Here is a 144179-nt window from a genome sequence, read left to right on the forward strand (position 1 = left end):
GCAAAATTTGTACGAAAATTTCTTGCACGAATTTTTTTATAAAAGATCGAATTACTCTAATAGAACAGTCATTTACGTAAATCATACAAAAATATTTTTACACAAAAATTTTTATCACGAAATATTTTGCACGAAAATAAAGCGAATTACAGTAATGTATGCAAGCATCTCACTTTATCATTACATACCAAATCAATTTCCTGTTGTCCAATGAATGTTGCATCAGATTTGATTCTCAGTAAGCACCTCATGCACAATTGGGCTATTGATTAGAGCACAGCATACGGGTTTTGAGTACATATCAAAACATCTTAATCAGGGGTGTAGCCAGGATTGTCTGGAAGGAGGTTTGGATTTTCGAAGTACACAAATGTGTTTGGTGGAAAGCCTGGATACTTCCCCGGAACCACGTTTGAATGAAAATGATGCAATTGCATACACAAAAATGTGCCCTTGGGCAGTGATATAAAAAGGCACTGTTTGTGCATCTAACTAGCTAAAACCTACACACTGTTGTTTATGCAGCTTACAAAAAGTATAAAAACCTATGGTACTGACAGGTAACTTCACTGAACTTCTTAGCAGACGGGAACCCTCCACATTTGAATTCCTTTTAGTTGGCAGTATTTTCTTCCTGGTATATTTTATTCCTCCTGTTTACTTCAACACGTGCCCACAACATGTGACACTAAACAAAACATTCATCATGTAAATATACACCAACCACTACGTATGACTGTTTGTGCTACGTTTAACACGACCACTCAAGACGAAGCCGTTTATCGCCTACCTTGTAATATGTCTCAACCACAGATCCTTTACACTCCTGCAAACCAACAGTCCTTCGCCAATTTCACCATGAATCACGTGCGCAATTAATCACGTGATGCAGTACTTTGATTCATCAATGATTCAGCATGATCGTACGATGTGACCCTCATAAGTAGTACAGAACCGCGCCAGTGTGCAGGTAGCTACCGGAGAGCTCACGGCTGTAAATTTTGGTGCGATTTTCAAAAATTCTGCTTCAGAAAGGGGTTCGTGTGAACCATCCGAGCCCCCTTTGGCCGCTACGCCCTTGTGGCCTTTGTAACTGAGCTGGTGCATTGTAACATACAGTAGCTAATGATAAAGGGTAAATAAGTGATATGACAAAAACTGTTAATGAAGCAAGTATGTAATTAATCAGTGATTTTTTATTACTATAGCCTGAGGATAACAAAAATCACACTATGGCTGGCTTTGAAAGTTTAAGGAAACAGAAGGAAGTATTTGCAAGTAACCGTGTATTTCTTATTGAGTATCTTGATGCTGATGAAGTGAGCGATGAACTGATCCAAGCAAGATTACTTTCAAGGAATAGTGCACAACAAGTGCAGCTACTGACATTAAGTAGGGAAGAAAAAAACAAGATTATTATTGATCAGTTAACCACTGGTGGACCTGGTACTTTAGAGAAGTTTTGTGAGATACTCAGGAATAACAAGAGGTTGGCATTCATAGTGGAAGAAATGGAGAAATGTGAGTGTTTATGTAGTTATGTCTACATAGTACTTGTAGCTTGTACAGTTGTGCTTGCTTGCAATGTAATTTTGATGTTGTTGGCTTTTTGTCATGTTCACTCAAGTACTTTTTTGTACATGCAGGTTGGAAGTATATATAATTGTATTAGTCATGTAGATTAATTATAGTATCACCATGCATAATGCTTTGTACATTTGCTTATTTTGTATACATGCAGCACTCCCCTCAAGTACTAATGAATCCACTTCAATCGCATATGCTTCTAATGTAGTTAGTCTTAAGCAAAAGGACAATACTCTACGAGATGCTACTACTAGTATGTTACGCATGAGATACATTAGAGAATTTGGGCATGATGAGATTGAAGGAACTGTAAAGTACATTGAACTAGCTTTTAATTAGTAAAAAATGAAAAGGTGACACGTGAAGACAAGAACTTCGAAGAGTTTACAAAACTAACATGAAAGGGCCAAATTGATGAATTATTGCTAAAAAAGGAGCAACTTAAGAATATGAGGGATATCTTTTACTACCAAGATAAACCTTGTCCTAGACTGATTCTAATAATAGGAGCTCCAGGCGACAGACAAGCGCCATGGAAGAAAAAGCAGTCTGGCCACGCAAGACTAGTTAAACAGTACACATATGTATAGAGGTCTTCAGGAGGATCCAAAACTGCGTATATGATTGCAGAACACCGTTACGTCATTTGTGTAGCTACCAGTACTACACCTTGTATTCACCACTTCCTGCACTGTCCCACTCTCCACTTTCCATAATTGACTGCTGCGCTAATAAGTAAACTAGTATTTAAAAAAAAGGATCTGTGCAATAAAAAGTAGTAAAACAAGAGATGAATGATGGTACATTGCAGCATAGCTTGGTGGGAAATCCCTACTTTGGCATTGAACAAAACAATTGTTATAGCTAATGTGCTAATGTAGGGACTTTCCCACTGAGCTATGCTGTAATACCATCGTTCATCTCTTGTTTCACTACCTTTTATTTTATAGATCCGTAATAGTATTTTAATTATTTAAAATTGTTGTAGCACATCTAGCTATACAGTGTAACTTGTGACTGTTCTATTTGAATATCATACATGACTGCTGTATTAGAGTGACTGTTCTATTAGAGTATCTTGAGCCAGCCAATAGGACATCTTGTTTACTGTTAAGTAAACAGCTAGATTGTTAACAAGTGTGGTCTCCATACTCTATCGCTATTATTCAACCTAGATCTTTATTAAATTATGAGTGTGGTTGCGAACCTATCATAAATGGGATCTAAATCGCAAAGTTGCAGATATCTAGCTAGTGTACGTCTTGTAGCGCCAGGACTGAAGCGCTTCTGAAATTCAGCTCTAAAACAATTCTGTGGCATCTAAATTTGTTGCTGAAAGAAAGTGTTGATACAGAAAATTAACGCCTCGATATGGTTTTGTTGGATGAAGAAGAAGACAAGCAGCTTGATTGAAGATATAAGGCGCAGAGGCCCTACACTTGTCACAACCCTAAAAGGCACATCCCACTGGTGAGTTTGTTATTGTGGCGTAAAATAGTGGCCGTATGCTGCTTCGTTTGGCCTCTAGCCTTGCGACTGTGAGGCAGTGAGACTAAAATTTGAGTTTGGCATTTAATTCTATACCTGGCTACCTGTAAGTGTTTTGTTATATTTAATTGCTGTGTTATATATTATATGGACTAGTACTATTCCTTAAAGGTGGTTTTCGTGGTGTATGATGTCTCTAGGACGATTTTCAAAGGTGGAATTTTGGGTGGCGCACGAAATTTGATACTTAAACAGTACTACCATACCGTTTGATAATGCTTTTGTTTGTTGCAATTTATACAATACAATAGCCACAATGTTTTACAAGAACACTGGAAACTTTGGGCATATAAAAACATGAGATGGTCTATTAGCTAATTGAAAACCACTGGTTGTAAATTGGCTAATAAACTAATAAGTACTATGTACGTATATATTCATATAAGCGGTCAGAATTCCATTAGATTGTTCTGTTCCAAATATACGTCATTCAATTCACCAAAGAACAAGAAAGCAATTTTCAATCTCGAAACGACACACTTAAATTTTCACTGATTTCCTTCTGCTATAGCTCATTTTGCTGCTCTTTCCAAATCTAGTTCGATGTATCTATCACATGCCATGAGTTATTTACTTTGCTCCAAACACCCAGTACAAACGTATGGGGAATTTGCTACACCATGTTGCCAAAATTTCACTTCTTATAGCATTTAAGTGCTCGCAGAGAGTTACTCTACATGTATCACACCTGGAAAGTTACTAAATGGACATGAGGTAGGTGGTACACAATAATTATTTTCAGTTTTTCAACAAAAATGCATTGGGCATGCCTGTCCAACAACCAAAGTATTTCATGAAGTTTTCAGACATTTGCTATGCTTAGCTTTGTTCTATATAAGGCAAAACTTTTGGTGGATTTTGTAGTTTTCTCAAAAACTACACAAAGTTTCCCCATGCTACCTGTGATGAGTATCTTTCGGGTCCCTAGTCCCAGCTCCTTTGTGTGTTATCAGGATTGTGAGTCACTGCCTGTAGTCACACACTCATTTATCAGTAAAGCGTGTCATAGTGTTGCAGCAGTCCCTCCAGAAAATTATAATTAATACAGCAATAGTAAAAATAGATAGACTTAAATTTTTAAAATGATTTCTGTTGAAACCACATCTAGATCCACCACTGCTAATAGTGCAGTCACCCTATCAGAAAATTCAGTAAGGTAAGTAGCAAGTCATCCTATAGAGAATTCAACTACAATCAAGCGACCATGTAGAGTGTTCAGCTACAAACAACTATCAAGTCAGTCTGTAGAGAGTTTAGCTGTGTACACTGATATCCACCCTTCAGCAGCAAACAAGGTTCCTATAGAAGGTACAGCTACAAACAAGTCACCCTGTAGAGAGCTCAACTACATAGCAAGTCACCATGCATATAATATAGACAGTTCAGTTACTACCAAGTCACCAGTAGAGAGTTCAAGTCTCACTACGAACAATTCACCCTGTAGAGAGTTCAGCTACACAATAGGTCAACCTAACTAACAATGTGCCACCCTGTAGAGACTTCAACCACAACAAAGTCACCTCGTAGAGAGTATAGCTACAAAATTCACCATGTATAGAGTTCAGCTACAAATATATTACAAGTCACCTCGTAGAGAAATCATCTACCTTCAAGTACCCATATAGTGAGTTCAGCTAAAAAACGTTTTTATTGTCACCCCGGCCCAACTGCTTATAGGAATATAGGGATGGGCTGAAATCAGAGTATAGCTCATTGTAGAATAACCTTTCAATGGTTTAGTTGAATTCACAACAACAACAAAAAACCACTTCAAAAATCAACTACATGTAACAAATAATTTTAAGAAAAGGCTGTTGAAAATTATTAACTTTATGAGTTGGATTGTACTGATAAAATAATCTAAGGGCCAAACTGGCTATTTTACAAAGATATAATGTCACAAAGCATGCCAAAAATAGGTTTTTTCACTGAAATACTGAATGCATAAGTACAAGGCTCTTTTCTCTCTTTTCCCTTGGTCACAACACAAGAGGTTGTGTCAGGAGCCCATAAGCGCCGCAAGGCGCAAAGGAGCCTTTAACTAGTAAAACACACATTTGGTAATTTTTTGTAGCCAGCATTACTTTATTCAGCAAACCAACAATAGGATCTAATTTGTGGTGAATTTTATTGGCTTCAACGACCAAGGTATGTTATGGCATTGTGAGCCAATCTTCATAATTGAGCATGATTTTGTCAAAACAAGTCCACTAGTAACAATGGTGTGGATGCAATTATGAAGAATGCTACATCTTGAAGTGTCACTATGGAGTTGTACTTACAGATGATACAAAGACACCAGCGAAGTGTTGAATTAAATTTACAGAACATAGCATCATCTTCCAAACAACCCACCTCAACTTTCACATACTCTATGTAATACGCAACCAGGAGCCCATATGCACTGCAAGGCACAAAGGAACGTTTAACATCTGTCAATAGTCTCTGCACTGTTGTTGAATTTTTACTGTCACCAGCTTAATGTACAAGGGTCTTATAAGGATGGTTGTGCATTAATGGTATAATGTACAACTAACGTGTCAAAATTTTTGACACATATTTGCTCAATCGAGATACTCTAATAGTGCAGTCACCCTATTAGAACATTCAATAAATAGCAAGTCAGTCTGTAGAGAGTTAAACTAACAAGTCAGCATATACAATCAAGTAACCATGTGAAGAGTCACCCTGTAGAGTGTTCAGCCATATAAAAGTCGGTAGGACTAGAGACCTTCAGCATCTGTGCTGTAAAGCCTTAATAAATAAAAATGATGTCCATTTGGTTCCACAAGGCATACTTTGAGATAATAAGTCACTCTTTAAAGTTCTATGAATGAAAATTGACAAGGAGAAAATATCCTGACCACCTGGCAGACTCCTGTAAGCGTTCTAGCGTAAATCGGATAGCTGCAGGTTCAAGGCTGCTCAGGTCCAGTCATGGATTGTTTCTTCTTTGTCCAACTTTTCAAACATACTTAATTATAACATCCTAAAGCAGGCTGTAGAACTAGGTGTTTACAGATATTCAGCACTTGTGCTGTAAAGGCTTAATAAAAAAGTCACCCTGTAGACAGTCCTGTACATGCGTAACAATTAAGTCCCTTAATGCTATATTATGATGACCATTTTATTCAGTTCATATTTATAATAGACACATAGATTTACAAAAATTAATCTTTATCTTGTTTGACAATTCTTGTAGTGAGCTAGTTTTTAAAAAGCTGACCATAGACTGGCTTTTTGGGTTGAAATTACTAAAAGAAGTGATGTCTATGCCAAAACAGCCAAAGTGTGACAAAATCGTCATCATTAAAAATTATTGGCATTAGCATCATTGCAGCCATTTCTTGGCTGCTGCCTTTGATTTTACAACTTTGTCACCCTGGCCTTTATGGAGGGCCACACCTTATTCACAGCTTGGCTGTTTTGGAATAGATTTCTATCACATAAATAAGCCCTATTTCTCAATCAAAGATATCAATAAGTCAGAGTACTATACACTATCAAAAGCTCCGCAGATGTCCATAGGTATGTACAATACAACACCAAACGTACGATACAAGCTATAGTGATATATTATGTGACTCAAAGTCATGCCATCGTGTTTGTCTGTAAGTGATGTTGCCACTGCCATTGCTGTAAATACAAGCAGTAGCAGTAGTGGAGGAGGAAGTAAGACATGTACTGTACCTACGTATAGTACTAGTATAAACACACAATGCTGAAATCCTTATCAGTACTTCATTTCTATTTTCAATGATGAATAAATTAATGCAACGAAATATCTGAACAGTTTCAATCACAACAGAAAGACGTAGACTTGTTCAAACACAGAAAATCATAGCAGAAGTAGAAATCGTCCAATCATGTCAGAAGCAGTGAGAGATGCCACCATTCTTGAAGTAGAACCAACCTTCAGAGAGAGCAAAGATCCCAATCTCAAAGTAGAGAAGAGTACCTTTTATCACTCAGTAAGAGATTATAGTCAACTCAACTAATAAATAAACATAAACATTAAACAGAGGAGTCAAGGTTAAGTGCAGTTCAGCAGAAGTAGTGGGGCGCTCCACATGCAGGTCTAACAGTCCTACTGCCCAGAAAGGAATAAGGAGAATGAGATGGAACATTGCATTAATGAAAGTGTCTTGGTTTAAGGTGTGCTGTGCGTCTTAGAGAGTAAGTCAACAATAGAATATAGTTGCCTTGACCAAAAGAAGAGGAGTAAATGAACCACACTTCTAACTCTATCACCATATTCCTGTTTCTTTTCCAACTCAGACTTTGGAAAAGCAAGTCTTAGGTATAAAGCTTGGTGCATTGGGGTGAAAACCCTTATATCAAAAAAATGCACCCTGGCAACAGGCTGGCGCCTACCCCAAAATTCAGTTGGACGAAAATCTGCACGCGCTTCATCACTACTAATAGCAGAAACAGGATTGATGTTGTCTCCATTAAGATATGACAAAGGTGGTTCCACTGCAATATTAAAGCAGATCTCCTGCAGCCATATAGTTGTCAAGTCACAAAAGTTTGTTATGATGAATAAATGTGAGGCCTCCTTGGTGACAAACCATAGCATGATCTACACTGAACATTTCATCTGAGATGTCACAAACACAGTGACTGGAGACATCATACAATTGCCAGCAAAATCCAAGACTTGAAGCATCACAAAAAAGTCTTGCTTGTTTAAGTAGAATCCCTGCTTCTGAATGGGAAGAGTGGTCAGCCACTGGAAAGAACACTTCAAAGCAACAATCTGCAGCAGCAAGGGGTCCAGACAAGACTTAACAGAATCAGCAACAGAAGACAGATGTTGTTTTAAGTCGGCGAATATCAGATTTAGCAGATTGTAAATTGATGAGACAGAAATCATTGGATTGTTGTTCAGCAGGGAGGCCAAGGAAACACTGATCTGCCTAGAACCAGAATACTGAGTATCACTATATGTTGTGGAATTGGTATAATCATATCTCCCAGTTGAAATAGTAAGGAGAATAGTTCCCTCTCTACTCTGAGCAAGGATTCCTACTGGACAACACAGAATCTCCAGAAGCTGAAAAAGATGACCAATAGATTAATAGTTCACAACGAAAAGTTCCACTTATAAACAACACCATGAAGTGTATTGACTAGGAGGAGACATTTGTGCAAAGCAGGATAGAACACAGATCTCTTCTGATCACAGTTTAACCTTTTCTCTCAGAGAGAAGGGTATTCTGCTCGTGTTTCCTGTTCCTAGAACAATCACCCTTTTGGAGTTGAGGATCATCACGCTCTCAGGGTAGAGTACACAATTTATTATGCTCCACAAGTAAGGCACACTCTTGGAGTAGAGCATCACCACACTCTTGGAGCAGAGTCTCCACACTCTTGGAGTAGAGCAAACCATAGAGATGGCAAGTCTTAATTTAAGAGTAGGAGTTACTCGAAATCTAAGAGTAGGTTACTCGCAATCATGAAGCAGGGCTCATTCACATTCCTGATGTGGAACAGGCGCTTGTTCTCTGAGCAGAATACCTAGCCCAATGTTGAAGAGTAGAGATTGGGAGGATCTATCCGATGACCCAGACTTTGAGTCTTTCATGAGTCAGAGACTGAGACCAACTACCAGATTGGTGGAAGTCATGGATGAGATAGCAGCCTCCTTGAAAGAGTAATACTAGAGAGTGCTGAAAGTATAAAGTCTCAGCCATAAAGACATCAGTGCTTGATGCCTACAGAGGTTTTCCAGAATGTAAAGGCATCAGATAGAGAACTGGAGGCAATACAAAGTACCGTACTAGATTCCATAGTACCCCTCACTGCCATTATTGAGGCTGACACCAAACTGAGATGACAATGTCACGAAAACAGGCTGTTAATGTTTCAAAGGCAGCCATTAAACTGGTGGGCAATGCAAATGCCAGAATTAATGTTATAAGGAGGACTAAGATCATCGCTTAGATGAACAAAGCTCTACTCTCTCAAGCAGAAGAGGATGAGAACTTTATTGACGCTGCCCCTTCCTTACTTGGACCAGCCTTTGTCCAGAAATCAAGTCAAAGACATGAGATCCTATCCAGGACAACAACTACTTTTCAAAATGTCCCCCCCCCCCCAACAGCAGGGGGATACCAGTACAGCCAGAAGCCAAGGAAGAGAGGAAATTGCAGTGGTAGAGGATTCAGACACACACTGCAGAGGCTACAGTGGAACAAATACACTTAACACATATGGTTGTTCAAAACTTTAAGATAATAGATTTCAAAAGTACACAAAAATATCATTTAGCATGTTGGAGTGTAATTCCCCCAAAACTAGTAAACTTCCCATCCAGCAAGGAGACTAGTTCATTACCAACAAAATTGGTCAAATAAAATCAAGGATTGGTGGGTCCTAAACACAATCCAGTGTTATCTGATAGATTTCTCCTAAATGCCACATCAACCTGTAATTCCTCACAGTGCTCAATGTTCTGCAGAGCAAACTCACCTAATTTCAAAAGAGGTAACCAAATTACTACAGAAAGGGGCAATACGGTAGGTAAAGCAGCTTGCCAATGGGTTTTATTTGAATCACTTTCTTTTTGTTCCCAAGAAAGGCGAAGGGCAATGCCCAGTAATCAATCTCAAAGCCCTGAATGACTTTGTGAACAAGGAACACTTCACAATGGAGGGCATTCATACACTGGAAGACATCTGGGGTACCAGTTAGCCAAAATAGATCTAAAAGATGCTCAATACCCATTCACCCAAACCATAAAAAATTCCTTAGGTTTACTTTCAAAAAATGTACCAATTCAACTGCCTACCATTCAGCCTAACCTCAACCCAAAAGTACTAAAACGTTAACCATTCTCTGAGAGAGAGGTGTACAGCTAATAGCCTACGTATATTGATGACATACTAGTTCTGGCAGAGTCCAGGAACTTGATCTCAGAAACCAGGTGACTGGAATGCTCTTCCTTCCATTTAGAATGTGTGGGAGCATTAAGAAATCAGCACTGAATCCAGTTCAGGTTGTAGAATTTCTGAGCCTGTCTGTGGACTCAGTAGCAAAGGAGATCAGGCTTCCCCAATCAAAATGAAATAAATTTGAGTGAAGGCTTGCAAATTAGTGAGGCAGAAAACAGTTTCAGCTTGTATGCTTGTACAGCTGCTGGGCAAGATAAATACTACAAATTGTGTCCTGCCTCCTGGGCCCTGTTCTATCACCACCTACAAATGGCACTAACTAACACACTGGAGCTGAGCTCCCAATGCTATGAAGCACAAGTCCCTCCAAGAGTGTTTAAGGGGCTGCAATGGTGGGACAACACATGCAGATGGAATGGCAAACACTTATACAGAGAGACATAGATCTAGTGACCGATTCTGATGTGGATGGGATGCTTGCTGCACCAGACAGAGAACAGAGGAATAGGAGTGCTCATTGCACATCAATTGCCTTGAACTACTTGCAGCAACTCTCGCAACCAAAACCTTTGCAAAGTCCAAGACTGCTATGTCCATTCTACTGAGAATTGACAACACCGCCGACATCAACAACCTGGGAACAGCCTCCAGGAAATTAGTGATACTTGTGGATGTGGTGCCTGGAGAGAAATATCCACATTGCAGCAGTGCACTTGCCAGGTGTAGTAAACACAATAAGCTGACACAGATTTACGAGACATATTGGACAGGACAGACTGAAAGTTGAACCCTGTGAGATTCCAGAAAATCAACAACCTCTATGGACCCCTAGACATTGACCTATTTGCATCCAGACCGCCCAATCAGTGCCCACTCTACTTCAGCTGGCAACCAGATCTTTATACACTGGAAACAGATGCCTTTCACCAGGACTCGACAGCCATGAAGTACTATGAGAATCCTTCATGGGATCTGGTGAGCTGGGTCCTAAGCACAAGTACAGTCCCAACGGGCTCAAGTGGTGCTAGTAGCTGGAAGGTGCAACCTTGGTTGTCAACACTTCTGAATATTTTGGATAGACCATCCTCAAGGAAGCCAATCAGCATAGATCCCATGCCTCTGCTTCCTCAGTTAACCATATGACATATCTTGTTCCAAAGCCATAATCTTTAAGAACAAACCATAGCACTCTTTCTCAAGTCACGGTTATGGGGAACCAAAGGCTTACTCCTTGGCAAATGGCATAGCTGGTGTGTTGAATGGAGCTTCAATCCATTTTCTGGACCTACAATTGATTTTGCCAACTTCCTGGCACATCTATGTGCAGAAGGATACCAGTGTAGTTCACTTAATTCGTATAGGTCTGCAATCTTGTTGATGCAGGAGAAAGTAGATGGTGACAACATCACAGACTACTGAAGGGCATCTTCCATCCACTACCCACTAGCACATGAGATGTTCAGACTGTGCTAAATTTCCTGGAAGGCTTGGGAAAATCAATCCCTACCCTTGAAGACATTATCATGGAATCTGGCCATGTTGGTTGCTCTGAAACACCTATCATGATCAGCAGATCTTATCCCAACTAGACCTGACTAGAAGAGTATACAAACCAAATGGTGTGTGACTGTGCGCTATTATTCTAATGTGTTAACTAAGCAATCAAGGCAAGGCTCCCAAATAGCTCATTTCTTTTTCCTTCTTTTGTACGTAGCTTGTACAGTTGTGCTTGCTTGCAATGTAATTTTGATGTTGTTGGCTTTTTGTCATGTTCACTCAAGTACTTTTTGTACATGCAGGTTGGAAGTATATATAATTGTATTAGTCATGTAGATAATTACAGTATCACCATGCATAATGCTTTGTACATTTGCTTATTTTGTATACATGCAGCACTCCCCTCAAGTATTAATGAATCCACTTCAATCGTATATGCTTCTAATGCAGTTAGTCTTAAGGAAAAGGACAGTACTCTACAAGATGCTACTACTAGTATGTTACGCATGAGATACATTAGAGAATTTGGGCATGATGAGATTGAAGGAACTGTAAAGTACATTGAACTAGCTTTAGTAAAAAATGAAAAGGTGACACGTGTAGACAAGAACTTGGAAGAGTTTACAAAACTAACATTAAAGGGTCAAATTGATGAATTATTGCAAAAAAAGGAGCAACTTAAGAATATGAGGGATATCTTTTACTACCAAGATAAACCTTGTCCTAGACTGATTCTAATACTAGGAGCTCCAGGTGAGTGAGAAATACATAATTATTATAAAATAAACAACCATATGTGACCGGATTTCACATAACAAGGCTTCCACACACACAAAATCAAACTTACGTTTTTACCAGAAATGGATTGCTGGCCTAATACACTATCACATTCCACACTGTACTTCCTTCAGGACTGGCAAGTCTGGTTTCTGTGGCAGCTTTCTTCCGACCCTGTCAAAGCCACGAGTGGGAGATTGGCGCCATTGAATGGCCATGGCTTTGTGATAATGGTGTGTAGTGAGCTGGGACTTCACAGAGAGCTCACCAATAGTGTTCTCGGTCAATTTGGAGTGATTTGAGGGCCATGGAGAGCCCAAACTTGGCCTCTGGATTCCAATCGTCTTCTTACTCCATTTTATACCCGTATATTAAGACCACCATCCACCCCCACCCTCCCACCCTATTACTATCACCTGTGATATTATTACTCACTCGAGAAAAGCTGCCCAAAACAGGGCTAATTTTGGGTATCAGAAATGTATACACCCACTCAGTGATAGCTAGTAAATAGATGCATACTTGGTGCAAATTTTGTTTGCACAGCTGTAGGCACTGGGAAGTTATTACACAATGATTACTTAAAATCGCCATATCTCCTAACGAAGTTTTGTGCGTCGAAGCCGGGTTTTGTCAAATTCAGTCACATATACAATTTTGTACAGTTATAGGTAAGACAACAATTGCCAATGAAATTTGCTTGAGGTGGGCGAGAGATGGCTTCTTAGTTGATGACTTTGATGCTGTGATCCTAGTGCCACTAAGGACAGTCCAGCGGCAGTCATTTGAAGAGGCAGTTATTGAACACATTGGAAGGCAAGCCTATCAACAGTTGAAGGACCAACTTGGTAGAAGATGTCTGCTAATTTTAGAAGGCCTAGATGAGATGGCAGCCGAACGACAACAACAAGATCCAATGCTATTGTCTATTATCAGAAAAGAAACTTTGTTGGAGATCACGCTATTGATCACATCGAGACCACATGCATGTCAAAACCTAAAAGCTAACAGAAAAATAGAAGTGGTTGGGTTTAGTGAAGAGAAAATAAAAGAATATGTTAAATGTGCAATTGTAAATGATGACCAAGCAGTTGATAAATTTTTGCAGTTACTAAAAGATTATCCTCATATCAGTGCTATGTGTTATGTTCCTCTCTCTCTTGATATGATAGTTCAAATTTTCCGGTACAATGACAAACGTCTTCCATCAACAGTGACTGAGCTCTATTGTCTGTTCATAGTGATGTCACTTCAAAGAGAACAAGTTAGGACTGATAAGCAGACAATTCCTTCAAAAGTAACCAGTAGCATTAAAAATTTATTAAAGTTCTTGCCAGATGTACCGGAGGAAGCATTAGAAACACTGTTACTACTGAGTAAGCTAGCTTAATGTGCATTCTTTGACTGGAGCAATATAAGAACAAGTAGTGGCCAACTGCATTATGTAGACCCCAAATTAATTTTCACTCAAGATGACCTTATGCAGGCAGGAATCACTTTACCTAAATACTCTGATGGGTTTGGCTTATTAAAGTGCAGCAACGTTAAGCACTTGACTGGTTATTCTAAGACTTACAACTTTTTGCATTTAACAGTGCAAGAATTTCTCTGTGCACTACACATTGCTGCAACCCTGTCAGAAGATGAGCAAAATCATATTTTGCAGGAAAATTTTAGCAAATTTTCTAATATCATAATGCTATTTTGTGGACTGACAAGATTAAAGTCGCATGATGCTTTTCAGTTTGTTTATACAAAACTGTCAACAGGAACAAAATACCCCACCAATCACGCTGTGATAAATGCTGCAAAGTTCTTATATGAAAGTCAAGCTGATATTTCATCTTATATGGTATCACCCAATACACCCATTACAATAAATTTAAGAATTTCATTGAGCCCATATGATGTAGTTTGTATTTCACACATTCTGTTCCATTATCCTGTCAAAGCGCTACTGATGGAAGGGTGTGATATAAGAGACCAAGGTGTGCATACGCTAGCACAAGCGTGTGTAGGAAATAATACTCAACTTCTGGAATTGGACATCAGCAAAAATCATCTTACAAGTGATGTGATGGTGCATGTGATCAAGATATTGAGAAGTAAGTTTAATGGATAGTTTAATCATAGGTGCTAAGATGTTGCGACTGCATGCAGCTTGTTCATTACTTAAAAGTTTGAAAATGGAAGGCAACAAACAGATAGGAGACGATGGAGTTGAAATGTTGTGCAAGGAGATTCACTACAACAGAACACTGATTGATCTTCATGTGTGGAGTTGCGGGCTATCAGTGAAAAGTATGAATTGTACATGTATATAAGTGTGGTAATGAAAATGGCATGCATGCATCTCCAATCAAAATCTATATTAGTAAGCAACAGTACACTGTACTATACAAAATACCTTCTGTAGTCAAATGTGCCGATACATTACCAGATGAAAAATAGACAGCAGCTGTAGCTTCTACCAGTTTACCACAGACATCTACTTTCAGCCACTTCCTTAGGACTGCTTTACATCTTTCTTCACAACTATGAGGATGGTCATATTCTACTACGTCAAGTTTTGGTGATGCTAATCCCAATACAGCACCCAACTCTCTCCATTTTGTGGCATAATTAGGAAAAACATGAATGTTTAAGTCATACTCAGTAGGTCTGTCTAGGGATGCGCCAATTTTGCCAGCAAATGTTTTGGAAAAATACATTGGTTAAAGCAAAGAGCAAATTGCTGGAAAAATAGGTGGAAAATTGGACAAATGGGCACCAAGGAATGGCAACTTAGCACATTTTGTATGATAAATATCGAGATACTCTAATAGAACAGTCACACATAGTATTAGGGCAACATATGCTCATAGGAAATGGTGACTAAAGATCGAGATACTCTAATAGAACAGTCACTATGTATGAAATGTTCTAATAGAGCAGTCACACATGCTTGTAAGCTTGAGATACTGCAATTAATTATTACTTATGCTCAGCAAAATAGAAATTTTCAAGCAAAATACTGAGCAAAATAGGTGAGAAATAAAAGAATTGCTGGAAAGAAAATTAGGTAGAAAAAAAGCAAAATAGGCTCATCCCTAGGTCTGTCATTTCCTGCCATGGTGTAAGAATAAGCATAGTAGGGTAGTACTGTATAGTAGAGATCATGGAGGCTTGGTGTGTTCAAACATCAGCTCTATGCCACATGCTGTTAATTACAACTCACTTCTCTGTAATAATATACAAAACTACAACATAGTATCACATCATTCTGGCAATCATTAGGTATCAGATTTGATTTTAGTAGCAGAAAACATGTACCAAACAGCATATTAAAAAGCTATACCTTGTGCTTAAGTTATTTGGGTGGGGTGGTCAATGTTGAATAGTGAATCCAACACAATGAATATTCTCCTAATGTGTTTCTAGTTATTGTACGTTAACTAACGTTAATTCTTATTTGGATAACTATACAGGTGGCATTATTTTCAAGGAGTTTCTGCTAAACAATAAAACATTACAAGTTTTAAACATTGCCTCCAACTGGAAGCTGGGTAATGATGGAGTGGAACAGGTTGTGGAAGGACTTTTACAGAACTCCACTCTTACAGAACTGTGGATACATGACTGTAAGCTAACAGTTGAAGGTGAGGAATCTTACAGTAATAATATGCAATGTTATTGTAAACTGTAATGTAGCAAGGAGACAATGTAATGTAGCAAGGAGAGAAGGCAATGCCTGTAAATCTTCATCAAATACAAAAAATAATCAATGTATAAGTTAAGTACAATAAATCAAAAGTCGATTTCAGTCATTTGATTTGAAAAAGGTAATCTAATTAATTTTTTACAGTGCTACAGCTATACACTCTAGTAAATTGCTCCAAATATCCACTGTACTTACATGTATTGATGTAATGATTTAACGAAAAGGAAATTCCCTTAACATGGCTTTATGTGGTACAAAAACTATGGAATATTGTCAACTCTTGCTGCTATTAGCCTTACAGGCCCATGCATTTACTATATATATATATATATAGACTTTATGTGCTTAACCATTGCCCATACAGAATGATTTGTTCAATGCTGCATATAGATAAAATTTGTGATTGTAATAACTATTCAAGGCTCAACTTGCTATGTAGTTTAAAACTGTCTGAAAATTGTTTTGTGATTGTTAGGTAAATTACCATAGCAGGTAATCATCACACATTAACTACCTAAACATTATCAACTTACTGAATTACAAGAATTGCACTGCAACCTCTGCTTAAATATATTATCTTGTGTTAATTTGTATAAAATTTACACTTAAAATTCTATTACCTATAATAGCTACACATTTAAAGTTGAGTAAAACTGTAACACTTTTAAAGTTATCTTAGCAGCTGAGTGTAGCCCGACTGGAAGTAGTTGCAGTTCCACATAAGCTAGAAGTAAGCACCAAATTTTATCTACTGTACAGTTGACTATATCTGATATCAGTAGTGAAAGAAAAGTCTCAACAGAACTACGCATACAATATTGAAGCATAATAATATACATGTGCATCTGGTAGTTTTCTATGATTTAGATTTATGTAACTGGTATAAGTTAATTTTACAGTATTTGTTTTAGTTACACCATCTCCTTAAAATTGACCAGGCAATTTCCTGGGTTTTCATTCTTATTTTAATGTGGTGTGCTGCATAGCAATGCATGGAATGTCGGGAATACGAAGTTAGTGTATGAAGTTTGTACATTAAAGGAAAGGGTGTTTGCAGGGCTGATAAATCTTATCACAGCATAAAAGGTAGTGTTGTACCAATTCCCACTTTTTAGGGAAAACCGATATCCGATATATTTTTACCCTGTTTTACCGATAGTTAACCGATACCCAATTGTAGGTCTCTACAAGTTTCACTTGTGCATACTCCACTAAAAGTAGAGCTAGTAAAGCCAATGCTGTGAGATTGTAGACTTACCTCAAGTCCTCAACTCAAAGTTGCTAGTCAGAGAACTGGGCTAGGGCCTGAACCATCACTGTTTATCTTTGTGGTTACCACAAAACGTAAACAAATTACCTAAGTACATACCAGAGCCTTTGACAACAGCCCTTCAGTGGTACTACAGCTGCTGAAGCTGAATAGACTAATAATCTGCTGGCCACAGCCCATTACAACCGATTTCCGAATATGGTAAAAACAGCTAATTGTCGGCTTCTACGGATTACCTATCCAATTATCGGTACAACTCAAATAAAAGGTACTGACTATTATTGCATATCTATTGCAAAATATGTTTTCCAAAAAAATAATATCAAGCAGGGAATGGGCAAGCATGAAAAGCATGGTTCATGGTTATTAGTTTCTAACTGCTGCAAAAATAATTATTACTCTGTGTATAAATGATCATGTTGTGTGTCAGCTATAACATAAATGAGGTATATTTCATGTATATTACTTTTTGGCTTCTTTTAATGATTGACAGGGATGTGTTTTATTAAGAAGCTGTTAATGGAAAACAAAACACTTAAAGTGCTTAAACTTGGTGGTGATGACATATGCAACGCTGGAGCAATCACCATATTGGAAGGAATGAAGCACAACAATACCTTGACCTCCCTTTCTGTGTTTATGTGTAGGTTATCATTCATCCAGAAAGGTACAATACATGCTAATGCATCCTGTGTGCATGTTCATGTTTGCCTAATTAGAGGCAGGAAAAGGTGGAATACTTGAGGGGCTCAAAAAATTTGAGCAGAAAATTTTTTGAAAAGTAGGTGCTACAAGACTAAATTTAGTGGCACTTTTTGAAAAAGTATTGTCAATTAAAATACTTCAGATAAAACATACGTACAATACTTATTTGTTAAGACATTATACAACATAATTACTTGCCCACAGCCGGCTGAAGGCCGGCTGTGGGAGCGCGCCTGGTTTAAAAATCCTGTATGAGCAGGAGACAGCAATGCGAGCAGCCTACTCAAACAGGGATCTTGCAGTCTTCTTCATCATTAATTTCACAAGCATTGGCCACTTGGGCAATTGCGTCTGGCATAAAGTGGCCTTAACAACCAATCTTGATGGAAATGAGATTAACAGATAAGTCAGAAAGCTGAAGGTCATATTGTAAACAGCCATACTGATCTTCCTTCCAAGCTCTAGCAGCCAAAAGACGTTTCTGGGTATTGGTAGGGATAGTTAGTTCGAACAAATCGATGGAATTATTGGAAATTAACGCCAAGTCAGGTCTGCTAAGGGTGGAGAAAAGATTGGTTGGAATAGTGCTAGGAGGACAGACACTAGTAGATATCCTGGAAGGTCAGCATAGAGTTTATAATTGTCAGGTAAATGCTGTTTGGAGTCCGTGAATGAGAACCTGTAGGACTGAATCATGTCTCCAGGTATACCTGTCTTGATCAAGAGCAACAGGCCATCCTGTCGAAATATGGTTTGTTATGGGCTGGGGAGCTTGACAAAGGGCACTTTTAGAGCTAGTAATGATGTTCCACCTAGCCAAGTTCATATGAGGTGGTAGAGTGTCACAAACAGCACGTAGTAAGAAGGACAGCTATTTCTCAGGGAGGCCATACATCAATCTCTTCCATAAAGGACAAGCTTGCTCCAGAGTGACAAAAATTTATTTTGAACAGTTAATGTCTCAAATTTTGATTCACAATAATCAACATGAGTATGACGTAAATCATTACGTGCATGGTCCTTGAATGTAGCAGAGAGGATGTTGGCAACTGAAGCCTTAGCAGCAGATAAACAGTTAAGGACAGTGGGAGAGACATCTGGACTGTTTGCTAGTACAGAATATCGCAGCCCTACAATCAGTGGGTCAACTGACCGCTCAATAGCCAGAACGTATGACAGCTTAGCTGACTGCTTCAGATAAGGGAGATTCAACACATCCGAGTGCTAATACTAACTTGATCTTCACTTCCAGACAACATGCTGCCGATAGCCAACTTGAATTTCTCTAGCACATGCACAGGAGCCCTCCACAGTCAAGTCCCTTAATTAGTTGGCAATACTTCCTTCCAGGTATACATTATTCTTGGTCGGCCCTCCTGTTGATGGTCAGTAACTTCAGACTTACCTTGTACTCCAATATATTTGAGATGTCATGTGCCCACAACATGTGACAAATAAACAAACATTCATCAGGTAAATATACATCAACTATTCACAGTTTGTGCTCACCTGACACATGTATAACATGACCACTCAAGCCTATCGCAGCTGCTTCCTTGTAATATGTCTCAACCAACCAACAGTCCTTTGCCATTTCCACTATGCATCATGTGCGCTACTGATCATGTGATACATTAGATTTTGATTAGGGATGCTGTGATTATGCCGGCATAATTTCGGGCATAATAGGTATGTGTGGGAATCAGGAATTATGCTAGCATTTTGAGGTGATTATAAAGCTTTAACAGTAAAGTCTGTAAATTGCATAATTCCGTTTAAAAGATCGAGATACTCTAATAGAGCAGTCAGAAACTCTAATAGAACAGTCACTGAATATTATTTACTCTAATAAAGCAGTCAAATTGAAATGAAATACTCAAATACAGCAACCAGCTAAAGAATTCAAGACTATTTGAAGCTTAAACATCAATGAAAATGGTCTGATACAGCAATAAACTGGCATTATTAGCCAATTATGGTGGCATAATAGACAATTCTCAAAAGCATAATAGGTGATTTTTTGAGCACTGCTCAAAAGCATAATGCTCAATTTTTGGAGCATAATAGCCTCATGCCTAATCTTGATGATTTGCAATAGTTCAGCATTAATACAATGCGACCCTCAAGAGTAGTATAGGGGAGTGCCAGTGTGCAAGTATCTACCGGAGAGCTCCAGGGTTGTAATATTTGATGTGATTTTTAATTTTAAAAAAAATCTGCTTCTGAAAGGCAGGTTCATCCAAACCCCCCTGCAATCGATATACTGTACAACTTTGATATTTATCCAACTATAGGCAGTGTGTAGCATGCTGAGGTTAGCAATAGTATGGCTTCTGGTATATATGTAATAGTTGTAATACGGGCATGAGGGATTTGTTTGATATGTATGCCCAGTGTTACAGCTAAGGCCACTCCAAGAAAATTCCTTGTTTCCCACCTCAAAAATACATGTGGGCAGGAAGTTCATTATCCATTATTCATTATAAATATTTCCACTAATTTTTGAAATTCATAGGAAAAAAAAACGGGGGGAACGCAACTCTGAAAAATCCTGAACTAGATTCAAATCTTTGCAATTTGGTAACATTTCAAGCAATTTATGACAAGATTTCAAGATTTCGGAGCATTTAAAACCTTAGATATCTGAAAAAGTAGCATCACATGATACAGAGTGTACAGAAATACACTGAACCCTTTCTGCAAACTTGTGGGGGATGCTGGACGTAGCATGCTTGATGCTGCAAACGCAGAGATATACAGGAAATATACAGAATTTTGCCACAATTTTAAAAGATTTCAGATTTCAAAGTCTTAGATTTCATCAAGATTTCAAGAGAGCTGTAGACCCCTTGAACAAAACGCTCTTTGTATAAGTGGTTTTCATGACGAAATCCAAGTCGTGCATCCTAATCATGTGAGTATTAATCGATCCCTACGATTGATTTCAGCATCGAAGTCTATCAAACAGTACGATAGTACTGTTTAAGTAGGGATCCGGGTGGATTTGGCGTGCGCCTCAAATTTCGATCCCTCAAGAATCATCCTAGAAATATCTCACACAGCAAATAAACTTTTTACTAAAGAGTCTTCAAGTTTCTAACTTTATTTCTAGCGTTATATATCAGGAAACGACTAGAAAAGTGCTGGAATTTTATTTCTAAAAATTTGCTAAAACAGAAATTTTCGTCTGCCTGCCAGCCTGCCTGCCAGCCTGCCTGCCTGACCACATTCGCAAGGCTACAGGCCAAACGAAGCAGCGAAGGATCACCATTCTTTGCCACAATATTTAACTCGCTGCTGGGATGTGCCGTTTCGGGTTCCGACGAGTGTCTGCCTTTTGCGCTTTGCCTTTCCTTTTATTTTCAATTACGGATCGTCTTCTTCTTTTCCAGTCACGGAGGCGTTAATAATTCGTATCGACACTTTCCTTAGAGCAGCCGTATTCGGACGCCACAAAACTAATAACGGATTCCGTACTGTAAGGGCAAGTAGATGCCTGTATAGCAACACTTGCAAAGACATGTATCACTTTCACACCTCAGATCAAAGGAGCCGCCTGGGCTACACATGTAACACTTTCACGCCACAGATCAATGGAGTCATCCATGCTACATTTCGTATCTAGCCCATCTAACTGGGCTACATATGAAATGTAGCTGGGCTACAACTGGGCAGGGATTATAGACGTTGATGCTGAAATCGATTGTGGGGATCGATTAATACTCACATGATTAGGATGTACGACTTGGATTTTGCTATGAAAATCACTCAGAGTTTTGTTATCCTTGGCATCCTATGAGTTGAATAATGTTGAGTATTAGCTTATTCACCGATCATGTCTGCACATTTTCGAATATGGACACGCCTTCATCACAAAGCTACCACTCTGCATGGAGTAACCACTCTGCAAGCTAGCTTACCTATCTAGGTCTTTAGTGAACTTTGTAATTTTTCCATAAACAATTCAATAGCACAGATTAACACTTTAAACTTGCGTAACTGAAATTCTGCATGATATTTCTAGGATTTGTCCATTCATCGTAACCGAACATAACCAGAACATACTAACTGCTGACCCATAATCAAAAATTTTAGGTATGCATATATATATGATACATCTAGTAGCTGCACTCATATTAGCTTGAGTGACTGATCGCTCTGTACAGGCTATCAGCCTTATAATTACATTATTAGCTGTAACAAGGGGCATTCAGGCTTTGCCTGATATGTATGCCCTCATGCACATGTTACAATAATTACTTGTGCAGCTATGTGATCACAACAAGTCAAGTATGCAGTGCCACACAATAACATTGCTGCTGTGGTATGAATTTAATATACTGTGGTAAATATCAATGATATAGGGTTTCCAAATGAACATGTTAATGTGAATGGATTTGTTTTTGTAGCTTGTGGTTTCTCGTCTCTATAAAAAGAGTGAGAATTTGCTGTTCCATGTGTTGTACAGACCTTACAAATAGGGCTGCACCGATTCCACTTTTTACCAATACTTCAAATACCAAGTACTCAGCTGGGAAGTATCTGCAAGTACAATTACCGATACCAAGTACCTTAAAGTAGCTACTTCATAGTGCACATGTTTATTATATAATGCATTTCATGGTATTCTTGTACACATTTTCAGTATGGTTCATGTTTATAATGAAGTAACCAACCAAGAGTTACAAAGAAGGAAGTCACTGAAATGCAAATTCCAGTATTCTTCTGGAGAAGCGTAGATAATATCATAATAGTCCTTACAAAATCACGAAATATTCTAATACTGAAACAGTCACTTATAGCTGCCTGATTGCTCTATTAGAGTTATTGACTGTTCTATTAGAGTATATCAATCTTTTTCTCAGTAAAACGTTTTCACACGTAGGTTCCAGCATAGATCAGTAATTTTGCCGGTAGTTATTCGTGTTACACTTGATGCTTTTAGGTGTCCACTGTGCTAGTAAAATAAGCAAGTACAAACAAACGTTATTTTATTCTCGCACGTGCCGGATAAGAATTGGTATCTGCAACAATATAATGGCCGATTCCGATACTTCATGAAAACAGCAGTATTGGCCCGATACTAATACTAGAATCGGTGCAGCCCTACTTACAAATGCTAAGCTAGGGGTTAAGAGTTTCTGGAAGAACAGCCCGAATAACCAGTCCTCACTACTCACCGTCAAAGGGATACCCTTCAAGAAGAAGAGTTAATAGATTGGACACATAATAATTAACACATTGATCTCCCTTGCAGAAACTAAGTCAGAAGATCAATGGCAGAGTGAACCTACAAGAAGCAAATTTGCTTCAAAGTAGATGTAAATATTGCAATATGCATTTAAAAATAGGTCATGGACATGAAGAATAATATAGGAAGGAAGGCTATGCAGTTTTTATTCCCACAAAGTAAACAGATTTTCCTGTAGATCAGTGAAATATTAATCTAATCCAAAACAGCCAAGCTGTAAAAAAAGTGTGCGGCCCTCAAAAAGGTTATGGTGAAAAAAGATGTGAAATCCAAGGTGGCGGCCAAGAAATGGCTGTGATGGTAGGTTAATGGTAAAAATTTTAATAATGACAATTCAGGTGAATTTAGTCAGTGCCGCTTGGTCAATTGGCACAAAATTCACCTGAATTGTCGTTATTAAAATTTTTACCATTAACCTACCATCACAGCCATTTCTTGGCCGCCACCTTGGATTTCACATCTTTTTTCACCATAACCTTTTTGAGGGCCACACACTTTTTTTACAGCTTGGCTGTTTTGGATTAGATTTCACTTCTTTTTGTATTTGTATACCCCAAAGCCGGCCTATGGCCTGCTTTGGGACTTTTTTAACCTATCTTTTTTCTTTACCACAGGAAGAAGAAAAGATGAAGCAGATGTACCTTAAATATTTCTGATTTTATCAGTAAATGTACAAATTATATATATAATACATATATTTATTACAGAACTGTCCATGGTGATTTCTGTGTAACTGAACACTCTTCAAGGTAACTTCTTCTAGCTGATCTCTCTATAGGGTGATTTGTTTGTAGCTGAACTATCAACAAGGTAACTTCTTCTAGCTGTTCTCTCTACAGGGTGATTTGTTTGTAGCTGAGCTATCAACAAGGTAACTTCTTCTAGCTGTTCTCTCTACAGGGTGATTTGTTTGTAGCTGAACTATCAACAAGGTAACTTCTTCTAGCTGATCTCTCTACAGGGTGATTTGTTTGTAGCTGAACTCTCTACAAGGTAACTTCTTCTAACTGATCTCTCTACAGGGAGATTTGTTTGTAGCTGAACTCTCTACAAGTGATTTGTTTACAGCTGAACTATCTAGATGATGGTTTCTTTGTAGCTGAACTCTCTACAAGGTAATTTCTTCTAGCTGAACTCTCTACATGGTGGTTTCTTTGTAGCTGAACTCTCTACAAGATAACTTCTTCTAACTGATCTTTCTACAGGGCAATTTGTTTGTGGCAGAATTTTCTACAGGGTGATTTCTTTGCAGCTGAACTCTCTACATGGTGGTTTCTTTGTACTGTAGCTGAACTCTCTACAAGGTAATTTCTTCTAGCTGATCTCTCTACAGGGTGATTTGTTTGTAGCTGAATTCTATACAAGGTGACTTCTTCTAGCTGATCTTTCTACAGGGTGATTTGTTTGTAGCTGATTTTTTTACAGGGTGATTTGTTTGCAGCTGAACTCTCTATATGGTGGTTTCTTTGTAGCTGAACTCTCTACAAGGTGACTTCTTCTAGCTGATCTCTCTACAGGGTGATTTGTATGTAGCTGAACTCTCTTCATGATGGTTTCTTTGTAGCTGAACTCTCTACAAGGTAACTTCTTCTAACTGAACTCTCTACAGGGAGATTTGTTTGCAGCTGAACTCTCTTCATGATGGTTTCTTTGTAGCTAAACTCTCTACAAGGTAACGTCTTCTAGCTGAACTCCCTACATGGTGGTTTCTTTGTAGCTGAACTCTCTACAGGTGATTTGTTTGCAGCTGAACTCTCCACATGATGGTTTCTTTAAATTTGTAGCTGAACTCTCTACAAGGTAACTTCTTCTAGCTGATCTCTCTACAGGGTGATTTGTTTGTAGCTGAACTATCTACAAGATAACTTCTTCTAGCTGATCTCTCTACAGGGTGATTTGTTTGTAGCTAAATTCTGTACAGGTGATTTGTTTGCAGATGAGCTCTTTACAGAATGGTTTCTTTGTAGTTGAACTCTCTACAAGGTAACTTCTTCTAACTGAACTCTCTACAGGGAGATTTGTTTGCAGCTGAACTCTCTTCATGATGGTTTCTTTGTAGCTGAACTCTCTACAAGGTAACTTCTTCTAGCTGAACTCCCTACATGGTGGTTTCTTTGTAGCTGAACTCTCTACAAGGTGACTTCTTCTAGCTGATCTTTCTACAGGGTGATTTGTTTGTAGCTGAATTCTGTACAGGTGATTTGTTTGCAGCTGAGTTCTTTACAGAATGGTTTCTTTGTAGCTGAACTCTCTACAAGGTAGCTTTTTCTGGCTGATGTCTCTACAAGGTCACTAGTTTGTAGCTGAACTTTCTACATGGTGGTTTCTTTATAACTGAACTCTCTACAAGGTAACTTCTTCTAGCTGATCTTTCTACAGGGTGATTTGTTTGTGGCTGAACTCCCTACCACGAAACTTCTTCTAGCTGATCTCTCTACAGGGAGATTGGTTTGTACCTGAACTCTCTACAAGTGATTTGTTTGCAGCTGAACTCTCCACATGATGGTTTCTTTGTAGCTGAACTCTCTACAAGGTAACTTCTTCTAGCTGATCTCTCTACAGGGTGATTTGTTTGTAGCTGAACTATCAACAAGGTAACTTCTTCTAGCTGATCTCTCTACAGGGTGATTTGTTTGTAGCTGAATTCTGTACAGGTGATTTGTTTGCAGCTGAGCTCTTTACAGAATGGTTTCTATGTAGCTGAACTCTTTACAAGGTAACTTCTTCTAGCTGATGTCTCTACAGGGTCACTAGTTTGTAAATGAATTCTCTACATGGTGGTTTCTTTGTAACTGAACTCTCTACGAGGTAACTTCTTCTAGCTGATCTTTCTATAGGGTGATTTGTTTGTAGTGGAATTCTGTATAGGTGATTTTTTTTGCAGCTGAGCTCTTTACAGAATGGTTTCTTTGTAGCTGAACTCTTTACAAGGTAACTTCTTCTAGCTAATGTCTCTACAGGGTCACTAGTTTGTAAACGAATTCTCTACATGGTGGTTTCTTTGTAACTGAACTCTATACAAGGAAACTTCTCCTAGCTGATCTCTCTACAGGGAGATTTGTTTGTAGCTGAACTCTCTACATTGTGGTTTCTTTGTAGCTGAACTCTCTACAAGGTAACTTCTTCTAGCTGATCTCTCTATAGGGCGATTTGTTTGTAGCTGAACTCTCTACATTGTGGTTTCTTTGTAGCTGAACTCTACAAGGTGATTTCTTCTAGCTGAATTATCTCTTTCTATAGTTGCATGAATTCCCTACCAGGTAACTTCTTCTAACTGATCTCTCTACAGGGTGAATTGTTTGTGGCTGATCTCTCTACAGGGTGACTTGTTTGTAGCTGATCTCTATACAGGTTACTTGTTTCTAGTTGATCTCTTGAATTCTCTTCGGGTGACTGCTCTATTAGGATGACTGCTCTATTAGAGTATCTCGATCTCGCACTTGCTACACCAAGTTGGATTTCGTGTTATAACTCCGTGGCTTTAAGTCTGATTCTTCTACACCATTGAAGAGCCTTTCTAAGATGATAACTCCATCTGTACATCGATTTTCAAAGAATTATCCCAAGCGGTTTATCTGGTAGGCGTGGCAAGCAGTCGTTTTTTATTAGCTAATCTCAATTGCGTAATTGTTACACACTGTTGGTTTTTTCGTTGTATCTTCCTGGTTTTTAGCTCGATTTCTTTCAAACCACAAAAGGTTTGAGGTTCAATAGTTAACCTATTCACCCACCGATTTTCAGCTTCTTCCCATACGCAGTTTACCCTGTAGGCGTGACAACATATTGGTGTTATTTTTCGTGAATAATCGCTCATAACTCTTTGCCTGTTTATCGTATTGTTTTTTTTTATTATTATTATTATTTTTTTTGTTTTTTTTTTATTTTTTTTATTTTTTTTTGTGTTTTTTTATTTTTATTTTTTTATTATTTTTTATTTTATTTTTTATTCCGGCCCTAATGGCACTCCCATCCTCCCCGATCTCTAGCTAGAAGTTAAACCTAATTTAATTTATAAATGGCAAAAAGCAGAAGAAAGAAAAAGCAGCTAAACCTACAGAGCCTACACAGGCCTACAAAAACACCGCATGGACCGCCAGCATACACACAGCAAAACCCCCGGACAGGGGCCTTAACAAGAAAGCCCTGCAGACTACTGCAGGGAGTGGGAGCATGAAACAGAGTTCAACTCCCACAAAGGAATGCCAGGCAACAGGCTAAATAGATGTAAAAATGTCCGGGCATTGTGGCGCCACAGACAAACAGAGAGTTGCTCTAGCAGATGGCGGTATGCTAGGCCACGAGAAATGCCACTCCTGGTGGTTGTCCTCAAAGCAATATCCTGCAAGACAGGACGACTAGCAGCAGACCACAAACCCAAGGACTCAACCACCAGGGGGACAAAAACACCTCCAGCAGCCTGTACAAGCTCATCATGGTGAGCATCCTTATCTTCTTCTCCCTTAGCAGCAGCCACACCTGCTGAAACTGCAGACCGACCCAACAGAGATTCTTGTAATGGACAACGCACAGTAACATCGAAGTACGCAGGCTTCCCATGCACTAAGTCAGGGTGAAAAACATCACCCGGGCGATCCAATCGGGAACCAGCACACTGTTGCTCTTTACGGCAACCAGTGTTGTCCTGAAGTAAAGCATGATATATCACATCACATAAAGCATCGTGCCTACGTATACGCATGGGTCCATGTCCACAGCCCAGCAGATGATCACCAATTGATCAACAACACTACCACATGGGCAGCGAACTGGAGAAGTGGCAGAAAAGAGAGGGACACCAAGCCAGTATCGAAGAGAACATACAAACTCCTGTGAGGACATGGATAGGCCTAAAGAATCACAAGGAATGGCCCGAAGCCATGAACTGGTACAGGGGTCAGCAGAAATTGAACAAAATCTGGCTTGGTCCCGAATGGTAAGTGAATTAAGCAAAAGGGTCTGACGAGCAATATCAAGTTCATGTTGGAAAACACGCTGCCCACAAGCTGGATGGATAAGATCAGGAAGGGAATCACTGTTAATCAAGGGCAGCAGAATTGAGGTAGCAACATCCTGATCCGGGATGGAAGGAAACACGTCAGTACCCCCACTAAAAGACTGGAGCAGACAATAACACAATTCTTGGAAGCTGAAACAAGAGCCTAAAAAGGCTGCTGAAGAGGTACTGGTAGCTTCACGCAAACCCAATCCTCCCATAGAACACAGTAGAGTGGCCTGCAGCCAAGATAAGTCAGAAATAGAAGATTTGCAAATACGACCTAAAGCAGATCGAAGATTATAATCAAAACGTTCAAGTTGAGAAATAACACAATTTGGGGAAATAGTACGCAAGAGATGATTAAGTTTACAAACACCCAGACAACTTCGGAGAAGATGGAGTTCAACTTGAGGGTTCCCCAAACCCCCAAGATGGTCCTGAAGAGAAGCCACCTTATCAACAGCCTTGCCAACAAATGACAAGAAATAATCAGATGATCCCCACACAGGGGAACCAAGAAAGGCAGCTCCTTCCTCTTGCAACAACGAAATACGGGTGACAGATGATGAAAACTCCGGAAACGACTGATTACCAGAAGGCCAAAAGACCTCACATTTAGACAAATTAGGGTAGAGACCAAAACTCGGACCCCGCTGTACAAGCATTTGCAAAAAGGATGCAAGACTGGAGCACGTACCCACCAGGGTTCCGTCATCCAAGTACCATAACTGAAAAGCCAGTCCAGCTGGGAAAGTAACAATGGATAAGAAATCAATAAGGACAAGGGAAAACAGTAATGGTCCAAGGGGATCACCCTGCTGTACGCCAGTTGAGGATGCAATCCGGTGGGGGCCAAAACGTAGTTCCCCAATGCAGCAGTAAGACCACTGCACCCAGCTAAACAATTCCGGGAGATCAGATCGAGAGCGTGATAGAAAGGAATCCCGGCTACACTCATTAAATGCATTGGTCATATCCACCTTTAAGCAACATAGTTCACAATTAGAGCCCACAGTAGCAAGGATGGTACGAAGAGAATGTACAGCAGCTTCTAATCCATTACGAATACCTACACCAACTTGACCACAAGAAGTAGCAAACTAGGAAGTGAATCACGCACAGACACACAACATACCTTGCTGACCAGACGACGAAGGGTCTCACCAACAGCAATTGGACGAAAGGTACCAGAGCCCTTTACCAATGCAGTCAATGGTGCACCACAAAACCAAGGTGCAAGACGAGAATCAAGCTTACCAGCAAGCAAGGCATTAACACATCTTGTCAGGTTGGACAGACATTCAAAAGCAGCTGGTGAAGTTGAACCGCACACAGCATCCAATAAATGCTGAGGACGGAGAGCTGAGCTACCAGGAGAGGTTCCCTTGGGAAAGGAACGCAACGCATACAACACAACCGAGGGCTCAACTACAAGAGAAACAGGGACATCACTGGACCGGGAAGGAACTACATTCTGAGGATGACGATGGATCAAATCATCCCGAGCTGCAGCATTGTCATAGGAAGCAACTCCCCTAGCGCCTAGAGCACGTAGCGCATTACCATAACGTCCATCTGAGGCCCAGCGCAAAGCACGTCTAATGTTCCCCTTCTCCAAAGACTCGGCAGAAGTAGTGACAGAACGAGCTGAAGAGCCCCGCTGCAGAGCACCTGCAGCTTGCCAAAGATCTAAGATACCACCAACACCAGATTTCCACTTGTTCAAACGATCACACAACAAAGAACTAACCAAATAGCGCTTCTTTTTACCAGCACGAGGGGGGGAACAAAGAACAAGTTTTGGAAACAACAACAATCTTACAAACCCCCATAATTTATGCTGCAAGGAAAAACAAAGGTCTTTACTAAGCACTGAGGCCAACAGAGGCCGAACAGTACGGGGAATGTAACGAACTGTATGCACATTCAAATTGAGTAAGGAGCTCATCAGAGTATCAAAAATTAGGGTCTCGACAGATTTATATTCAGGAGGAAGAGAGCCATCTGCTGCAGCTCGGACAGCCAGGGAAACCATTTCAGTAGGTGTCAGACGGGAACTAAGCCTAGAACCAGAAACAGGTGGTGGGGGTGTGACACAAGCATGTGAATGTATAGTAACAGTTGTAGTGGTGCTGTTGGTAGCACCCAGCACAGTAGAAGGATCAATAAGAGGGGCACCACACCGACGGGACCCACCTAAAGAACGTTGACATACTGACCATCTGCTCAAATAAGCAAAGCGACATGATGACTGAGAGCAGATAAGGCAGTCAAACCTCTGGAAGAAGGAAGTTGGTGGAAAAACACCTCGGGAAATATGAATACTATTAATATGTTGCCAGAGGGAAGAAACAGTAGTGGTGGTTTTGTCGCACAAAGGACAGCAGACAACTCCAGGAGAAGAGCTAATGAGGCTAAGAGTATTAGTTGGTGATTCAACAACCAAGGTAGAATCAGTATCAGAACTAGTGTCAGATAGAATTGTGGTGGTAGTAGGGGGAAAAGCTGATGAAGGGGTAACAGACCCTATTGAAGATAGTAAGCTGGTTGTGCCTGTAGAAGACGCACCACCAGCATTCAAACTTGGAGGGGGAGTGGACAACACATCAACATGGGGAACAACAAAACAATAACGCTTACCAGCTGCTGACTCCCGAATATAATCGCCAATGGATGCGCCAAGATACTTAATTGACCTTTTCCAGTTTCGAGTAGCCGCGCGCCCAGCACGCCGCTCGAACTCACAGGGAGAGATTAAATTATCACTACAGTTAATCCGAATACAAAGACTCCTACCATTCTCCAGGAGCTGACAAAACAAGCTGGCACTCACTGAGCCACACGTGACTTGAACGGAGCGTCCAGAGTCCCCAGGCGGATCAGAAACATCAGTGGTGCCTCCAGGAAGTCCAGCCATCACGAAGAGAAGTTAAAAGTCCATAAAATGAAGTGAGTATGCTGACAAATCCATACGGTGAGAAAGAGAAAAATCATTCAATAATCAACCCACAATTTACTAGAAACCCGTTTATCGTATTCCAGCCAACGTTGGTACAGAGATGCGCCTTTATACCCCCTTCTGTGTGCCGAATTTCAAGGCGATCGGATATGACGTTCGCGTTTTATAGCAGTTTTTGTAAGTGCGAAAAGAGGAAGAAAAATAAGAAGAAAAAAACCCGAAGAAACTAAGCCAATTTTTGAAGTCGCATATCTCGGGAATGCTTGAAGCGATTTCGCTCAAATGTGGAATGTGGGGTGCTGAAGTTGGAGGGAATGTCCACAGCAAAAATAGTCGTGTTTCATCAAGGCAGCACAGAGCTACGGAGGTGCGAAAATTGCATTTTCTTTCTTCCTGTCAATATACTCACCGGTGTTACACGCCGGCTTCTTGGGCCGCACGACACACTACCGTGTGTCTTGATAATAAGAAGAAGAATATGATGCCAGAACAAAATTGCATAATAATTTCAGTTCCTGAAAAAGTATCTTTGTCATTATTTACTAGTGGGCCTATACCTCTTCCAATTTTACTTCTATGTCTTCTTTTGTGGTTAGGGAATTTACTTTTAAGGCTTCTTTTGTGGTTAGGGAGCTATCTAAGGTGGTATTTAGGTGTGTGTTCTATTTGGATTTTGGCAAAAAAACATAGGAGATCTCTATTATGACAAAATGGCATAGGTGGATCTAGGAGACACTGTGAAGGGAGGCATGAAGTTCTAAAATAAAACAGTGTTCCACTAAGAAGATAAGGAAAGAATTCTAATACAGAAGTTATATTCATTTGTATCACTTTGTTTGGCCAGTATAGCTGTTCTAAGGATATCTTCTGAGCAAATCTTTAAAATTAGGTCTCCTTAAGGTTTCAGTTTGGGAGCATTTTTGATAACAACTAGCTAACAAAGTGTATGCTTTGCAGAGTATATTAAAAATTAGTTAGCCTAGCTACCTGAGATAAAAGCTGTTTGATGGTAAAGTGTACTAGCTAAATTAAGTATTGTTATAATTTATAAATTGATGACATTATAAGAATTGTGACTGTTCCATTAGGGTACTGACTGCTCTATTAGGGTATCTCGATCTTGGTACAAAAATTCAAACTTATATGCCTCACTTTCTTTGCAATATACAGTTTATAACTATAAAGTGCACTTATAACTGTTTTCTTCTATTTGACCATTGGTTTTCTGTACTTCTGAATACAGTGTGAATGCATGATTCCAGTTTCTGGTATCAGCCTATGCAAAATTGCATATTTCAGATATTTAAAAAAATACTTTTAGTGGTTCCTTTTGACCTCATATTTCTAGTAAACCTGTACTTCTTCCAAAATTAACTTCTAAGGCTTCTTTTGTGGTTGGGGGAGCTTCCTAAGGTGATGTTTAGGAGTGTGTTCTATTAGGAGTTTGGCAGAAAACATGTGCGATCTCCATTATGAAGCAGTTCATGATAATTATTTGGGAAATGCATGGATGTGTATTTCTACCCATCCCATTGAGCAGACCACAGAACAACACAAAGAAGACAACTAGATTTAAATAGGTAAATAATTTATTGCCTTACCTACTTAACTTAATATCAAGACTCACGGTAGTGAGTCGCGCGGCCAGTAAAGCAGAAACGCGCGCCGCAGACATTAAATGATGCGACCACTACGTGAGGATTTTACAAGAACGAACGTTGTCAAATTCGGCCTTCCTGTAATCCACCCGTCACTTACGCTATCCCTCTGAAACTCTGGAGTTGAACTCATCGTGTCACTAGTAACTACCACACAAGCAGTGAAGCAAATCCATGCCGATTGTTTCGTGATCGAGGTTGCCGACATCAAAGGGGAAGTTTCATTTTTTTTTTTTTTAAATCGCATGCGGTTAGACGCAACCGCAGGTGTATGCCTTGCATTCCTTTGTGCATTCCGAACATTCATCGCCCTGTTATCGCTTCAGTATTCACTCAATCACCTCAAGATTCACATCATCGATTTCACCATACATGATTACCCTACAGTCGTGATTTCAGCACCAAATGAAGTTTCAGTCATCCTCAGTCGACCTAGAGGCCAAATACAAATCCCAGATTGTTGTTTTCCGCAATACTCGCTTGGCATGTAGGGCAATGTGTCTTTAAACTGTTCTGAAAGTTTCGTTCAGATTGAAACATTTGTTTTCGAGAATGGCTAGTTTGAAATTTGAATTTAGTCGCCCCCACGTCATTTGCTATCTAAGAATTTTACTCGGAATTTAAAGAATGACGCAGAGCACAACTGCGGTCACTGAGTATTGATGAACTGGCGCTCTATGTAGTTAATCAGTACATATAGCCACCAAGAAGTGTGCTGCCATAGATTATAGTCCATAGATATAATCTATGGTGCTGCATACCATCCTTCGTTTTGAAATTAGTCGCCCCCACATAATTTGTCCTCTAAGGGTGCGGCTTAAAGAATGACACAAGAGTACAACTGCGGTTACCAGTTGTTGACACAAGCTGTGAGTAATTAGCACATGTAGCTAGCTTAAAAGGAAGTGTGCAAAATCGCCAAATCAAGACACACGGTAGTGTGTCGTGCGGCCCAAGAAGCCGGCGTGCCACCCGTGAGTATATTAACAGGAAGAAAGAAAACGCAATTTTCACACCTATGTAGCTCTGTGATCCCTTATCCGATTGGAACCAAACTTGCTAGAGAGGTGCCGACCAGCAAGGGGAGTCTACACACCAAATTTGAAGAAAATGGCTCCAGCCATTTCCGAGATACGAGCGAACAAACTTTCGTTTTAATTTCTTCGTTTTTTCTTCTTCTACTTCTTCATTTCGCACATTTCGCAAAATCCGCCATAAAACACGAATTCGTGCTCGGATCGGGCTGAAATTTGGCACACTTAAAGGGCTCATTAAGGCGGATCTCTGTACCAACTTTGGTAGGAATCCGATGAACATTCACGGAGTTATGACCGATTATTTGCGTAAAATAAGGTCGAAGGTCTGTCACGCCTACAGGGTAAACTCCTTTGAGGAATCAGTTGAAAATTGCCATGTAGATGGAGCAACCATCGTAGGAGTGCCTTTTTGTGGTTTGAAAGGAATCGGGATAAAGACCACGGAGATATGACACAAAACCCGACCTGTGTCAAAATTACGCGATCGATTTTTATGAATAAAAATACTATAAGTTTTCGTGTCTATCAGGCAAACCGCTTAGAGCAATGAGCTGCAAATCAGTATGTAGCTGGAATACTCATCATAGAAAGTCCTTGCAGTAGTACAGAAGAATCGGATTACAAACCACTGAGTTATGATTCGAAACGCAACTACGTGTAACAAATGCGAGATCGAGATACTCTAATAGAACAGTCACCCTAATAAAGCATTCAGCTGCATTTATAATTTACTCAATTATATTACATTGCATAGGGAATTCAGCTACAAACAAGTCACCCTGTAGTCAGATCAGCCAGAAGAAGGTACCTAATAGAGAGTTCAGCTACAAAGAAACCATCATGTAGAGAGTACAGCTCAAACAAATTGCCCTGTAGAGAGATCAGCTAGAAGAAGTTACCTTGTAGAGAGTTCAGTTACAAAGAATAACCTGTAGAGAATTCAGCTAGGAACAAGTCACCCTGTTCAGAGATCAGCTAGGAACAAGTCACCCTGTACAGAGATCAGCTACAAACAAATCACCCTGTAGAAAGATCAGCTAGAAGAAGTTACCTTGTAGAGAGTTCAGCTACAAACAAATCACCCTGTAGAGAGTTCAGCTAAAAACAAGTCACCCTGTAGAGAGATCAGCTAGAAACAAGTCATCCTGTAGAGAGTTCAGCTAGAAGTTACATTGTAGAAAGTATTATTATTATTATTATTATTATAGTTCAGCTACAAAGAAACTACCATGTAGAGAGTTCAGCTGCAATCAAATCGCCCTATAGAAAATTCAGCTACAAACAAATCGCCCTGTAGAGAGTTCAGCTACAAACACGTCACCCTGTAGAAAGATCAGCTAGAAACAAGTCATCCGGTAGAGAGATCAGCTAGAATGATAACCTTGTAGAGAGGTCAGCTACAAACAAGTCACCCTGTAGAGAGTTCAGCTAGAAACAAGTCACCCTGTAGAGAGATCAGCTAGAAACAAGTCATCCTGTAGAGAGTTCAGCTAGAAGAAGTCACATTGTAGAGAGTTCAGCTACAAAGAAACTACCATGTAGAGAGTTCAGCTGCAAACAAATCACCCTGTAGAGAACTCAGCTACGAACAAATCGCCCTGTAGAAAGATCAGCTAGAAGAAGTTACCTTGTAGGGAGTTCAGCTACGAACAGATCACCCTGTAGAGAGTTCAGCTACAAACAAATCACCCTGTAGAGAGTTCAGTTAAAGAAACCACCATGTAGAGAGTTCAGCTGCAAAAAAATCACCCTGTAGAGAAATCAGCTACGAACAAATCGCCCTGTAGAAAAATCAGCTAGAAGAAGTTACCTTGTAGGGAGTTCAGCTACGAACAGATCACCCTGTAGAGAGTTCAGCTACAAACAAATCACCCTGTAGAGAGTTCAGTTATAAAGAAACCACCATGTAGAGAGTTCAGCTGCAAATAAGTCACCCTGTAGAGAATTCAGCTACAAACAAATCACCCTGTAGAAAGATCAGCTGGAAGAAGTTACCTTGTAGAGAGTTCAGCTGCAAAGAAACCACCATGTAGAGCATTCAGCTGCAAACAAATCACCTGTAGAGAGTTCAGCTAGAAACAAGTTACCTTGTAGAGAGTTCAGCTACAAAGTAACCACCACGTAGAGAGTTCAGCTGCAAACAAATCACCTGTAGAGAGTTCAGCTAGAAACAAGTCACCCTGTAGAGAGATCATCTAGAAGAAGTCACCATGTAGAGAGTTCAGCTACAAGGAAACCGCCATGTAGAGAGTTCAGCTGCAAACAAATCAGCCTGTACAGAGTTCAGATACAAACAAATCACAGATCAGCTGGAAACAAGTCGCATTGTAGAGAGATCAGGTAGTATAAGTTACCTTGTAGAGAGTTCAGCTACAAAGAAACCACCATGTAGAGAGTTTAGCTGCAAACAAATCACCCAGTAGAAAGTTCAGCTATGAACAGATCACCCTGTTGAGAGTTCAGTTAGAAACAAGTCATCCTGTTGAGAGATCACCTAGAAGGATCACCTTGTAGAGAGTTCAGCTACAAACAAATCACCTGTAGAGAGTTCAGCTACAAACAAATCGCCCTGTAGATAGATCAGCTAGAAGAAGTTACCTTGTAGGGAGTTCAGCTACAAAGAAATCACCCTGTAGAGAGTTCAGCTACAAAGAAATCATCATGTAGAGAGTTCAGCTGCAAACAAATCATCCTGTTGAGAGTTCAGCTATGAAAAGATCACACTGTAGAGAGTTCAGCTAGAAGAAGTCACCTTTTAGAGAGTTCAGCTACAAAGCAACCACCATGTAGAGAGTTCAGCTGCAAACACATCACCCTGTAGAGAATTCAGCTACAAACAAATCGTCCTGTAGAGAGACCAGCTAGAAACAAGTCACCCTGTAGACAGATCAGCTAGAAGAAGTTACCTTGTAGAGAGTTCAGCTGCAAACAAATCACCCTGTAGAGAATTCAACTACAAACAGATAACCCTGCAGAGAGTTCAGCTAGAGTCAAGTCACCCTGTAGAGAGAATCCTGTAAAGAGTTCATCTACGTACAAGCAGATCACCCTGTAGAGATTTCAGCTACATTTCAAGTCACCCAGTAGAGAGATCAGCTGCAAATTATCCTGTGGGGATTAATTGACATGTAATAAATATCTAATCCAAAACAGCCAAGCTGTAAAAAAAGTGTGCGGCCCTCAGAAAGGCTATGGTGAAAAAAGATGTGAAATCCAAGGTGGCGGCCAAGAAATGGCTGTGATGGTAGGTTAGTGGTAAAAATTTTAATAACGACAATTCAGGTGAATTTTTGTGAAGCGGCACAAAAATTCACCTGAATTGTCATTATTAAAATTTTACCACTAACCTACCATCACAGCCATTTCTTGGCCGCCACCTTGGATTTCACATCTTTTTTCACCATAGCCTTTCTGAGGGCCGCACACTTTTTTTACAGCTTGGCTGTTTTGGATTAGATTTCATTTCTTTTTGTATTTGTATACCCCAAAGCCGGCCTATGGCCAGCTTTGGGACTTTTTTAACCTATGTTTTTTTCTTTACTACAGGAAGAAGAAAAGATGAAGTAGATGTACTTTAAATATTTTATCAGTAAATGTACAAATTATATATACTGTATAATACATATGTGACCGGATTTGCGAAAAGGGGTCCAATTTGCCAACTTTGACAATTGATAACTTCAGATTGGAAAGAGCTATTGCCTTGATATTTGGGCAGTGGTGAGCACCACTATAGCTGAATACATGGTGAAATGTTCAGGTTAATAATTATGTTACTTGAACACTGAGTTATGGTCTCCAACATTTACGGAATTGGATGTGTGTGGAAGACCCCTTTTCGCAAATCCGGTCACATATATTGATTACAGAAATCTCCATGGTGGTTTCTTTGTAACTGAACACTCTACAAGGTGACTTCTTCTAATTGCTCTCTCTACAGGGTGAATTGTTTGTAGCTGAACGATCTACAAGGTAACTTCTTCTAGCTGATCTCTCTACAGGGTGATGTGTTTGTAGCTGAATTCTGTATAGGTGATTTGTTTGCAGCTGAGCTCTTTACAGAATGGTTTCTTTGTAGCTGAACTCTCTAAAAGGTAACTTCTTCTAACTGATCTTTCTACAGGGCAATTTGTTTCTGGCAGAATTTTCTACAGGGTGATTTCTTTGCAGCTGAACTCTCTACATGGTGGTTTCTTTGTAGCTGAACTCTCTACAAGGTAATTTCTTCTAGCTGATCTCTCTACAGGGAGATTTGTTTGTAGCTGAACTATCTACAAGGTAACTTCTTATAGCTGATCTCTACAGGGTGATTTGTTCGTAGTTGAATTCTGTACAGGTGATTTGTTTGCAGCTGAGCTCTTTACAAAATGGTTCTCTTTGTAGCTGAACTTTCTCCAAGGTAAGTTCTTCTAACTGATCTTTCTACAGGGTGATTTGTTTGTAGCTGAACTATCTACAAGGTAATTCTTCTAGCTGATCTCTCTACAGGGCGATTTGTTTGTAGCTGAATTCTGTACAAGTGATTTGTTTGCAGCTGAGCTCTTTACAGAATAGTTTCTTTGTAGCTGAACTCTCTACAGGGTGATTTGTTTGTAGCTGAAATCCCTACAAGGTAACTTCTTCTAGCTGATCTCTCTACAGGGTGATTTGTTTGTAGCTGAACTCTCTACAGGTGATTTGTTTGTAGCTGAACTCTACAAGGCGATACTTCTAGGTGATTTCTCTACAGGATTCCTTGTTTCTAACTGAACTCTCAACAGGGTGATCTGTTCATAGCTGAACTTTCTACTGGGTGATTTGTTTGCAGCTGAACTCTCTAAATGGTGGTTTCTTTGTAGCTGAACTCTCTACAATGTGACTTCTTCTAGCTGAACTCTCTACAAGGTGACTTGTTTCTAGCTGATCTCTCTACAGGGTGACTTGTTTCTAGCTGAACTCTCTACAGGTGATTTGTTTGTGAACTCTCTACATGGTGGTTTCGTTGTAGCTGAACTCTCTACAAGGTAACTTCTTCTAGCTGATCTTTTTCACTGCATATTTGTTTGTAGCTGAGTTCTCTACAGGGTGATTTGTTTGCAGCTGAACTCTCTACATGGGAGTTTCATTGTAGCTGAACTCTCTACAATGTGACTTCTTCTAGCTGAACTCTCTACAGGGTGACTTGTTTCTAGCTGAACTCTCTACAGGTGATTTGTTTGCAGCTGAACTCTCTACATGGTGGTTTCTTTGTAGCTGAACTCTCTACAAGGTAACTTCTTCTAGCCGATCTTTCTACAAGGTGATTGAGTTTTTTGCAGCTGAACTCTTTACATGGTGGTTGCTTTGTAGCTGAACTCTCTAAAAGGTGACTTCTTCTAGCTGAACTCTCTACAGGATGATTTGTTTGCAGCTGGATTCTCTACGTGGTAGTTTCTTTGTAGCTGAACTCTCTACAATGTGACTTCTTCTAGCTGAACTCTCTACAGGGTGACTTGTTTCTAGCTGATCTCTCTACAGGGTGACTTGTTTCTAGCTGAATTCTCTACAGGTGATTTGTTTGCAGCTGAACTCTCTACATGGTGGTTTCTTTGTAGCTGAACTCTCTACAAGGTAACTTCTTCTAGCTGATCTTTCTACAGGGTGATTTGTTTGTAGCTGAATTCTCTACAGGGTGATTTATTTGCAGCTTAACTCTCTACAAGGTGACTTCTTCTAGCTGAACTCTCTACAGAGTGATTGATTTTTTTTGCAGCTGAACTCTCTACATGGTGGTTTCTTTGTAACTTAACTCTCTACAGGGTGATTTGTTTGTAGCTGAACTCTCTACAGGGTGATCTGTTCATAGCTGAACTCCCTATAAAGTAACTTCTTCTAGCTAATCTTTCTACAGGGCGATTTGTTTGTAGCTGAGTTCTCTACAGGGTGATTTGTTTGCAGCTGAACTCTACATGGTAGCTTCTTTGTAGCTCTACAATGTTACTTCTTCTAGCTGAACTCTCTACAAGGTGACTTGTTTCTAGCTGATCTCTCTACAGGGTGACTTGTTTCTAGCTGAACTCTCTACAGGTGATTTGTTTGCAGCTGAACTCTCTACATGATTGTTTCTTTGTAGCTGAACTCTCTACAAGGTAATTTCTTCTAGCTGATCTCTCTACAGGCCGATTTGTTTGTAGCTGAACTCTCTACATGATGGTTTCTTTGTAGCTGAACTCTCTACAAGGTGATTTCTTCTATAGCTGATCTTTCTACAGGGTGATTTGTTTGTAGTTAAACTCTCTACACGATAGATTCTTTGTAGCTGAACTCTCTACAAGGTGATTTCTTCTATAGCTGATCTTTCTACAGGGTGATTTGTTTGTACCTGAACTATCTACATGATGGTTTCTTTGTAGCTGAACTCTCTACAAGGTAACTTCTTCTAGCTGATCTCTCTACAGGACAATTTGTTTGTACCTGAACTCTCACATGAGTGTTTCTTTGAAGCTGAACTCTCTATGAGGTGATTTCTTCTAGCTGATCTTTCTACGGGGTGATTTGTTTGTAGCAGAACTCTCTACAAGGAAACTTCTTCTAGCTGATCTCTCTACAGGGAGATTTGTTTGTAGCTGAACTCTCTATACATGATTTGTTTGCGGCTGAATTCTCTACATGATGGTTTCTTTGTAGCTGAACTCTCTACAAGGTAACTTCTTCTAGCTGATCTCTTTACAGGGTGAATTGTTTGTAGCAGAACGATCTACAAGATAACTTCTTCTTACTTATCTCTCTACAGGGTGATTTGTTTGTAGCTGAACTTTTTACAAGGAAACCTCTTTTAACTGAGCTCTGTACAGGGTGAATTGTTTGTAGCTGAACTATCTACAAGGTAACTTCTTCTAGCTGATCTCTCTACAGGATGATTTGTTTGTAGCTGAACTATCTACAAGGTAACTTCTTCTAGCTGATCTCTCTACAGGGTGATTTGTTTGTAGCTGAATTCTGTATAGGTGATTTGTTTGCAGCTGAGCTCTTTACAGAATGGTTTCTTTGTAGCTGAACTCTCTACAAGGTAACTTCTTCTAGCTGATGTATCTACAGGGTCACTAGTTTGTAGCTGAATTCTCTACATGGTGGTTTCTTTGTAACTGAACTATCTACAAGGTGACATCTTCTAGCTGATCTTTCAACAGGGTGATTTGTTTGTATTTGAACTCTCTACAAGAAATCTTCTTCTAACTGATGTTTTAACAGGGTGAATTGTTTGTAGCTGAACTCTCTACAGGGTGATTTGTTTGTAGCTGATCTCTATACAGGTTACTTATTTCTAACTGATCTCTTTAATTCTGTTCAGGGTGACTGCTCTATTAGGATGACTGCTCTATTAGAGTATCTCGATCTCGCACTTGCTACACCAAGTTGGATTTCGTGTTATAACTCCGTGGATTTAAGTCTGATTCTTCTACACCATTGAAGAGCCTTTCTAAGATGATAACTCCATCTGTACAGCGATTTTGAAAGCATTACCCCAAGCGGTTTACCTGGTAGGCGTGGCAAGCATAATAATAATAATAATAATAAAATAAAAATATTAAAAATTAGCTAATCTCGATTGCGTAATTGTTACACACTGTTGATTTTTTCGCTGTATCTTCCTGGTTTTTAGCTCGATTTCTTTCAAACCACAAAAGGTTTGAGGTTCAATAGTTAACCTATTCACCCACCGATTTTCAGCTTCTTCCCATACGCGGTTTACCCTGTAGGCGTGACAACATATTGGTGTTATTTTTCGTGCATAATCGCTCATAACTCTTTGTCTGTTTATGGTATTCCAGCCAAAGTTGGTACCGAGATGCGCCTTTATACCCCCCTTCTGTGTGCCAAATTTCAAGGCAATCGGATAACGCGTTCGAGTTTTATAGCAGTTTTTGTAAGTGTGCGACAAGAAAAAGAAAAATAAGAAGAAGAAGAAGAAGAAGAAGAAGAAAAAAAAAACGAAGAAACTCAGCCAATTTTTGAAGTCGCATATCTCGGGAACGCGCGAAGCGATTTCGCTCAAATTTGGAATGTAGAGTGCTGCAGTTGGGGGGCATGTCCACAGCAAAAATCGTCTTGTTTCATCAAGGAAGCACAGAGCTACGGAGGTGCGAAAATTGCGTTTTCTTTCTTCCTGTCAATATACTCACGGGTGTTACGCGCCGGCTTCTTGGGCCGCACGACACACTACCGTGTGTCTTGATATGCTCTCTTTTTATATTATGAACTCTTGATATATGCATTATATATATAATTTGTACATTTACTGATAAATCAGAATGAGTTAAAGTGTTTATAAAATCTGCTTCATCTTTTTCTTTTTCCTGTGGTAAAGAAAAATATATAGGTTAAAAAGCCCCAAAGCTGGCCATAGGCTGGCTTTGGGGTATACAAATACAAAAAGAAGTGAAATCTAATCAAAAACAGTCAAGCTGTAAAAAAAAGGAGTGCGGCCCTTGAAAAGGCTATGGTGAAAAAAGATGTGAAATCCAAGGTGGCGGCCAAGAAATGGCTGTGATGGTAGGTTAATGGTAAAAATTTTAATAACGACAATTCAGGTGAATTTTGTGCCAATTGACCAAGCGGCACTGACTAAATTCACCTGAATTGTTGTCATTAAAATTTTTACCATTAACCTACCATCACAGCCATTTCTTGGCCGCCACCTTGGATTTCACATCTTTTTTCACCATAGCCTTTTCAAGCGCCGCACTCCTTTTTTTACAGCTTGGCTGTTTTTGATTAGATACAGTTAAGGAGTGCAACCTTGTGCATATATAGTTTATTGAACTCAATGTAGTTACTAAAGTTTATTCTAGTTATAATACAACCTTTCCAAATATCATGCAAGATTGATAGCGATAAGAACTGCTGTCTAGACTGGAGTGACTGGTTCAATTATAGCAATGTTAGTAGTGGTAAACAGAGATCAAACAGAATGGGTGTATTCAAGATTAGGCCTCATAAGACATTTATGTGCATTGTATTAACTGAAAATGTAACATTCAACAAAGATGATGAAAGCAAACTATAACCTTGTGTATACATACTGTATATCAAAACAAAAATATACTTCCTTCTAGGACTGCTATGTTTTTGATATATGATATACCACCTCTATTTCTTGTTAATGCATGCATGTATCTCTTCATACATTAGACATTGCAATGTGGAGACCTGTGCATGAGTGCATGCCTGGCTTTAATTCTACTTAGATGTATTGCTAATTATAGCCTATGCATATTATTTTTACTAAATGATTACTATGTATTCAACAGTTCTTTCTTTTTTTTTGCATAATCTGGCACCTCAATCACCAATGCAACAAGAAGTACCTGAGGTGCAATTGAATTCTGGTGAGTTGGCTAGTGTATTCCAATAAAAAACCATTTAACCTGTGTTGGTGATATCAATCTTATAGAACCAGAAATCATTGATCTGCATCACATTGTAGTTCCGAGGGTTCATGCACACTGGAGAGATGTTGCTTTTGCTATGTACTATAAGATTACCACTGTAAATGGTATAGAAGCAAAACACAAAAAAGATCCAGAAGAAAGCTGCAAAGGACTTTTTGAAGACTGGCTATCAACAAATAATGGGGCAGGTGCTGGTCCCAAAACTTGGGTAACACTGTTGAAAGCAATTGGAAAAGTTAAAAAGCTTTCAAGAGCAAGAGAAGAGATTTTGAAAGAACTGACTCAATTTTCTAGTGGAACATCAGGTTTGTTGAACATTCCTTACATGATAAAACATAATATCAATGTGAAAGGTGCAGCCTTTTAGAATACTTGGGTTATAAAAGTTGTAAAATCAAAGGTGGTAGCCAAGCAATAGCTGCAATGAATTTGATGCTAATCAGTTTTAGCTTTGACAGCTTCATCTCAGCCATCGATTCTGTATTAACCAAGTTTTTAAGGCTGCAACCCACTTTACAAACTTGCTTTCTTTGCATGATTTTTTGTGTTTTGGGCATATACACTGTACCCAAGGCTTACAATGATCCATGCTCACTAATCGATTGTTATTATGTATTATAAAAGTCATGGTCTCTAGTCTATTGTATAGACTCAATATTGCAGAAACTAATTTTGCAGCAGACCATTTTTCGTCAGATTTTAAGGATACTGTATGTTGTTTAGCTGGCCTGGTTAGTTGACCCCTTTTACACCCCGTTCACACTATCCCGGGTTAGCCAGAGTATTTTCAAATCAGGTTATTGAACTTGGGTTGGAATTTGTTCACACTACTGCAACTGACACGAGCTCAATAGTGTGAGCACCGAAAAATAATTTGCTAAGACAAGCGCACAAGCTTTTGACTATTTAGGTACTTTAAAAAAAGGTACTAGAATTGTAGCGAGGAAGCATAGAACCAGCTGAAGTAAGTTGTACAATGTTATAGACGCCATGCTTAAGCTATTGGGTGCTCCTTTCACCAGGAATATTAACGCATCGTTCAAGCGTGACTGTTACAAAATCTAGCTACCAGAACTACAATGGAACATCGTAGCCATTTGAAAAAAATGGTTTTAGAGCATAGAATATACTTGCTGTGTGGCCAACAGAATTGGTAATCTGAGTTGGCCAGCTCGGAATACATTCACACTGTACGCTATCCCGGGCCAACCTGTGCCAGCCCACCTCTCCTTGTCGTGCCGTGCTGGACCCAGTTCAGCACGGCTCAATTGATTCACACTGCAACTTGTTTCAAGCCATACCGTGCTCTACCCGGGTTAGAGGGTAATGTGAACGGGGTGTTAGTTGGGAACCTAAAAGGGTCAGTTGCACAGACTAATGTGGAACTACACTAATGTATTATTAGCTACACTAATGTAATAATATGGTGTGTTGAGAGTTTGTACATAGGTCTACACGAATCCACTTTCATTTACGTACAGTATATGAAATGTTACTGTATTTGCTGCATAAATTATGTGGAACCATGCCACTGTATGATCGCCCATAATATAGTTCTTGGCATATGCCTAATCCGGGTTACATCCAGATCAAGTCCAAGTCTGATTGCCATCAGGTCAGTGCATGGGTCATCAGGGTCAGCAGTACTGATCTGGTTTCAATGTTGCATGGTCCTACTATCATAGATCCTTTAACACCTGAGATGTTTTTCATTACTTTAATATGTGACCAGATTTGAAAAAAGGAGTTTTCCACACACATCACAACTCCTTGGAAACTCCTTTTCCACACAAAGGAGTTTTCTATACACCTGTCCCCTGAAATGGTAAATTTTGCTAGTACAATGGGTGTATAGAACTAGCCAAAATTTATAATTTCATTCACAAGTGACAAAATTCTAATACACGCTGTCAAAGGAGAAATGGACTAATGCACCTATCAATGTGAATAACACTCCTGGTGTCCCCAGGTACAACTGGGTAAAGCAAATCCCCTATAGAAACCTCTCTTAGGAAGTGGGCCATAGTGAGGTTTTGACAAGCTTCATATATAGCCCCACTGTTAAATTCCCTGTATTTCCCCACCCTACATATCTGAAGTGCGGCATGACATTGATACGTAGGTGCAAAATGACTATGTTAGTTTGATTCCTTTTCCCAAGAAATACTTAAGAACTAAATTTGTTGTTTATACAGTGAAATTTTTGTGACTTACAGCTAGCCACAAACTCAGTTGCACGGATATCTCAGTGAGTTTTTATGCTGCCTCTACAATCGCCTTTCTGCCTTAGAGAGTACAATTGCTGTAGCAAATGACATGAAATTCACCAAAGAGTAATAGTTTGAATTTTTGCCACCCGGTTATCACCAATTAATACATGATACAGATAAGGACAAACAAGCAGGTGTGTAAAGGATTTATATTTGCTACTTTAGAGGTCTTCAGAAGAATCTAAGAATGCGTGCATTTGTGGTATGCAGTTATGTCATGTGGATAGCTATAACATGAAAGTATTAGTTGCAGTCTTCGGACCATGCATGGACGTATGAATTGTGAACTGCTGAACAAAAGCCTGACTTGTTTGCATAATTCTGTTTGTAAAATAAATGCCATTGAAATACATTGGGTAAAAAAACATGTTTTACAAAAATAAATTTATGCAAATTTTAATCGCTTCAATGGTCAGTGTAAAATGGAAATATCTAATGCATACTAGTGCATACTAGATTTGCCTTTTTATGGAGAGTAAGAATATATTTGTTTTTGTTTCCCTATGATGAAGTAAACGTGTATGTTTGTTTACGTTGTGGTAAAATTTAAGTTTATCATTGCCATTTCTAAGCTTGAACAGCCTTTTGAGTAATGGTATAGGTGGATATAGACCAAAAATTGCATGTAGCTTGATGAATGCCACAGTTCATGGTGAATATAATGGCACAATTCCCAACACCGTAGTCTGTTGCACTCGTGATGTACAGTATGATTGATTTAATGAGCTGCTGTAATTTATTTTCCATATAGGCACTGTGCAAATTGATTGTTATACTCTTCTTTCTGTCTATCACTATAACTCCAAAAGTACTCACCAGATAAGGGTGAAACTTTAATAGCCCATTGCTAAACCAGGCACACCTGAGCACGTGCCTGGTTTACTGAAATTGTTTTCGTAAAAGTATGTGTGTACCTATGTATTTATCTATCTATGTTTGTCTGTACACACCCACTTGAGCAAAATCATTAAATGGTAAAAGCAGCTTTTATGTGTAAGAAGTAAAAGCAAAATGAAGTCTGTATTAACTTACGCACTGGTAAACTTTGCTCTGAGGTGGTTTCTTTTTGGCGGTCTGAAATATATCGGGTGTGGCAACTCTGCTCAGACTTTATGAATTACCTTCCCTTCTGGTTTTACAGGCATTAAACAATTGAGAAACACTAACACTATAGCACTAACCTGCATTCGCTGTTTTGCTCATGCTCAGCACTGATACGTGATCACTCGATCACCTGTGATTCTCATAATTTAATTAGTCGTGTTGTACCGATTCTCACTTTTAAGGCAAAACTGATATCCGATATTATTTTTACCCTATTTTACTGATAGTTAACCTATACACCTGTTTCTACCATAATCAGAAATTAGTTGTAATGGGCTGAGACCAGCAGGTGAGTATTAGTCTATGAGTACTAGTATTAGTCTATTCAGCTTTAGTAGCTACAAGCACCACTGGAGGGCTGGTGTCAAAGGCTCTGGAAGAGTAGTTGGAAAAGGCGGATATTGTCGGACATGGACACAGGACACAGACATGGACATTTTCGAAATACACTTTTACATTTGAAGGGGCCAGCAGCAAAAGGGGACAAGTGCTATTCGAAAATTTAGGTGGCTATGTAGTGGGAATTAAACAGAATTTTGGACATAATTGAATTATTGTAATATTTGCTAAAGATTAATTTGAGACTGCCATGAATCTTTAAATTCTGTTGTTTACTTAGTTGTCTGAAGCAGTGCTTTTGGTGCTCTAACAGATTGGCTGCCCCCTTGCTGCCAGCACTCACTGTCTCATACGCTGTCATACACTAAATCCATCTCTATAGCCAGTTAGAACAGCATGCTTCTTACCTTTTTTTAAGGCCGCATAATGCAGCCACCTCTATAAAAGGCAAGGTTAGAAAATTTTGTCCCTACGGCCTGAATAATGACCAGTTTTCACTGTACTATTAGTGATTAGTGATCATGGGGGATTATTTATTAAGATACTAAGATATACAAATGCTACAACCTCTAAATATAGCAGTAAATTTTTTACCCTGGTCCAATGTCTCGTAATAATCGTGACTTCGTGAAAGACTCTACTGTGACAAATACATGTTTATCATGATATGTGCTAATCGCCTTTTTACAATTAAGTTTTACAACACAAATACATGTATAGTTAAACTCACCAATTGCGACTAAATCCCTTCAACACGAAAAGACAAGTAATGAGACAACCTTGGAGACAACAGCCACACAAGCCTATTCTGGTGCGTTTATTTAGTAGTAATATAAATTTTAAAGGCGTTTATTTACAACAGGACATAATTACGCGCCCCTCTATTGTCTCTGTACATACTTGCCTTTTCTTTACTATTCTCATTTCATTTCACAAGATCTCTTGGCAGGGGCGTAGCTTCTTCACTTGAATTAGTCAATGCTTGAAGTAGATCGAGATACTCTAATAGAACAGTCACATTTCTACAAGTGCCATATTTTTATATTGTGAAGTCTGTAAGTAGCTAGTAATTTAAACTATACAATCCGATGCTAAGCAGAAGTTGTAACTATGCTAAATATTGATTGCTGTGTTACAGCTGTTTTGTGACTGCTCTAATAGAGTATCTTGATCGTTTCAATGCAGTACAAGATGAAAGGCAAAGTGTTGTTAAGGGTTTACTAGTTAAAATGGGTGTTAGTTGACTGCAGTTGCATGCCACTAACAGGGCCGTCCAGAGAAATTAGAGGGCCCAGGGAAAAGAGTTAAAGAGGGGCCCAGGGGCAAGGAAGGGTCTAGATCCTGACTTCTCTATTAGAGTATATCGATCTTTCTTTAAACAGGTATTCAAGTGGCCCCTTTCGGGCTGTGGTAGGGGGCAAAATACCCCAGTTACCCCCAATGTGGGCGGCCCTGGCCACTAAAATTACAGTTATATTTTAATATTCTGTCACTGTAGTCTGGGGTTTCTGTCAAAACCATGGAAACTCATCTACTGTTATCAACAGTGCATTGCTTATTCTAACAAAAAGTATTGAAATCCCATCCAAAACAGCTTATAGCTGTAAAAAAAGTGCGCGTCCAAGTAAAGCAGAGTTAACTGCAACAAAAAGTAATGATATCATAATGCGGCCATGTGCGAGGTGTGCAAGTTGTAAAATTAATATTAGCTAATCAGATAATACAATGTTATTGTTAAAGTGTTAATGAGAACTATGTGATGCTGCTAGTTTTTAAGTGTGTGAGCATCTTCATAAATGCCACATAAATTTAATTCTCAATAAAGCAATGTGTATAGATTCTCTGATAGTAATAAATAGTTTGAGTTTGGCCGCCTTTCCTGTATACAGCAATGCTACGAACAAAGGAAAGGTGGCCAAACTCAAACTATTTATTACTATCAGAGAATCTATACACATTGCTTTATTGAGAATTAAATTTATGTGGCATTTATGAAGATGCTCACGCACTTAAAAACTAGCAGCATCACATAGTTCTCATTAACACTTTAACAATAACATTGTATTATCTGATTAGCTAATATTAATTTTACAACTTGCACACCTCGCACATGGCCGCATTATGATATCATTACTTTTTGTCGCAGTTAACTCTGCTTTACTTGGACGCGCACTTTTTTTACAGCTATAAGCTGTTTTTGGATGGGATAATAACTTACTGTCACAATAGTGAAGTTAGTATAGGCTTAATGTAGTACAAAATACTAACTATAAAAATAATGGCTCCCACAATCACAACTAATTTTCTGTTGGTGTGTGTAAAGCATAATGATGTATGAACAACGTTCTAATGGCTATTAGGCCATGCTATTAAAACCAATATTGATCATAAGTATAAGGAAAAATTAGGAATTTTAAGCTCAAATATATAGAAGGTCATGATCATGGAAAAAGTAAGGCAACAAGGGAAGTCGCCTTCACCTGCAGATATACTAGTGAACATTTAATCCCTAAATCAGTCATGGGTAACTATCGCCTGAATTAGGATTTAAATGTTCACTAGTATATCTTCAGGTGTAGGCGACCTCCCTTGTTTTCCTACTTTTTTCCCCATGATACCTATTTTTCCTTACACCTATTTGTTTACCCTTTTGTAACATTATTATGACTGGTGAGCGCGTGCATACATGCCAGAGTTAATGCTTTTGTCTAAATGCGTGTTCCAGCCATCAATTGCTGACTTGAAAATGAAGTGGTCACTGCACTTTGCTTTCAGCTATGTTCAGCTTGTTACACAGTGCTACATACAAAGAACAGTGAGCATCTCTGCAATCTATGCAGTCACCATGTGAAGTACGGACAATTTGAGCACCCCAACACTCAATTATTGACTAGAAAGTAAAATAGTCTTCGCTTTCACCTATTTTTTGCCCATTATGCATTGTTACAAATGAAGAACAGTATCAGAAGTGCCTCCGCAATCAATCCAGTCATCCAGGGAAATAAGGACGATTTCTGTTTGCAAACATAGGGAAGACTAGTATCGCACTACGGCAACTTGATACCTTGGGCAGTCACCAAACAGAAATGGCACACAAAGGTAAGTTCATGATGCATGTATTGCGGTATGCTAAAAGACGCATCTCGAGACGAAGTGATGTCACACAGTAAAAAAATCAAGCCCGTAGCCTAAGCTGTTATTGAGTTATGCTTGCCTGAAGGGATTAGGCAGGCAGTTATATATAGTCAGAAAATTCCATGTAGCAATAACCTGTAGCCTGTAGCAATCTATTGGAAGCATTAAGGGTTGTACCGAAGGCACTTTTGGGCTTGGTTATACCTATCCAATACTGGCAAAGTGCCAGGATGGTATTGTGAAGTTGGATTTTTTTTGGCCAGAAAGACCTGTGATCCCTATTATACAGTACTACCATACTGTATGATGAGATACCGATGTATAAAAGCAACAGGGTGGGTGCTCTGTAGTGCTTTCACCTATCAGATGAGTGTGCCTAGAGTGATATATATCACTTATACCACGACTGCATTGGATTTTGCTGATATATACACCCTTAGCTCATGGGCCTGTGGCCCTCATACTTCGGGTGTATATATTAGCAAATTGTAGCTGTGTTATAACTATTACATAACAACAGTACATATATATATATATATATATAGTTATACCATGGGCATGAGTGTTTTGCCTGATATGTACCACTCTGCGTGGGCAGTTCAAAGGCACCGCCAGTGCCATAATTTGTATATTGCAATGCTGCAGACCGCAGCGAGTGCATTATAACTTATAATGCACTGGTTGCGGTTTTTTAGACCACAACGAGTGCATTATAAGTTATAATGCACCGACCGCAGTGCAATATACAGATATTGCACTGGCTGCGGTTTTGTGCAGCATAGCACAAGTGCTGGTGGCCAAGACCACTACAACACCTCACCTAATAGGTGGAAAGACACTACACAGATCACTCGAATTCTTTTATAGCCTGACATGTAAAGGTCGATTGTGGGCCATAACGTCACCAATACGTATAATGTGTACAAGCAGCCAATGGCGATCGAAAAAGCCAACGCGGGTGGCCACAACTCTAGTCTACATATATATAAACGTACTTATACACCTTACTAGTCTGGTGCCATCTTAGCCCAGATTAAACTGTAGTCCACTTCGACAATGACTCAATAAAATATATTCTAAATAATACTAACCTTTACGTTCGATTGTGGTAACCAGTTTTGTCATGCCACCAGATTCGAATATATTCTAAATAATACTAACCTTTACGTTGGATTGTGGTAACCAGTTTTGTCATGCCACCAGATTCGAGTTTAGCCATTGTGAATAGTAAGAATTAGACTAGTATCGTTAAGTAGTTAGGTTTTGTTTACTTAAACCGTCTATTTAGCTGCTTTTTTTCTCTCGAGAGAATCACTATGGCGATTGGTCTGGTGCTTAGTCTATATGGCACACTGGCATGCTGAGCACTACATGATGAGAGTCAAACAGCGAATACAGGTTAATGATATAACCCATAGCGTACTGCTTTCAATATCTCAGGTGGCTGCAGTACTGCAGGGGGAACGTCATCGCAACGTCCGGCTTGGTTACCCACAATCGATGTTAGAAACCTGGCCTTTATAAGTGTTACAGCTGTCTTGTGAGACTCTCCCCACCTATTAGGTGAGTGGTACATAACAGTTATACAACGTGCACTCGTGTTCTGCCTGTATAAACGCACTTGCCTTCGGGCCTAGCGGCCCTCAGGCTCGTGTGTTTATATCAGGCAAATCACTCGTGGCCGTTGTATAACTATATAATATACACAGGCCCGAGGGCAAGTGCATATATACAGGCAAAGCACAAGTGCCCGTGGTATAACTAATATGTTATACTTTAGCATGAAGACTTACCTAATTGGCAAAATCTTCAGTTGCTATACCCTTCTCTTGTATAGGGAACCAAGTAAGCTGTGATTGTGGGATTGAATTTTACTACATTAAACAGTAGTTTGATTTTACTTTTGCTAATATAGTAACTTTAAGAGAATAGTGTTTATTATGTTTCTTTAATTACTACATTTACAAAAGTAAATGAACAAACTGCTGTTGATATATTAAATTGAATCCCACAATCAATTTAAATAAGAAATCATAATTTTGGGGTAAAGTGCTGGAAAAAAGTTTACATTGTGTAGGAAGCATGGTTCCTACATGTGTAGAACTTTATTGAGAATTTCTGCAGAATTTTGTAGGAAATATACCCACACTGTTGAATTTGTAAGAAAGATTCCTACACATGGAACAAAGTGTAACACGTCTTCTTGCAGTATAGGAATTCTTCTTAAAAATTCTTCCTACACATTATGTCATGTGTAGGAGTCTTTCTTACAAAATTCAACAGTGTGGGAATACAGTATTTCCTACAAAATTTCTTAATGTTGCCCTACACGTGTAGGAACCATGCTTCTTACACAAGGGTAAATTTTGGTACATCGCAGAAACTTTGCTGTGTGTTTGAGGAAAAATTACCACTACTTAGAGTTTTGGCTTCTTATTTAATTTGGAACATGTTTCCCTATATAAGAGAGGTGGATAACAGTATAACATCAAAGAAATCTGATGATTTCTGGATATAGTGTGCACTCCTATTAGGTGTGCAATGTCTCGAGTTAATGAGATATACATACTGGTGGCAGTGCATATATCTCTGTAAGGCAGTGTGTATCGAGATATACGCACTGCCTTAACGAGATATACGCACTGGTAGCAGTGCGTATATCTCGTTAACATTTTGTGCCAGTGCAATATGTGATATATGTGCACTGGCTTTTCTTTGGTCTGAGATGTGAAAGTGGTACATATATATAAGATTATTTGCTGGTACTTGAATTTAAGACTGGCATGCTGGCATACTGTTTTATTATTGTTGAAACAGATGAAATGGCATTTCGCTTCAAGACACTTCTGATGGAAAACAAGACATTAGAACAGCTTTACATCAGCTACAATGAAATATATGATAGTGGTGCAGCAATCCTAGCAGAAGGACTTCAACATAATAGCACTCTAACTGTTCTTGATATACAAAACTCTGGTATATCACTACAGGGTATGTACAGTACTAGTGTGTGTGTGTGTGTGTGTGTGTGGGTGTGTGTGTGTGCGTGCGTGCGTGCGTGCGTGCGTGCGTGCGTGCGTGCGTGCGTGCGTGCGTGCGTGCGTGCGTGTGCATGTGTAGTATGTGTGTAGTATACACTGCTTGAAGTTTCTTAGTTTACTAGAGTGGTATATCCCCAGTATATGGAACATTTAATTGTTTGTTATTTTAGTAGTTTTTCAGTAAACCCGCATTCACTGATGTTTACTGAGAGTTTAAAACTTAGTAAAACAATTATGTTCCATATACTAAAAGTTACTGACATTTACTATCAGTATAACTGGGTACAACTACAGTAAAGCAGCTTAACAAATTAGTAAACTAAGAACCTTTAAGCAGTGATATGTGTAGTGTAGTAGGACCTTGATTATCCGAATCTCGATTATCTGAATCTCCCAAACACTCGATTATCCAAACAGTATAAGTGACTGCTCTATTAGAGTATTTCGCCATTAGGTGAATTTTCTATTAGTATGTTCTATTAGAGTAGTTGAATAGAATTCTGTATAAATGAATAGGCTTCATTTATCCAAACAAATTCACTTATCTGAAACTATTTTATGATTGAATGGCACACGGGTGTTCAGATAATGGAGGTCCTACTCTATGTATGTGTAAGCTGAATCAGGAAAAGGCATCTTTGTTGGACCGTACTTGTAACAAAAGACCAAAATACTCTAATAGAGCAATCAACCTCAGTAATAGAACAGTTACACTTCATATTTTTATATCTCTTTTAAAACTGTATCTTTAACGATACAGTGAAATACTGGTACCATCTTAGAGGTTCTATATAAAATCTTAAATGTCCTGGGGGGCATGAATTACATGCAGAACAACATGCTTTATATATGCTTCAAATTGTGTAACTTCATTGTCAAAGTTGTACCCTCTCTTTGGCCTACTCCACTACCCTTGAGTGGGTTAATGCTTAACTGATCAATTGTGGGTTTTGATTTTTAACCAAGATCCGTTTCTACTGACATTATTGATTGTGTTTAATTTTCTTGGATGTGGGGTGCTTTGCTTTTCTATTGAGTGAGTGGAGACTAGTAATATTGCAGTGCTACTTGTGTTGAAGTTTTGTATGACCTTAAAGGGCATTAATTAGAGCAAAATTCCAAACAGAAAAATAAGGCTGCAGACGTTAAAGGACTATACACTAAGAAATTACCGGATCAACAACAATCCTCAGACCAGATTTTTTCACAGGAAGACCAGACTCTTTTACAGGATGATGATGTGTGCTATATATGCCAAGCACTCTCGGTTTGTCAATAATACTGTCCAGTGTGAAAACTGTGACAAATGGTTTTGCGGATCCTGCGAAACAACTTATTTCATGGACATCATTGGAGGTTACAATCAGTTACACTGGTTCTACCAATCCTGTGAAGCCAAAGTGGACCAGGTAGCTGTACGAGTTCTTTGAACCTAAATAGCAACAGTCAATCTGCTGATACCTCTTCAAACCACGCTCAAGTCGTTGCTATGATTATTACTGATGCAATGAGCAAAATGGTGAGTCAATTCACGGAAGCTCTCAAAGATACTAGAGGATTCATAAAGACTTCTATTGAAGAGATTGTGGATCCTTTTGCAATGAACATTGCACAAAGATCAGTGCAGCAGCCAGCTTCTAACAAAAAGGCAACATCTAACAGTTGTAATGCCATTACAGCTGTTGAAGAATATGTTGAATGAGAAAAATGGAAGTGCAATCTTATTTTTCAGAACCTATTGAAATAGCTACCAGTGATCAACAGAAACAAAAAGACACTGAAATAATTAGCTAAGAATTCAACATCTCCCCAGGCAGGTTGTTTGTTTGGGCACTCACAAATCAGGTCCTTTAAGACCTCGTCTTCTGTTAGTAGAGCTTGGTGACATTGCTACTAAAGGTCCATTTTATAAAATTGCCTAGCAGCTCTACAAGGTCCAATGTTTACATTTCTCCTGATTTAACTCCTAGGGAATGACATCACAATAAACTGTTAAGGGAAGAACTAAAAGAGCGAAGAATAACTGGTGAAAAGGTCATATACATTAAACACAGTAAGACTGTTACCAGACAGACTAACAGTGGCTCATCAATCCAGGCTTCCAAGTGACTACGTCGTAATTAAAGCACAACATCAAGATATGTTATATACAAATTGTGACCTACTATCAATCTCCAATAAACAGGGGCGTAGCTAGCGTTCAGGATTGCCCCGGGCACAAGGTCCGACTGTCCCCATGCAAACTATTTAGCAAGGAACGTGAGCCCATCTCTGTGGACTCTTCATTAAACTTTTGCTTTTGAAAACTATTTAAAAGTGTACTGCTGATACACACGTACCTAGCTAGCTACTATGATACACTGCTGTTTGTGCAGCTTATTAGACTAAGATACTACTGTGTGAATAATATAGAAGCTAAAACTACGATGATGGACTAACTTAGCCTCCAGCCCAAATTCGGACTAGTCTCGTGTGGCCAGACCGCTTTTTTCTCTTTGTCATTGGGTAGGGAGAAAAAAGGGTCTGGAACATTTCGAATCCCGTCTTGGCACTTCCTGGATAATGGGGATGTTAACCAAAGAAACGTGATGCGTTTTCGAATAGTAGCCACTTGCATCAATCAAATACAAGCGTGTATTTATAATCCACCCCAAAAACACCTTCGCTGTAAAAAAGGCGTGCCCAAGAAACTTCAAGTACCTGGAACCCATTGTAAAAAAACAAAAAGAAAAAACAGCTCAGCTGAAGTGAAAAGTAACTGGTAACTTAAAGAGCTGATATCTGAAGCGGCCAAGAATACAATTACTAAAGTTTAATCCATGCAAGAACACCTTGGCTATAAAACAGGTGTGTACATGAAAGTAACTGGCAACTGAAATGGCTGATATCTGAAGCGGCCAAGAATGAATGGTCATATACAACTAATTCAAAATTTAACACTGAACCTTTATAATTCAGCTGTGTTCTATATTCACTCTTGCAGCATCGTAAAGTAATTTCTTTTAACTCTAATTGGCTGGTAATTTGGCCGCCTTTTTTAGAGCCATTTCAGTTGCCAGTTACTTTCATGTACACACCTGTTTTATAGCCAAGGTGTTCTTGCATGGATTAAACTTTAGTAATTGTATTCTTGGCCGCTTCAGATATCAGCTCTTTAAGTTACCAGTTACTTTTCACTTCAGCTGAGCTGTTTTCTTTTTGTTTGGGTTCCAGGTACTTGTAGTTTCTTGGGCGTGCCTTTTTTACAGCGAAGGTGTTTTTGGGGTGGATATCACTCATTTTTGTCAGTGATAGACTCTACATTTGGTTTAAAAGGTAAATTTTTTTGGAAATGAGCAATTAACATTAATGCAGAATATTATCTTGGAGAGTCAGTAAAATCCATATATAATAATGATTGTTTCATAACACCGTAAATTCGAAAGTATGAATTTACGGTGTAGTATGACTGTTCTATTAGAGTAAATCTAACTTTACTGCCTGCATGTGACGAATATATCTCATATCTGTGCATGTTAAATGCTTCAGACACCTAATTACACTTGCAAGTGACTAATTAGTTCACAGTTGCTACACAGCTATAAATACATTTGCAATTGTTATCACCATAATCATTTATCATGTTATAACCATTTTTTAATATTTTGGTCACAATTTCAGGATTAGAGAAGCAGAGAAAGGAATAGAGGACTCAACCATCAAGACTTTTATATGGGAGATAGAACAGTATTGCGATGGACAATGCCGGTACTAACCCCTCAAGGGTGTTGCAGTACAGTATAGATGCAAGACCAGAGCCTCGATCGTCACCTTTTGACTGTAGTCACAACTTCAGGAATGGAGCAGCAGAGAAAGGAATGGAGGACTCAATCATCAAGACTCAGGGAGATGGAATAGTATTGCCAAGGATAATGCCAGCACTAACCCCTCAAGGATGTCACAGTACAGTATCGATACAACCACTCCAACCAGTGCATAAGACCAGAGCCTCCATCATCACCTTTTGACTGAAATTTTTATACTTGATGAAGCAATTAAAACAAAAAAAGTTGTAGTACTTATACTTTCCTGAGGGAGCATGCCCCCAGAGTCCCAGACTCCCTTGCCTGTTCAGCAGAACAATAGGATTGAGCCTTACTACCACTTTCACCTTTATTCTTGGCCTGGATGTACATATCGGCAACATAATACAGTAGCTATAGATAATGCTAGTTAATACCCCTAGGCAGAGCTATAAGGGTGGGAATTTTTCCCTACTATCACACTATCACAGTAGTTCTTTTCACAGTTCTTTGCCTGGCCATCATCAACTGCTATCAAAACATTAGTGTCGTCCCCCAGACCCTTCCTCAAGCATGCTTATCACACAAAAATAACTTAGTTTAGCAGTGCACAAACAATTATTGACAGCTTATACTATATTAAAGTACACTTACCGCATTGTTGAACCATGTATACCACCAGAATCCACCGGATTGACAACTAACACGTGATCTATTTAGGGGAAATCTCGTGGAAAGTCCCTAATTACCTTAAGCGGACACTCGTGATACGTGGTTTTAAATTGAATGGTTTAAGAATGTAATTAGATGGTGAGGCGTACTTTAATCGGCTCAACTTTAATGAGAAATTCGAGCCCCTCGTGAGAAACTACATCGCTTGAGCAACGCTTGAAGAAGTAAGAGTCAAGAATACTGAGGTACTCTATGATATATGCCGGTCTTGAATTATTATTATTATTATTATCAATTTACCAAAAAGGAAGGCATACACAAAAGGCAAAGCCTGTACAAGGTGTCCGCCTACGAAAAACAAACATATATATACCTACAGTACACTACAAACTAAACAGTATACAACAAAACACAAAACAGTGATTAAGAAGTTACTTGACACATAAGTAGTTATAAAGGTGATGCCGGAAAGACTGAGCCATTGCCACACCAATGATGTGCCCGCACTTAACTACTGATTACCTCTAGTTACGATGCCACCGGCATTGTGACATATTGAGTTGAGTTTGGATCATAATTTCAATTGTGATTTCATGCATCACCTAGTTGTGTGCATAGCCTCGCCAGGGTATTGTCGCATTGGTGTATGCACTTACCAGGGGGTTGTCACATTGGTGTATGTACTTGGTTGTATGTGACCCAGTCCTAGTAATTATACAACCAAGTACTAAGAATAATACGAAATGCGGTTAAAATTACGTCATTAATAATGAATGAATAAATAATAAATAATTTTTGAGGAAACTACGAGGCCTAGAGACATGAACTAAGTGGGGATAGATTCGCCTGTGAATGAAGGCACAACCGTATAATAAGTACGCCTGCTCGTGCTGATGACTTTACCATACGTGCAATTCTATATAATGCCCAGCACCACACCCTTGTTTAATTACGGATTGCTCAAAGGAGAAGATTAGTGAACGTCACCGGAGTGACTACAACAGAGCCAGAGGCCACCTTACACGTAAACAACAACATTACAAGTATGTTTAAATGTTTGTAACTGTGTATTTTGTATGCAGGATATGTGCTCCAGATGTCATGCAGTGAACAACCAGCTGATGACCAGTTGGGATACCAGCTGATGCGCTCGTAAACAACCAGCTAAGGTAATGAGTAATGTAATACTTGTACCGATAGTTGTATTATACATCTTCATCCTTCATCTGGCTTGCTAGCGGCTGGAATTATTTTCCACTCGGCTTGACTACTACTCTACTATGAGTCTGTAATAGCTAAACAAGAAGCCAATGTAGTGCTGCATATACAACAATGTGTAACTATCTCCTGTATGTTGTGCATGGCTGTATGCATAATATTATAGACTGTGATCACTGTGCTAATGCCACACCGCTGATATACTGGCACACCACCAGTGGCCTCTAGTTATAACAGAGTCTGTTGTGCCATATTGGCTTGATTGGGATCAATTGCTAATTGTGCCTTCACCATATCCCTTGTTCTGAGTCATCTTCAGAGACACGTCACATCTACAATATATAGTTACTTTAAATATAGCTAACTTAACTTAGTTTTTGTGTAGGTTGTGTTTTAGTATTGTGGTTTTCTGATGCCAGTTAAACTCACCTGCCTGTGTACGTATGCATATGTATCATTTACACCGGTACACACACACTGCTCTGAGTGCTGCCTATAGCACTGTTTATACTTGCCCAATGGGTAGGTTGCAACATTGGTGTATGTACTCGGTTGTATGTGACACGGTCCTAGTAATAATTACATAACCAAGTAATAAGAATAAGGCCAATGAAACTTGATTACCAGTTTCTCGCTCAGATTTTTGAAAATTTGATGCGGGCGGGCGGTTATTATTCCTTATTCATTATTTTTCCAAAAGCACAACACACATCCAAACATGAAGATTTCTGCCAAAAAACAGTGAGATCTACACTGATTAAATAGCTAAAGTACATTACTAATCTATAACAAGTGATTTTTCCATTAGAGTATAGCTGATTGCTCTATTAGAATAAAAGTGACTGTTCTATTAGAGTATTTCGATCTGAAATACCAATAATGAAATTCCATGCGGGTGTATCAAAAGCATGTGGGCGATGACGCGAAACTGCTAATCAAGTTTCATTGGCCTAATAAGACATAAATAATTAATGTACAGGCGAAACTACACAGCACATACATGAAAACTCACCGGCATTGAGTTAGACGATAGACGAACGTAAAAACAATAAAACAGTTTTTAAAACAAGGTCCTCGTTTATTAGTTTGGTTTTCCAAATAACGCCATCTATTCAGTTCCTAGTAACCAGCTTAAACACTCGATGCATTAGTTATGAGACATTCCACTCGCATAACCTGTTTGGGTGTTTGCCAAACATTTTATATACACTGCGCCTAAAACTAAACATTGAACTCCTATAGCCGGTTCGAGAACCGGGTTTGTATTGTAGTTCCATAGTAACTAGTTCATATGTGCTGCGCGTTAAATTAAGTGTTAGAAACGTACTTCAAACTTGAACTTTGAACCGACGCTTCGAGTGACGCTTCAAGAGAACTTGCTGAGCGTGGATAATAAGGCATAGCAGTTACCATACCTACTATATAACTATGAGTGAAGATCGAGATTAAGCGCGTGTTACACGACTGAAGGAGCAGGGAGACTGAACGCGCGGCGAGGAGAAACGAAACAGGTATTTCTGACAGCTCAAAAAGTGTTGTAAGGTTGCTTTGATTACGTAGGAAAGTTTCCAAAAGATAACATAAGAGGGATGTCAAGCATGTCGGATATTAAAATAGAGCACCCTACAGATGTTTTATCTTAATAAAGCAGCCATAAGGGCTCCATTCATTTTTTATTTGTTCCTTGCACTACATAGTGTGAAATGGGATTTTCCAATTTATTTCCAGTAAGGTCACTCCAAGAAAACTTCTTTATTTCCCATTTCATTGACCTCAAAAATACATGCAGGCAGGCGGTTCATTGTCCATTATTCATAATAGATATTTCCACTTATTTTCAAAATTCATAACTAACTTACAGGTAATAAATAATACAGTAGAAATATTTAAACTGAGAACCTGAACAGTGAAAATCTAGCTAAATGGGCTTTCTGAATGCTAAACTAGTTACTGCTATGCAATCACATGATAAAAATAATGAATAAAATGTTCAGTTGACAGCAATGATGAATGACCATGCGGGAAGAGACTATGCATGCGGGTGGGAAATGGGAAACACTAAATTTTCTTGGAGTGGCCTAAAGTTGACTTGCACTTTAGCCTGTATTTCTAGCTTTGAAGGTAGAAGAAGTCAACCTGATAAAAGTATTTGCCCCTTCATTTTATTGGTCTTCCCATTGTGTACTTCACACAGTTTTAAGGTTACGGAATACCGTAAACCCCACATGTACACTATCAATCATTTTTCATGATTAGGGGTTTGATTTTTCTTAATGTATTGTTATCAAATATTTATACATTCTTAACTTCTCATTAATCGACATGGAATTCAAATGTTGTTATGGAAACATGAGTTGTCCCCAAGCCAATTAGTGAAAACTATGAACCAAAAATCAGACCAATGAAGAACCATGAGAACTTATTAACAATTCTAAAGTTTGAAGAACATCATTTGTGAGGGACTGACATGAGGATTTGTGAATAATGTGTATAGTTGCTGAAATATGACTACAATATCACCTAAAGCAAGACACTGTGGTCACAAAATTAATTTTTAAATTGATATCACTAGCACTAGAAACATTATTTCTAACAAATGGCTCCGTCAGGACCTAGACAAGAAACCAAACTAGTAGTCTGTTTATACAAATTGTTAACAACTAGTTTGTCAGTCCTGATTTTTGGTTCAGGAAAATATCGCCATTAGTCAGCAAAACTATGCATGCGCTTACAGGTGCCCCAGTTGCTAAGTGTGTTGTTTCTATGTTATCTTGTACTATTATGTGTGTTTTCTTGTACCTTGTACCTGTCCAGTCAGTGCACTATGATTCTCCCAACAATTTAAGCCTGTTACCAGCTGATACACAACACAACACAAAGCCCATGCACCTCAATTACATAATAAAATTTTTTATTTGACAGTCACTCAGTATCCCGTAACCTTAAGTGACTGTAGAAACTAGTCTGCCTTTGTATAGAGTAATGGTCTGGTCACGCCTAACATTCAAATAGATACCACTTGATGTGCAAAGAGTTTGTGTGAAGATACGATATAACTGAGGCTGATTGTAGCCGTCAATAGGATACTCTTGTAAAAGGGCCTTGTAGTTAAAACTGATAATGCTGCCTAATCCATGTGGAAAGAAATCTTTGATTATGTTAATCCATATGGAAAAAAAAAACTTTGATTATCAGCTGTTCATTGTCTATTTCTAGAACTAATCACTTTGTCCATTCTTACTGATGTTATTGTGACATCACTGTTTAGTTTAATTACATTCCATTGTTGCAACTTAGAGTGACCAGACCCTTTCTCTCTATGTGAAGGAGCAGGTACTGCCAGACTAGATAGAAATGCTATTGACATCTGTAACATTAACCGTACTAAATTTGTAGGCCAAATTATTGGTGCTTCTTTCTCAGGTACTCATAAGTTAGACTCTGAATTGATTGTTCTATGGGAATGCAAAGAGTGGATTCTAATGAATTTTGACATCTGTTTTTCATTTTAATACTGCTGTGCAGGGTGTAACTAGACGTTGGTATGTCTGGGAATTGGTTGGGAAAGTCTTATTCAGCCATGTAACACACATCCACATGCCAATTTCATATGGACTTCAATACAGCATTTCAAAAAACAATGTGTTATGAATTATGTATAATACTTTTCCTACACTACTGCATGTAAGATGACTAATATTACCTTACAGCCCTAACTGGCTATTGGCCTGCTATATTATAACCAATATATATGTCTGCATGTGTCTTTATAGTTTATACCAAGCTATAGGAAGAAACTTGAAAAGCACGAGGTGTTTTTAGTATTTTTTCAAATGATAAATCAATATGCCCTGCCACTAGAGTTGTTAGCTTAGAAACAAAGAAGCAACTGTTGATTGAAGAAGTATACCACACCATTTAAACTATCAATAAGAAGTATCCACGTTGCTAGATGAGTGCTAATGTCTAAAATACCTTCCTCTAATCTCTGTTCTGTGTTTGGACCACTCCAAAATACTACATAGCTTAATCCAAATGTAAACTGTTCAACCCACTACTGAAAGAGTTAATCCCAATCCTTTGTTCCACCATAGATAATAGAGTAAAGGGATAGGAAACGCAAGCGATTTCCGGTTTGATTTCCGTTACGCGTGACTTGATAGGACAAGACAGTTTTGTGCTCAAGCATGAGAATTAGTGTTCTAAGCAGCATAAATAGTAATCCAACAGACTACAGCAAGTATTTAGGCCTATGTGAGAGATTTTGGCGAGAGAATTCAGACCGTAGATTTTGTAACAAAGCGTATCACATTAACCGTGGTTGTTACACGCTGTCACACTTTCGCTCATAGTACCTTCATGCCTCGTCCATACCGCTTCTTTTATAGCCGGTTCCACTTTCGAATCTTGTGGTAAGCTAGGCGTGTCACCAACACAGTCTTTTACCGTTGCGTTGTACTGCAAGGTGGTTTAAACTTTTGGTTAAAAATGGAAGATACTTAGTCATTTCTTCAAGCAACAGTTCCTGTTTTGCTCCGATATTTCCTCTGGTTCCCTCTGTTAAATAGTAAGGAATAGGTTTATCACAGTTAAAAGGATAGAATATATTTACGAAGAAAATAAAGTGGTTTAAAGTAATTTTTGGGCTGTTTTTTTCACTTTCAGTCTCCTTTAATTTTGCGTATAACTTCCTTGAGGGTTGGTACCATCCTATTTCCCTCGATTACTTACTTGAGTTCACTGTAGCGAAGTTTCACAGTCGTTGGTTACAAAATTCTGTCGTTACAACAATTTGTTTTTCTTTGATACAAGCGCAGCAAGCGTAACGAGTATGTTCGTGACGTAATACGCAAAATTCCAATAGAAGTGTACGTATTTTGTGACGTCACGTTATTGCGTTTCCTATCCCTTTTAAGTACTCTATTATCTATGGTTCCACGTTGCTGAGTAGTTTTGTAATCATGCACTGCATCACATGATCTTGCTTCTATTTATTGACTCCTAGTATTCATAAACGGTCAAATTATTCATAGAGAATAGCCCCATATCTGCACATTCACAAGCCAAAAAGACATTGGTGAAAATGACTTAATATTGTTTAAGTTGTACTATAGTATGTTCATGTTGAGCTGAATCCTGAAAAATAGCTAAAAATTAAAAGTGGATTTTTTCTCAACAGTGTTAACATTTCAGCCAACCAGATGATTATTGGTAACAACAAAAGTGTCAACAACAGACATGTACGGTTTGGCTCCATTACAAGTTCAGGAAAGGGCTGTAATGAACACTGGCTTCCCCATATGAAATGTATTGTGAAAATTTTGATTGGCCGTAAATATTATGTCAGACATTTGAACAACAAGATTTTGAGATATATTAAGTGGGTCAAGCAGTACTACAAATGAGCCAAATTTCAAGATCGTGTGTAATTGCATCCATGAGTTATTTAATGTTTTTGAGGATTCAGCTCAACGTGAACATACTATATTTAATGTTGTATAATTAATTAAGTACAGTAGACCCTCAGTTATCCAACCCTCATTTATCTGTACCCTTGTTTGTCCGAAATTGGAAATGACTGCTTTATTAGAATATTTTGAGTACAAATGTATGTTATGTTAGAGTATTTCAATAGAGCTCTATATAATAATGTATGGACTTCAGTTATCCTAACAATTCACTTATGTGAACACTTTTACCATTGTCTGAAACACATTGGATTGAGATAACCAAGGGTCCACTGTAACTTCATCAGCCTACAACTTTAATTACTCTGGGTAGCTGATGGTGAAAGAAAAAAAGTGCGATGTATCTGGCTACACCATTGCTGCTGTGAAGATCTCAATCATCATTGTTAAGATATAATCCTACCTTGTCACTGTATACTAGCAACTGTTTCCCATTTTGGTGTTTTAGACCTACCCTTTGTACCACATTTTAAAGTCTGTTAAATTATTATTTGTTTCAATGACTGAATGTTCCATGATTGCTGAATTGCAGTACGCGGTCTCTTTTACATCCAGTAGAACAGTCACTCCAATACAGTAGTGAGACAGGAATAATAGCTACTGCAATAAACTGTAAATTATCAGCCTCATGTTATGTCTAATCTTAAACAATTTCCTGGATAGTATGTTTCCTGCTTACTGTAAAATTACCCTAATGTCTTCCCTATATTACCAAGCTTTAGTGTTTATGTATATAGGCCCTAAAGTGTGACAACACCCCTCAGTTCTGAATTTTACAGTAGGACCTCAATTATCCGAATCTCGATTATCTGAGCCCTTGATTATCCCAACACTATAAGTGACTGCTCTGTTAGAGTATTTCATCATTAGGTAAACATTCTATTAGAGTAACTGTATGTACTATTAGAGTAGTTGAATAGAAATCTATATAAACGAAGCACATTCATTTTTCTGAACAAATTCACTTATCTGAACACTTTTGTGATTGAACTGGCATATAGGTGTTCAAATAATGGAGGTCCTACTGTACTTTTGCTACATTGTAGCAGTAATGGGAAAGTGTGTGCACTGGAGAAGTGAATGTCAGTTTGCTTTGTCTCACTTTTTGGGTTAGAAGCAGGTGGGATTGTGGGTGATTATGCCATCTCATCATGCTATCACTTGTAAACTTTATGCTAAATGTCTACCTGAGGATTAGTGTGAAGTGGTGTCCCTATTGAGGGCGCAGATACCACAAACCTATGAACACGCAGACAATATTTTCACCATGATATATATATATACATACATACAACTGCATATCAGATGTGGAAAGAAGCAGTATTATTTTTGTTTTGTAACAAGATTAATTAATAGAATGCCTGTTTCAAGTATCTCTGCTTTCAGTAACTTGCATTATAAAGCCAATTAACTGTGTAATAAGTGATGAAAATTGCATGGAAATAGAATTGAAAAAATAGGGAAATTTTAATTATGTGCCCACATATTCAATTTTTGCAGGCCAAGTCACATATGTGTGTGTATGTGTGTGTACGTGTGTGCATATGTGTACATGTATAGTGTGTGTGTGTGTGTGTGTGTGTGTGTGTGTGTGTGTGTGCATGCGTGTGTGCATGTCAATTTTTGTGCCCACATGCGTGCATAGTTTAGTGGGTGACAATGATTCTGTTGTAGCAATAGTCTGGCCAGTAGTTTTTTTGTATGATAACTGATGAGGTCCTGGGAACACACCTCAATTTCTCTACTGGTTATTCTGCCATTAGTTAAGTCAAACCAGCCGTAGTAATGGAAAAGTGTTGACACTGAAGAAATGATGGACAACCTCCTACATCTCACTTATTGGGTTGAAAGCAGGTGGATTGTGCCATCATCTGTGAACCTCCTGCTGAATGCTAATCTGAGAAGTACATGCTAATCAACAAAGCAATGTGTATAGACTCTCTGGTAGCAATAAATAGTTTGAGTTTGGCCGCCTTTCCATTGTTCATAGCATTGCCGTATACATGAAAGGCGACCAAACTTAAATTATTTATACAAGGTAGAGGCCACCATAAAGTGCTATGCAATGGTGATACAACCAGCTGATACAGTAGGACCTCGCATCTCAATTATCCAACTCTTGATTATCTGAATGGTATAAGTGACTGTTCTATTAGAGTATTCTGTCATTAAGTGAATGTTCTATTAGAGTAAGTGTATGTTCTACTAGAACGTTTAAATGGAACTTTCTCTATAAATGAATAGGCTTCATTTATTCAAGCAAATTTACTTATCTTAACACTTTTATAATTGAATTGACACACAGACGCTTGGATAGTGGAGGTCCTACTGTACTTATTATCCATCACAGTTAGACAAAGCAGCCACAGGTAGTTTTATACGTTAACAAATTTACTTGGTTATGTGTAACCCGGTCCTAGTAATAATAATAATAATAATAATGAATAATAATAACTACGAAACAAACCACAAAAGTATGCATGCTGACTTGTACCTTTCAATAGTAACACAAGATATACAATGATATTCCAACAATTAAAAGATGTCTCTTTAAATGATCCCAAGCGCCTTATAGCTACAAGTAGTTTCTCTTCAAGCTGTTGTTATTTTCTGTAACTAACTCAAATCTAATTTACCAGCTGCATAATTTATTGCAAGCCTTCAGACAAGCAATGGCTGATGCTACTGGCTAAACATTTTACAGTTTATGTTACTGCTTGATTAGAATACAGTGCAACCATTATAAAATTTCTTTTGGCTATTCTTAAATATTATATGCAACAGTTTGTATTGCACAATTTGTATATACATTGGATATCACATAAAATTGAAATCAGCATTGTCTAACTGCATACTATACACTACTGTGTCTTTACATGTACATCTGTATGTATGCATGTGTGTGTGTGCATGTGTGTGTGTGCATATACAGAATGCATAATAGATGAAAGTGGATGGTGATTAAATTGAAACTCATATTTGTCACACCAATATTTGTTCTGTAAACATGTGATGTGGTATGTATCACTGCAGGAACTCTGGTATTATTGCAAGCAGCTGTAGAAAATCAGGTCTTCACCTGTATAGACATTGATAGTGAATATTACAAGGACAGTGAGGTTGAGAAGTTGACTGCTGATATTAGAAAGCATAGGAGGTACAAGGCCGGAGGAGACGGTCCGGTTGGTCAGGCCTGAGCCGGACCAATAATCTGGAGTTGAACCAACTAGCTGACCAGCTCGAACTACATTACTCTCATACAAACTTTGGACGATCATATCTACATGTAGCTATGTACATTTTACAGATGTTATTGAAAATGCATGACACGAGTAGTTACCTAGCTTTTCATCCTAACTAAAGCACAGAACTACACGTATAGTACCTCCAATTACCTTACAGTACAGCATTGCATTCGTATTGTTTTGTACAGAAATGATTGTGGGTTCTACGTACAGTATCACGTGTGCTGACAGTTGGCATTTATCACGTGTAAGGCAGGTACCTTCTTTGATTCTAAACCAACACACTTATATCACAATTCAATCTTCATAAAATAATCATTAGAATTCCTCAGCTTGTCTCTCTTGGCTTCCTTTACTGGGCGAAGGGCTGACAGTGACAAACCAGATGACTCATTCCTCGGCAAGAAACTGCACACTCATACATTACATGGTGGCCATCTGGATGAGATGTTGAGTAGAAATCACTCCTCTTCAACTACCCACTCGTCCTGTCGAGATACCAAGCAAACTCTCAGTCTCACCCACATCGCGCCATTTTCGAATGCTGATTGGTCTCGTGACTGTCCACCAGTATATTTACATGATGATCCGTTCACTTCATACAAACCAGTATAGTAGTATACAGCTGTGTAGCATTTTATTGTAGCTGTGTGAATATTCACTGTATAGTAATTATATCCTAGCTAAAGGGGGCCATGCTGCATGGGTTCCCTGTGAAATTTGGGGGGAAAGTTGCAATTTGCTAGCTAGTTTTACTTTAAAATTTAGCATCAATTTTAAATTTTAAAGCATTTTCAAACCTTTAAATTGCAAAAATTCTGCAGCTCCTGGGGGTTGCACCCCCAGACCCCCCTTGAACTTCTAATTGCTAGCTATAACTAAATGAACCATACAGCAAGTTTCATGCTGTGTCCCCTGCTGTAGCTATGTCAGGTCTACAATTATACATAGTATAGAAAGTCTGAAGAACAACAGATAGACCTGAGCATATTTATATAGCTAACTAGCAGTGAAATATCACTAAAATTGCATATCTGAGTGTCTAATTTTCAAAAATTTCCTGTGGGGGGCATGCCCCCAGACCCCCCTAGAATGCTCGTGCTTTGCACTTCGCAGAGTGTGCTTCGCACACTGTGCAACAGCTCCTCTCTCATTGGCATGTATACAGTAGCAATTTCAACATTATAGTCAATGGCCTGACCAACCCAATTTTCCCTCCTCCGGCCCTGAGGTAACTCTTTATTAGCAGAACACCTGTAGAAGAGCATAACATTATATTATATATAGTATGTCTGCAATGTCCCACCATTTTGCTGGTGCTATATGTAACTGTTCTTTGTGAGAATTCTTTATACAATGTTACAGTAAAAATAACATGTCACAATTTTAATTTAAATGTTTTTCTAAACTTTGCTATCCAATCTTTGCTGGTGACTATTTCACCATAATAATATCACATCCTTTTCTAACCAAAGAGTTTTTAAAATTGCTTGTAAGGTGATGCACCTCTGTAGTTAGTATGATACCTCTGTAGTTAGTATGATACATGTCTAAAATTTGCCAATGCTATATATTTATGTATAGCGAATTGAGCAATTGCAAGAAGTTAGGTAATCAATCAATAAACTCATGCAGACATGCGTACACTTATTTGTTTTTAGCCCAAAACAAATAATGCCCTAGCTGTAAGTGATCTTCACCTGCTTATAAATAGCTGTGAGAGGCATAGTGCAAAATTCACAGAATATTAAAGTTTTATTCTGACATGCATAATCCACTGACTTGCTACATATAAATTACTACCTGTTTGCTATGAAATGTGACAAAGAAGACATAATTCCACGATTAATGTACCAAACCTGCTGCAGTCAAAAGAGACATGTAACAGTAAAACATCATGCAAGGCTGCAACATTAGCTATTATTGAATGAGGGTGTCTGTTTATGTTAGGTGATATTCAGATAGTCACTCAGTCAGTTAGTAGGAAATATAAGTCAAGTCAATAAGTCTAAGTCCTTGAAGTTAGGTTAGGTAATCCTAAGGCTGCAGCACATGTTGTTGTCAGACCGTCAGTGCTGGTCACTGTAAAGTGTTAATAATAAAAATATATTTTAAATGTGTAAACTTATTGGAAGTATTTTAGATCATTTTGAAGACACATTTTGGCTTGATTTGTACCCAGTTGATTCTGCCAAAGTACAATGAACGTATTGTGAGGCTGGTTTCTAGTCATTTTTTGATAAGCCTATACTTTACAAAAATTAAATGGTTTTACAATAAGAGATATCATGATAAAGTATACACTTTTTTGGCTGCAGGTTCAAGACTTCCCAGGTCCAGTCACGGATTTTTTTCCCTTTCTTTACCTTTTCAAACATACTTTGTGTGGCAACTTTAAACAGACTGTAGCACCAGGTGTCCTACAAACCTTCAGCACTTGTGCTGTAAAGCCTTAATGAATAAAAATTTCATTCTGAGTCTGTCTTATACTACTTGGGTCACTATTATTAGTAGAGTTGGCTGCAAATTTAAAGTGGAGTAACTGTTGTATGCTGAAACCTAGCTATACCACAGAAATCCTAATACAGGAAATTTTAGTCCCGGATCAAATTTGTTTGTACCAAAACCGTGGAAGACACTCATCATCAGGTAGAGGCTTTTCTATTGAGGTCATCAATTTTGCTGTATAGAAGTAAATTCAAACATGAGAACTCGTCTGCCTATATTGATATCTGTAGCTAGAGATATATAGTACATTTTGTACAGTATAGCACTGTAAATAAGCCTCTCCTAAATTCTATCAGTCTATCAGTCTCATATATATATTGCACTGGAAATCCGTACATGTGATGGAACAAAGCCACCATGAAGTTAATGCACTAATCTATGACTATAATATACTCTCCAACATGTTAAAATAAGACTGAGTAGCTACCAAAGGTAAAGTCTTGTTTTCCTTTCTTGTTTGTACACATGCATGCATGTATTTATAGTGAATAAACATTTGTAAGTTTCCTCTGTTATTTCCTTTGTTTAAAAGTACAAGGTAGTGTAAAATTATTCAGTTTGAATCTAAACTTTTCAATCTCTTTCTCATTACTCTAAAATATCAGCACTATACTTCTCAGTCATTCTATATAAAGGAACCATGAGCCTAGGATAATGCTTCTTTGAGTTCAAAAATATGTGCATGATACTGTATATTGTTTATTAAGGTTGATTGACTGAGACCTTACAATAATTTAAGAAAATAACTACTAGCATATGTTGCAGAGATTGTGAAATGCATACATACTCGAGCAAATAAACTATGCATACCTGTGTTCAATCTCTCTTCAGTGAAAATATGATGTACCTGCAATTATGTGATGACTGATTCTTTTTATCATTTTTATTGGTACTGAGCAGTCAACACTAAGCTGTTATGCTCAGAAAAAAAAAATTAAAAACATAACTATACATTATTACTACAGAAATACTACATGAAAAATATTTAGGTGAATGAGGGTGGCTGGCAATGAGTTCCATTCTTGTACTGTTCTTGAGAAGAAGCTGTTTTAGTAAGAGGTAGCTATAGTTGACAATGTAGGGGGAATAAGTGATTTAGATGTATGTCTTGTCATAGGATGCTATAGACTTACGTAGCATAAGGAAATTGATATTGTAAGTTGGTTGTGAAGTATGTATTTTGTACAGTGTTTGCAGCCTAGCTAGATAAAGTAGATGGTCTTCTAGTAGAGCGGCTTAGCTAGCAAAAAGGAGCAAATTGTGCACTTTGTGCAGTGCAGAAAGCATGAAACTTTGCACATAGTACCTACCTCCCATGAAGTGTATTTTTAGATGTGGAGCCATCGCAGATTTGACCTTTGGTATCCTCTACAGCTCATTTTATGCTCAAAAATGGTGACTTTCGTCTATATATCACCCACACAACACTCAATGTGTAGGTACAAAATTGAAGATCTTTATCCAAGAAACAAGCTGATACTTCTTGCAAGCTCATAGCATATTCCATTTCAAAGTTGTGGTAATTTTTACCAGCAGCAAATTCATATAAATCCAACCACCCACGCAAACACACTCTTCATCTACATTCTTGTTTGCCATTCAATTTTTGTATATTTTTTAGCTCACCATGGGCACTGCAGGTTGCATATACAACCAAAAAGTGGAGGGAGATATCCAGTGGTAGGGCATGTACCCTCCTCTCTTGTGGTAGTTAAATAAAAGTAGTTCATAATTATATGTATGTTGCTCTATTAACAGTTTTAACTACAATGGGGATTCAGTAATAGTTTATTGGGGGGGAGGGGTGCTTTTTTATCCCCTTTGACAAATGAACTTCTTAATCTATAAATCAAAATCTCAGTGAATACGTCAACAACAACTATAATATGAAATTAGGTTAGGTAATCCTAAGGCTGCAGCACATGTTGCTGTAGACCTTCAGTGCTGGTCACTGTAAAGTGTTAATAATAAATAATAAAATAATAATATTGAATGAAATACATGACATGTGTATTTTTCCAGGTACAACAGCCCAGAACTGTACCTGAGAATATAAGCATGAGATTAACTTCTCATCATTCTGAGGTACTTCAGGTCATTCTCAGGTACTTTAGAGGTTGTAGCTGAGAATGCACCTGTGGGAGTCTATAATATCCTGGGTGCATGGCATGCCCCTTTAGATGCCACGTGTGTAAACTAGCTATGAACACAAAGATCTTTATACCATCATCCCCCAATTACTCTCATTGTGACTCCCCTTTATTCATTTCCTAGATGAAGGTCTGACTGATAGTACTGTTTTTAAAACCTGTATGCTAAATTCTTATTGTTGTAAAGCTTTGGAAAATACTTGTTTTGAAGTCGTTTACTTTTTAGCTATACTTGCAAACATGGAACACATTTTGCTATATGGAACCAAATGGTGACACAAATTGTCTAGTTACATGGTTATGCCCTCAGATTCCAGTCACTCCACCACATCTTGGGTGTGTGTCTCTCTAAAGGCAAATATATATTTAAGGGAATACAAGATGTAGGTATAGTTCAGGACCATAATCTCCCTATAGTCACTTCACAAAATTAGCTCTCAATACAGTATGTTAGATACTTATAAGGTTTTTAAGGCTTTTCAGCAAACGTGACTGATAGTAACATGTATAACCTTAGAGTTTTATGCATTGAAATACAGAAGCAAAATTATAGTCATACAACCTCAAATTTGAGTTTAATCTGATGACAAAACTAGCTACATAAATTATGACGTTTGTTGATTTATCTCACAGTAGTATTGTGCATAACTTCTATGCCTCACTCCTGGTATCTCTCCATGTTTTGGTTGTATATGTAACCTGCAGCTCATGGTTAGAATAAAAAATAAATAATTGAATGGCAAACAAAGAATGTAGATTAAGGGTGTAATTGTGTGGGAGGTTGACTTTAATATGAATTTGCTGCTGGTAAAAATTACTATAACTTTGAAATGGAATATGCTATGAACTTGCAACAAGTATCAACTTGTTTCGTGAAAAAAGATCTTCAATTTGACACCTAGTTTGAACAAATTGAGTGTTGTATGGGTGATATATAGACAAAGGTCACTATATTTTAATGCATAAACAAACTGTAGAGGACACCAAATGTCAAATCGACGATGGCTCCATATCTCAAAATACACTTCATGGTAGGTAGATATTATGTGCAAAGTTTCATACTTTCTGCACAAAGTGCACAAATATTTCACTAAGCTACTCTACTATTCATCCTGTTTGGAGTTCTATCCATGATGGTTGTTTGAGAATTGAGGTGATTGAGCTACATCTGCTGTAATTCATCTTGTAGCTTGCTGTTGTATTTTCTAGTTTTTGGATATCTGTGTATATTGTAAGATGGATCCCAAACTATTGAAACATAATCACTAATCATACCATCAATAATGCTCTGTACCAAAATGATATCAAGCTAACAATCAAGTTCTTTTCTCTGTACCAAAATTAATGTGACCACTTTTGTAGGATACCTTAAACTGTCATTGACTTAACATGCTTCGCTGTCTGATAGGATGTTAGCAACTTTAAAAACCTGACATTAAATTCATAATTAAATGTCCAAAACACAATTATTTATGAGTGTCTTCTATCACTGATTGCAGAATTTTAACATTTACCATTTGATTGAAAGTGTATACATGCCAGCCTTTATGTACTTCATCTATTGAAAACTTGAAAACACATAGTTCCTTCTTCAGGTATTGATTAATGACTTTTATATTACTACCTGCATGGCTATGCTTTGCCAGCCAATACACAAGATAGTAGCACTAGAAACTCCACAAAGTCTCATTGAACACAAATAAAATCCTACTTACAGTGGTCCCTCCATTATCAGGCCATCAAATATCCAAATGTTCTGTAATCCGAACTGTGGAAGTGACTGTTCTATAGAGTACTTTGTTTAAAGTGTATGTTCTCTTGGAGTTTTTAAGTGAGCTGTGTATATAAATGTATGGCTTCAGTTACTGTATATAAATGTATGGATTTGGTTACTGTATATAAATGTATGGCTTTAGTTATTCTAACTTTTCCATTATCCGAACACACCTAGGGCCCTGGATAATGATCACTTTTTGTGATTGACTAACTGTCTGCATGAGCTGCTTGATTGCTGATGATACTGCATTGATTTGTAGTGGATCTACTGCTGCTCTAATGAATTCCCAATTATGAAATAAATGGATTTCAGGAAGTAAACTAAAACTGAATTTTACTAAATCTAGTATTATGTTGTTTTCTAGAAATTCTAGGAGAAGGGTGGAGGTACCAGATATTTTACTGGATGATGTTCCTTTGAAAGTTGTGCATGGATAAGCAGAAATATTTATGGGTAATATTTGATAGTTAACTTTCATGGATTGACCAGGTTTCCTGCGTTTGCAAAAAATGGCATAATTATTTACATATTCTCAATACTCACAAGACGTTTTTGAGTACTGGGTTGATGAAACTGTTGATTGACTCACTTGTTTATCACATCTTAACTATGCCTTTACTCTGTGGGGACACTCTCTAATACAATAATCAACACAGCATATTTGAATAAAATGCAGAACAGAGTAGTATGCCTTGTAACAAATCTACCCCCTTACAGTAGTGACTATTTGTCTATGCATTTTCAGCATTTGCAGTGTTACTACTTTATATGCATTTTGCATAGCTATTTTTTAATTTTTAAACTCTTATAAGGACGAATGGCTATAGCCAATTGCTGGAGTCAAAATAATAAATCAATTAATAGCAATTCTAGCAAACTCAGTTCAATCATCTCCATCAAAACAGGGTTACCTTTTCATAGTTACTATTACAGCTGACTTATTACAGCATGACTTATGATTGTTGTCATTAAATGAGCTGATTTTGCACTATCGATAAATAATTTCAAATTTACAACATAACAGTCAGGAAAGTGACAGTATCAGTTATAGAGGTGTGTGACCTCTAGCTGGTAGGTTATATACAATAACTAAGTCTAAATTTGGTGGACAATCTTATATATTTATTAGTAGACTAAGAGTATTTTTTCATTATGTACTAATTTTATTGATTGCATTACTAATTAGGCCGAAGCTATTAATCAAACCAAATGAATAATTTCGATGTCTGACATTCATAATTGTCATTTACAGTTTTGAATAATCAATGAAAATATTGAGCATTTTGTCAAGAATTAATTACTATGGACCTCTGATTTTGTGTGAAATTCAAGGGCATAGCCAGGATTTTTTTTGAAGGGGGTTCGGATTTAAAGTGGCCAAGATGTCTTAAGGGGAAGGCCTCGGTGCTTCCCCTAGGCCTTAGGCAGCAACATTAAAAGGTGTTTGTGCATCTAACCAGCTAAACCTACACACTGCTGTTTATGCAGCTTATAGAAACTATAAACCTATTGTAAACTAACTAATCTTCACTTCCAGACAGCATACTGACAGCCAACTTTTTTTTTAATTTCCTAGCACGCGGAAGCCCTCCACACTAGAGTCCCTTAGTTGGCAATACTTCTTCCTAGCTATATACATTATTCTCAGCCGGTCCTCCTGTTGATGGTCAATAACTTCAAGACTTGGCTTGCACTCCAACATGTTCGAGACATCACGTGCCCACAACATGTAAACCACTCATTAGGTAAATATACATCAACAATTCACAGTTCGTACTAATTACCGTATAACACGACCACTCAAGTTTAGCAGCTGCTTCCTTGTATTGTACTATGTCTTAACCATCCACTGAGCAGTCCTTCGCCATTTCACCCGCGCCATTCATCACGTACGCAATTTATCACGTGATGCAATAGATATGATTTGCACGGTTCAGCATTAATGTGATGTGACCCTCAAGAGCAGTACAGAGGAGCGCCAGTGGGAAAGTAGCTACCGGAGAGCTCCAGGGCTGTAGGTGTAAGATTTGGTGTAGCTAACTTTTAATTAAAAAAAAAATCTGTGCCTGAAAGGGGGGTTCGTCCGAACCACTGATCCGAGGGTAAAGCGGCCTTGTGGCCTTAGATCTTGGTGATCACGAGAACATTAGTAGAGTGTGCTACTATGCTATACTTGTGTGTTAAGACTCCATGTCAGCATAGAACCATAAGAGAGATCGATACTCTCTAATACAACAGTCACCTACATGTTTTTATAATAAAATACTCTTAAAGAGCATTCGCAAATTAACTACTGTATGGCTGCATTTAAACTGATATGGCAAGAAATACCAGCCTGGCTTGTTTACTCAGTTGAATACTGCTACTGCATGTAAGTTGATGTAACTACTCATTGATTATATAATCTATGGACTACCTTACAGTACTGAACCTCAGAAAAGCTCTACAATCTACATACCATGCTCTGTAGCTAGCTACCAGATGATCCATGAAACAGGCAGGCTACAATATAAACAGGCCAACCGTATTGACTCTACGGAATGTGTAGCTGATTCGGCTATACGAGATTCTACATTATAGTCTGTATGTCCGCTTAATTTTCGAATGCTCTATTAGAGTATTTTATTATAAAAACATGTAGGTGACTGTTGTATTAGAGAGTATCAGTATCGATCTCTGTTATGGTATCACACTCTACTAATGTTCTCGTGATCACCAAGATCAAAGGCCACAAGGCCGCTTTTTGCAATAACCCCTGATCCGAACCTCCCCTGCCTACGCCCTTGAAATTTATACTAATTACAATGTCTACTGTTATATACATACAAGACACACCCAAAGAATAACTAGTAAAAGGATGTGGAATGTATCAGAGCAGTGCACAGGCATCCTATGCAGTGTACTGGTTCACTGTTAGCTACGTGTCACAGTGATTATGCAATATATTGAAGACTTTGTTTGGTTTTTTTACATGCATGTATGTGCTTTCATTTGAATGCGTACATGTGTGTATACATATTACAGTATGTATGAATATATCTATTAAAACATGACAGTGCTAGAAGTCATACTGTAGGTGCACTATCGCACTGTAGCTATACAGTGTAGCTATCGATATTCTTATAGCAACTAGTGTTTTTATGAATGTGGCAAGCTGTTTCACTATGCTGGTATTTTCTGTGCCATTCTTCCATTTGATGTGGTACACACAAATTTACCGGTCTTTGCAAAAAGGCAAACAAACATATACAATAATTTCATAATATGTAAAACAATTAGCTAAAATTTGCTGTTATAATAATCAAAGTTCTAAAATAACTTGTAGTGGAGAGCTAAATTGTCCGCTAGCTGTATTCTTAAGATTTTGTTGATGTATAACATCTTTTACATGTCATAACAAGCATTAAAATATACCGGTACTTGTACGTACATATAAGTGTTAACCTGGTAATGTGCTACTAATAATGTGTCTCCTTGTGAGGCAAGTAGGGGATGATTGTTCATTCATAATTTAATGAGACAAAACCTAGTATGTCATCAAATACGGCACAGGAAACATACTAAGAACAGTAACACAGCTTTACATGTAGACTGTACAGGTATATAACTCACCAGTGGCTTAAACTATAACATTTTTACAGACACTCCTTATAAAGGGTGAAAAGGTGGTGGAGGATGGGACGGGTGCAGTGCTACAACATTTCACTGATTCTGAATTAGTTACGAAGTTCTAACAGTTTGTCTCAGTGCTAATGACAGAAATATATTAATAAAACAATTGGCTCTATACTTGCTTTGAATATGCACACTTGCAGGCAACATGTACTGCATTTATGCGACTTCATAATTTCCAATCAAAAATTTTTTTCATCGAATTTAATATGGAAGCAGTTTTGATTGAAAATTATGAAGTCACATAGACTAATGCAGTAACCTAACTTGCTTACAGCTGTCTCTGGGGCTTCCTTTTAATTAATTAATTATTTATTTATTCATCCGTTTATTTATTTATTTATTACTTTCTGCAAGAATCCACGGGTGAATTTTTGGTTACTGCTGTTGCTGTATTACCTATGAGCACCATAATAAGTTTATTACCTAGCCCCTAAATGGCTAATCAAGTCCAAATAGTCACAGTTGATGTCTTTGCCCTTGCGTTGTGCAGCATAATCAACTCAGACCAAATCTGTCTATTTACTTATATTATATAAAATCAGGTAACCATCATTAGGTCCTCAGCCAGCCCTGAAATTATATCAATCAATACTGCTTTTATGAATCAAATGTGCTTATAAGGGGCTAGGGTATGCTTATTATACAGGCATATACCCTAACTCCTCTACCCTCAGTAGGGACGGTGTGGAATTTGCCACCCTCCAAGAGGAAAAGCTGGGTATATCTAACCCCTAGTCTCTTACTCAACTCTAATAAATAATAAGAGGTTTGGAAGAGGTTTATACACATGCAAAGTAAAGTAGCATCAAAGTTCCGACACTCAGGGAAACTTCTATACATGATAGCACCAGCTTGCTTGTGTATGTACTTCTAACATATTATGGTATAAGTTATGTACAGAAAACACTCGGTTAAATATACCTTATGTATAAGTAATAGTTTCTCAACTTGGAATGTGGGTCTTTATTTGGTCATGACAATAACTGAAGTTAATAGTCTCCCACTGTCCATGTCTATATAGCTATATATGTATTTAGGCATACATGCAATCACTGTAATAACATCAGAGTAGTGTATTTATGGCATAGCTGTACTTTTTGTTAAGATTCTGTAAGTTTATTCTTCACAGTAGTGATACCTGTCATAAGCAAATTCAACATAATAAAATATATTTTGTTACCAACAACTTGTGGAGTAAGTAGAGGATGATTGGTTACAGTTTTTAATTTGTTGTGAGATACTACACATTCCTGTGCCATTAGTGATATGTAGGAGATGTCAAACTAGGTTTTGCTTCATTAAATCACAAATGAACAATCATCCTATACTTGCTCCACAAGTGATTGGTAACAAAATATATTTTATTGTGTTGAATTTGCTTATGACATACCTGTACATTTACAATGTACAGGTATAACTTGGCAGTGGCTAAAAACTATTAACATTTTACAGACACTCCTTATAAAGGGTGAAAAGGTGGTGGAGGATGGGAGCAGTGCTACAACATTATACTGATCCTGAATTAGTTATGAAGTTCTAAGAAGCCTGTAGGTTGTCTTGGTGCTCATGACAGAAATACATTTATAAAACAGTTGGCTCTATACAGTATGCACACTTGTTATATATGTAGCCAATTAAGTTACCTTCAGTTACAGGCAACATGTATATATTGCATTTATAATTTTCAATCAAAGCTGCTTCCATATTTAGTCTCAGATGGAAAAGATTTGGCTTTCTTAAATGGCATGCCACACCCTCCAGTCCATATATGGAGAATTTGACCTCTTAGAAAAGTATAAGTATCATTACTACTTATGTCTAGTGTATGTCTACAAGTTAAGTGTACACTGTAGCTACACACCTGTCAGTATCTCAAACTCTTCTGCTACAGCAATACTTAAAACATGGGTCAACCACTGGAGTTATTTCTGGATTGGTGCTTGGTAGCTATTTCTTGTTTAACCATCAAAGTATTTAATGTAAAAAAAAAATTGCTCACTTATATTATGATTTGTGCAGGTTGGTTGCAATTTATCATTGCCACCCCCTTGCAAAACTATATCTTAATGATGACAACACCTCTGAAGAATGGTAGTAATGTATTTACCAACATATATGTGTAAACAACACAATGTAATATGATAGACACAATAGCTTCACTTTCACCTTTCAATATTTGTTTAGTGTGTCACATTGGTTTTTGATGTGGTTGAAGCTTGACAACACAGGTACTAGCCCAGGGACTATTTATTTGTAATACATGAACTTTGAACTTTGCTATCACATTCCTAAGTATCTGTAAGTTATGATATCATAATGTGGTTTGCTTGTTAGCAGTATATAATTTGCTTATCATAAACAATCATTCATTTTGCTGCAAAGTTAGATCAAACTGCTTGCCATCATGTTTACATTGCTGGTTGTAAGCGTTTTGCTTGTGACTGGAAATATTGTGTCAGCACAGGAACAAGGTGCATAGCTAGAAAGTTAAATTAGCTTTTTTATTTCTTGATTGCTGTATTTTAATCTTTAATTCTGCATTAACATGTTGTATTATGCTCATTCATGCTTAGATTTAATTGATAACACTGACATTACCTTTGTCATTGATACATCTGGAAGCATTGGTGAAATCAACTACCAGTACATTAGACAATTCATTGAAGATTTTGCACTGGAAATGAACATTGGAGTAAACAATAGCAGAGTAGCAGTGATAATTTTTAACAGCTTTGCATATTTACACTTTGATTTAAACCGGTACACAGATAACAGTTCACTGATTGCAGCCATTCGTACCTTACCCTATTATGGAAGAGGAACAGATATTCCTGCAGCACTGAATAGATTAAGAATTAGTGCCCTGAATGGTGCTCTAGGAATTCGGAACACCAGTAGACAAATTGCAATATTCCTTACAGATGGTGAAGGGGGTAACATAGCACCTGCTGCTGAAGCACTAGCTGAGACTAACATATTTGAGGTGTTTACAGTTGGTGTGGCATCTGCTAGAATAGACCAGTTAAACCTAATATCGCAAACAGCTGATCTTGTTTACTATCATTTCAACTTTACCAATTCTTCTCTGATTACTCTTGCTCAAGAAATCATTGAAAGATTAAAAGGTGTAGTTACATACAAATAGTGCATCTAGTAGAGCTGTACAGCAAGAAAATTGTGCACTATAGACAATGACACATATAGATATCTTATGACATGCGCGTATAGAAGGTGTTAAGGATGGACCTATGGTTTTATGGCTTATGTTACGTATGTTCAAAACCAAATGGAGTGCATGTTTCTCCATATTACCTAACAATCAATTTGTTCAAACTATGTAAAGATCTGCTCAAAATAAAAAGTCTGCACACCCCAGGTTACATATATATCAATCAAGGTTTAGGCTACATTATCAGATTACATATCAATCAAGGTGGTCAAAATCTCTAGACAAAGCTTCGGTACTACTCCACAGTCATGCATGGCCAAACTTATCCCACCTTCTCTATTTATGAAGTTACTAGCTGGCAATATACTTATCTTGCCAAGAAATAGCATCACAAAGCAAGTAAAGTAAGGTGGTATAGTAATAATTACTATATCTGACTGCATAAAACTTGTTGGCTAATCTTCTTTTACTTTCACCAAATTTACTACACATATGTGTACTTCTGATTACAAGGCTCAATAGCTTTAGCTAGGTAGCTATTAAGATGTCTCTATAATGATGAGGAAGTTTGGGCACAGCACATTCATTATCCTGCGGTTACATCTGCTTTATTTTGTATGCACTGTTGCACTCTCTGCTTCAGTTAAGCATAAAAATAATCTCATAAAGGGTTTGGACAGAATGCACACATGCACCTCATGAATGCACTTCTTCTACTTGACTGAGATCATCTTCATTTCTGCTACCAAGCACTTCACGGAGGTACACACTCACCTAGTCAAGGGACCTATGTACGTAATTAGAGGCTTTTATTTATCCATGATGTAAACCCCATTATGGCTTGCAATGCCATGTAACGGGCACCCTGTCCCTGCCTGGCCTCCACCACATGGGTCAGGGACAGGGGTGCTGCCATTAACCACACCACCAACAGAATTTTATACTATGCCCTTGCACCACAAGTAGGTTGGCAGTTTGTATGTAAACGCACCAACACACGAAGACATAATATGATTATTTTTGCCTACTGTACCCAGTATTCTGAGATTGCGTGATAGTTACACTCCATCAAAGCCGAGATCAAAGCTACCAATTTCAGAAAACCAAGCATGCCCACAGCCGGAATTCGGCGGGCTGCGTGAACGCGCCTTGCTTAATAATAACTGCAGCAATGCATATGATTAACACAGCATACAAAGATAGCTACATATGTGCAAATTTGCAGCTTCATCATGTACCCACATGATGAAGCTACAAATTTGCACATACGTATCTTTGTATGCTGTGTTAATCACATGCGTGGCTGCAGTTATAATTTAAGCAAAGCGCGTCACGCAGCCGGCCGAATTCCGCGTGTGTGGGCGTGCCTGCATGGTTTTCTGAAATTGGCAGCTTTTGATTGAGCTACACGAAATAGCAAACCATGTCATCAGCTACATCGACGTGAGCTACACCGACGCTGGTCGACGCGAGCAAATTAAACAGGCTTTGAGCAAGTCACTGCATATATTGCCGCGATCACACGGCACGATGTATTTTACAAAACAAGGCGAGAATACAACGCCATAGCATGCATGTTGTGTGGTTAATAAAAATTCGGAATTGATTATTCAAGGGATAGTGTTTAAAAGTAGCACAGAATCAACCTGTTATAATTATTAAATATATTATCTACAGCTATAGCAATACATCTATGTTGCTGCTTTCTTTCCAGTAAAATTCATAGTCATTCATCCTCGATTTGGAAGCATACTGGGTGGAACTGTAATTCAAGTGGTTGGTAGTAACATACGATTTGATGACTATCACGTCTACAACTGTCACTTTGATGGGACAGAAGTACCTGGTGCATATGTTGCATCATTAGGTCACATTATATGCACTACACCTCCATTGAGGAAACAAGGTAGAATCAAGTTTTGTCTGAGCATTTCATCATCACTCAGCACAACTGCATCACAATATTGTGATCAGTTTTTTTCATGTAAGTATCTGTACATGTGTATGCATGAAGTATGTATGTACCTATGTATATGTGTGTGTGTGTGTGTGTGTGTGTGTGTGTGTGTGTGTGTGTGTGTGTGTGTGTGTGTGTGTGTGTGTGTGTGTGTGTGTGTGTGTGTGTGTGTGTGTGTGTGTGTGTGTGTGTGTGTGTATCATGTGAATCAGCGTTGAAACCGGGTCGGGTCATCCGGGTCAACCGGGTCACATTTTCTCCGGGTCATCCGGGTCTGACCCGGTTTATAAATTATCCGGGTCTGACCCGGATTGGATCACGTGAGAAACGAAATTGATCGTTTGACGACGTGGAACCTATAAACGCTAGTCGCGTAGCTCTTTAGTGAGCCACGCCCAATTATCGCGTTACAAACATACGCTCAGCCACGCCCATTTATTAGTAAGTACAGTCTGTAGCATGAAACTGTGTCCGTTTCTGTCTGCAAGCTTACGTGGGGCCACGCCCACTAATCAATTAATGTATGAGTTGTATATAGTCTAGGTCTAGTCTTGCAGCAGGATAAGTACTTTTGTGAGCCACACCCATTTTAATATATTGGGAAATTGCAATACTAAGTATGTACGAAGCCACACCCAATTGCTGTCTGTAAACTCACAGTAGCTACGTGGAACCAAACCCACTGACTGATTTTAAATTATAAACTTACCGGCTTAGTTATCACATAACTACTCGTTTACTCAACACGAATCGAACGCTCAAAACGTAGTCTCGCCGCCTGAGTCGCTCGAGAATACCCGAAACATAGCTCTTATCGCGCGCCTCGGCTTAATTCAATCCGGGTCACATCCGGGTCAAATCCGGATTGCTATCCGGGTCAGTGGGTCATCCGGGTCAGCAGTAGTGACCCGGTTTCAACGCTGATGTGAATGCACGACTTAAGCTTGGTGAATCATCACATGAAGCAGTTGGCAGCCAATATGTAGAAACTAGTTAATTAGTAAATAAAATTTGGTGAATTTCCTTTAATTCCCCCAAATTTGCCAATTTTTATATAATTATTCATTTGTCATTTTTACACTATGTGGATACTAAGGTATAAATAACCATGACATGTGTTTAGTGATTGCTGAAGATACTACTGAAGTCAGTTATGAAGATGTAATGCTCTCACCCGGTGATGAAATAACAATCCATTGGGCACCTAATTCAATAGTTCCACAATCTTTACAAGAGCCTGTTTTGGGAACAGGAACATTTTCAGTGGACATATCATTCTATATGATTGATTCTGATTCTGAAAACATTACTTTTGTAGCAAAAATTGCTACAGATGTTCCAAACAGTGGCATGTACCAAGTTGCAATACAAGAAATAAGCATTATACAGGATTATGCTGGTGGAGCGATTGGTGTTAGCCTCTCTGAGCAGTTTGTTGGTAGAGCTAAACGTGGTATTACTGATGTGTTGAAGAAAATAATAGGAAACGTTGTAAAGTGGGGCACCATTATAGTATTGTCATCAAGACCTGAGACAGCAATAGCTTCAAGAGCACTTTGTGAAGTATGGGCACGGTTACAACCTGATGACATTGGAGACCAAATACTGAGTAGAATTCCTCCTTGTCCACCAACTAGACAGCAGGCATTGAAGGACGATAACTTTGATGAAGAAGGTTATTCATTTATCTTCCACACTGGTGCAGATTCATGCTTCAAGCAAAGAGATTTTGTCCCGTACGTATATATATATATATATTATATAACTAGATAATTTACTTATCAAGTGGCAGGTGTGAAAATGAAAATGGTGTAGTAGAGTAACTAAACCATAATTAAACATACATAAAGTTTTTGCACAGTGAGGATAGTAGAATTGGGAAGCTGCATGTCTGTACATGGAATAATAGGAAGTATTAGGTCTGAAATACACACCGCAAGCACTCATAATTGTTAAGGATTTTGGTGCCTGGATAGTAAAAGCTGGTACCATTATTACATTTTATTAATCAGCTCATCTGGTGCATTTAAGAGTTTGATAATGTGCAGTGTATATTATGTATAGTTTGAAAATCTTGTGAACATTTCAGTGAACATTTTTCAGGAATATTCACCTATTATGCTCTTCAATGTTCCCATTATTTCACTACAAAGTCTACAAAGTGACTTTTCTATTAGACTGTATCAATCTAAGAAGCTATGTGCAATGCATTTGAGCACTGTATTGCAATTTCCGCTCTTTTAGGGAGTATTAATCTATTTTCATGGAATTAATCTCCATAGTTCAAAACATCCACCTAATAATTATGCTAGCATTATGCTGGCATAGCTAGCACTCTTTTTAATATGTTAGCATATTTGACACAGGCTGCCAGGTCTACTTGAGATCCATGATTGCATTTCAGTGTTGAGATGTAAATTTACAAAGTATAGATAGCTATAGGTAGAATAAAAGTTCCTTTTGGATTTGGCAAACTTATAGAGGTTATCCTTTGTATTAGGAATCTGTTGCATATAAATAACATCTACTTTTCTAGTAGTCCATGTAGGATAATGCCAATTCCATTTCTAAATCTTTGAAATGCCACACATATGTGTAGTTTGTAAATGCATTGGAGTAAAGTTGCTGTAACTGTGGAAGACTTTTATTTATTAATTTTAAAATGTAATAATAGCATGTAGAGTATATTACCGGCAGTTCTACATAAATCCTTAATAATGATCATGCTTTTATATGTATTTTAATTGTACTCAATTTTATATATGTTAGATCAAATGGAGGCTCTGGACAACAGTGTTGTTATGACAGCAATAATAATCTAGTACTTGGACCAGATTCTGGTGGTAGTGCAGATTTATACTCTAACAAACTGGACTGGTGGAAGCATACAGTCCATGATGTCATCCCATTTATTCTTTGCTGTAGATCCTTGTTTTCAAATTGTCAAACGTATTATGATAAACGACCTTCAGATGATGGAAGCAGATACAATACCAGGCCATGTGGTATGTATGTATTATGTAGTATGCATGTATAATATTCTATATATATATATATATATATATATATATACACACACGTATATATCAGCCTGGTAATTGAAAGGTTCCAGGTTTGATGCCAGTTACGCCAAGTCACTGCATGTCCAAACTTTACTTTCATTGCTCCATGCAGTCTCAAGTATAATGGGGGCCTGGTAGCCTGGTGTCAAGCCCATCCATTAATGGGAACCTGGTGATAACTGGGGGAGCAAATGCTCTACTGCCCCTTGCTTAGCAGTGTTGGGGTTGTTGTGGAATTTCTGGACCTCTCTCTGTGAGACCTGGACAGTTGTCCTGTGGATTACTAGTCCTGTCCCAAGAGGATTTGCTTGCACAAGACTGCAAATCCCTCAGTAGTGCACTAGTGAGTAGTGAGTAGTCCAGCTACTGCCTATTTTTCATTTATCAATGTAATTCGCTATCTCGTCAAGTAAACGGTACAGTAGTTATAGTTAAGGATAGTGTGCATGGGCGGAATTTTAGCTGGATTTTGAGTACCTAGTTTTCATCATCGTCCCACTTTTGGCTAGCCTTAGAACACTGCTGTTTTACGGTTGCAATGTACAACTTGGGTATCACTTAAATTCTTAATGCACGTTGTAAATAATACAATATTATATTATGTGTTGAAAAATATGTTGGTTAACACGAATTTTGTAAATTTCACATACTGTAGCTGTTGTAATCATGTTGTATGGTTTATTATACTGTAATTCAAATTAATTGTTTGTTACACTTTTTGAGAATTGGTTGTGTTTTTATGTCTGTTCATCAACTGGAAAAAAATTGGATATCAGCAGTAGGCATGAAATGCAGATCTATTAGACTTGCACCAATTATACCAACATGATTTTAAGCATAATTAGCTAGTAAAAACACTGGATCGAGCATTATGCCAGCCCAATAGGACAATTTTCAAGCTTTTTAATTAAAAGGTGTAATAAGCATGCCAAAAGGTGAGCAAAGCATGCTATACATTATTGCTGCATTAATATAAAAAAGATGTAATGTATTTTTACTGTTACGGCAACTTACAGGGTTGATTATTCGCACTTTACAGAAAAAAATTTGCGATAATATAATAGAGCAATCACTTGCTCTAATACAGCAGTCAGAAAAATGTTGAACGCTCTAACACAATAGTCAGCCCTTGAGTATTTCTTAAAAACATAATTTTGAACATACATAATAGGCTTGGTTTTGAGAACTGTTTCAAATGCATAACAGATACTTTTCCAGCATAAGTCTAAAACATTCATCCATTTTATTCTCCATTTTATTATGCATTCTCCTTCAGTTTAACACATTCTTAACGCATTCTCTTTCAGCAAAATTCTCTTACATACCATATTCTTCCCTAGATGTCAAGTCACCACCTCATCTGAGTGTATTCAGCAGTTCAACAAAGTGTTTACTGCCTTTTTGCAGTGGATATAGATATTAACTAAGCTATATACACTGTAATTGAACTCAGACTTAGTATGTGTACAGAAATATATATATATATTGTTGAATTGTACGAATAACACTGTGTATTCATGCAGGTCGAGGTGCTGGAGATCCACACATATTTACACTAGATGGACTGAAATACACTTTTAATGGAAGAGGAGAATTTGTACTATTAGAGCATGTTGGTGATGTATTTGTGCTCCAGGGAAGGATGGAGAACATCATCGGTCGCATGTCAATCCAAGCAACTGTTTTCTCAGCTGTAGTTGGCAAGCAAAATGATTCTGACGCTGTCCAATTTGAGATCAACCAACAATTTAATGGCATTGATGTGATTGTTGCTGGAGAATTTATTGATATGACTGGATTATATGAAGTAACTTTCAACAATGTAAGGGTCTTTAACTTAGGCAGCAAGACTTATGCTGCAAGATTTTCTACTGGTTGTTTTGTGCAAGTAAAAGAAGAAAATGGCTTCATATCTGTTCTGACTATTGCCCTACCAGACAGCTTCAAAGGTTATACCAGAGGATTAATGGGAAATTACAATGGTGACATGACAGATGACTTGATGGCAAGAAATTCTACTAGTCCTCTACATCACAATGCATCATTAGATGATATTCACTATCAGTTTGGAATCACATGTGAGATTATGGTCTGTTCATAATGCGCCACACACTACAAATTAGAGTTGCTTTTTAAGCGTATACTCTTTTGTTATGTACATACATATGTATACAGTCATTAGTTACACATTTTACTAATACCAATACCTTTATGAGCTTACACAAACAAGCATTAGGATGTATGGAAATTGGCTACATAACATACATGAAAGTTTGCATTGTGCTTACGTAAAGTAGCTTAGCCTAGTAACACAAGGGTACAATTATGAATTAATGAATATAATACTGTTTCTAGGGTATAATAGCATTAACAGCACTATGTTTACTTACAATGAAAGAATTGGACAGAGGTGGGAAACTTTCTATGACCCAAACTACATTCCACTGTTTTCATTCAACACTAATAATCCATCATTGGAGTCTATCTGTGGCAATGACACATTTTGTATGTTTGATATCATTTCTACTGGGAGTACAGAGATAGGGTTATCAACACTAAACAGCAGTAGAGAATATGAAGAGATTCTTGAGTTACTGTACCCAAGTATGTAACCAGCTACAGTACACATACACACATGAATATGATATGTTGCAAATTTATCATGCCTTAGCTACATATGTACTGCTAAGCTTTCAGTTTTTGGTAAAGCTAGGTGAATTTGGTGAATGAGTGGTGTTTTGCTAAACTAAAATCTGCCAATCCTTTATCCAATACAAATCTGTATCAAATTTGTCAAACATTTTCTTGCCAAAATCCTACAGTGGAAATTTCACCAAAGTTCCTCCTACCAAGTGCTCCTTCTATACAGTACAATATGTTCCTGCTGATTGTGTTGTAGTATACAAATGATCACGTTGCAACATAATAGTAATCTTTTTATTTAAATTTATGCAATAGCTACATCTCAGTACATGTAAGCTATACCAGGGATTTTGCTGATATATACACATGAACCCCAAGGCCCACAGGCCTGTGGGCTAAGGGTGTATAAATATATTAGCAAAACTTGACGCAATCATGGTATAAGTAATATATATCACTCTAGGCACACTTACTTGATAGGTGGAAGTAAGTTACTTGACCTACATATTTAAATCTATAGTTGTCCTCTTTGTGCTGTTCCGTTATCTGCTCAATGGTTGACATGCAGTGAATTGAAATATGTTTCCACATATTGTACAAACAATATCATTCATCATTTAGTAACTATCAACTAGGGCTGCACCGATTCTAGTATCGGTATCGGTATCGGGCCGATACTGCTGTTTTCATGGAGTATCGGAATCGGCCATTGTATTGTTGCAGATACCGACACGTGCGAGAATAAAATAACGTTCGTTTGTACTTGTTTATTTTACTAGCACAGTGGATGCCTAAAAGCATCAAGTATAACACTAATAGCTAACTACCAGCAAAATTACTGATCTATGCTGAAACCTACGTGTGAAAACGCTTTACTGAGAAAAAGATCGATATGCTCTAATAGAACAGTCAATAACTCTAATAGAGCAATCAGGTAGAAGTGACTGTTTCAGTATTAGAATATTCTGTGTTTTTGTAAGCACCATTATGATATTATCTACACTTCTCCAGAAGAATACTGGAATATCCACTGGTATGCAATTCAGTGACTTCTTTCTTTGTGAATCTTGATTGGCTACTTCATTATAAACATGAACCATACTGAAAACGTATACAAGAATACCATGAAATGCACTATATAATAAATGTGTGCACTATGAAGTAGTACTTTAAGGTACTTGGTATCGGTACTTGTACTTGCAGATACTTCCCAGCTGAGTACTTGGTATTTGAAGTATTTGGTAAAAAATGGAATTGGTGCAGCCCTACTATCAACTAGTCGAAACTTAGCAGCTATGCTGAGCCTAGCCTAACCAGTAAACCTGAATCCACAATTTAACGTTGTTTTTCACTCAATATAACAAGTCAAAGCATATCATATCTCTGAACTGGTTGGGCATCAAAGCAATGAGCAAACGGCATTCCCATAATATTGCCTGGGATATATGCAAGTTAAACCCTGAGTGGTGCCTTTGAATGCCCATGGCTAAAATGGTATATATGTAGTGGTACAACTTGTGTTAAAGCTACATAAACAAATTTCTTACTTTGCTCCTTTACTTCACGTATACATTAAGAAATAGTAAAATCCAATAGCATTGCATGTGTTATATGGGTACACCTGCAATGATTCTATAACTCCCACACCGTACTATTATTACCCTTACCACCCACAACACATACAATGGATTGTGCCCCACCAAGTGTGGGCCATCATATGCACAACAACCATACAATCAATTTTACACATTATCAATCAGAAAAATCTCAAGTGTATAAATGTGGGTGAGTGGGAGCTTAGCCGAAATAATAATAAAAGGAAAAACCATAAGGCAGCTCCACTCATGTTGTGTTTATCTTAATGCCTAAAATTACAACAATTAAAATTGTCCATGTCCTGCCATTCTCTTTATCTGGCATCACTACCTACAGAGAATTAAGGAAAGTCAATTAAACCATATTACTGGGAGGGTGGGGGGTAGCCCACTGGTATGAAATATGTGGCATGAATTACCACACCTCACTTAACCTTATATAAACCCTCTGTCACATGAGAAAGGCTCATGTGACCCCAATCGTATCCATGCAGGAGCTTGTCTTCTGTCTACTTCATTACATTGATATGACAGATAATATTCTAGACATGGGCTTTCTGTAGCGGAAGTTCCCTATGTAGTCGGATAGTAACAAATAATAAATAATTTCCCATAGTTGCAACTTCTGTTATAAGGAACTCTTCTTAATAATACTATGAACCTTTACTGATGCTATGATAAATTACATTCTGTAAAATTAGGGCCTCTGTGTGTGGCAAAGAATCAAAAAACATACTTCAATTTATTTTATATAAAATTAATAGGGGTGATAAAAAGACTGGCATGAGTGTGCAGTGAATGATTATCACAAGGGTATATGTAATAGATGCAATGACCAATAATGACACTTTTGTGGGTTTCTTTTATAGTTGTCTGTGATCCACCTTGTGTACAAGGAGCCTGTGTTGCTAATGACACTTGTAATTGTATCGTGGGATATGTTGGAGAAAGATGTAGTGAAGCAGGTTTGTAGCTATGCACTCAAATTAAGCATGTAGAGTATTATGTAGATTCTGTTTTTGTTTTTTTTAATTTGTTACTTTACAGCATGCATGGACTCCTATATCATATGATTAGTTGATAATTGGCACAAGTATTTAAAAAAAACTGTCTTACATGCCTGGTTAAAATTACCACAACACTTATATACATGGATCAAAATGTGTATCGTTTCATATAACATTCCAATTGTACATAGTTTTGTTTCTTCCCATTACATCGTCACTATTTTACAGTGTACGAAGATTGTAACAATACAGATGTTGAAGTGTGTGCTAATGGTGGAGTATGCAGAAAACTGGGGTCTTCCTACATCTGTGAGTGTGCTGATGGCTTTACTGGACTAAGTTGTCAATCAGGTATAATGGAACAACTACATATGCCATTATTGCATAACTATTGTGTCTGTGCTTTGCTAATATCTAATTAATTACTGTACAGTGCATTTTCCAAGGGGGAAATTTTGTGATTTTTCTGAATTGCCATAAACATTTTCCCCCTTGGCCTGATTGAAATGTCATTGTTTAATGCATAAAAGACCCTGAAGAAGAAAAATTCCCCTCAAAATTTTGGATGGTGGCAATCTGCAAAACTATTATACTATGTGGTGTACATAGGTAACCTAGAGAGCATTGAATGGTTTTCCTTATTGTTTTGTCTTGTTCTAATGTAACATTTGTGTGGTTAAAGTCTTAAAAATGAAAAAAAATTAATAAATAACATCATATGGCCTGTTACTTATTGATATATATGTTTGAAGAAATTAGCATGCTACATATTTCTCAAGGCATGCATTTCAATATTCAATATAGTTGTAAACTGTTTGTAATTTTGTACAGTAAATATATGCCATCTGTTATTATTGTGTTTCACACTTGATATTGACTTTTAGGAGCAGTTTAACATTTAAATGCGCATGAATAAGGGTAGCTATATATGAGGTTTCATGCTCCATCAAACCTCATAATGAATCACATGTTACAGATAGTTTTTGTATTATTAGATATTGATGATGGTGACGATACTGAGTACCAAACATTGATAATTGTACTAGCAGCCATTGGAGCAATCATATTGCTGATATTGGTTTCTCTTGTGGTGATCTGTTGCTGTCGTAAGAAAAGGAAACCTTATGTGTGATTGAAGCTTTAGGACATATGTGTGACTGAAGTAGAGTGTTTGTGTTTTGATATATATAGTTTTATTATCAACACATGTTACTAGTTTTACTATAAGTTTTGTTTGAAAGTTAACATTATTTGCTTTTAATCTTTAGTTGTATATCTTTTATTATAATATGCTATTGATAAATAACTTAGAGGAAATAATGGTTTTAGGTGGGGGAGGGGCTGAGGAGTAGATAGACTTTATGTGATACCACAGCTTAGCAACACAACACTATTACCTACGTAGCTGATGCTTATTTGTGTAGAAAGATCTAGAAGGCATACTTTACTGCACAAAACACATTAGCATGGCGATTGCCAACTTATAGGAGCCAGGAGTGTGACCCCAGGAAATTATATATACCCTCTGAACTTGAATGCGAGAGCGATTTTAGCAATTCACCAATATAGCTACTATTCATATTAACTTGACTGTTGTATTAAGGTGACTGCTTTCTTAGGGTATCCCAATCTTGATGAATTTATACCAGTTGATCTAGGGGTTTGGGGACATGTCCCTCCCCCCTTAAAATTATAACCTCTGAAAGTGATTTCAGCAGTTAATCAAAATATTGTGTATTTGGTTAACTGTTGTGAGATTCACTCTGTAAAATTCTATTAACAGGATACAGAAATGAACCAAATACTGGATAAAATTCAATCCCAAAAAATGTGAATATTCAAGAGTAGTAAGTCTTCACCTTGTACTGCATGTATCATTTCATAAACAATGTTTTGATTTTATTTTATTATAGGCCTTGCAATTGGTTTAACACTGCATGCTATGTTTTGCTTTTTGCTATTGCAGTATATGAACTTATCTACCACCATAAATAATATAATAATAATATTATACCTCCAGACATATGTGACTGGGCCTGCAAAAATAGGGCATGTGGGCACATGATTTTTTCCTACTTTTTCAAATTTCCATCACATGATACATGTATTTGGACAAATTTGAGCACACCAGCAGGGTTGACTGCTCAGTAATAATAATAATCAATATATTGTAATCCTGAAGAGCCCAATACCTGAAGATTATCTTTGCATTACTTAGCCACAGTGCAACAGAAAGCTGTTGGAGCAAGTTTCTTGCCAGTTGAAAACGGTAAAGTTTTCTTTGAGATATTGATGTAGCCATTGATGTTTGATGACGGGTGACCAACCTCGTCCGAAACAGCTCGGGTCCGTAAATGCACCAGTAAGAAATTCCGCTGGCCATAGATACTATAGTATCTATGCGCTGGCTTAGCTACTCATGATACTGAACCACTCGCCCTTTGATTATGGAAACGTCTACTACGATGTTTAGTACTTAGCTATTTGCATCACGTGCAACTTTGCATGCGCGGAATTTATTTTTGACAACGAACTGGAAAACCACAGTATAGTATCTAGTACATACCGGGATTTTAGTTCCATTTGAAAACAGGCGTTTTGCGTGAAGATGTAATCGCGTTGTTTTAAACTTGTTGATATTATCACGCAAAGGGTACAATTTTCTAACGGAAATAAAATTCCCGGTAGCTAGATACACCCCTAGTTCTAGTTTGTACACAGCTTCTATGTACTACTGAACTACTGGAGAATGGAGCAAAAGTTTTTCAAAATGTTTTCGCTATTTTGGTTAATTTCAGGCTGCCATGGAAGCCCACATAGCTCGACTCAATGCTATTACAAGTTGCAGGCTGATAATGGAATGTCGGCAACTCCATTATGTGTTGACACCTCCAACGAAACTCCTTGCCGCCAATACAGAAGTAATGCTCAAAACGGTATTACCATTTATCTGATGGATGGAGAGATCGTGTGGTTCAATATTACTGTATCTGAGCTTCCTTGTTCCCTCACCATCACCGACGTGATACTGTCTAATGATGGTCACTCAGATTGTTTACATTTTTTTCTGAATAATAGCAAGTTAGGTGAAGTCACCACTATGGCGATTAGTGATGAAGGTTTATCGTGGAACAAATTTAAGCACATGGGACGCATAGGACGACCAAGGATCTTACTTCCAGGAGAATACACGTTGATTGTCAATGCTTCGTCAACAGATGAACACGGTGTGGAAGTGGACGCGATAGAAGTATTGTTTCTTTGCGAAGGCAAGTGTCCAGAAATACCGAACCAGCAACCAGTTGAGGAAAATGAGAAGCTCAAGGATGTCACTGTAAAGGAATGCATAGCCTGGATAGCAACTGGGGTATCAATAGCTGGATTCTGTATTAGCATGATCATTAACATTTACAGTATCTGCAAGTGGTGTCGTATAAAACGGAATCGTATGCAAGTTGATGAAAAAGCAGCTACAGGATTTCTTGGTTTAGCTAATTGCTTGAAGTGTTGCAATAATAAACAACCGTCTGTGTCCTCTGGCCATGATGTTGGTCAACCAATGCTAAAAGATTACACAGCGTGACAAGACTATAGCTAACTCTTTATTAGCTACTTTAATACCCACACACTTCATTAGTTACACGTGATTGGCTCTAAAGACATTGATCAATTTAAACAAAGACTAGCTGGTCTAGCAACAATTATTAATATTGATTAAGCTATTTGTTTGTTTGTTTGGTTGTTTGTGATCTGTGCATCATACTCTTTTCAGAGGTATGCACTGTAATTATACAACCATGCAAGTACTAAAGATAATGGGATCCCAAGATAATACGAAATGCATGCGGTTGAAATTACGTTATACAACCAAGTACTAAATATAATACGAAATGCGGTTAAAATTACATCATTAATAATGAATGAATGAATGAATAAATAAATAAATAAATAATAGAGAAAACTACGAGGCCTAGAGACATAAACTAAGTGGGGATAGATTCGTCTGTGAATGAAGGCACAACCGTATAATAAGTACGCCTGTTCGTGCTGATGACTTTACCATACGTGTAATTCTATATACCGCCCAGCCTCGTGCCCAGCACCATACCCTTGTTTAATCACAGATTGCGCGAAGGAGAAGATTAGTAAACGTCCGCGGAGTGACTACAGCAGAGCCAGAGGCCACCTTACACGTAAAAAACAACATTATAAGTATGTTTAAATGTTTGTGACTGTGTATTAGTTTGTATGCAGGATATGCGCTCCAGACATACTCTAGAATTCCTATGGATATAGTTACATGAAAACAGCAAGGAGAAAACATCCTGACCACCTGGTAGACTCCTGTAAGTGTTCGAGCGTAAATCGGATGGCTGCAGGTTCGAGGCTACCTAGGTCCAGTCATGGATTTTTTCCCCTTTCTCCAACTTTTCAAACACATCTTAAGTAGCTAAAGTCTTTGAGCAGGCTGTAGGACCAGGTGTCCTACAGACCTTCAGCACTTGTGCTGTAAAGCATTAATAAATAAATAAAATAAAAATAAAAAAAACTACAGGGGCGGATCTATGATTTCAGAAGGGGGAGGTGCTAACATGGACATTTATATATGTAGCAAGATAGTCGATGCAACTAGTGTGAGGGGGTCTGGGGGCATGTCCCCACAGGAAATTTTTGCAAATTTGGATTATTGAGATTGAATTTGGTAGCAATTTTGAGTGAAAAATGATGTCACTTTGTTTATGTGATACCATTATTCCCTACAACTTGTCAATATAACCAATGGGTGCAGCCATGTAGCTAAAATTCAATCTTAAACTAACATCTTAAAGAACTATTAGTGGAAACATACTGGTATCAGCAGTTGCACATGATCAAATTTAGTGTTTTGAAGTATAGCATAATTTACAGATTTTGGTCACAACTAACCCCTTTTTAGCACACAATGATCATGACAACATAAATGCTGCAGTATCATTTAAGCTTAAAGTTGAGCTTCAAGGGATTTGATAGTGCAAACTCCAAAGCTGCTACAAATGTAGCATGGGATTTGATCAAGCAAGGGAAACAGAAGTGAACAGTTCTCAGATGTTGCAGCCTTGTGAACTTTATAAAAGCTAAGAAATTCACTATTATATAAGACTACTGTTTTACTTGCAAGAGAAGCATTTCAACCCAAGAATCAAGTTTGTAGCAGAGCCTAAAAAACTTAAACTATTTGACAGAAAGGGATATTTTCAGAATAGATTTTCAATTTATGATATTTTATACAATTTATAGTATACAGTAAAGGTATAAATCTTTTACCTGAAGTGATTGGCATATGGCAGGATGATTGGTACAATGGTGAGGGTAGCAGTGCACAGGTCTAGAAGAATAGGTTTAATTTCAGCTTACACTCTGGTAACTTCTTGAAAATTATAGTTTTAATGTTGGATGTTCTATTAGAGTAGTTGACTGTTCTATTAGAGTATTTCGGATTTAGTAAATTCTAAGGTAAGACTTACTCCAAAAGTATAATTTTGAACCCTTTTAGTAATTTTTGGATAAGATTAGCTATTCTTGTTCTTTCCATCTTTTCATAGCTCATACATGTGTATAAAATGCAGCTGCACCTGTAGTACAGCTTCTAAAAGCTTCCTAGCTTGCTCATTGTAAAATTTTGGAGGAGGGGGGTGCTTCAGCACCCAAAGCACCCTCCCTAAATCCACCCTTGGGTAGAAGTATTACAATGGCACTAATAATTAAAAGAAACAACTTGAAGTGAGCTCTTTTATGAAATAAAATTTTTGCAGCAAAATTGTGCTACACTACTTTAATCAAAATGTGTTTTCGGAAAACTTTTTTTTTCTTTTCAATTAATGACATAAGATAAAACAAAAAACCAAGTTATCTTAAATATGGGCCTCAGCAACCTGCACAGAGACCCAAAAACCATTAGCTGCAATGTCAAGCCTTGCATTGCCATCACGATTAGCTGTTTTGTATTGAAGGGTCTCACCAGAAAGAGGCTGAAGGTGGGGTTCAATGACACAATTGTTACAGGCCTAGGAAAATAAATTGGCAGTTAGATCACACACTTCATTATGTCTCAGAGAAGGAAACCTGCCCTTTGGACAAGACAGAGCATGTTGTATGGTAAAAGAGTGACCACAGGTACAGGAAGTAGGGCAGGCAGATAGATGGTAGTCAATGATAGCGAAGTGCAATTGCATCACGAAAAGCAGTTTTATGAAGCACAAAATTATGCGACTTCAATGGAAGACAAGAGAGCCAATACAATGCACCCTTCTCCTGAGCCAACATGACTGAGGAATGCAAAGTTGAAATAAAAAAAACCAGCAAGTTGAAATCAAGAAAACCAGCAAAACCAGAACCTATACCGCTTTAGTGTAAATTAATCCCCATAGCCTAATGTATCTTTACCATAAATGTTGGCTGATTTGATAAAACCATTGAAAACTTACAGCCCAGCAAAGTTGAAATTATGAAATTGCCTCATGCATGAAATTGCCCCACCCTACCTTACATGTACGTATGCTAGTCTAAGAATACAAAATCTTGTACTATAATTTTTATTTATTTATAATGAAGAATTTATTGATTGATTGATTGATTTATTGATTGATTGATTGATTGATTGATTGATTGATTGATTGATTGATTGCTTGATTGATTATAACTTTACAGTACTGCATACAAGTATAGAGTAAGGGATGTACAATTATTAAAATCTTTAGGGTACAGTACTGATGGTCCGCTAGCTCAAGGCTACCGGTCATTAAAAATCAAAATTTTATACTTACCGTATTACATTACTTATAAAAATTACATTACTTATACTTAAAGAGTTACATTAAAGGGGGACAGGGTGTGTTGGAAAATCTACTACATGGGCATAAACAATGAAATGTACAAGGGTTGTAATGTCTAAAGTTTGATAAAAATGTGACCAAAGAAACTTATATATATATTCTTGTCTTGTTCGATTTAATAGATAAAGATAAGTCAATAGGGGGTAGGGCATTCCACAATCGAGGGATTCTATTGAAAAAAAATGTCTATCTGCATTATTATTGTTTCTAATATGGATCATTTTACCACTTGAGGAGGACCTGGTATTTACATCAGCAAAAGTTATGTAGTTTGTGATATTAAAAGAGGGAGAGGGACACTTGAGTGATATTAGCGTAAACACTAGTTCGTTAAGCTCAAAGATGTACATTAAAGGTAGTAGGTTAAGTTGTTTCAGTCTATCAAAGTAATCAGAACTGTAGTCATTTAAAATAAACTTTGATGCTCTCCTCTGGATCTGTTCAATAAGTGTGATGTCCTTGATAAGGTTAGGCCTCAAAATCACTGAACAGTGTGTAACTTGCGATCTCACTAAAGAATATACAAAGTTCTCTTGGCTGTTACTGTTTGATGCCTGCTGAAGCTGCGACGGAGTAGTCCTAGCATTCTGTAGGTCTTAGGGATTATGTTTTTGTACTGTTGATCCTAAGATAGGTCTGATGATGTTATAATACCAAGATCTATATATGAACTATTTGTTAAAACCTGTGTGTCAGCTATTTTGTAATTAGTGATGACTTTTGCATTAATACTAATTTTAATAATAATTATAAATAGTGGACACTCTTTTTTGGATTAAATAACATATCATATCTCATAATTAATGCCAGTATTACTCAGCATTTCTTCACTTTTCGAGTAATCCAATATTGGAACAACCTAGGCCTAAATAAGTAGTTATGGCTGAAAGAATCTCAATATTTAAACGGTTGTTAGACAGACACTGGATAGAAACTGGATACGGACATTGTCAAAGGCCCCTCGCCTATTAATTTAATTTTGTAATTGAATTGTGTCCATTACATAATAAATTTATACAACCAAGTACTACAGGTAATACGAAATGTGGTTGAAATTACGTCATTAATAATGAAATAAATAATTAATAATAATAATAAAAATGTTTAAGAAAACTACAAGGCTTAACGCTTCGCACTCACCGGAAATAGAATCCATGTCGTATGAAGAGACAATCGTATAATGGGCGGATGTTCTCATGGAGGTGATAGAAACGTACGACAATTCTATTTAACGCCGATTAATACAGTTGGCACGTGACACCCACTAGACAAGTGAATTACTGTTCATTTGTGTTTGAAAGTGGGCGACAGCAACTATTTCGATTGGAAGACGAGTGGTTGCTACTCCTGCTTAATAAACAACATGAGTGTAATATTAATAGTCACTGTTAATTTAATTCAATGGCATCTACCAGAAGTCACCACCATTCACTAGTCCCTCCACAGTCCACCATTAACTCTAGGAGATATTCTTTTTTTGTCAACACAACATTTCTCTGGAATACTGTACCATTACATATCCTTGAAGACAGTAATCGAAAGCCTTTTCGGCATCACCTTTATATGATAATTACTTATGTGTCAATTAACTTCTGCATCACTGTTTTGTGTTTTGTTGTGTATTGTTCAGTTTGTAGTGTACTGTAGGTATATGTATGTATATTTGTTTTTGTAGGTGGACACCTTGTACAGGCTTTGCCTTTTGTGTATGCCTTGCTTTTTGGTAAAATTGATAATAATAATAATAACCCTTGCGTCATGGCCGTAGTGGCCATCTCTTAAAGACCACCTTGTTACAAAGACTATAGAGTCTACCTTTGAACAAAGATCACCTCTAACAAAAACCACATGTAACAATCAGGTGGAAAAGTATAGTATAAATCATTCTTTGTGAAGGAATGTAGTGAATTTTGAAAAATACGATAACTGCATGTATATCAGAGGAAAATGTATATTCTAACAGGTAAGTGTGTATAGCTTTTCTAGATCTGAGCCATGCAACCTAGATGTCTTATTATTATTATACATGCTTGGAACTTAGCTGTTATTACAATGAGGTGATCTATGCTTTTTAAAGAGGTACATGATGTTTGTTAAAAGGCACATGGCCACTATATATGGTGCAGTTTTATTGATGAGTTCAATAAGTGCATGCATGTGCTCTAGCTAAACCTGCATGTAATCTTTGTAAAGAGGTGGTCTTTGTAACAAAGTGGATTTTCAAAGGTGGCCACTAAGATATTAGGAACCTCATCAAATATCAAAGAAAAGCATAATAATATGACATGCATGCTCTCTAAGTGTGGCTTTATGTGTATAAGTTTTGTGGACTGCATTTTTATTCAGAAAAACATTAGAATTTGACTTGTGTTTAGATCCATTACCACATAATCTTGTATTGGATACAGGAGTGCATAAGAGTACTTCTAATGCTTCATATGCCTACAAAGCTACAAGTTAGGTGTACACATGTACAGCATGTAGCTTTACCATTCTCCTATTACAAACTCTCATGCTAAAGCAATGCTATTATAGTGATAGGTTTCCAACTTAAAATATGAGCTTATTACATATAGTCCCTGCATGAGTTCTCTGTAAAAAGGGAGATGTTTAATTATAGAGGGTGTTGTACTACACCCAAACCTTTAGAGGTGTTTCTCCACATCAATAGGGTATTTTATCTAATATGGGTGTGGAAACTGATGATTGGTTGCTTAGATTATTAAAACAAAATGAATAGAACTGTGTTATGATTCTAATTCAATACTTATACTTCCTTTGGTGGACTGTGACATTACATCATAGAGGTGATGCTACTTGCACCTGCAACACCCTCTGATACTCCCTTCAAAGGATCAGAGTCTTTGTGCATCCAGTGTCGCTGAATGAACATCGCCAGGATGAAGGATTCACCATTAAATCGGCAGTTTAGAGACCCATAAAAATGTTTTGAAACTACTTTTTTACACTGTTGGTACATGTACCTAAGTTATCATGTTTCAACTACATCAAACCAATGTTGTCACTCTAAACCATATTGAAAGGTGAAAGTGAAACTATTGTGGTTGTTTGTTTGCACACATGATTGTATTGGTAAATACTTATACAAATGATGAAAGCGTTTGCAAGGTCACTCACCTTTTACGTTATACGTTGTGTGCCATCTTTCTCTTTGGGCTCCTTTCCCTCACATTTTGATCTTAGGTTGCAAGAATGCCTTAGTAGAATCTTGTGTTGTGGAATTTCTGATAGTAGTTGAACACAAGCCACCTTGCCATTTAAGTTAGGAGGCTTGGGCCTACGTGAATCTGAGCGTTCTGCTGCTCCTGCATTTGTGGGGTCCTGCATGTAATTCTGTCCGTATTTTAGTGTCACGTTTAGTGGAAACTTTTGATGTTTTTATGCCATTTCCTGGGGAGGATTGTTCCCTCGCTTTCTTTGAAGATATGTCTGTTTCTGTGTTGCATAACTCCTCTCAAACTGACCTTCAAGCCATTTTAGATGATTCACTTTTTAAACAGCTTGTAAGCAGTTTCACTATTCGTGATCAAGCACGTCTGCGTACTTTATCACATTCTTCTGGCACCAGCAGTGGTTGGCTTAAAGCACTATACCACAGCCTGCTTTGGGTCTAGCTATTCCTCCTCACGATTTTACTATAGCTTTACGTTTGTGGCTTGGCATTCCTTTGCTCCCTTCTTTACCTCTCTGTACTTGTCAGTCTATCTGTGATTGACAAGTTTGGTGATCATCTGCTGGGGTGCTCTCATGGTCCCTTGAGAATCCAGCGTCATGATGCTTTAGTGTCTATTGTACACCATGCCTTGCTCCAAGATCACCTTGATGTGCTTAGGGAGCAAGGCATTTCAACTGACCAATCTCGTCTTGGTGACATATACCACCCTGATTTTCATCTTGGTCGTTCTGCCTATTTTGATCTCTCCGTCAGGAGTACCACTCAGTCTGCTGTCGTATCTTCTGCTTCTTCTCAGGCTGGGGTGGCCGCTGCTGTTGGTGAGATAATAATAATAACAATAACAATAATAATAATAATGCTTTACAGAATAATAATTCTGAAGGTCTACCAGTGACCTACACTGATAGTCTAACATACATTAAGTAATAACTATATACACTAACATCTATATACTTACAAGTTACATGCATGTGATAGAGTCAAGTATCGATTAACAGACAATGCGATGTTCGAACAGCTGCCACTCAGTTCCTAGAAATCTTGCAGCTTAGGTTATTGTACCAAAAGGTAGGCTACACTAAGCAATGATTATCCACCAATAATCAGTTATTCATGATTAATGGCTTGAAAGTTGTAGGCAATAGTATGTTCGGTCCGATAAATTCTACGTTCGGATAAAACTATCAGTTTTCGGACTTTGATTTTTACTATCAGTAATAAATGTCCAATTTATTTCAAATTTGTATACAGTATACCTGTATTCATTAGCTAGTAATGGTCAAAAAATGGTTTCATTATCTTTAGCATAGAGGGAGTAGCAGCCTCACAATTTTTTTTTTTGCGGTAAATTCGGACGTATTTTATTATTAATTTAGCCATGCCCACCATGCAGTAAAGTTAATGCTTTTGCATCAATTGCACCAGTACTAAAGCACAGAGGCAGGTAAATAAATATCTTCTAAGAGTAGAAGGGTGCTTTTAAAATTTATATTCATGATATTTCCGTTGGCGCGCTGCCTTTTAGCTCCTAAATGAAGGAGATGCATGCAATGTGGAAAAATGAAGTTACGAGAAATTACCTCCTAACCACCCATAAATGTTAGTCCTGGTGCCAAATCACAAAAGCCGTCCTGGAAATTGAAAGGCGTTTCTTTCTCTACCTTATATGGGTGCATAAAGCGGCATTTACGTGTATATTTGGGCACCCATATATGGTAGAGAAAGAAACGCCTTTCAGATTCCAGGACGGTTTTGTGGTTGGGCACCAGAACTAACATTTGTGGGTGGTTAGGGGGTAATTCAAGTGTTACAATCCCCTACCAACCTAGAGATGCTAACTATCAGTATTGGATCTACTTTACCAACTGTGTATTGCTTAGGATATATTCCTCCTGATTCATCGGTTGATTATTGCCAAGAATTTCTGAGCTACATTAACACCCTCAGGGATCTTACTGGCCATTTAATTCTACTGGGAGATTTCAATCTAGGAGATATCAACTGGGATTCCCTATGTGGTCAATCCCCCTTTTCATCAAATTTCTGTGACGTTGTATTTGACCTTAACCTTGTTCAAATGATAGATGAACCTACTCATATAGCTGGTAACATACTTGACCTAGTCCTAACCAATGCTCCTGACAATATTTTGAATCTAAGAATACACTGTGATCCTCCTTTACCTATCCCATCAGACCATTTTGTCATAACCTTTGACTCTCATTCATCATTGAACAATGACAGTGACCAAAGGGCTACACCAATTCTAAATTACTCTAAAGGTAACTACAATGACCTATGTTACTTTTTATATAACTCTGATTTCACACCTTGTCTCATGTCTGAAGATATTGAATTTGTGTGGTCATACCTTAGCAACACCATTAAAGATGCTCTACCACATTTTATTCCCATAACTACAATTAAACCTAATAGTCAGCCCGTGTGGTTCAATTCCGACATTAGACACCACATCAACTGTCTACGCTCTCTTAGACGTAAATTTAACAACAACTCTACTGAATACAATAAAAATAAGCTGGAAACCTCCCAAAACCTGCTTCAAGCAAAGATCAGCAATGCTAAAATGACATATGATCCAATTTAGTCACTACATCTGACAATTCCAAAATTTACAGATATATCAGAGGGTTTACAAAATCCAAATCTATCCCCTCCACTATGTATCACAATTCTACGACATTCGACTGTGATAATGATAAAGCCAATGCTTTCAACAATTACTTTTACTCAATTTTTAATAACACTTCCACTGATTTACCGCCTTCTTTTAACTCCTATTGTCCTGCATCACTCTGTCATATTACAATCACTGAAGCTGATGTCTATGAAGCATTGGTAAGCTTAGACACGTCCAAGGCCATGGGCCCAGACAGCATCCCACCCATTCTACTTTCTAAGTGTGCTTCGGTCCTCTATAAACCTCTTCACTATCTTTTCAATCTAACATTAAAATTTGGTTATCTTCCTTGTGAATGGAAAGTTCACAAAATAATTCCTGTATTTAAATCCGGTGACCCTACCCATATCAACAACTACCGACCGATATCCTTACTCAGTACTACTTCTAAAGTGTTGGAATGAATACTGCACGATAAAATTATTGGACATGTTACTAGCAGAATAAATCCTGCCCAGTTTGGATTTATTCAGAATCATTCATCAGTACAACAACTCCTTTTAGTTTTATCTGACATTTTTACCTCTCGTCATCAGCTGGATATCATTTACCTGGATATCACCAAGGCTTTTGATACTATTTCTCATTCACATCTACTTCACAAACTTTGTATGTTCGATATTGGCGGTGAACTCTGGTCATGGTTTCTGGCATATGTTACTAATAGGTCTCAATTTGTATCAATCAATGGCTGTAATTCCAATCTTCTCCCTGTTGAATCAGGAGTACCTCAGGGTAGTATACTTGGTCCTTTATTATTCATTATTTACATGAATGATATCTCCTGTGCCATCACTTACAGTAAAATCTTTCTTTTTGCAGATGATCTTTAAACATATCAAAGTACCAAGCGACATGCAGTTCTTACAACATGATTTAAACTGCTTATCAAATTGGAGCACAACATCTCTATTGTCATTTCATTCCTCTAAAAGTACCCATCTGTTGTTTAAATGTAAATTTACATCTACTTATAACATCAATGGCAATCCTATAAACACTTCCCATTTGCATAAAGACCTAGGTGTCCTGATTAGTGACAATCTCAATTGGAACGAGCATCATGACTACATTCTAAAGAAAGCCTATAAGACTCTGGGACTTGTACATAGAACCTTTTGTAAAACCATTGTGCCTTCGGTTACGCTCAAACTATATATATCCTTAGTAAGATCACAGCTCCTATACTGTGCACCAGTGTGGCGACCTCATCTCTTAAAAGACATCTCCAAAATTGAACAAATTCAACGTAGGGCAACTAAATATATTTTACAAGACTTCTCCTCAGACTACAAAACACGGCTGACAAAACTCAATTTGCTTCCATTAATGTACATCTTTGAAATATCAGACAAAATCTTTTTTGTCAACTCTCTGAAACATCCCACTCCAAGCTTCAATATCAACCTCTACATTTCATTCTCCCATAGTACTACAAGATCCAATTCAGTCAAGCTACACCACAACATATCCTTTACTAATAAAGAGCGTCATTTTTATTTCAACCGAATCTGTCGCCTTTGGAATTCCCTACCAATCATTGATATAAGTTTGCCTATAGAAACCATCAAAAGACGCATCAAATCTTTTCTCTGGAATCATTTTATCACAAACTTCAATTCTACTGACCCACACAAATATCATTATCTCTGTCCGTGTGGTAACTGTGTCAGCAATCATCTTGTCATGAACTTTGATCTCTTGTAGTTACATACTAATTAATTTATAATTAAATAAATAAGTAACTTACTGTAGTTAAGTAATTAATTTTTGTAACATACTCAGGCCACTAGCACAGGTTGCTAGTGGACCCTCAGCAGGGCCGCCCAGAGAAATTAAGGGGCCCAGGGCAAAGAGTTAAAGTGGGGCCCTTCACCCAAGCTGTAAGTTGAAGACCAAAAAAAAAAAAAAAAAAAAAAGTCACAACCTGCTGACAATGACAATAACTACCCATCACTAACCATATCTCCTTATCTATAAGCTAGCTACACTGCTCCTCTGAAGAATACTGTGACTGCTCTATTAGAGTATTTAGATCTGACTGTTCTATTAGAGTATATCGATCTTCTAAACAGGTATTCAGGGGGCCCTTCGTGGGGCCTCTTGGGGTCCCTTTCAGGCTGGGGCCCGGGGCAAAATGCCCCAGTTGCCCCCCCCCCCCCCCCCTGTGGGCGGCCCTGACCCTCAGCATGGACTAATATTGTTTTCATGAATGTTTAACCACTGTATCTGTATGTAGTTGTACCCATGCTGAAAAGCCTTATAAATAAATAAATTCTCGTAACTTCATTTTTCCATAATGCGTGCATCTCCTTCATTTAGGAGCAAAAAGGCAGCGCGCCAACGGAAATATCATGAATATAAATTTTAAAAGTAGACTTCTACTCTTGAAAGATATTTATTTATGATTATGATTATGATTATGATTACTGAAAACACAGTTACAAACTGATATGTTCAGGTAAGGAAAAAACATTACAAATCACATAGATAAGAGTCAGCTATAATTTATCTAAAAATACTTGTAGAGATTGGGATTCTATTGTGTCAGATGGTAAATTGTTCCAATCGCGGATAGATTTGGGGTAATAGCTGAATTTATAATGATCTGTTCTAGCAAACGGAATCTCAAAATGGAAGGGGTGGTGGTGGCAGGTGGGATATGTGGTGTTTGTGAAATAATTTGGGACTGCCTCTGTGCTTTAGAACTGGTGCAATTGATGCAAAAGCATTAACTTTACTGGTGGGCATAGCTAAATTAATAATAAAATACGTCCAAATTTACCGCAAAAAATTGTGAGGCTGCTACTCCCTCTATGCTAAAGATAATGAAACCAATTTTTGGCCATTACTAGCTAATGAATACAGGTATACTGTATACAAATTTGAAATAAATTGGACATTGTTTACTGGTAGTAAAAATCAAGGTCCGAAAACTTATAGTTTTATCCGAACGTAGAATTTATCGGACCGAGCATACTATTGCTTACAACTTTCAAGCCATTAATCATCAATAGCTGATTATTGGTGGATAATCATTGCTTAATGTAGCCTACCTTTTGGTACAATAACCTAAGCTGCAGGATTTCTAGGAAGTGAGTGGCAGCCGAGGTGGCAGCCGTTCGAACATCGCATTGTCTGCAGCTGTTAATCGATACTTGACTCTATTATTATTAATAGCTAAGCCAAATGATCCAACTGCCAACCAGGAGATTCCCTAACCGCGATGAACGACATGATCCCGGGATCACGTGCACCTATAATAAGGTTACAGTAGTCATTATGCACCTATCAATGTTAAGCCCCACCCCCCAGTACGGGGAGGGTGGGGATATAGTGGGGATTTGATCAAGTGGAAAGTCAAATTCCCCTACCTGGGGGTGAATTATCAGCTCAAATCCCCACATAGTCCCACCCTATGAGGTGGGGATAGGAAGGGGATTTGACAACCAAAGTGTTGTAAAAACAGAAGCCACAGACACGAGGTGCTGCAGTTTTATCACGTGTTCTCTCGCGCTTCACTATCTTATAAAACTACTGTAAAGGATCTATGCTACTATATAGAGCGCTTGTTCAAATTCCCCACCCCTGGGGGCAAAATTTAAGTTCAAATCCCCTCCTAACGCCCCACATAGCCCGTACTGGGGGGTGGGGCTTGACATTGATAGGTGCATTACAATAAAGCAATGACTGCCACCAGCAAAGACGTTGCGTTGGTAGTTAGTTTAGTGCTATCACTATAGTTAGTCTAGTTCTTCTATTTGGTGTGACTTGGTACTTCCAGTCATCGCTGGTAGTCTCGCGTGGCCAGACAACTTTTCTCCGTCACGGTGCTTATCAATTAGAGATTATAAGCGCCTACTCCGAGAAAGGGTCTGGTCCAGAATCAATACGTAAACTTGTTTTCACACCCCAAGCTACAGTTCGGGGTGATTAATCAACTTTCGTCATAAAACGTATACTTCCTTTTAAATTTCAAGCCACGTACGCACTGGAAATTCCATGAACGATTGCCGGTAGAGGTGATGAGAGACACTGAGGCTGTTTTTCTACGGTTAAAAAGGTCACGGATCGATTCCGGCTTGCGAAAACGAAAAGGCTAAAGGCGAACTGAGCAAGGAATCAACCCGTGACTTTTTTAACCGTAGAAAAACAGCCTCAGTGTCTCATCACCGCTACCCGCAATCGTTCATGGCATTTCCAGTGCGTACGTGGCTTGAAATTTAAAAGGAACTATACGTTTTATGACGAAAGTTGATTAAACACCCCGAGCTCCAGCTTGGGGTGTGAAAACAAGTTTACGTATTGATTCTGGACCAGACCCTTTTTCGGAGTAGGCGCTTATAATCTCTAATCGATAAGCGCTGTGAGGAGAAAAAGCGGTCTGGCCACGCGAGACTACATCGCTGGATTTACTGCAACAGCAAGTAGAGTATGACAGGGAACTGTTGTTGAAGTTACAGGAACGAATTAATGTAAGTATATACGCTGTGGCTAGACGCACTGATCACATACATATGACTGCAGCACATGATGCTGTCAGACCTTCAGTGCTGGTCACTGTAAAGCTTTAATAACAATAACAATATACGTAGCTAGCTACATGTGATTGAATATACGTAGACTAAGTACACTGAGTAACTATTGAGGTGTCAGTCCACACTAGAATAGTTTACAGTGTACATGTACATGCACGTGACAGCTCTTTCAGGTGCCTAGTAGTCCTATCAAGTTACTTTTAAAATTTACATGATTGTATAATTATATAGCTATGAGTGTGATTTTAATTGTGTATCGTGTAATTTCATAGTTGCTAGACTCGCATAGCTACCATTCATTTGCATCATGGCGGCACTAATATTTATCAATCACCTTCACACTTTCCTATATAGATTAATGATAACATTGTAAAGAGACAGTCAGACAACACACCACCTGGAGATGAGTGTCAATGTAAAGATGGTATACAAGGTCCAATCGGTCTTCCTGGTCAAAAGGGGGATGAAGGGAAACAAGGACGTAAAGGTGATGCTGGTCCTCCAGGAAGAAGAGGTGATATTGGAAAACAAGGGGCAAAAGGAGCAACAGGTAAGCAATTAAAAGACTGTGTTATAAAGCCATCTAGGAGTCTAGGTATGTGTCCACTGCTGTCTGTGTTATAAAGCCATCTAGGAGTCTAGGTATGTGTCCACTGCTGTCATCAGAATTCCTTATAAGGACAACCTTATGCTTATACCCATGCATATAGCTATAAACCACATTACCACTTATCATATTAAGGGTTTTGCATGTAACACCATGCAAGGAAGGATACATTAATACTTCGCTATAGCATGTAAAGTAATACATCATGAGATTTAACACTCTTTTGTACTGTACTTCATCTATACATTACTGGTTCATCACTGTGCATGCAAATACCTTGTTCATTTATCAGAAATGAAATGTTGGCTTATAATCAAGAAACCAAGTGTTATTTAATTGAAGCCAGAACATGCGCCACAAATTAGTACTTGTAATTAATGGTTTTCTATATAAAATAAAGTGTAAGGTACTAGTAGAGGACTTGTACTAATCTACAGAAAACAGTTTATAGTTAATAGTGTTCCTTGCAAAGCTTATGCAGGAGCGGATCCCTTACTTCACAAACTTTTATAATGTTGCTCATTGTATATAACTTCTATATATAGGTACATATTCAGACATTTGCTTTTGGTACAGTTTATGTCTGTATATATATGCCAAATTCAATCTCAGGAAGTTACTGTAATTTTCAAATTTCCTGGAGGGATGCCCCTGACCTCTTAAAATGCTCATACTTTCTGTTGTGTGGAATGCGGTGACTTCTACCAGTGAGCCTCCCCCAACAAAGTTTATCCACCTGTGTTTATGGGCTCCTAAGAGTAGCAGATATTCATTAAGAAAGTTCAGTAATAATTACATATCTTTGATACATGAATAAGGGAATAAGTTATTTCAACTGTTCATGGGTAATGCAGCTTTCCAAAAGGATTTCTTTGCTTGTGTTCATAATTAATCAGAAATATGAAACACTCATATATGCATAATAGCCTAACCCATTTATCTACATATCTCAGCTACCTGGACAGTACAAATCAGATATGTGATTTACAATATTCAAATGCTGCATGGATGCCATATCAAGGTCTATAATATTATGTATAAAGTTGCAGTGGTTGTTAGTTTCTACTCAATATAAAGCCCCCTCATGCCTCAGTTACCCACAATTAATATAATTACCACAGCCTGTGATCTCAGTAAACAATGTTAGACTCAACCAAATTATCTTCAGGTCCTAAAACGTATAGAAATGGGTTCATGAAAAACTATATATGCAGCAATATATCACTTGGTGCTATCTATGTAGGAATAACACATTCCTACAATGTACATGAGATGTGACCATAGGCATTCTATTATAGCGACTGTCTCTCTACATTACATAGCACTGATTGATATGTAATAGTTAGACACTCACAATAGGTGTCTTCGAGGTTTTTAAATCCTCGAAGACGCCTATTGTGAGTGTCTAAGTGTTTTAGACAATGGCGTAGAAGCAGTGAGTTAGTATAGAGATTTCCCATTGTAAACACCTAGGGTATTTCAGTGAGCAAAAGATGTGAGATCGCGCAAAAGCGCGAATAAATGAAGGTTTGTAAAGTCGATAAAAGTATGTTTGATGCATTATAGATACGTGTGAATGGCAGCAAATGGGAATAGCCAGTACCAACATGGCTGTCTTGCATGGTCTACAGAGCGTGCTTTAATATGGCGAAGGCCACAAACTGAATTAATGGCTTGTACCACGATGGTCTATAAATCCGCTGAGCTACCCACGATAACAGTGTACCTGAGTGTAATTTCTTTGTAATAATCTGCTCGCAATTGCTTGGTGTTTACTGATGTGCAAAATACTAATTGTCTACAAAAGGCTAATTGCATTACTGTAGGCAACATTGTGGTTGTAAACAACTGTCGGGTGTCTTACCACTGAGTAAGACACCTGATACCAGGTTTCTTCGCAAATAAGAGACCTCCACACATCAAACGAAACGCTGCATACCATTGTCTAAATAACAATAACAGCAACTTTGTATTTTAATATTTCCATACCTCAGATCAACTATACCACCCTGGCTACATTTGCAGTGTAGCCCAGCTAGTCATTTTCCAGCCAAGAGCTACATTCAGATGCAGCCCAGCTGTGACATTTATACATATATATATATATATATATATATGTATATATAACATGTACTTTGTTTTGATTGTGGCATTTTACATCAGTCTGACATATAGTTTGGTATAAGTGTAATATCCATGCAGTTTAGGTGCTCATTCCTTGTCCTTGGTATTAAAACACCTTGCAGCAGTAACATAGTGTTTGTTTAGCATTTTAGAGATGTGCCACACTCTTTTCTTTTAAAAGAAGCTTGGTTAATAATAAGTGTATATCAGCAGGGATCACAGCATAATGAACACTAGTGTTGATTGAATTAAACATAATACTTTTACAGTGGCAGATCCAGGGGGGGGGCACAGGAGGCACATGCCCCCCCCCCCCCCCCCCCCCTCCTTAAAAAAATGCAATATAAGATCGAGATACTCTAATAGAGCAGTCAATCACCAATCACTCTAATAAAGCAGTCACAGTGTTCATGAGGAAGTGTAGCTTAACTATGAAGCTATAGATAAGGTTCTGAATAAGGATCTTTATATGCTTTATAGTATATACACTTGGTAAAGGACAGCTATTATTGTTGTCGACCATTTTTTTTTTTTTTTTTTGGTCTTCAACTTTTCAGCAAAGTGCACCCCCCTTTCCAAAATCTGGATCCGCCCCTGACTGTTACACCTATCAGGACGAGGTGCATACACTAGTGGAATTTATTATAAGTACTTGTCCATATATATGTAAGTCTAAATAATTTTTTGTAGCTTGTACAGATAGCTAATGCTGTGTGCAATTAGATTATTTATATGTCCACCAGGACCTCCAGGACGACCATCAAAAAGAAGAGGACCACCTGGAGTACAGGGACCTCCAGGGGACCATGGAGCTCCTGGAGCCCAAGGAGAAGCTGGACCACAAGGGCCTCCAGGTAAAGATGGAGCTCAAGGTCCTCAAGGAGAAATTGGACCACCAGGCACTCCAGGGCAAGGTTAAAAGCAAATCACTGTAATACAGAGTGACTTTGTTGCATAGAGTTAGAGATCTAATTATGTATGTACTCAGCTAGGCCTTTACTAGACATATGCAATGAGAAAGGCAGGTTCAAGGGTTCTTTTTAACAAAAACCTCCACTCCTTGGACTGAAGTGAAAAATTAAGTTTAAAAGAAGCAACGACACAATACTTTTTGCTTCATTGCTGATTCCGCAGGTAGTTAAGGTGATATCTGTATACTGTCCTATATATTTAGAGCTGATACAATACCCATAAAAGCTGTGTATCATGATATTATAGCATTGGTATTAATGTTGGTTTTGATACAAAAAACTGTATAATTGAGTGCATGGAAAAAATTGTTTCTAAGTTTTTTTTTATTTTCCTTAGTAATTATGGGACATGCATAATAATCAGCATCAGTGGTAAGGTTTTTGATCCAAAACGAATGTAAACTAGTATAGTAATTTTAAAATGAAGTAGGGATCTAAGCAATAACAAGTAGCAAAACAATGATGGTATTACAGCATAGCTCGGTGGGAAAATCCCAACATTGGCATGTTATAAAAATGATTTTGTTCAATGCCAAAGTAGGGAAATTCCCATGCTGTAATACCATCATTTGTTTTGCTACTTTTTATTGCTTGAATCCCTACTTCATTTTTAAAATAATGATTCCTAAAATATTAGTTTGTTTGTTTTTTGTTTTTTTTTGTTACAGCATGCAGCTAAATATGTGTGACTGTTCTATTAGGGGTGACTGTTCTATTAGGGGTGACTGCTGTATTAGAGTATGTCTTTCCTACCAGGGGATGTGTCACAATTTCATTGTTCAAGCATGCAAATAGGCCAATAATAATGGGGTATGTCATCATGATCACAGGGCTCGATCGTTATTGATCAACCAGATTGTGTTAATTAATCTAATCAAAAACAACCAAACTGTAAAAAAAGGATGCGGCCTCCAAAAAGCCAGTGTGAAAAGGATGTGAAATCAAAGGTGGAGGCCAAGAAATGGCTGTGATGGTATGTTAATAGCAAATATTTTAATAATGACAATTCAAGTGAATTTGTGTTGCCTCCAAGTTTCACTAGGATTCAGCACCAAATTTACCTGAATTGTCATTATTAAAATATTTGCCATTAACCTACCATCACAGCCATTTCTTGGCCTCCACCTTTGATTGCACATCTTTTTCACACTGGATTTTTGGAGGTCACACCCTTTTTTGTAGCTCGCCTGTTTTTTGATTAGATATCACTTTTTTTGTAATTTCATACCTAAAACCAGCCTACTGTATGGCTAGCTTTGGATATTTCTTTTAACTTGTCTTTTTATTTTCTATAGGAATAAGGATTTCTAAGAAGAAATTTAAAAAAAATGTTTATTGGTTTGGCTATACATGCACATTTAACAATATTATTCAGTGATTATTATAATTGTGTTTATTAATCTTATTAAGGTAATACAGGCTGAATTGTTTGCAGCTGAAACCTCTACAGGGAAATAAGTGTGTACGTAGTTGAAATTCCTACAAGGAGACATAGCTGTATAGTACTTTTATACAACATGGTGAATGATTTGTAATTGAACTCACCACAGAGTGACTTATAATCTAGCTAAACTCTATAGGTGACCAGGCCTGCAAAAATAGAGCATGTGGACACATATAAATTGCCTACTTTTTCAAAATTGTGATTCATCATAACTTTGTATTCATGTACTGCTAGTCCATGCAATTTTCAGCATGTATTACAAACTTAGTTGGCTTTAACATACAAGTTACAGAATAAAAATATTCCATCCTAGTACTGAGATATGAGATGTTATGTGTCGGGGTGTAGTTTGTGCCCACATGCCCTATTTTCGCAGGCCCGGTCACATAGAAAGAATTGCAAGATAGCTGAACTTTCTACAGGGTGAGATGTTTCTAGCTGAACTAACTTGATATCTCTATTTGTTTACGGGGTGGTATGATCCTTTCTACTAGGTGATTCGAAATGTAGCTGATTTTTCTACACTGTGACTTGTTTCTAGCTGATCTCTCTACAGGGTAATTGTTTAAAGCTGAACTCTCTACAGGGTGACTTGTTTCTAACTGATCTCTCTATGGGATGATTTGATCTTTCTTTCTACAGAGTGATTTGAAATGTAGCCGAACTCTCTACAGAGTGACTTGATTCTATTTGATCTCTCTACAGGGTGACGTGTTTCTAACTGACCTTTCTATGGGGTGATTTGTTTTAAGCTGGTCTTTCTACAGGGTGATTTGAAACATAGCTGATCTCTCACTACAGTGTGACTTGTTTCTAGCTGAACTCACTAGGGTGAATTGATTCTATTTGATCTCTTTACAGGGTGACTTGTTTGTAACTGACCTTCCTACGAGGTGATTTGTTTCAAGCTGGTCTTTCTACAGTGTGATTTGAAATGTAGTTGATCTCACTACAGGGTGACTTGTTTCTAGCTAGCTGACTCTACAGGGTGAATGGTAGCTGATTTCTCTACAGGGTGACGTCTTTTGGCTGAACTCTCATTTTGTTTCAAGCTGATCTCTTTACATAGTTGCTTGTTCCTAGCTGATCTCTCTACAAGGTGACTTGAAAATTAGCTGCAATGTAACTTGTTTATAGCTGATATTTCTATAGAGTGAATCGTTTCTACATGATCTTTCTACAGATTGACTTGTTTCTAGCTGAACTCTCTACAGGTGACTTGATTCTATCTGATCTCTCTACAGGATGACTTGTTTCTTTTACGATTTTTTCAAGCTGGTCTTTCTGAAGTGCATGATTTGAAATGTAGCTCATCTTGCTACAGGGTGACTTGTTTCTAGCTAGTTGACTCTTCAGGGTGACTGGTAGTTGGTTTCTCTACAGCAAGACCTCTGTTTGGCTGAACTCTCATTTTGTCTTGAGCTGATCTCTCTACAGGGTTGTTTGTTTCTAGTTGATCTCTTCACAGGGTGACTTGAAAACTAGTCAACCTCTTAGCAGCATAGCTTGTTTCTAGCTGATCTCTCTACAGAGTGATTTGTTTTGAGTTGATCTCTCTACAGGGTGATTTGAAATGTAGCTGATCTTATTACAGGTTACTTGTTTCTAGCTGATCTCTCTATAGGGTGCCCTGATCTCTCTCAGGGGCGGATCTAGGGGGGTTTCTGAGGTTCCCGGAAACTAGTCAGGTAATCAAAATTATATTTCATAGTGATTTGCAATGGTACAAAAGTTCAGATCGAAATACTCTAATAGAGCAGTCAACCACTCTAATAGAACAACCACATTTTTGTATTTCTCTTAAGAACTGTAAGTAGCCGTAGCTAGCTACTTTATTTACCTGTACCAACACAGTAAAAAAAATAGTCCAAAATCTTATAACAGGGCATTAAAATCTGAACATCTTCCCGGGGCATGCCCCAAGACCTCCAGAACAACATCCATGTCTGCTGTATGCTTCAAATGTCAAATTTTCTCTGTAACTCTTTAGTCAGCACCTGATACTGTACCAGAAGCAAGCACAATTAAGCAGCCTACATTATACCTAACATAATTATATTTTTAAACTGTCAATATTGCTACCAGATTCAATTTCAAATTGCACAATTTTATGGCCCCTATACCTCCCTAGATTTACATTTGCGTGTAGCAAGGTTTGGAAACCAGTCACCAAAATTCCTGGGGCTGCCTTTGTCTCTACAAGGTGACTTGTTTCTAACTGATCCTTCTAGTCAGGTATTGATAATATCACACACAGCACTAACTAATAGTCATTATAATCTCATCACTATAATTACCATATACCGCCACTTTGTAAGAAAGCACTCTTTAATTTGCAAATCAGTGTACAGGCTGTGTCTGTAATTAGTATCTTTGTTTTTTGTAGGTCCATCAGGTGAAATGACTAATGGAAGTGTGGGGAGTGTTTATGTAAGATGGGGATATGATCAATGTCCATCATCAGCTCAGCTAGTCTATAGTGGAGTAGCTGGTGGATCTGAACATGGGGAATAAGGTGGTGCCAGCAATCCTCTATGTTTACCGCTCACTCCTGAGGATCCACCTACACATGAATCTGGTATTTCAGCAACACGGTTGCATGGCAGTAAATACGAGTCAGTTCACTTGAGTAATCACAACCGTCAGGTACTCTGCGCAGTCTGCTATGTCTCCAGGCGTTCAGTAGTTCACTTGTTTCCTGCCAAGACGAAGTGTCCTGATGGCTGGAGTTCAGAATACAGTGGTACTTGATGGCTACACGACCTGACCAGCGCCGGACTCAGTTCACTTGTGTAGATTCTCAGCTAAAAGCAGGATCCGAATCACCAGTGCATGACAACAATGGATACCTATTTTTCTTTACACGGGCATCATGTAAATATGGCACATCATTACCTTGTGGAAATGGTCAGTATTCTGAAGGGAAACTGATATCTTAATTGCTCTGTGTGCACCAAATAATCGCTGCATCTGCTTATAGTGTGACAATGGACAAGAATTAGATGTACACCAAAGCATTTTCTCTACTCAAACCATTTATTAATTTAGCTTGCATATACTATATATGTGTTTTTTTTATAACAAATCAAAAATAAATGTTAGTCATAAACACTAACCATATAATAAAATTTTGGACTGACAGTTAATTATAGTGCATGTGGCTGTGCGGACCCACTGTATATATGTCTCAACTATGCAGTATAGGCAGTGTTTTGGGAAACCTTTATGGATTGTGCTGTACTACGATTGTCTCAGCAATCACTAAATGGTATTGGGTATATACCATAGTTTATCTCTGGTTGTTTACCAGGAATATAATGATCATGATAATACCAATTAGAATTCTTTAATTGAGAATTCAAAACTATTGACACATGCAGGTATTAGAAAACATTTAATATATAATTCCTGCACCAGTATATACATGGCTATATCAGGAGGCCCTCAAAGTATATTGTGATTGAGCTGCAATAGGTGTAAAGTTGGGATGTTGTTACAAATGTCACTTTGTCAACATACGTATGTATGTATAAGTACATGATAGCACAAAAACTTTAGAAAGAAAGTTCTTGGAGTAACAGTTTTGCACAACCACTCCCTCCTTCTTTGGTTAAAAGACTGACTACAATATAAAAAGATATTGAGCTTCAGGTTTCCAGAATTTGGAAGCTATCATGGAACAGGACACATTTTAAACTTTTATCTTAGTAAATGGAACCCAATCTTTTCCTTATACCCAGCTATAGAAGGAACCATGCATCTAGCACCATAGTTCTCATCAGTTTGCAACTGGTTTGGTAGTCACTGTCATAACCAGTTGAAATGGGCATGAACACTAGGGATGTCGGATTTTTTGTTAGTGTGGTGCTGTCTGTGGTCAGCAATGCACTCCTGTTTGGAATGACTTGGTACTTCCAATCAGCACTGGATGTATTACAACAAAAAGGTGGAACATGACAGGAAAGTAGTGTTGAGTTTACAGGAGAAACTTACTGTGAGTAATATGTTTTGCATTAATGTTGAGCCTAGAAGGGCTCCATGGACATACAGTATAATATAGTAGTTAGTATTGTATGGTAGGGATATACCCTGTACAGTAGCTACCACAAACAAACATTAATGTAGCCATCACAAACCATGCTATATAGAACTATCTTATATAATGAAACCACCTTTACTGAATATCCGTACTTAATCTAACATCAAATCTAGTTTTAAAATCAAGTATAGCTTACATGCAGGAGGTCAAATAATGAAGTTTTCAAAATTTGGCTATCAGTTCTGAACATATTGGCTTCAATTACAATTTGAGGTACGTTTAAAGTGCTGAATTAATTTGCTATTTACGATGAATGTGTGTAGTGTATGTTATTAGTGATGGCTGACTCATAAGACATAAAGAAACAAATATTTGCAATGAGAATTGATTTACCCATGGATGATTAAAATAACATTTCAAGGTTATTTCAAATGCTTAGCTAAAAGTTGAAATAGACTTTGGGACATCTGCAGCTGGTTAATATGACCATCTTACAAAGGAACGAGTGCAGCCTTGGGTAATTACTATCAAAAATTCACTTGTTTAAATTGCAGGTAATTTAATCCAAATAATTGGCTCATTTGTATCCATTTGAATTTAAAGTGTGCCTTTACCATAACTATTTTACATGTAACCTAAAAATCAAATCAATTTTAAAATGAAGTAGTAAAGGGATCGAGCAATAATTAAACATGATGATGGCATTACAACGAAATAATATAGGCTTAGTATGTGGGATACTTTAATTAGCATTGAATCTTACATTAATTGAACAGAACACGATGCAAAGATTTTCCGACATCACAATGTTTTAATGTCAGTAGTTAAAAAAACCCCAAACCATCAGCCATTTATTTCAAGTTGATATTGTTCACTTGTCAGCCGCCATCCAATGATGGTGGTTGTTTTGGTAGTTGTGCAGGGTTCCATGGTTCTCCTATACAATTTTTGCAATAGTACTATTGATATGATCAGCCACAAACTGTGGCTCCCAATTGCAAGAGGCTTGGGTGTTGCACGAGGCATGATTTTCACATTTTTAACTAAAACTATAACTAAAACAACACAACTAATAAATATAACCATAACTAAATCAATGAATTAAGAAAAATACTATAACTAAAACTAAAAGTCCTTACTAAAACAGCACTAATTTTAAAGGAAGTAAGGATTGATGTATATAATAATTACTTATATATGCTACAAAAAGTAAGGAAACAAACTCAGTAGGGATTAAACTGTGTCTCATTTTAGCTAGTATCCATCTAATCTTGTTTCCTTACTGTTTGTTGCATATATAAATAATTATTATATCAATCCCTACTTCCTTTAATCTAGCTATATAATTTGTTTATTTTTTATGTCTAGCTAGCTAGCTGTATTATACTCTTTGTTTTCCAATAGTATAAATATCACTTGAAGCAGCTATTTTTTACCTTTGGATGCATCTAGTACATAGCTAACTCAGTGCATGCTGCTGTTCCCTTTGAAAAATCCTGACTATACAACCCTAGGCCCTGTATATAGCTACTATCAATTATTAATAATAGAGGAGAGAAGAGTACATATCTAACACAGAACAGAGCTTTTGATTCTGTCTGCTAGAGTGTAGTTTACTTGTTTTAAAACTTTACTTAGCTACTTTTTGCTCATGGGGAAGAGCTGTATAACACCTCATATTGTGGACATAGCTAGTGCTGCATGTAGTATGAGAGCAGTTACAATCTGTTAAGTGGATAAATAATAATAAAGCAACATAGTGGTACAAAGAGTTTATAAGAGGAAGATTAGTGCAGAGCCTCTAAAATGAATCGTGGTGTTCATCTCTCCTGGAAGAGACTGAGTGTGGCCCTCGACTAGACATTTGGCAACCTGTAATTCAAATCCCAGGGTATAGACTCCTTTCTTTATCCCATTTCTGTTTCACCTTATTTGTTGTGTTAAGTATGTCAAAGTCTTTAATTCCTGTTTGCTAGGTTAGGTAACTCAAAGGTTGTGGCACAGGTTGTTCACACTTTAAAGTCAGACTGCAATGGCTACACATGTACTGGCAGAACAATGATTAAAATCTTTTTTATTTGGGAACATATCCAGGGTTTGGCAATGGGGGTGCACCAGGGTAGGAACAGAGGGCCACAACTCCTACGTAAAGGAATTTTATTATGTTTCATGATTGAAATTTTTGATGTACAGTAGCTTTATGTACAAATAGTAATAAATTATGCTTTCTAAGTGGTAAGCATTGATCAAGACTTGTATAGGGATCAGTGATAGTCATGAGTGGTTCAGTTATGAACCTAAAGCTGAATAGCATACAAAGGACCATGTGCATTTCATTTGCAAAAGTAATCCTAGCAGGCTAAATGTGTTCATGTATGGGATGGTGCATGCAGATACTAGTTTTCATATTCAGCAAACTCTAGCTGCTATTGTAGCAGGCAGGTGACTGCTCTATTAGAGTATTTGACTGACTGCCCATTACAGTATCTCTCTTGCTAGAGTTTTCACTAAAAATAGGAAGGTGCTTCATTCTGATGTTTGTGGAGATTTTCACACAGATTTACCTTTAAGATAAAGCAAACAAGTGCTAATTTGTTATTGGATTGTTAGCAGCATTCGATATCAGCATAATTGTAACATATAGTATGTAAAATATACAAAAAGTGGTCACATGACCAAAAATCCCTTCATATAGGATTTCCACTGCAAAATATAATGATGCCTCAGCTATTTTCATTGTTTCTGATGATTTTCACACAGAGTGACCACAAACAAGTGCTAATGTATTATAAACTGTCAATATCAGAGCAATTAAATACCCAAAAAGTGGTAAAGTGGCCAACAATCGTACAGCTATACAGAATGTGCTATAGCACTACAAGATGTAGAATTCTTCAATAACATAATATAAGATATACACTAATTATAACTTAGATCATCCTAAAATACAATGATTTTCGAATAAGCTGTCCAATGTAACTTTTTGGTCATGCCACCACCTTTTGTATAATGTTTCGTGTGCTAAACTAATGCTGATACCCAATGCTACAAGCAATCCAATAATAAATTAGCACTAACCCTAAGGTCAGTCTGTGTGAAACTCTCCAGAAACAACAAAAGGAAGCACCTTGAGTTGGAAATAGACTGACCTTAAGATAAAGCAAACAAATACCCTTGTACATGCAGGCTATACCTTTTGGTGCCACCCTGTCATTTTGACAACTTAGATGAAATAAATAAATAAATAAGTGAAAACTACCTTTGCTGTCTAGATTTTGCAACAAGGACAGCCCTACACCAAAGTGTAACTAAATGTTGGATTGTGAGGTTCTAGTTACTTAGCTTTGCTCAAGCAATTGATATTAAATGTTCGAACTGCTGATCGCTAACCGGGGAGACTCCCTACACTGCGAAGAATAACATAATCCCTGCATGGGGTCACGTGCGTCTATAATGACTGCTCATTACAGTAGTCAGCAATGGCTGCCACCAGCAAAGACATTGTGTTGGTAGTTAGTTTAATACTATCACTAGTTAGTCTAGTTCTACTGTTTGGTGTGACTTGGCACTTCCAGTTATCGTTGGATCTACTACAACATCAAGTAGAGTATGACAGGGAATTGCTGGTGAAGTTGCAAGAGCGATTTAATGTAAGTAGCTATAGACTATGCCAGGCTATGGCTAGACACACTGACCATATACATATAGCTATAGCTACATATGATTGAATATATGCGTAAATATACTGAGTAACTACATGAACTGAGCTGTCATCCTGAGCCAGCCTGCAGTGTACATGTGCATGAGCTCACCATATATGCACGTGACAGCTTTCTAAGGTGTCTAGTAGTCCCATCAAGTTACTTTTAAACTTACACGATTGTATTATGACTGTATTTAATTGTCTATCACATAAATTTCATAGCTTAGACTCTTATAGCTACCACTCATTTAGTGTTTGCATCATAGCAACAAATATCAATCACCTTCACACTTTCCTATATAGATCAATGATAATGTTGTAAAGAGACAGTCAGACAACACACCACCTGGAGATGAGTGTCAGTGTAAAGATGGTATACAAGGTCCAACTGGTCTTCCTGGTCAAAAGGGAGATGAAGGGAAACAAGGACGTAAAGGTGATACTGGTCCTCCAGGAAGAAGAGGTGATATTGGAGAACAAGGAGCAATGGGTAAGCACTTGAAAGAAAGCATTAATCATCTAGGAGCCCACATGTCCACTACTGTCAACAAAATTCCTTATAAGGATATCCTAAGGCCCATAATACTAAGCCATAAATTGCATGTTACTGTAATATTAATATTATAGGTTGCATGTGTATCATTTTACAAAAATACCCTGTAATCATATATGTACGGTAATCCACCCTGAGGTCTATGAAGCATTTTTGTGTACTGCATTTTTACTACATGTGCATAAAAATAACTTGTTCAGTCATCAGCTAATTGAAGACTGGCTTACACTCTCAAGAAGTAGCCATAGTACACCATGAATATTTGAAGCCAGAACATGCTTGGTAGTTTTCTATATAAGGTAATCTTATAGATCTGATTTGTATATGTATTAAAATATTAAATTTGTGACATGTGATTACTGCATGAGTTATTTAATGCAATTATTGTAATATTGTAAACACAACCACATGTAAAAAGTTTGAAAAGCCTGCAGTGTAAATATGAGTGCTTGATCGCAGAGAATAATTCGTTTACAAACAGTAAAACTTGACCAAATTTACATGGTTAGTAGCAGTATGCATGAACTATATCAAATCTGAGTTCCAGAATAATTATAGTAAATGGTAGGTGCAATAAGTACAATAAATTTTGATACTGTGATAGCATTTGTAGTAATATGTGGTAGTAGTTGTATGTTATATTATGTGGTTGTTAATGTGTAGTTGTAGCTGTGTTCTATACCATATGCGTATTTTGTACCATACGCGTATGGTACATACCATATATGTATACGCGTACGGTACAACCATACGCATATGGTACGGAAAATCGTACCGTACGCGTATGGTACATACCATACGCGTACGGTACAAAATACGCATATGGTATAGAACAATACTACATCCGACGCTTCTTGAGGATCATTGTCAGATGTAGATTGCAGGGCCTGGAGCTCTTCAGTCTCATCACTCAATATCTCCAACGGGTATATTGTATTATTGTATTAATGCTTTACAGTGATCAGCACTGAAGGTCTGACAGCAACATGTGCTGCAGCCTTAGGATTACCTGACCTAATTTCAAGGAATTAGACTTAGTGACTTATAGCTGAAAAGGTGTAACAGAAAAGGGGCCAAAGTAAGGAAAAAAATCCCTCCAACCCCAGGAATCAAACTGCAGGTCACCCAATGTCTAGTCGGGGCCACACTCAGTCTCCTCCAGGAGGGATGGATTTTCTTCCTTAATCCTAAAGTATTTATTGTATTAATGCTTTACAGTGACCAGCACTGAAGGTCTGACAGCAACATGTGCTGCAGCCTTAGGATTACCTAACCTAATTTCAAGGACTTAGACTTAGTGACTTATAGCTGAAAAGGTGTAACAGAAATAGTTTGATAATCGGCCGAGTTGTCTTATAATTGCTCATCCTGATGTGGACAGCTCTAACATGTCCATCGTTCCCTTCGATAAGGTCTTCTACAACTGCTAGCCTCCAGTAAAGTCTAGATTTATCATCATGCACTATCACCACATCCCCCTTCTTAATAACTCTATCATTATGTCCTGATGTGCGGTGAAACTCCCTCAGTGATGTCAGATATTCACATTTCCACCTTTGCCAGAATTGTTGAAACAATCTTGTCTGTCGGTCAGCGGTTTGCCTAAGTGCTACATCACTGACTTGAAAGTCTGGGTCATCTAGATCAACCGGGCTGTCAAGTGGACACGGAACTGGTCAAATTCTTATGCCGTACAGCAGGTGTGACGGTTAGTGGCTCCGGATCAGTGAAGTCTGAAGAAACGTACGTGAGTGGCCTATCGTTCAACATGGCTTCTATCTCAGTAATCACAGTTTCCAGTTGCTTCAAGGTGATGAATGTTCTGCCAGGTGTTTTCTTCACTGCTAGCTTTGTCAAACCAATGATACGTTCCCAGAAGCCTCCGTACCATGGGGCACGTTTGGGAATAAAATGCCAGCTGATGTTCTGGGATTCTAGGGCTTCCTTCAGTGCATCAGAATTGAACATTCTTTGTAATTCCTCCGCCACGGCTAAATATGTGGAGGCATTGTCAGATATCATCTTCTGGGGTAGTGACTTCCGGCTACAAAATCTACGAAAGGCTAATAAGAATGTTTCCACAGTGAGGTCAATCACTACCTCCAGATGCACAGCTCGCGTAACTGCACATGAAAATAAACAAATATATACCTTAGTTTCCTCTCTCTCCTTCACATACAGTGCCCCGGTAAAGTCAATAGTGGCGTGTAGCATAAATGGTGAGCTAGCAGTACCGAAAGGGACAGAAGTGAAACGGAAAACTTGAAAAGTGCTGTCTGGGTTCTCTGGTTGGAGAGGCCACAAAAAATGAGTGAAGTCTCTGTCTATGTCATGTAGTCTCACATGAAGAAAGGCCTTCTCTACATCTGTGGACAATACATAGTTGTGAAGGCGGAAGCGTAAAAGAATAGTGCACAAATCATTTTAAAATGGAGGTCCAACCATCTAACAATCATTCAGACTAGCAGCACGAGGATTTTCACGACAGCTGCAGTCGTACACTATCCAATTGGAAGTGGTTGGGGAGTCCTTTTGACAGGATGATGAGACAGGTAATGAACATTTGTAGTCGAATAATCGAATTATCAGTGATTTGTTCAATGAACCTACGACGTTCTTGTTCTTGAATGATGTCATTGTACAACTTAAGCAAATTGGGAGTTAATCTGAGTTTGGTGAGAAGAGTCTTAGTTCTACACTGAAAGATGTTAAGGTTTGACGGCAGATAGGGTTTGTTCTCTTTCCAGGGAAATTTAGCTGTAAGACTCGATTAGATAATTTATTAAGACTGTAAAATCATACAGCAATCACAATATATAATACAGTTAAGTCTGACTAGTCGAGTCACTGTCCATGAGGTGTCTTGGCGCCAACAACTCTCTCTCCACGTTCCCCGGACTCCGTAATCTCTCGTTGAGTCTCGCATGATCTCACAACTTCCCCCTCCTTCTTGTGAATAGTCCCTGGGCTATTCATTATGTGAAATCTTGCTGGCTTCTTTACTAAACGTCCATGTCTGGTGACGGTAACATTGTCTGGAGCCCTCTCTTCAGATTGATCCTCTACGGATTGGTTATCAGTGGCTGCTTGCTTGTCTCGCCTATTAAAAACTCGGCGTCTCTTTCTCAGCTTGCCAGAGTGCCCTACCCATGGGGTAGCAGTTGCCATTGCTTGCTCACAACGGGATAGTCGCTGCCTGGACACATTCAATAGTTCTGCAGTGTTGTCATCTTTCAACTGGATCACTGCATTCGTTGAAGTTAGGGACTTCACCACAAATGGTCCCTTAAACAAACGATCTAACTTGAACCTAGGTTCTGTCTTCAGCATAACTAAATCCCCGACCTGCAACTCTACTTCTTTGCTTCTTCGGTCATAATATTTCTTCTGTTCTTTCTGTTTCTTACTAATATTCTGCTTGGCCACACTACGAGCTTGTTTCAACTCCATGGCTAGCTCTTTGCCATACTCTGTTTCCACAACAGGATACCTTGTAACTGGCACTTGAAACTCTAACTGACTTGGTAACTGGGGGTCCCTACCATACAGTAAATAAAATGGTGACATGCCTGATGATGCATGTGGTGTTGCCCTGTAAGCTAGCAACACTGGACCTAACAATTGATCCCAGTCATGGCCTCCCTTATTGACTACCTTTGACAGCATCTGCTTCAAGGTCCGATTGAAACGTTCTACGAGACCATCAGTTTGGGGATGGCCCCCTGATGTGGGTAGCTGCCTCACACCTAGAAGTTCAGCAGTCTCCTGTAGAACATCAGACAAGAACTCGGCCGCTCTGTCATGTATGATCTTATTGGGTACTCCATGTCTCCACACCAAGTCCTGTAAGCACTTAGCTACAGTCTCTGCCCGCCTGTTGGATAACGCATACACTTCGGGCCACTTACTTAAATAATCTTGAAACACAAGGGCATACCTGTTGCCACTCTTACTGACATCTAACTCAACAAAGTCCATTCCAATCATGTCAAATGGGCCTCCAACTGGTATACTCACAAGGGGTGGTTTCCCTCTGTTGCCCTGTCCTCTTACTGATGCACAAGTTACACAAGAGGAGCACTTCTTGTACACATCACTTCGTAGTCCACTCCAGTAATAATACTGCTTGATTCGTTGTACCATCTTCTTCGCAGCAAAATGTCCTGCGAATGGCAGATCATGATGTTCATCCAGTAACTTCTGTCTTAAATGAATTGGTACCACTACACATCTGTGATCACACACTTCAGGACCTTCGTAATAAAGAATACCATCTACCACATAGTATCCCTTCTTGGCTAAACCAACCACAACATTGGCATCACGAGGATTAGATGGTAGTGTCTTGTCAGTAAGGAAATCAATCAGTCTTGCCAGTTCTGGGTCCTTACACTGATCTGTCTGCACTTGTCGCAGAGTTGAATCTGGTTCTGACAACTGTAATACATCACTTCCTTCTACTGAAACACTGGTACCATCACTGTCACCCTGACTGGGAGCTCTCGACAAAGCATCTGCCACGACATTAGTAACTCCAGGCTTGTACTCAATCTTCACGTTAGGCAGGAACCTGGCTAGCCGTAAATACCAACGAGCAAGTAAGCCTTTTGTCTGGCTCTTCAAGTGAACTATAAATGCACTTACTAAAGGCTGGTGATCAGTATACACTGTGAATGGTTGCCCGAGCAGGTAGACTTCAAAGTGTTCCACAGCATAAACTAGAGCTGCCACTTCCAACTGTGTTGGTGCATACTTCTGCTCTGCATTATTGGTTTGCCTACTGGCATAAGCTATGGGGTGCCTTCGACCCTCATCATCAAGCTGTTCAAGCACTGCTCCAAAACCTAACAGGTTGGCATCTGTCCACACAAAGAATTGTCTTGACAAATCTGGTGGGCTCAAAACTGGTGCTGATACTAGCTTCTCCTTCAATTCTCTAAATGCCTTCTCACAATCTGGACTCCACTTAAACTGCACTATACCACCACTAACTGGGTCCTTACGTGTTAGTGCTGTTAATGGTCTGGCCACAGCTGCCAAGCTCTGTATGTGTCTCCTATAGAAATTCAACATACCCAAAAACCTTCTCACTGACTTACAGTCTGTTGGCTGGGGATATTCCACAATTGCCTTCACCTTCTCCTGGTTAGGGGTCACTCCCTCTGATGATATGGTGAATCCGAGGTACACAACCTCCTTCCTGGCAAACAGACACTTACTGGGCTTGAGACACAGTCCTGCATCCTTAAGTCTATCCAATACAAGTCCCACATCTCTCAAGTGGTCCTCAAAGGATGCCGACACTACCAGAATATCATCCAGGTAAACAAATACTGACTCCCATTCCTTGCCACTGAATAGTTTGTTCATTAATCTCTGGAATGTCGCTGGCGCATTTGTCAGGCCAAAAGGCATATGACGGTACTGGTAAAGTCCCAAATGGCAGGTGAAGGCTGTCTTTGGCTTTGACTGTTCCTCCATCTTCACCTGGTGATAACCTTTCATCAGGTCGAGAGTTGTGAAGTACTTGCCCTCCCTTCTACCAATAGCGTCCACCAGCTCATCCACTCTGGGCATGGGGTATCTATCAGCTACAGTATCCTTATTCACTTGTCTGTAATCAACACACACTCTTAATGTCCCATCTTTCTTACGCACCAGCACCAATCCTGATGCATAAGGACTAGTTGATGGCTCGATACATCCAGTTGTCTCTAACTTGATTAACTCATCTTCAAGTTCCTTCCTGAGAACATATGGCAGACGTCTTGGAGAAGTCTTCACTGGTTTTGCCTCACCAGTATCTATGACATGCTCCACCAGACCTGTCTCTCCAAGCTCTGTGTCTTCTAGAGCAAAACAACTATGCTTACACAACAATAATTGTTTAAACTTGCCACACTCCTCTTCAGAACAGGCACCACCAATTACTAACTGGCTCTCTAGCTCTGCTTTCCTCTTGCTGACCTCATCCTCAGTGAGTTCGTCAAGCCTTGCAACATCTACTGGTATTGGATCTGTGTTGCTCCACACTGGGTCATCTTGACTAACAAGTTCCACCTCTTCCACACTGCCCATTGTTGTGCCTTGTTCAATTGCTAATGGCTCACCACTCCAGTTTGTGATAGCTAGCACTCCTGATGTGCTGCTGTTCCACACCTCTTCAGTAAAATCACACTGTAAGTTAGCCACCGTCTCACTTGGTGTAACCATTCCAATTGTCTGAAGATCACATACAGGTGTACTCACCACATTCACTTGTACAACCTTAGTTTGGAATGGTCCAATACGCAGGTGCTTGTCTAGTACCACAGTCCTACTTGTGTCTGTACTAGGAGAAGTAGATACACACGCATTTGTGCTAGGAGTAACTGTTGCACACACATTTGTGCTAGATGCTACACTCACTTCTGTATTAGAGGATACCGGTGTACACACCACTGAGTTAGGGGTTACTGTTTCTGTGTTGTTAGTGTCCTGTGAAGTAGCAACTTCCTTCACAGCTGGTCTGACCATCTGACCGCTGGGATGAGTGATTAAAAACCCAAACTTCTCTAAACAATTAGTCCCAAGTACTAGTCCACAGTTCCACAACTCACCATTCCAAAGTGGTATATTGGAGTTCAAAACATAACATGGAACCTGTAGAGTCCTGTCTGTGCCTTCAACTGACACCTTGAGTTTCACTAGAGCCACAACGTCCAACTCTGTTCCATTAGCTCCTATTGGCTGTCTGTCTAGCTTCAGGTTCCTTGTCTGGTACTGTTCCTTTGTCCATCCTTGGGCCTCACGCACCTTAGGCAGTAATTCTCTGCGAACAATAGACACTTGGGCTCCATGGTCCAATAGTGCCCTTGTCTTAACACTATCCACAATTATATCTACCTTGTAAGTTGGACCTCTGGTAGGTACCTCAGCAACTTCAATTTCACTACCAGTACCAGCACTCACTGTTCTCATCCATGGGTCAACAGACTCCTTGCTAAGCTCTTCAGATTCTATCACATTGGCTCCTGCCTTCTGGGTCACTTCTGGACAATCTTTAGCCATGTGTCCCTTCAACTTACACTTATAACACTTGATGTGTTGCATACTAGCTTCACTCTGTAGAGTAGTCTTCACTGTACCACTCTTCCTATGGGTAGAATCCTTAGAGGTTGTGCCTTTGCCTTCATCAGGCTTCTTACCACTAGTAATGTCACTACTTCTCTTAGTAGATGTATAATGTCTACCACCAGGTGGCTTCTCAATTGTCTCCTGACTGCGACGCTTTCTCTCAGCTACTGCTGATTCGGCTCTAAGCAATTTCAATAACAGTTCCTGAACTGAGCCATCTGTAATCTCCTTGACCTCTTGCTGCAGCTCTATTGGCACCTTATTCCATAAGATGGACTCTAGAATACTATCACCAAGCTTCTCAGGAGCCATTCTCTGATACTCACGCATAGCATTCAATAGTCCTTGTGCAGATCCAAATTGATCATAACGGAGTTCATTACACCTCTGGTAAGCAGTTCGGGGGTCAACATGCACTCCATATTGCCCTTGGAACACTTTCACAATACTCTTCCAATCTGCTTTCTGCTCAGTAGTAAGGGTCCTCTGCCATGTAGCCTTGGCAGGGCCACTCACAAACCAGGAAAACCATCTAGCTCTCATGTCATCTGTCCATCCACAGTCGTTTGTGGCTTCTTCAAAGTCATCAAGCCACACCTCAAATGTGCCGTCCTCAGCTCGCTTGCCTGAAAACTTCTCAACACGACTGGACACTTCTCTGAAGCCTGGGGGGTGGGGACGTGCTGCACTACGTCTTTGTACCTGGGTCGACCTACGACTAGAGGTCGTACTTCCAGCAGACTCGGACGAAGATGACTCGGAACCATCGTGCTCTGACACTTCTGACTCTTTCTTGCCTGAGAGTTCCGTTGTCTTTCTATTAGGGGAGCCCTTCTGCAACTTCGATATTTCGTCGTGAAGTTTCTTCACTTCTGCTTTCAATGCATCACGCTCTTGCTTAAATTCAGCTATTGCCTGTTCACTAGCTTGCGCACGAGCCTCCGCTTGTTCTAATAGACGTGCGCTGGCCAGCCGCTCGTCTTGTGCGTGCGCTAATTCAAATTCACACTTCATAAATTGTTTAACAAGTGAACCTTTCTTACGACAGCGTGTGCATATAAAGGACAAACACTTTGTGCGACACCTCACCAGTGCATCATACAGCGTGCTATCCGGGCGTTCACATTCTCTGATGCAGTCCACGTGTTCCCAGTCTTCGCACAACTCGCACTGAAATGCCTTATCTGAGTTGCCAACATCTTCCTTGCAAACCACACAGGGATAATCCATAACTATCCGAACTCTACTTCACTTTGGGTCGATGTGTGAAAATCGGCAATATCTCGGTGGGGTCCTCCAAGTTGTAAGACTCAATTAGATAATTTATTAAGACTGTAAAATCATACAGCAATCACAATATATAATACAGTTAAGTCTGACTAGTCGAGTCACTGTCCATGAGGTGTCTTGGCGCCAACAACTCTCTCCACGTTCCCCGGACTCCGTAATCTCTCGTTGAGTCTCGCGTGATCTCACAAGCACTGTATGTTCCATTGGACAGCTGGCGAATGCTAGATGCCTGGTATGTCTGGAGAAATGTTGAATTGGGTTCCTGAGGTTGCATTCCAATGGCTTCTACTGACCACAATTGTTCTAGGTTTGGTTCTTGATTCTGATCTGCAAGGATGGTTAGCTGTAGTAGTGATGTCAACAGTTGGGTAGTACAGTGTGGCATTGGGCCAGAAAGTAGGTAGCCCAGTTTAGACTGTTGAGCTGTGGGACCGTCTCCACGAATAATTCGGTCCTGTACAAATGACCAATAGTAGTCAGTACCAATGAGGATGGTGATGGTGAACTCCTTGGTGTTGGAAGTAGGGTTAGCAAGTTTCAAGCCTTTTAAATGTGGCAGAGAATCCAGAGGTAGATGACAAGAGTTATGAATTGGTGTAGCAATTGTTGGAACAATCAAAACTGATATTGGAATAAGTTCACCCACTAAAGTTTCTACCTGTATAGTGGAAACACCAAGAGTTTGTACTGATTGGGTTTCTGCTCCAAAGGACGACAAAGCTATTTGTGTAGTAGTGGTAGGTTTGACATGTAGTTCAGTAGCCAGCTGTGCAGACATAAATGAGCGCTGGGCTCCTTCATCAAAAAGAAAAGAATATTGGCAGTCCTTCTTATACTACCATTGAGAACTGGAGCTACGGCAGTCTTCAGCTAGCACATTGGGGATGTGTTTGGAGTGTTGCGTGAGGCTGGAACAATGAAGGACCCCACAGTCGTAACAGGTAGGGATGTGGCAGGTTGCAAGGATGTAAACTGTTGAGTGGGCTGTGTACCTTGTGGAGTGCTCACTGATGTACTACTCTGACCTTGATTTCCATTGCACAGGCTTGTGTGGTGTTTCCGTTTGCAGTGGCGGCATCGAAACTTTGAGGTACACTGAGACACCTTGTGTTTAGCCAAACAGTTAAAGCATAGATGGTTTTGCTTCACAATATCTAGGCGTCGCTGCTGGTCAGTTATGACAATACATTGGTGGGAGGTATGAGGCCTTTTACAAAAGATGCATGATGGCTGCCCCTTATCTTGTTTCTTGTCACGATTAACCTTTGAACCGACTATAAATGCAGCTGTGGATTGCGATGAAACCAAAGATAACTGGTTGGTTCCACATTCTAGTATACGTATCTCTTTCAGTATGGCTGACATCAATTGAGACAGTGACCATTCTGGAGTGGTCTTAGATCTAGCTATGTTGATTTTGAGTTCTTTTGGTAGCTTTTCACGGATGACAGTTACTAACAGATCTCCATATGTGTCTTCTGATTTCCCTAGGGAAGATAAGCCACGAGTGTGGCTTTCGACAGCATCATGAAAGCTACGAAGACTGCGAATGGAGTTACTTGGCTTTGGTACGTAGTTCAAGCAGAGCCTGCATGTGTGCATAAATTAACTGATCTGTTTGGCCAAAGCGGTCTTGTAAAATAGTTACAGCATGGAGATAATTACGGTCACTAAGTGGAAATCCTTCAATAGCTTTGGCTGCTTCTCCATGCAGTTGGGCTTTCAGATAGTTGAATTTCTGCACACCACTATGCCCTGCGAGAAGTCTGTAGGCGGGTCAATTGCTCCATCGCGATCGCCGGTTGTCCACTGAAACAAGATTAACGGCAAACAACTATATAAGTAACGTGAATGTTTGCCTCTCTGGGTACCGTTAGTAGAATCTACAGGATGCCACGGTACCACAGCGTTTACGTCTGGGGTTACAAAGTTTCACTCCAACGGACAACTAAAATCCTGGTCACAGCACCAGAAATGTTGGTAGGAGGGCGAAACGATTCGTTCTCGGTAGCAATAGACCCTGATTCACCAACCATGCACAGATACAACTACTAACATTCCAATTAAAGCCCTCAAAACATGTGATCATACGTCATACAACATTACATAATACAATACTAATAATAATGTGCCTAGTTAATTCTCGACAAGTGGATTCATTCACGTAAATTAACAATACAAGAAAACATTAAAACATAGGCTACGCTCTTTACAATACAGTTACATATAAAATACAAGTAGACTAAGGCCCCTATTCGGTGATTATTAGTTTCTCATCCAGCCTTTCTAATTATTATGATGCGGGCGGGAGGGTATTACCATTATGCCATTATTTTATAATATTAACACACTGATGCACAGACCTTGTCCAAATTGTCTTTCTTTCTTACTACAAACATTTCCTTCACCAGCTGATTCTACTTTTCGTGATCGCCAACTGTTTTTCGACACTCAACTGAAAACCTGCTTTAATGAAGTCGATAGAGCACGATGCAACTGGCACTGCAGCAATTTGTTAAGGAAAACAACAGTTCTCCTGGCGATATATAGCGCAGTGTAGCATTCATCAACAAAAAATTATAACAGTTTGGTATCACGTGTTCTTCTGAGCATGCGCAGAGTAAATAATGGCTTACCATGCGGTAGCTTAAGAAGGATGCGGGCGGTGGATGAGAAACTAATAATCACCAAATAGGGGCCTAAACAATCTTGTCTTGTGCAGCTGGCATGACGAACTTCCTTTGTGTTGGTGTTAGGCAATTGAATACGTGCGTAATCTTTTTTGCCTTCACCTGGCGTAGCTACTAGGCTCTGGCTGCTTCCTTTATCTGGTTTATCTGGCTTGCATACTCCTACAGTATTGTGTAACTATCTCCTGCAAGTTGTGTATGCATAATTATAGTGTGTCACCCATCACTGTGCCATTGCTACGCCACTGATGAACCCTATGTAGCTCTAGTTGATGTTGATATACTGTGCTATATATTGGCTAATAATTTTTATCTGGTGATGTTACCTATAATGTATTGCTGCATACAATACTGCAATAATGTATAGTTCTCTCCTGTATGTTTTGTATACATATACTGTGTACACATCACTGTGCCATTACCACACCAATGATGTACTGGCACTTAGCTACTGGTGGCCTTTAGTTACGATGCCACTATAGTGTTATATCTGTCACTACTGTGACATATTGAGTTGATTTGGGTATCGTGCCTTCACCACCTAATAGCCTCACCGGGGGGCTGTCACGTTGGTGTATGTACTTGGTTGTATGTGACGGGGTCCTAGAATAATAATAATAACACAATTTATGATGATTGTATGTCCAGTTCTAAAAGTGTCAGTATCTGCTAAAAATGTCGGCAACTGCAACTTCAATAAGATCAATTGGTATTGAATTCCAATCATTAATTGTTCTTGAAAAATACTGAACTATTTTGGTGTGTTGTAGTAGATGCATGTGGTAATATGTAGTGCAGTGGATGGCAGGGAAGATCTAGGATTTCAGAAGGGAGGGTGCTAACAATGATTGGTTGGCTAAGAAAAGTGACAGCTGGTTAATACAACTAGCACTCTATCTAGGGGGGTCTGGGGGCATGTACCCACCAAAATTTTTGCAAATTTAGCCTATTCAGTATTAAAATTTGGCAATGTTCTTGACTGAAAATGATGCCACATTGCAGTTTTAGAGTTTGGTTTTTTTTTGCTAATTGATTACATCAATTCACAAATTAATAAATTTTATATGGTAAATCCATCAATATTAGTGTATAATTGCTGGCTTAAGGTATAGCTAGTGTGCTTTACAGTATCATGGTTCAAACTATAATGTCCAACCAGTACCAATGAAGAGAAGGCTTGAGAGGGCAAGTACACACACACCATGCATACAGTGTGTAGAGTACGCATGCATATAATTTTCCAGCTAGGGGGTCTGGGGTGATGCTCCCTCTAGAAATTTTTGTAATATAGCTATCACAAGATTGAATCTGGAAGTTATTTTAAACCAAATACTGAAAGATTGTGGGGTTACAAGATGGATGAGTTCAGTTTTAAGCAATTTTAGAAAACCAGAACTAACTTTTAAATGCTATTGGATTATAAGGCAATATATAATAGTGGATTGTCAAAGACATACACAGGATTGGATCTTTAGAAGTTTAAAATGCACACAAAAATAACTTCCTCTTTGTAATATATATAGCCACAGACTCTTCTGTTACTATTTCAATCTGACTTTTTCAACTATATATAGCCCCATCACCATATTAATTTTTTACAACCAGAGTCGAAAGTCACTTACATATACAACTAGTTTTTTGCCACAACTAACCGCTTATAACATGACAGCATAAATGCTGTGGTATCATTTGAGCTTATAGAGTTGAACTTCAAGGAGTTTAGGAGTGCAAATGCTGTATGACATTAAATTTTATTAGCTTCAATTGATGCTAGATTCAGATAAATACAGCATGGAACTTTGGTACTGATAAAGCAAAAACAAACAGATCTCAGATAGCTACTACAGCCTTGTTAACTGTGTACATGCTAAGAACTTAACTGTTTTACTTAAGCATGTCAACCCAAGCATTAATTAATGTAGCAACAACTGAAAATACCCACTATAATATTAAACTATTTGACAGAAGTTGTTCTCAGCAAGTGATTAATATATGGCAGGATGTTTGGAGCAATGGTAAGATAGCAGTGCACAGGTTAAGAAAACACACTGGCAACTTCTTGGAAAAAATGTTATGATGGATGTTCTATTAGAGTAGTTGACTGTTCTATTAGAGAATTTCGATTTTTAGCAGCTTTTAGGTTACGTCTCACACAGAAAGTATAATTTGAACCCCTCTTAGTAATTCTAAGTGAAGATTAGCCATTGTATCTATACTGCAACTTCTAGAAGCTTCCTAGCTTGCACATGGTAAAATTTTGGAGGGGGTGCTTCAGCACCCCATGCACCCCCACTAAATCTGCCCTTGATGGCACTGTTTCATGGATCTTGATGTTGGTAGGTAGTATGGAGGAATTGTAAGTGATATCTGTTGGTAAAAAAACTTTGTGTAATGTTTGTAGTCGAGATAATATGCGGTGAGTCTGGAGAGTTGGTAATGATAGCTGATTTAACATTGAGGTGACAGAACTAAGTCTACCATAATCATTCATCACCCAGCGTGCTTCTCTTCATTGTACTTTTTCTAGCTCTATAATACTTTCAGTTTGGTGAGGGTCCCAGATGTCAGATGCAAATTTGAAAGGACCCTCATATTAGGATAGTGATGATGATGATGATGAAAATCCCCTCTACCCTTAGTTATGTATGTATTATTATAGTGGATGTATTCAGGTTCTCCTGTAAGCAGTAGTTATAGTAGTAGTTAGTTGTGTATAGTTGTAGCAAAGTGACGTGTGTAAGCTTAGCTATCTCTAAATCATCAGACCAACTTATACAGGAGTTAGCATTGCAGCTAGATCTTTTCTCTGACCTCCTTCAGCATATCCAACAATTAAGCGGCTTTTAATAAAAATAATTTTTATTGACAAGATACACGCGTCTACACTGGAAGCAGGTTTTCAAGGCTCTGTTATGGAGCGCCAGATAACTTTTAAACCTTTTCCAAGTTCTAGCAGGAATGGCCAGCATGACATCTACTTTCACGTAAAATGTAACAGCTTAATACGGCCTTCTTCGTGGTACAAAGTAGGGGGTTTAACATTACACATAGAACCATTGGCAATGAAAATATTGGCTCACCCCAACAATCCAGGCGCGAACTTTTTAACGAATCCAGGTTATACCAGGCTAGATCTATCCTTTCTTGAATACTTCAGCTAGCTATACCGTTCGTGACGAACGTTTTACACGGTACAAATAATTTTATAAAAATCACCATCTCAATCCAATAGTCGCATACCCCGGCTGAGCACTGATTATTAGTGACGCGCGCGCTATATTGCGTGGGCGAGTTGCAATGGAGAAGCATTCCGTTCTTGAATGTTTAATTCATCAACTTTTCAATGGTCAATAGTCCTTGTACATCATGCTAATAACTTTTTTGATCACGTGATACATCTTTGTATTTTGTACATGTAATCAAATAAATATTTTTAAAAAATGGTCATTGTAAAAATTTCAAGTTAGTTGTTTGCAGTTCTCCAACATATAAACCTGTGGAAAAAACAGTCACATTTAAATTGGTGAATTTAAAAAAATCTTTATCACGCACACACTACACACACACACACACACACACACTACACACACACACACACACACACACACACACACACACACACACACACACACACACACACACACACACTACACACACACACACTACACACACACACTTCAATACATATTCACATAAAAATAAAACACTACAAGGTATGGTAATGGTTGTTTACATTGGTTAATTTTGTGGTGCGCCACATATAGCAACAAGGGAAATGTGTATCTGTGATCAAGAATTTAATTTAGATTGTAATATCATAATTAGATGGTCACACTATCTTTGTCAACTAGAGATGAACTGGCTTTTGGTAAAAAGCAAGGGGTAGCCAATGCCTTGGGACTCTTGTATGCTATATGAGAAATCCAATCAGAAATACACAAATATATTAGAAACCAAATCCTAAATCCAAAATCATGTAAAAATAATGGAGAAAGTAGACAATGATCAATCATGAATAACTAGAACAAGATGTAGATCAACAACTGTACAGGTAGTTACTAGTTAGCAATCTCACTAAATGCTTTTAAAAATACATAAAGATTGGGAGTCTCGTACACACCATTTGGGTGCTTTGCGTGGGCGTTGGCAATCCCTCTGGTACACCATTTCTGTGTTTTGCGTGGGAGTTGGCTACCCCTCGGGAAAAATAAAATAATGAAAGACTATACAGAAGCTGATCTGTACAGAAGATGAGCCCTGCACAGCTACGTGGGCTTCTTTTCACAAAGCATACACTCACCTTATTTGCACATTGCCCAATCGTCATCATGGACGCTTCCACCTCCCGCCGTGCACTAAAGTAATAGAAACAAACATCATTAAATAATATAAGCATTAATATTATTATAGCATAACACAGCAGCACAATATTACAGCATGATAAACAAACCAAAGTATTTATACAGAAAACTATGTCATAGACATTTAATCGTCTTTGAGCAAGGCCATTTTAACGAAGGAGCAAATTGGGCGTTGGCGTGGGCGGGCAATTCATTACATTTTTTTTGCCGTTTATAACTATCACTGGCAAACTAATGCATATACAATATCAAAGAACGTATATATTTAAACAGTTGCATGATACTTATAGACTGTTTTTTCACTGTCAACCACTTCTTGTGCGTGCACCACCCCTCCCCTCCGCACCCTCCCATCCACCCATCCCCTATATGATATACGTGCTATACAGGTGAGCATATAAAAGTTGCTAAAATTAACAGGTTTTTTAAGAATCAGTTTTATTTTTAAAATTCTAACTGAACAAACAGTACATTTTCATACTGTAGCTGAATGACATTAAAATACATTGAATTGTCTGATATGCAGATTGTTCCCATCAGGAGTTACTCTGTCAAGCCAGAGCTCAACTTGACACTATTCCTGGACCAGCTCTATACTGCTAGCTAACATCTTACCATTTCTAAAAGCAAAACTTTTCCAAGAGAAGCTGGACACTCTCTAAGTACAGTACGTGTAAGTTTGAAAACAATGCTACTCTGAAAGACAATCATAGTCAAAGTTTTGGAACTGGCTTCTGTTAGGATTTTACCCAGGCCAGCTTTCATTTGTGTTATGAGCTTCATCAGATACCCTGCCTACTCCATTAAATTTACGTCACTGGCACATACAAACTGAAGTGACTTGTTCTCTTTGTCAGTTGCCGCATCCTACTTGCCATCATGTATTGAATGGCTGTCCTGTGGCTATACCTATCGTCATGATGCTGTGTTGTCATGGCTGATGGCTGGACTGCAAGCTTGTCTAGACAAGGTTGAAATATTTGCTGATTTGGATGGTAAATGTGTATCAAATTCACCTAGCTCCTGCCGCAATTGCACCTGCTTTACTAGCATGCCTATACTGGCCTGATATTGTTGTGTATAGTAAAGAATTAAAAGCTGAAGCTCACCTGCCCATTCAGTTCTCATACATAAGTAGCATAACTGACCTTAGTGCTGCACATCAGCATAGAGAAGGAAAGCCCGAGTACCAACAAATAGTTGCTGAGCTTGATCGGACTTTGCAAGTCAGTACTAAACTTGGCTGCCTTGGCCATTACCTTAATGAGACCATTACTGTAACAGCAATGAAATCAAAGTTTCTCCCATTCCAAAACAGTACTTGATAGAGCAGCAACAATTGCTATCACCGTGTCCTTAGAAAAATTCTTTTCTCGCAGCAACCCGACTTGGACTAATTAACTTACTTTTTTGTTTTATTTTGTATTCACCCTTCCATGCCTGATTTGACATTGGTCTTTGTGGTCACATGTGACTGAGGAATCGTACATACTATTTATCACTTAATTCATCACATTTGATGATTTCAAAAAATTAGTATGCTAAGTTTTGTATGTAACATTTGTAGTTTAGTTCGTACTTTTATTATTTCTATTTATTTCTTTATTGTAGCTACCCTTTAGTGCTAATGATGCACGAAAAGATAAATCCCATCCAAAAACAGCTTATAGCTGTAAAAAAAGTGCGCGTCCAAGTAAGCAGAGTTAACTGCGACAAAAAGTAATGATATCATAATGCGGCCATGTGCGAGGTGTGCAAGTTGTAATATTAGCTAATCAGATAATACAATGTTATTGTTAAAGTGTTAATGAGAACTATGTGATGCTGCTAGTTTTGAAGTGTGTGAGCATCTTCATAAATGCCACATAAATTTAATTCTCAATAAAGCAATGTGTATAGATTCTCTGATAGTAATAAATAGTTTGAGTTTGGCCACCTTTCCTTTGTTCGTAGCATTGCTGTATACAGGAAAGGCGGCCAAACTCAAACTATTTATTACTATCAGAGAATCTATACACATTGCTTTATTGAGAATTAAATTTATGTGGCATTTATGAAGATGCTCACACACTTCAAAACTAGCAGCATCACATAGTTCTCATTAACACTTTAACAATAACATTGTATTATCTGATTAGCTAATATTACAACTTGCACACCTCGCACATGGCCGCATTATGATATCATTACTTTTTGTCGCAGTTAACTCTGCTTTACTTGGACGCGCACTTTTTTTACAGCTATAAGCTGTTTTTGGATGGGATTTCAATACTTTTTGTTAGAATAAGCAATGCACTGTTGATAACAGTAGGTGAGTCAGTAGTTTCCATGGTTTTGACAGAAACCCCAGATTACAGTGACAGAATATTAAAATATAACTGTAATTTTAGTGGCCAGGGCCGCCCACATTGGGGGTAACTGGGGTATTTTTCCCCCTACCACAGCCTGAAAGGGGCCACTTGAATACCTGTTTAAAGAAAGATCGATATACTCTAATAGAGCAGTCAGGATCTAGACCCTTCCTTGCCCCTGGGCCCCTCTTTAACTCTTTTCCCTGGGCCCTCTAATTTCTCTGGACGGCCCTGTTAGTGGCATGCAACTGCAGTCAACTAACACCCATTTTAACTAGTAAACCCTTAACAACACTTTGCCTTTCATCTTGTACTGCATTGAAACGATCAAGATACTCTATTAGAGCAGTCACAAAACAGCTGTAACACAGCCATAGGCGGCGGAAAGGGGGGGGGCTTAGCCCCCCCTCAGAATGATATCACACCGAAATTATCTTTCTTGGAGTGGGGCTGAAAACTGTGATAAAGATCGAGATACTCTAATAGAGCAGTCACTCTAATAAAGTATTCAGTGTGTAGCGAGCTATGTAAGGATTTTTATGTAGTTTATCAGCTAGAAATGGTAGCTGGTGAGGTGGAAGCTCTTGTCAGTTGGTTGCGACCTTTTTTTTTTTTTTTTTTTTTTTTTTTTGGTCTCACCTTACTAAACTATAGAAATAAGTCTGGGTCAGCCCAGCCCCCCTCATATCAACTACTTGCTCCACCGCTGAACACAGCAATCAATATTTAGCATAGTTACAACTTCTGCTTAGCATCGGATTGTATAGTTTAAATTACTAGCTACTTACAGACTTTACAATATAAAAATATGGCACTTGTAGAAATGTGACTGTTTTATTAGAGTATCTCGATCTACTTCAAGCATTGACTAATTCAAGTGAAGAAGCTACGCCCCTGCCAAGAGATCTTGTGAAATGAAATGAGAATAGTAAAGAAAAGGCAAGTATGTACAGAGACAATAGAGGGGCGCGTAATTATGTCCTGTTGTAAATAAACGCCTTTAAAATTTATATTACTACTAAATAAACGCACCAGAATAGGCTTGTGTGGCTGTTGTCTCCAAGGTTGTCTCATTATTTGTCTTTTCGTGTTGAAGGGATTTAGTCGCAATTGGTGAGTTTAACTATACATGTATTTGTGTTGTAAAACTTAATTGTAAAAAGGCGATTAGCACATATCATGATAAACATGTATTTGTCACAGTAGAGTCTCTCACGAAGTCACGATTATTATGAGACATTGGACCAGGGTAAAAAATTTACTGCTATATTTAGAGGTTGTAGCGTTTGTATATCTTAGTATCTTAATAAATAATCCCCCATGATCACTAATCACTAATAGTACAGTGAAAACTGGTCATTATTCAGGCCGTAGGGACAAAATTTTCTAACCTTGCCTTTTAAAGAGGTGGCTGCATTATGCGGCCTTAAAAAAAGGTAAGAAGCATGCTGTTCTAACTGGCTATAGAGATGGATTTAGTGTATGACAGCGTATGAGACAGTGAGTGCTGGCAGCAAGGGGGCAGCCAATCTGTTAGAGCACCAAAAGCACTGCTTCAGACATAGGCAGTTGACTGTCAGCCCCAAGTGTAAAAAGTTTCACTGTTGGTCCTTATAAGCTCCTGATGAAGAAAGTGATGAAGTCATTATCCATAGGATATATTTTTCAGAGTATCCATTTCAGTTCTACAATATAGTAGCCAAGCATAAGATGAACATAACACAGCATTCCAGTAGTTTAGTGGTGACCACAACACTGCCTGAGTTAAACTGTGGTGAGATTTGAGACTACCAGAAGCCCTGGAATGTCTTCAACACATGAAATACCAAATATCTAATGCCTGGCTTTCATCCACAGTGGACCTGTCTTGGTGGCCACTTGTACAGAAGGGAAACAGCTAGTTGCCACACCCCTTAATTATCAATTTGTAAAATCGTTAGCAAAATTGTGTGTGCGAGCAAGTGCGATGTGGCAGTGCCGTGTATATGGTTGCTGCCTAGCAGTGACACATCACGAGTATTGAAGTCACAATGCGTTACTGTATCATCCATCTAAATACAATCTCTGAATGTGTCATTTTGTGTAGAGAGCAATCTTCCACAAGAAGTGACCTGCAGGTTTCAGTGTATATTGTTAACCATTAATATTGTTCACAATATTGTGAACTATATGTACAGTGAAACCTCACTTAGTGGCCACCTCTTTAATAAGACCACCTCATTATATTGGCCACCTCTAGTAGGTCCCAAATATAGCTAAGCATTACTTATGACCTCATTAATAAGGCCACCTTGTTATTCAGGCCAAATTTTTTGGTCCCACAGCCTGCCATATTAATGAGGTTTCATTGTACTTATGTGAATTTTTATTTTTCGTAACTTTTCTTCAGGTTTACTGATGGGCACTATGAAGCATTGTTGACTGGTACGTGTATAATGTGGTGACTTGAAATGCTAAAACAGTACGTAGCGTGTCTTGTATGTACATGTAATGTGTTGTAATGTGTCCACACATCCACACATCTTAGAAATAAATGTAATTGTATTCTCTATAAATAGTCAGTTCCATTGTGCCACTGGGTCATAAGTTGGTTGAGTATGGATCATCCAGGGCACTTGAGTCACATTTTGTCCTGGCCAAGTGGATCTCATCCACTGACAGAATATACAGGATCAGATCACGTGTATAAATTACGGTGGAACTTGTTTATTGCCACCTTCACTCATTCAGCAGGTAACAGTGTATAAATTCTCAATTGGAATTGGCTTTTCAAGAGTGGTTGTCTTTCTATACTAGTGGCCATTAAGATAGGTTGTACTGATAGAGTGTACATACTAGAGATGCAACAATATCCTCCACTTAGTGTCGTTTGATAGTGATGCAATGGAGACTATGTATTATTGCATTTAAATACTATACTATTATATTGCAACTCTAGCACGTATTTATAACAGGAATGTTTGTTAACCGTTTAGACATACTGGAGCCACACCCACTCATCTGGATTCTACAAATGGAGTCATACCAACTTGTTGTCATCATACTCACTCGTTACTCCCATTGTGTTTGGATGAATATACATGCCGTCATGTGAGACTTGCTACCATGGCGGGCCACTGGAAAACATTTGCATAGCAGTTATATTACAGTCATTATTGTACAATTCTTACATTATTGTTGTGAAAAGTGTTTGGTATTCATGTGTCTCCTCTGTATGTTGTAATTACATGTGTAATTTTGTGTGGGGGTGCTATAAAATGCAATAATGCATGGTGACAATTGTATTAGGCGATTTTGCACACTTCCTTTTAAGCTAGCTACATGTGCTAATTACTCACAGCTTGTGTCAACAACTGGTAACCGCAGTTGTACTCTTGTGTCATTCTTTAAGCCGCGCCCTTAGAGGACAAATTATGTGGGGGCGACCAATTTCAAAACGAAGGATGGTATGCAGCACCATAGATTAGCTATATCTATGGACTATAATCTATGGCAGCACACTTCTTGGTGGCTATATGTACTGATTAACTACATAGAGCGCCAGTTCATCAATACCCAGAGACCGCAGTTGTGCTCTGCGTCATTCTTTAAATTCCGAGTAAAATTCTTAGAGAGCAAATGACGTGGGGGCGACTAAATTCAAATTTCAAACTAGCCATTCTCGAAAACAAATGTTTCAATCTGAACGAAACTTTCAGAACAGTTTAAAGACACATTGCCCTACATGCCAAGCGAGTATTGCGGAAAACAACAATCTGGGATTTGTATTTGGCCTCTAGGTCGACTGAGGACGACTGAAACTTCGTTTGGTGCTGAAATCACGACTGTAGGGTAATCATGTATGGTGAAATCGATGATGTGAATCTTGAGGTGATTGAGTGAATACTGAAGCGATAACAGGGCGATCAATGTTCGGAATGCACAAAGGAACGCAAGGCATACACCTGCGGTTGCGTCTAACCGCATGCGATAAAAAAAATAAAAAATGAAACGTCCCCTTTCATGTCGGCAATCTCGATCACGAAACAATCGGCATGGATTTGCTTCACTGCTTGTGTGGTAGTTACTAGTGACACGATGAGTTCAACTCCAGAGTTTCAGAGGGATAGCGTAAGTGACGGGTGGATTACAGGAAGGCCAAATTTGAGAACGTTCGTTCTTGTAAAATCCTCACGTAGTGGTCGCGTCATTTATTGTCTGCGGCGCGCGTTTCTGCTTTACTGGCCGCGCGACTCACTACCGTGAGTCTTGATATTCTAATTTATGAAATGATATCGATAAATTGTGGTACTCAGATGAGTCAGATCCCTTCCTACTCTGGATCCCCTTCTTCAGTCCCCAAACACTTTGCATGGCTAATAATTAAACATTGCTCTTACAAATTCAGTAGCTCATACAGGTTAACCGCTATACAGTGCTGGCTACAGTGAGTTACCACTAGGTTGCAGTGAGATTACTGAGATTTTCCTCAAATAATTACCCTATAGTAACTATATAGCCTTCCATGCACTAACT

The 144179-nt window shown here is 38.4% G+C and overlaps 5 protein-coding genes and 1 long non-coding RNA gene across 6 annotated transcripts in view; 5 read left to right on the plus strand and 1 right to left on the minus strand.

Moving 5' to 3' along the window:
* The first annotated feature begins 10620 nt into the window (after positions 1-10620).
* Positions 10621-67774, plus strand: LOC136255177 (leucine-rich repeat-containing protein 34-like). Its single transcript, XM_066047898.1, has 10 exons — positions 10621-10813; positions 10864-11006; positions 11831-11837; positions 11925-12281; positions 15773-15943; positions 17769-17942; positions 43202-43228; positions 43294-43596; positions 52957-53130; positions 67354-67774. Exons 1-10 carry the CDS (start codon positions 10621-10623, stop codon positions 67515-67517), a joined length of 1713 nt encoding a protein of 570 aa, XP_065903970.1. The 3' UTR covers positions 67518-67774.
* A 12233-nt stretch (positions 67775-80007) lies between these two features.
* LOC136255495 (sushi domain-containing protein 2-like) lies at positions 80008-92418 on the plus strand. The gene is made up of 10 exons (XM_066048281.1): positions 80008-80146; positions 80249-80800; positions 82559-82828; positions 83925-84537; positions 85571-85806; positions 87387-87941; positions 88219-88467; positions 90971-91066; positions 91337-91459; positions 92104-92418. The coding sequence occupies exons 1-10, from the start codon at positions 80080-80082 to the stop codon at positions 92238-92240; spliced, it is 2898 nt and encodes a 965-aa protein (XP_065904353.1). The 5' UTR covers positions 80008-80079; the 3' UTR covers positions 92241-92418.
* An 11440-nt stretch (positions 92419-103858) lies between these two features.
* Positions 103859-116630, plus strand: LOC136255178 (short-chain collagen C4-like). The gene is made up of 4 exons (XM_066047899.1): positions 103859-104035; positions 108770-108965; positions 111890-112060; positions 115948-116630. Exons 1-4 carry the CDS (start codon positions 103859-103861, stop codon positions 116073-116075), a joined length of 672 nt encoding a protein of 223 aa, XP_065903971.1. The 3' UTR covers positions 116076-116630.
* Positions 116631-121009: 4379 nt separating this feature from the next.
* The window catches only part of LOC136255179 (collagen alpha-1(XXIII) chain-like), a 176133-nt gene continuing 152963 nt past the window's right edge, over positions 121010-144179 (plus strand). Inside the window, exons 1-2 of the mRNA XM_066047900.1 lie at positions 121010-121250; positions 121607-121793. Of these exons, the coding sequence (XP_065903972.1) occupies positions 121080-121250; positions 121607-121793 (358 nt within the window). The 5' untranslated portion in view covers positions 121010-121079. The remainder of the gene's footprint in view (positions 121251-121606; positions 121794-144179) is intronic.
* LOC136256144 (uncharacterized) lies at positions 128854-130411 on the minus strand. The gene is made up of 2 exons (XM_066049083.1): positions 129044-130411; positions 128854-128991 (listed from the first exon to the last, which is right to left on the minus strand). Exons 1-2 carry the CDS (start codon positions 130200-130202, stop codon positions 128975-128977), a joined length of 1176 nt encoding a protein of 391 aa, XP_065905155.1. The 5' UTR covers positions 130203-130411; the 3' UTR covers positions 128854-128974.
* Positions 139452-142943, plus strand: LOC136256225 (uncharacterized). Its single transcript, XR_010701390.1, has 3 exons — positions 139452-140777; positions 142054-142125; positions 142640-142943. It is a non-coding gene; the product is annotated as an uncharacterized lncRNA (long non-coding RNA).

Source organism: Dysidea avara, chromosome 5 (genome assembly GCF_963678975.1).
Source record: "Dysidea avara chromosome 5, odDysAvar1.4, whole genome shotgun sequence".
Lineage (NCBI taxonomy): Eukaryota > Metazoa > Porifera > Demospongiae > Dictyoceratida > Dysideidae > Dysidea > Dysidea avara.

Excerpts from the sequence above, each read along its gene's own strand:
- LOC136255177 (XM_066047898.1), top strand. The coding sequence starts at position 10,621 with ATGTCCATTCTACTGAGAATTGACAACACCGCCGACATCAACAACCTG. Across the intron at positions 12,282-15,772 it reads TCTAATACTAGGAGCTCCAG|GTGGCATTATTTTCAAGGAG; the intron begins GTGAGTGAGAAA and ends ATAACTATACAG. Across the intron at positions 43,229-43,293 it reads TGAGGTGCAATTGAATTCTG|AACCAGAAATCATTGATCTG; the intron begins GTGAGTTGGCTA and ends TCAATCTTATAG.
- LOC136255495 (XM_066048281.1), top strand. The coding sequence starts at position 80,080 with ATGTTTACATTGCTGGTTGTAAGCGTTTTGCTTGTGACTGGAAATATT. Across the intron at positions 88,468-90,970 it reads TCTTGAGTTACTGTACCCAA|TTGTCTGTGATCCACCTTGT; the intron begins GTATGTAACCAG and ends TTTCTTTTATAG. Across the intron at positions 91,067-91,336 it reads AGAAAGATGTAGTGAAGCAG|TGTACGAAGATTGTAACAAT; the intron begins GTTTGTAGCTAT and ends ACTATTTTACAG.
- LOC136255178 (XM_066047899.1), top strand. The coding sequence starts at position 103,859 with ATGTATCACAATTCTACGACATTCGACTGTGATAATGATAAAGCCAAT. Across the intron at positions 104,036-108,769 it reads CTGATGTCTATGAAGCATTG|ATTAATGATAACATTGTAAA; the intron begins GTAAGCTTAGAC and ends TTTCCTATATAG. Across the intron at positions 112,061-115,947 it reads ACCAGGCACTCCAGGGCAAG|GTCCATCAGGTGAAATGACT; the intron begins GTTAAAAGCAAA and ends TGTTTTTTGTAG.
- LOC136256144 (XM_066049083.1), bottom strand. The coding sequence starts at position 130,202 with ATGGATTATCCCTGTGTGGTTTGCAAGGAAGATGTTGGCAACTCAGAT.